Genomic DNA, 144,179 nt, shown 5'->3' with positions numbered 1-144,179 from the left:
ACCTATTTCATCTAGACATAGTGTTCACCATAAGGTTTAAAAAGTTCCCCTTCGCCAAATAAACCCACAATGAGTCTCATTTGTGTACTAATGTAGAACCCTCATGGTATCCAATGCAGGAGAAGTAGGGCATAATCAGTTGAGACTCCCTTCTGAAAGGGAATTAAATCACAGGAAACAACTGAACTTGAAATTAGATGACCTTATGATTTGCCCAGCTCTATCAACTACTGTCTAAAGCATCTGCATTTGCAACCATGCTCAAAGAGTTTTAGCAGATTGGATCCCTAATGGGGATAACAATGATACACACTTTAAGACATAATGAAAATAGTGAAATAATCCTTCTGTACATTGTGAAAATGTGTTGCTCTCATTGTTTGTAAAAAGCTGATTGGTCAATAGCGAGGCAGGATTTTGGGGTCATAGAGAATGCTGGGAAGAAGAAGGGAGGTGTCTCAAGAGTCTCAAGCCAGATGCAGAAGAAACTTGGGGGTATTCATAGATGAGGAAATGAGCCTCAGGACAGCACATGGGTGAAATGAAATGGGTTAAAATTTAAGTAGTAAGAGCTGGTTGGAGGCAGCCTGAGCTACCAGCTAAACATTTATAATTAATAAGTCTCTAAGTAGTCATTTGGGAGCAACTGCCAGGGCACAGAAAACTCCACCTGCAGTGACATATCTGTCAACCTTAATGCTTCCTATATTAATGTTCAAAGATACTATAGTTGTGAGCATTGGTACTAATGTCTTACCTACTAAGCTACCCTGGCTTAGTACAAAAATTCCTATAAACACAGGCTGTATTCACTTTAATGAAAAATAAATTTCAAAAGTGTGTGTTTCCATTCCAATTTGTTGTTTAAATGGCATTGCCAAACACTAGTACTTGGTGGGAAAAAATGGGTTGTCACTTATAGGAATCTAATGTTCTATATTATGTATGTTGTTGTGCCCAAACTCAGGACCCCCAAATCTCTAAGAGGCCGGATCCAATGCAAAAGCAAAGAGTCTTTGATTTTATGAGTTAACTGGAATTAATTTGGGTTCTCTGTCCATCCAATACAGTGGGTGGAAACGAGAGGAACTAGGAGGGACCTCCACCAGCAGTAGGAAAGGGAATATATTGGAGTAGAGCAAAGGGAGTGTCTGGGAGATCTGCTAGTTGCATAGCAACAGTCTCACAATTGGTGCACCTCCAGACTTGGGAACCTGTCCTCTGTTGATTGGTCAACTGCAGCTGAAGGTAGGTTGCTATGCCTAGAGGTCCTACCAGGGCGGTTGCTACACTCTGCTTTCCACTGTTACCTATAAAGCTCATCCAGAGCCTGCCTGTAGTGAGATAGTTACATTGTCTCCTTCCACAGGTCACTTCCGCCCATGGCTCCTATTGTATGCTGTGCTAGCTTGCTAGCTTTCCACCCTAATGTTGTGGAGGAATCTCAGAAATCAAAACAGCCTACAAGAAGTTCCTAATGGTATTCTGCCTAAAAACTGACAGCTGAAACACCTCTCCCTTTGAGCACATATGTTTTTGTCTGTCTAAGACTAGATAAGCCCAATCTTACATTTTCTTCTCACTGTTTTTATATTCTAAAAATAATAATAATAATAACTATAAGTATACAATCTGATAACTACTGGTGGGAGCATAAGTTCATAGGTCATCCTCAGAGTTCAGTTGTACTTTCATTACAACTTTACCTGTGCATATGTCCAATCCTGTCCTTTCACCTCTAGGGATTTCTTTCAAGGATTGTGTGTGCAAATACACAAAACCATGTATGCTGGGCTTATCACTACAGCACTGCTCAACACAGAATAGTGCTATCTTCAACTCTAAACCCTATGGATAGGAGACTGGTTAAATAAACTCCAAGGCATCCAGACAGCAAAATATGATACAGTTATCAAAAAGACAAAATGCATGAAGAAAGCCATGATGAGATAGATACTTAATAACTAAGTTAATTCTCTTGTGTGGTGTGATGTAGGTCAGGACTTGTTCTTCCCATTACGTTTTACTAATGGTTGAATTTGAAAAAATAAGAATAAGCTGTCTTAGCCATGTGGTGGTGGCACACACTCAGGAGTCAGAGATGGGCAGATCTCTGTGAGTTCCAGGCCAGTCTGGTCTACAGATCGAGTTCCAGGCAAAGCTACAGAGAAACCCTCTCTCGATAAACAAACAAACAAAAGAATAAATTGTCTTTTTGAGTTCTAACCCATTTTATTAGAGGGGGACAAGGGGATGTGACAAGTCAGCTGATACTCTCAGTGTGATCATTTGTTCAAGGATGTATAGGACTGGGTCTTTAATGTTTGGGAATTGTCACTGACTTTCTGGGTTTGAATATATCATCATTTTACTTATTGTGCCACAGTTGACTGTGACTTTGGAAATCATGGCTCTAAAATAGTGTTATGTGTTTTCTCTAGCTACTAACTGAGATCTCTCTCAGACAGATAAAACTTTGGTCCCTCTGCAGAGGCTTAAGTTAATTTTCATGTATTCCAGCAAATGTTTTGTTGTGGGTTTGGTTCTTTTTTATTATTAAAATATAATAATTATCCTTTCTTTCTGTTCCCCTTTCTTTCTCCCATACCACCCTCTCACTTCCTCTCAAACTCCTGGTGTTCTCTATCCTGTTATTTGTTACACACACACACACACACATAAATGTGTAAATACAACTTGCCAAGAAAAGTCAGTGTTGCATGTAATGATGTAAAGGCTGAGCATTTGGTAATTGTGCAGCCCAAGACATCTTGGTACACATCTGCTGCTACCGTGTTTAAGCTCAGTGAAGAGCAACCTCGAAGTCAGCCTGATGTTTCGGTTTACCCTGCGGCAACACCTGACTCTAGGAGAGACCACAAGCTAGGACCACCTGGGCATCACTCAGGAATGGATCATCCAAGGGGAAAGTACCTAACATTCCAAAGGAAATTCCAAACGTTCCAACCGTTGTAGATAGGATCATCTGATGTCCCTTAGCCTAACACAGCCATTCCCCTTCACCAAGATACCCCTAGACAATGTCACTCATTCAGGGGTCCTGAATCTTAAAAAAAAAAAAAAAAAAAAAAAAAAAATCCCTCACCCTAACCTCTGCTATGATTGGCCAGGAGGCAGGAAGATAGGCGGGGCCAGGAGACGAGGAAGGCTGGGGAGAGGAAGGCAGAGAAAGGCCTCCAAGAGACTCCATGTAGAGACCAGGAAGATAGGACTCTGGTAAGATAAGGCCATGTAGAAATACATAGATTAGTAGTCATGGTTTAATAATTAAGTCAGAGCTAGCCAGTAAAAAGCCCTAGCTATTGGCCAACAGTTTATAAATTAATGTCTTTGTATGTTCATTTGGGGCTAATTGGCTGTGGGACCAGGCTGGAAAGAAACTCCAGCAACATGACCCCAATCTCCCCCCCCCCCCACTCTCTGCTTTCAACAACTGCATTGGACATAGAGTCCAAGTTTGAGCTTGAATAAAGGCTCTTTTGCTTTTGCATATGGGTATGGACTCCATGTTGGTTTTTGGGTGACCCCACTATCTGGGCATAACAGTAATGAATAAACTAATAAACTTCTCCTTTGTGGGGGTAGGCTATTTCTCCCGAGCAGCGTCCTTTAGTTGCATGTAGATTTTTGTCTAAAGTTGGGGCCCTGTGAGTTTTCCCTTTTTCACGGTAGCATGTCTATTGGTATTGTACTCTATATCCCTGTACCTTTCATATTTGAACAGAATGAAGGGACCAGACCCTCACCCAGCCCTCTGCTTTAGCAGCCATTACAGGCTTCAGAAAAGACCTAGCGAGATAAAGGCCATGACTCAACACATGTGCTTAGTTGTTTGGCCTTCTGACCTTGCAGGACCTGCCCCAGTCACTAGGAGGTCATACAGCAAGGAAACAATCAGAAGTTAGCTGGTGGGCTTTGGGCGTGCTTTACAGTAAAAGTGGCAATAATAGTGCCATACAGACCATAGCAACCGCCCTGGGAGGGCCTATAGGTCATAGCAACTAATTAACCAATCAACACAGGTCAGGACACCCAAGCCCAGGAGCGTGCCAATCTTGAGACTGTTGGGTACTCTTAGACACTCCCCTTATTCTGCCCAATAAGTCTCTGGCCTCATGATTTCTCGGGCCCTTCTCATTCCACCAGCAGAGATGAACTGTCAAGGGGCTGGAGTTAAAAACAGTTAACTGATTAAACAGTAAAAGACTCTGCTTTTGCGTTAGAATGGGTCTGTTGGTGATTTGGGGGTTCAGAATTTGGGCACAACAAGACTATGTTGAATCTGCTTCTTCTTTTGCAGTGGAAATGAGTGGCTGCCTGTCACACCATGATGGAAAGGATTCTGAAGATAAATCTGGGCTACAGTATCACCATGGCTACATTTAGACCACGAGCATCCTTGAAGCAGGCAACAGTGTTACAACTTACCCTGCGTGAGCCAAAGCCCCACACCTTCACCATGTGTTCTGGGAATAGTAACTTGTGTTACTACTTGGTTTAGTATTTTTGAGTGATTTGAAACATTATTGGAGGGAAGGGACCAGAGATGGGGTGTGTGTGTGTGTGTGTGTGTGTGTGTGTGTGTGTGTGTGTGTGTGTGTCTACTCATGTAAACATGTGCATGTGTCTGCCCGTATCTTAGAATGCCAGGTGAAGGTGTGAGATCCCCTGGGGCTGGAGTTACAGGCTGTTGTTACCCACCCATTGTGGGTGGTGAGAACCAAACCCTGGCCTTCTGCAGCCCTCTGGGTTCTTTTTGTATTGTGATTTTACTTAGCCTGTAGCTATTGAACTTCACAGAGGACCATGGATTTATAAAGAGGAGAATATGTGCAGTAAAAACTCAAGCATTGACTTTTCTTCTTGCCTTTTGTTTTTAATAAATTTAAAGGAAGACTGCAACCTCTTCCTTTGGGTTCAGAGCTACAAAGAATCATTCCCAGTGCTCATTTCTAAACCACACACATCCCTTGCTGGAGCTTCATGCAGTTTCCATTGACTCCCTTCTCTTGCTGCTCCTCTGCAGTTTCCCCTCTTCTCCTTATTTCCCTCTCTCTCCCTCTCTGCTCTCCACTTTTGATGGGCTGCGCTTTATTGCCTGACTCACCTGACAGACTGATCTCCGGCTTCCGGCTGAGAGGATCCTTCGTGAATAGCTAGGATTACAGGTGTGCTCCACCACACCTGCCACCTTCAGAGGACATAGGCACAAGGACAAGAGCTGCCAGAGATTTCTAAAATATCACCTGAATTGATCCAAAACATAAGGAGACAAATAATGAAGGAATTCTAGAGCATGGAGGCAAGGGTGTCTGTGGGCCATCCAGGATGCTTTGGGTTTGAAGGACTGCTTGATTGCTGTATCTGTGAGTGAGTTCCTAATCTCTCTCCTGGAGACTAAAAAGCTTTTATGAGTTAAAAATGTTTTGAAACCTGCTAACAAAGAGCTATGGAAATTCCACCCTTGAAACTCATTTCACAAGACCTAGATCCTTTCGAACTCCATCTCTACTAAGCATAGTGTGAAGACACTCATCCTAAGTATTGAAAAGTCACTGAAATGCCCACAGAACCTAGGACATTCTTATCCTCTCTGTTACACATGTGTGTAACACACATACATACACACACACACACAGTTTTCAACTAAAACAGGAATTACAAGATATTTCTTTCTTGGCTTGTATAAAATTATCTCTGCTATCATTTTTACCCATTTCCAGAAGGGTTGTCTTCTAAAAAGCTAATTTCATGTAAATGTTTTAGGAATTAGTGTGTAATTAGTGTGTAACAAATACCTTTAGCCACTGTTTCAGGAAACTATAAGGCCGCTGCTATACAATCACACCCTGCATTTCACACCTTCATTGAAAACTCTTGAGCTTTGCTGGAAATATGTATTACACCAAGCTAACTCAGTAGCCTGCAGGTGCTGTTCCCCCCCTTATCACACCTAGACCAAGGATGGTTAGAATGTTTAGGATCAAGACAAACAAAACCGGTGGATCCAGATGGGAAGGGAGGTGGGGAGGAACTGAGGGTGGCAGAGGGAGGGAAAACTGTAATTAGAGCATAGTATATAAGAAAATGCTAGTGTTTGGGTTCTAGAGAGTCACCAGTCTGACCATGAAGAAATTTTAACAAATAAGAGGCATTATTAAATACTGACTAAGACAATGGATACTGACCATGTCCATGCCTGAGACTCATGTTCAGAATATGGCACCAACTTATAATAGTTTGGGGTTTATAAAGGCAAAAACCACAAAACTATGTACTTCATGCTTTTGTCCAATAAGAGGCAGGCACACATCCTGGTCACCTCCTTCCTATGTGTAATCAAGCACATATCCTGTGTAGTTGGGGCAACCTTGTTTACAGAAGGTAAAACACTCAACTTACTATCTTACGTGAACAACGGCCCCAAGCATTCCAGGAAGTTATCTGTCCTTGGGTAAGTGGAGCTTGCATTGATATTTTGTTTGTAATCTAACAAATAAAGCTTGCCTGAAAATCAGAAAGCAGAGCTAAGCTACTAGTCATAGAGGACAGGTGGCCACACCTTTAATCCCAGCATTCAGGAAACAGAGACAGACGGATCTCTGTGAGTTCCAGGCCACCCTGGGCTACAAGAATGTGAACCAATCTAAAAGAGAAACAGCTCAGACATTTGATCCCAGCACTTGGGAGGTAGAGACAGGAATGCTATGGTTGGGAGAGAGGAATATAAGGCAGAGGAGACAGGAACTCATTAGAGTCTAAGTTTCGGTATAGAGCATTGCAGTCTAGGCAGTCTGAGGAGCAGTGCAGTTTGGAGATGCAATCAGAAGACACAATCACCTCTTCAGTCTGAGCACTGGTAGAGGTGAGAACTCTGCAGTAGCTGGCTGCTTTGTTTCTCTGGTCTTTAGCTTTAGCTCCAATATCTGTCTCTGGGTTTTTATTATTTGTGCTATAGGGACTTACAGGTTAGAGGTGATTTTGTTTTATAGATATCTTAAGTACAGTAATTGAAACTTAGAATATAACATTAGTCATCACAAAAAGAGTATTTCTAATAAAAGTGGGAGAAAAGAAACCAATTCTGTTTCTCTTTAAGATTCTTCCCAAATGATTATATTGTTTTATTTCTTCTGGAATGTGGTGTATAACTCACAGCCACTGCAATAGAACATTTCCCTGGGCTGATGCTGTATCTCCATGACAGAATGCTTGCCCAACACTGAAATGGTTTTCACCACCTCCAGAAGAAATCATGGTTCCATTAACATCCATTCCCCCTCGTTGCCACTCAAACCCATTGATCAGCTTCCTATTTCTGTAGGATTGTCTACTCTGAACATATTTCATAAATAGAACTGTATAATATGTGTCCTTTGGTGGCTGGCTTCTTTTATTAGGCGTGCCATTGTCAAGACTCATCTAGGTTGTCACAGAATGGGGACTTGTTTTCTTTTTATGATTGAATGAAAAATGAAATAAAAGGAGGAGGGCAGGACTACTCCTAAAGTACAGAGAAGAGTTTTTTTTTTTTTTTTTTAAATTGTAGATATAAGGGAGAAAGCAGGCAGAGGGAAAAGTCCAGGCTGAACATGGCTGGCAGACTAAACTGGACCATGAGTGGATAGTGGAAAAGAATAGCAAGAGAAGATCAACAACTAAGAGAGGTGGCCTAGGCCAAAGTGCCAAGAGACTGGTGTAGCCAAAATGGCTGAGTCATATAGAATCAGAATCTGGGAAGGGAAGCCCTCCCCTGGGAGGAAAAGGTTTAGAGCAGGGGGTGGGGTGAGAAGTGCTGGGAGGAGCCACCAGTACTGGATGAGACTTGTCCTGAGTTTGAGACCTAACATTCCAACCTTTTGTTGATGATAAAAGGACAACATACTCTTCTATAACTATTTCCTCCTGAAATTTGGGCATTGCCATTGGGTCCCAGGAAGGTTAGGATGATGCTCAAAGAACAGGAAGGTAGAGAGGAGGGACATCTGTTCTGCTTGGTGTCCGGGTTTTAAGATACCACCAGGGACTAGTGAAGTGCCAGCAGCTTTAGAGGCACCTGTGATGTTGGCTCACCTGGGCCTGATTGCTTTGGAGCTATCTAGGATATAGTGGCTCAGGCTGGTTGGAAATCCCACCAGTAGCATGTAGGGCTGGCACCTTTGGAGCAGTTTTAAGTCTTTAGTTAATCTGTTGGGACAGCTACAGACTAGAGATAGAAGGTAAAGTTAAGGAGTTGAGGGGAAAATTCTTATCTTGGGGGAACATTTGAAACTTCCAGGCCCATGGTCATGGCAGTTGGGGGGAGGGGAGTCCCAAACCAGGGGAGAGGTCTGTCCCACCCTCAGGAATAGGTAGGTGGGGAATCTTAGGAGTTCATATCTGGAGTCTGACATGCAAGAGGTGGTTCTAAGTCGACTCCTTGAAGCTTTCATGAATTTTTTAACTTTATAAAAAAGAGATAAATGATGGGAGATGTCATTCTGTAAATATGTTTCTCTTATTGGATAATGAATAAAGCACTTTGGCCAATAGGAAAGCAAGATAGGCAGGACGAGGAGACAAGGAGGAGAGAGGGATAAGTAGGGAGGAGATTCAAGATGTAAGAGAGAAGAATGCCAGGCCCTCTCTCCGGTAAGACAAGACCACATGGAAATACTTAGATTAATAGAAATGGGTTAATATTTAAGACAGCTAACCAATAAGAAATGCTAGTAATAGGCCAACAGCTTTATATCTAACAGCGTCTCTGTGTGTTATTTGGGGCTGATGCAGCAGTGGGACTAGGCGGGTGGGAAAACTGCTCATAACAGATAAAAAAATTTTAGGTTTTAGAATCACCACTGTTTGCAATCTGTACTGAAATCCACATTGTAGAGAAGGCAGTAGGCTCACACTTTTGAGTAATAGTAAAAGTTTGGGAAATAAAAAAATTGACTCTGGGTTAAAAGCATGAACACACTTTTCTCTATCCAGAGGGCTAGATATATAGATTGAAGAGAGATATTTTTGGCATAATAAAAAGCATTTTTAAGTCTATACTTAGAAGTCAACCAAAGGGAATTAAACATTTTGAGATTGTGTTATCCAATTCCTTTAATTAATGTTGAAATCTAGAACTTTTGAAACCTTTGCATAACAACAGCAAAGCAGGAAGGAAAGAAATCTGATGCCTTTTTTATTTCTCACATACCTTAAGTTGCTTCCTAAGACCTTTATATTTTTGATTGTGAGCCTAGCCTTTAATGGCTGAGCCATCTCTCCGGCTCCCTAAGACTTTTATAACTTGCATTTAAAACACTTTTTTAGAACTTAACAACCTATTTAAGCGTTAAACCTTTTTTACCCTATCCAACTATTTACCATATGACACAGGTGGTTGATTACCCAGAGCAGTCACTGCAAATCAAGTTCCTTTAAATAAAGGAAATAGTAAAAAGTTACTTTGGAACCTGTTGTGAGTTTATCTTTTTAAGAGTCCATCAGCAAGGTAAACCATTGAGATGTCTGCCCCTTTTTTTGGCAGGAGACCTGGTAGCTCTAGAAAAGTGAGGCCTATAGCTTGGTAAATAAGAAACTGGGAAACAATAGGCTGATTGATGTTTATTGGGGGGGGGGAATAACTTATACCAGAAACAGATGAAAGCCAGAGGTTCCCATCCCAAGGATGCCTCTGGATGCTCTCTGTCTCTGACTAGGAAGCAAGAGAGAGAGCCGGGGTCTGGGACCCCAGACCTAGGCCCCCCCCACCCCCGTGACACCCAACCTGTTCCCAAGCCCCAATGGGGCGTGGTCAGTGCAACAGGTGCGCCTGGGGTGGATATCTCACTACAGAGACCCCATGCCTAATTTAACTTATGAGATGAACTAGCAAGGCAGCTGAAGTCTTGGGGAAGGAGCTGGCTCACTTGCTGCTATTAACATGAAGCTACAGTCAGCTGTCAATATCAGAGATCTGAGAAGGATAAATTATAGCAGGAAGTATAATCCAAATGGCCTATGTATCAATTAGAAATGACAGAGATGGTTATGCTAGGTCTCGATAGCTTTGTTGGGAGGCAGAGATCATACATATATCTGCAGCTGCCACACAGGACAGCACTGGCCTTCTGCTGCCCTGTGGAGAAGGAAATTGAGGAAGCTGACCTTACTTTGACAAGGGTAATCAACCCCAAATACCCACAGTTTCAGCAGAGCCCTGGCAGCAGGCAAGGCATGGGGCAGTGTTTCCCAGTGGTTAGCAATACCACAATCCAGGTGGCATAACCCATCTGTCTTCTTTGGAGACCTCACTGTTGCCTCTAGGATCTAGGATCTGGCATTTTTGTCTATTTGGGGAAACTTTCTTTAAGCACTTTAAATGCCACATTTAGCAGATCTCTGGAGAGTCTGAAGACCATATATTAAGTAAACCTGAGTTAAACAAACTTTGCTTTATGCTTAACCTTGAAAACACATATAGGAGGCTAAATAAAGCTTGTCATTAAAATGAATCACATTTGAAGTTAGCATGGCTGCAAATATAGTTCTGAGACCATTAAAGAATTGTATCCCTTCTGAGGTGACTAACCGTTGTGTAACTTGTATGTCTTAATTAGCTTTAGCTGCAGGTACTGAGTGACACTTGCCTTGGGTTTGAGACCTAACAGTGAAGTCACAGTAGCCAGATCATTTTTCTGCTTGTCAGTTCCATCCTTTGTGAGATGTCTGTTTCTGCCACCTCTTGGCCTTTGTGCACTTTGTTCTGTGGGCATTCCTGTGAGGGACTGCTTTCGGGTCATTAGTGCACACACCTACAAGGGGACTTGCTGGGTTTTGGAACTTCTAAGCTGCCTTCCTCAGGGCCAACGGTGCATGAAAGTTCCATGTTCTCAGCTTCCTCACCAACACTTGCTCTTATGTGTCTTTTATTTAGGAATCCTAGTATGCATCAAGTAGGCTGTCACAGTAGTGGCATTTTTACCTCTCTGGTGACTAGCTGTGTCAAGCATCATTTCAGCTATGTATTGGCCATTTGTACATCTTCTCTGAGGATGTTTTTGTTCAAACCCCTTGCCAGCCTCTACTTCTTTTTTCGTTCTTTTTTGCTTGTATCATTGACTTTCCCACTGAGTTTGCCAAGATCCAGAGCTATATAATAACAGGATATTATATAAGAATCTATATAATAAAGGATAACTGTTCAAGTTTTCTCCTAGCTCAGAAAAGGTTATACTCACTAGAATTCTTCTTATTTGTCATCGTCTTCTTCTTCTTCTCCTTCTCCTTCTTCTTCTTATTCATCATCGTCTTCTTCTTCTTTTCTCCTCCTCCTCCTCCTTCTTCTTTCCTTTCTCTTTCTCTTTGTTTTGTTGAGACAGGGTTTCTCTGTGTAAAAACAGTCTTGGCTGTTCTGAAACTCAATTTGTAGACCAGGCTGATCTCAAACTCAGAGATATTCCTACTTCTGCCTCCCTAGTGTTGGGATTAAAGGTGTATGCTCCCACTTCCCAGCATCTTCTGCTTTTAAAACATATTATACATTTTAAATATTTTATCTGGACTTTAAAAGGTTTAACTAACATAGCAGTATTTTATTTTATCTTGTTTTATTACCCTTAAGATAGGGTCTCACAGAGACTAGACTAACCTGGTACTCACTGTACAGCCAAAAATGACCTTGGAGTCCTGATTTTCTGACTTCATTACCTAAGAGCTGGGACTAAAGGCATGTGCTACACATTTATTTTTATGTGATGCTGTGGATTGTGTCCAGGGCTTCAAGCATGCCAGGCAAGCACTCTATTAACAAAGTTATACCCCCCCCCCATCCTGAAGCATTTTATCTGTAATAGTGTATGTATGTAGACTGGTAATACCTGCATGATAGTGTTGTTGTAAAAAATAAATAAATGAGTATTTCACTACTATTTCCCAAGAGTCAGGGGTTCTCAACTTTCCTAATGCTGTGACTCTTTAATGCAATTCCTCATTTTATGCTGACCCCCAACCATAAGATTATCTTTTTGCTATTGTTATGAACCATTATGTAAATATCTGTGTTTTTCAATTGTCTTAGGTGACCCCTGTGAATGACACTCAAAGGGACCACCACCCACAGGTTGAACTGCTGCCTAGAGTTTAACATGGTACCTGGTATACAATAGGTATTCATAAAACATGGTAGCTAAATTAATAAAGCATCCTAAGTCCCAAATTAGTAAGCCCAAGTTTTCCTGCCATCCTCTTCAGGGAAATGTGGAGGACATTAGTGGGTCCCTGTTGAAATGGCTGGGTTATGCTCCATTATGAGTTGAGTACCTTGCTCCCTAAGTGCTACATGGAGCAAGTTGCTTCAAAGGATGTGAATGCTACAATTCCACCTGACTTCATTAAAAGGAGAATCTTGATAAACAGGATGTTCAGGTTTGGAAAGATGCAAAGGTCCCCAGGCTGATATCTACGTAAAAGTCAGTCCTTTGCCAATCAACACCTTTTCTGGATTGATACAGTATCAGTGATTCAGAACTCTCCAGGGGGATGTGCACATTATCAAAGTCACCTAAAGGGAAATAAAAAAATGCTAATTTCCAGGCAACTCAGGATATCTGAGTGTTTAAACATAGGAGGCTTGGTTTTGTTTTCAGAAGTGATTGCATGCCAAGTGTCATCAAAACTAGTACTTCAATTGATGTTTTATAATCAATATTTTAATCAATAGTGGAAATTTCAGATAGAATCGTCCCCTTACTACCTAATAAAATTAGTCAATCTTCAAGAAATATTAAGATTATATTACATAAATCAGGAAAATTTACTGGTCACTGTCTAGTATTACATCAGTATGAATTCCACCATGATCAACAGAGCCTGACACACACTTCATTATGTGTGAGGGAAGAAATGGCACAATGCAAATTGGAAATTTCATTTTCTCTGATGTCAAAACAGTTTATAAGGAGCATAGCAGTGCATAATACCTATAAAGTAGAAGTACATCTTGGTGCAATTTACATAAATTCATCAGGAATAGCTAAACGCACCCAATGGAAAACCGTTACCTTTTTTGTACTTAAAGGAGAGATATTATTTTTGGTTTCTTGAGACAGGGTTTCTCTGTGTAGCCTGTCCTGGTACTTGCTCTGTAGACCAGGCTGGCCTTGAACTTACTGAGATACACCTGCCTCTGCCTCCCAATTGCATGTACCACCATTGCCCAGCAGAAACCTAATTTCACTTATTCATGTTCTTAAGACCTTTTTAAAATCTGTTTCATGAAAAATTTTGTGACTGCAATTTTGATAATGTTGTCATAATTCAAGAGAAACTATCAAGTATAATTTAATGCATCACCATTAACTCCTATTAGATCAGATTATGCCACATCTATTATATCATAGGCAAATGAATAAGGAGTAATGTAATAATTTGTGATAAAATATCCATATGCCTCTAGCTGAAGCAAAGGAACTAAATGGTTACAGTTGATTAGAAGAGCCAGTATTTAAAAATTCAGCTAACCTGTTAAATAACTCCCACTGCTTTGGGTTACCTGAGAGAAATTGGTTCTTTCTTCTTTTAATTGTATTTTAATATCATTATGTTTCCCCTCTCCTCAAGATTCTGTCATTTCTTCATGCTGCTGTTGCATAATAAATATCTTGAATGTGAATATATATGTATGTATTTTCACCCCATATTAAACCCTATCTTTTTAATGTATGAAGATAGAGAGCATGCTACCAAATTATAAACTATGTGTGCTTCTGCTTCCAGCTGAGACGTGAGACAGAAGTGAAAATTATCACTCAGAAGATGATCAGAAATGTGAACTATTTCTCAGCTGTAACAGCCTTAAAATCACTATGCTTTTATTCCAACAAGCCCCCACAAGAGTCATCAAGGCAGGGCCCTAGCAATGAGCACCCAGTGACAGCTAAAGCATGAGTTTGATAGATCAACTGGACTAACTGTCATGAGAATTTCCACTTCTACCTCCTGTAAATATAACAAGTACCAACATCCTTACCCAGTGTTATTAGGGAAGTTGGTTTGGAGGAAGCTTCAAGATGCTTAGGAATCTGAAAGAAATGAAACATTCAAGGAAGCAGTGTCTGCCAGGAGGTAACCTTTTTGTCACATCTGCTCGAACCTATGTCCTCAGTTATTCCTATGTGCATAGTAGGGATAGTCATATGCAACTTCTGAGTAGCAATCAAGTCAAACCCAGAACAGACTGTCAAATGTGACAGAAGAGAGAGGAATAAAGCAGGTAACTGAGGGAAGCCTGAAAGCCAAGGGATCCTCATTCACTCCATGCAGCTTCTAAAATAGATCAGTGCCCTAGTCCTATTGTAGGTCTTTTTCTGTTTGTTTCCCCAGTGCACTGCATTTCAGCACTTCTATAACAGGTGAGAGATGGGCATGGAAGAATTCTCTGTAGTATGTGGTGCTGCAGCAGAAACAATGAAAGACCTCAGCAAGAATCAGCTCCCCAAAGTTGTTTTCTGAACTCTACATGCACACCACGATGCACACACACCCCTCCCCCTAGAATTGTAAAGTTAGTTAATGCCTTTGGCTCTGCACACATGTTGCAGCCCTGAACATGTTTTGCTGTAAGACATTGAACTGAGTCTATTTTATTTTTTAACATTTTTATTAATTTCCCAGTTCCCCTTCCTCCTCTCTTCCCACCCCATCTCCCCCCCCCATCTCCTATCTGCCCCTCAGAGAGGGTAAGGTCTCCCCTAGGAAGTCTACTAAGTCATCTAGTTGAGGCAAGATCAAGGCTCCTCCCCACCCCCACACCCTTGTGTCTAGTCTGAGCAAGGTATCTCTCCATATAGAATGGGCTCCACTAAGTCAGTTTGTGTATTAATATTAGATCTTGGACCCACTGCCAGTGGCCTCAGATATTGTTCCATATATTGTCATATTAAGGGAGTCTAATTCAGTTTTTTTTGCAAGTTCTCCCATTTGTCAGACGTGAGTCAGTGATCACTCACTAGCTCAGGTCAGCTGATTCTGTGGGTTTTCCCATCATGGTCTTGACTAGAACTAAGGCTATTTTAATCCCCCACTTCCTCCCTCCCTTTTTTCTTCTTTCCTTTCCTTTTAGATGCTGGAGGGTTGGACCCAGGGACTAGTGAGCCAGGCAACTATTCTATCATTGAGCTACACTTGCAGCCCTAATTTGTATTTTTCATTTAAAACATAATAGATGTATTGAGCGAGAGCATTTAAAGCTAATTGTGCTGGCTTTGTAATAGAGGACATCCCTACTTCTTCTAGAGGCCATACCTACTTCTTCTGACACATAAGCCCTGAGATTGCCATTCTTGATGTTTTGCTGTGCCTCCTCTTTGACTGAAGAACTGTCAGTGCATACCTGTTTGGACTTATAAATAACCCTTTGCAGCCAGTGAGGGATTAGGCTAAAAATGTTCTCTTCTATGTTGCCATTAACATGAAGCATCTCTATCATCTTTACCCTCTGTGTTCTACATGGAAGCATGAAACGACTTAGCAAGATCATAGTTTGCATTTTCTAGTTCTTTGGTTATTGTTTTTTTGTTTCTTCCTCTGATCTCAGTTGCTTCAAAATGATCGGTTTCATAAATTTGTAAACTGCTTGTCCTTTGTACATAAGGGACAAGGGCATGTGGGGTCACCAACAGTACAGCTCTTCTTCAGGATCGGGCTCTCTCAGCTATGCTCAGCATCCTCCTTATCTTCACTGTGTTCTTGAGTCCTTTCCATAGGTCTTACCCAGCTCTGAATTTCCACAGGAATTATTTGTGACAAGGGATCTTCTGGAAATGTTAGTTTCCTGCCCCATCACTGAGAGCCCTTGTGCTTCATGCTGGCTGTGAAGGTCCACACTGGGCGCTTATGGTTGATTGTGAACTAAACAGAGAGTGCCCCTTTTCCCAGCTTTAAAAATAAAAATGCACTCCGAAAATGAGTTGCCAGGACAGATGTGGATGACCACATCCTGCTGTCTTCTTATGTTGTGGAAACAGGCTGTAAGGATGGATTTTAAGGGACAGCAATAGTTCCATGAGCAGTTGCTGCGGTGTCACAGATGCTTTTGATGTCTTTATGTAGTGCAGTCACAGGTGATATTTGAATTTTATCCAGTGCCATTTCCATCTTGCACAACTGAGAAAATGGTTCTTATGGGAATTCTTTGTACTGTTTCCACCTGCCACAGGGTATTAGCAGATTACAGAAAACACTGGGAGGTGCCCTGTGACATCTAAGTGAACAATGGCACATTTGTTTGCCTTTCTGCTTTCAAGGATATTTGAAGGTCGACTTCTGAGAAAGAGTGTTTTTTTTGTGTGTGTGTGAACATAAAATAGCTGTGTATGTGTGTGAACATAGACAGATGCAAGACATAACTGGGATCTTCCAACCAGGTAACCACAAATAAAAAGTCTAACACAAGAGGCCAGTTTTCCTCTGTAAGTCATTGTTTTGTTTTGTTTTTCCCAGTATGCTCTGGGCTTCAGCCACTGCTAGGCATCTCCTGTTCAGGAAAGCACTGTCTTAGAAACATCCAGGATCACACTGAGGCTGTAGCCACCAGCCAGTAATCCTACCCTGCAGGAGACAGAGCGAAAAAGTCCCAGAGAAGAAATGTGCCCTCCTTTCCACCACTTTGCCTCTCATAGAAGACAAATATGTAGATTTCCCGATGCCACTCCCGGCCTGATGAGTGACAGCACAACTGACCAGAGTGGTTAAATCACTTTATTCTACAACAGTTTTAAAACCTCATAAGCCCAGATTGCACGATAGAACTCTATATAAAACATATGGCCAGTCCGAATTTTATTTTTCATAAAATGGAAAGGGTATCACTTGTGTGATTCTTGTATGTTAGGATTTTCTTGATTTTTTTTTTTTTTTTCCTGAGTATCATAGCTCTTGGAACTCACTGTATTGACCAGGCTGATCTTGAACTCACAGATCCACCTGCCTCTGCCTCCCAAGTGCTGGGCTTAAAGTTGTGGGCCACTACATCTGGCCAAGTGTTAAGATATTTTATGCATGTTAAGAAATGTTCATTTGATGAACACAGGGGACTCACTAGTTCTCCGTGCCCATTAAGATGTTGTTATCCTGAGTCATGACAACTAGAAATAAAAGACAAACAGGGGAGCAGTCCTTGTGATTTTACACTATCACAACAAGAGAGTAAAAAGTTAAAAAGGATGACTGGTTTGGGCTGTCCAAAGGTAGTGTGGGTAACAAGACAGGCTTGTGGCTAGTTTCATAAACTTCCAGAAAACTGGAACTGCAGGAGGGCTGGGTCACTGAGGGGGAGATACTGTTTACAGCTGCTTTGCTTCAGTGTATGTTCAATGTTAAAAGATCCAAGACTAAATCAGTAACAAATGAAGAATAAAAATCTCCCCACCAATAAGCATCAGAAATGGGCCTTTACTGGGCAGAGTTCAATTTTCCTGCCCGGGAGAGTTTTCTAGATGTCTAGAGACATCGGTGAGACCAAGCCTCCACTGGCCGCAGGTGCAGCAGCTTTTCTACGGGGTAAGAACAAAGTCTGTAGTGAACCAGCATCGTTTGCATCCGCCATGGTGATTGCCAGTCCTGTGCAGGTTTTGTCTATCTTTGCGTACTATTTGACTCAGCTAGAGCCAATAAACAAACAAACAAACAAACAAACAAACAAATAAATAAATAAATAAATTAGCACTAAAGCCAGAGCCTACCTTTCTGTAGAGAGCCTAATGTTTGATGTTTCTTGACATTTTCACTGCAAGCAACCTTGCCCTGAGCTCCTGCCACCTCACAAGCACTTCTCACATGAAAGTAGAAGACTCTAAAGTGGTCTGATTCACACACTGTCCTCCCATCCAGGGGGCAAGCAGGCAATTCTTCCTGACTGTCTTCCTGGCTGTCCAGCCGGTATTTGATGTGTGGCAGAAAGGCACCATGGGATGATAAGAGAGATGGATGTTCCTCTAAGGTGGAAACTGTAGTCCGGTGCACCCTCCCCTGAGCTTCCCGCCCCTCTGCCCCACAAGCAGCAAGGTTGCCCAGGGGCCCAATACTACTTCACCTCACTAATAGTACCCCTAAGCTCGATTTGCTTACCAGGCTTTTCATATGCCCACATGATCACAACAAATATTTCAACCTGTCGGCTAGACTTTATCATTGTGAATGCATTGCTAAAGGTTTTTGTCTTTGAACAATGTCTACTCCTTTTCAGCTTTTATTCTTGCCTGAAATCCGTTATCTTTATTGAGTCAGGAATGTTTTCTAGCCTGTCTGTTGGAAAAAGCTGGGGGAAAAGTTTATGCTAGTCCCAAACCTTGCAAACTGTATTTGGCTAAAGGTAATCTAAGAACCAAACAGCCAATCAACCCTTTGAAAATCTTCACTTTGCTGTGTGTGGAATTTATAAATAGTTCAGATATCTACACAGACATTCTTATACCATAGATGCCCAGTTTAAGAAGTGTTGGGAGATGATGCACCAATGATGGCTGTATTTAAAAGATTGTACTTGGGTGGGGTACAACCCAATTCCAGCACTGGGAAGCAAAGGCAAGCAGATCCCTGTGAGTTCAAGGCCAGTTTGGTCCACACAGTGGATTCTAGGCAGGCATAGGCAACACCGTGAAACACTGTCTCATTAAAAAAAAAAAAAAAATTAAACTGGGGTATGGTGAGATGACTCAGTAAGGGTGCTTGAGGAAAAACCTGATGACCTGAGTTTAATTCTCAGAACCCAAGTGGTAAGGAGAACTAACTCCTACAAGTTGTCCCTCACCACCACATAATCATAACACATATCTGCATACATACACATAAATGCACATAAATACACACATGCACAATAAACAAAAACATGTAATAAAAATTTTTAAATTTCACTTAGTTTTGTATTTTTGTGGACAATGTCTTACAAGTAATGAAATATGAACTATGAATTACTTAAGTGACAGAATTTTCTAAATTGTCATACTATTGATAAAATGCCCTTTCCCTCCCAAGTAACACAGATAGTAGAGGTACAACACACAATCACGATCATATAATAAAACATTAAAATAATTTGATTTTATTTTCCATCTAGGTTGTGATATTAAAGCACACAGAACTCATTACAGGGGGAAGCCTATTCTAGCTTGCTTTCTGCTGCTGCAATAAACACCATGACCAGAAATAACTCTGGGAGGAGAGCATTTATTTCATCTTTCTGGTTACAGAGAGCCTGATCAAGGGAAGGCAGGGCAGGAACTCGAGGCAGGAACCCGGAGACAGAAACTGATGCAGAGGTCACGGAGGGGCACTGCTTACTGGCTCCCTTTCTTTACAGCCCAGGCCCGCCTGCCTAAGGATAGTACCAGACACAGTGAGCTAGGTCCCCTGCATCAATTAGCAATGAAGGAAATGCCTCACAGACATGCCCACAGGCCAATCTGATGACCCCAATATGTCAATTGGGGGTGCCTCTTCCCAGGTGTGTCAAGTTGAGAACCAAGGTTAAACGTCACAGCACCCTTGATAACTGTGATTATCAGGACATTTTGCAGGGAGCAGACAGCTTCCTAATGGAGCAGTCTGGGCCCCTACCATCCTGGGGGCCCCCCTCTATGATCCATGAGTATTTTCAGGACCTCAGAGCCTTCCCTGCTAACAAGTGTTGTCTCTCATTGCATTTGTCTTCAGATTTTGCCTATTTGAAGCAAGAGTGAACCTCCTAGAAAGCTTCGAGTCATGGCCTAGACTCTAGTCTCAGGAAACTCTTAGATTGACAGAAGGGAGGAGAGAGTGAAGGGATTGCCAGATCTACCAGGTCCACGTCTTGGATCTAACTGCTTATGGTCTTCTGGTAAGAAAAAATCAGGAAGTAGAAGGTTTGTTTGGCCCAGTGGATGTGGGGTATAATGAGAGTGGCAATTTTTGCTACATAGTTCCTATCAACAGAAAAAAATGATTGCTATTATAAATGATTTCAAATAAGTTAACTGTCAGTACTTCTTTGGTACTATGTGTCTTTTTAAAAACAGATCAGAAAATCTTATTCCAAGAAATATGATTTAAGGGGCCCAAAGAGGTGTCCAGAGTTTGCAGTGAAATAAATTAAAAGGTAAATTAGAAAAGTAAAGTGGAGAATCCTCACCATCACTATGCTGTCCCAGAACTTAACACGTATCGAGGATGGCCTTGAGAGTCTCACCCTCCTGCCTTCACTTCCCAAGTACTGTGGTCATAGGCATGAGCCACCATGCCCTGTTTATGCTGTGCTGGGATCAACCCAGGGTGTCAAATGTGCTAGGCACGTTTCACCAGGGATTTCCATGTTTTCTGGTTACCTGGGAATTTTTTTCACCACAAAGAAAGAAAGGAAGGAAGGACAGAAGGAAAGGAAGGAAGGAAGAAAATAGTAGAGAAGGGAGGGAGGGACAGAGAAAGGGAGGAGAGAGACAGACAGACAGACAGACAGACAGATAGACAGACAGATTTTAAGTACCAAGCTTGATGATCATGTCCTATACCTAAAGTTTGGTGTCTTTATATGACTTCTCATTTTTGCATTTGCTAGGTGGCTGAGGGCAGTAGGCCTGCAGGGCCAAAGAACATCAGGCAGCTGGTCAAGGTCAGTAGTAGCCACAGGACAGAAAACAGCCATGCCTTAGCCTGCCCACGGTTTAAGTAAAATCCTGAATCTACCCATGGCTCAGCAGTAGAGCAAGCACTTGCTTGCCTAACATTCTGGAGCTGGAGGATCCCTTCCCCAGCCCGGGACCACCTCTTTGCCACCTGTTGAGCCAACAACAGTTAGGCATAATAGCAGCTCTGCCTCCATGATCTCCTCTGGCCGTTTCCATCTTTTGGTTTCACCATTTCATTCTGTCTGGTTGAGATGTTTTTGGATTTCTACTGTTTAACATTCATGGACTTATTAACTATGTGTACATCATTCTCACAATGTGGACATTTCTCACACATTTTAAATAAAATTTAAGCAACAATTTCTTTCTCTCCTTTCCCACAGGACTCTTGTTAACTTGTCCCAGACTGCCTGTCAAGCTCCTAAGGCTCCCAAAATTCTGTTCTTTCAACTGGATTTTTTTTGGGGGGGTCGGGGAGTGGTGTTTTGAGACAGGGTTTCCCTGTGTAGCACCTTGGCTGTCCTGGGACTGACTCTGTAGACCAGGCTGGCTTCGAATTCATAGAGGTCCATCTACCTCTGCCTCCTGAGTTCTGGAATTAAAGTTGTACGTCACAATTTGATCTTTTATATCACTGTGTATACAAGCTTGTCAACTCTTCTCTACTGTTTCATCCTTGCTATTGAGATACTCCTTTTTTTTTCTCTCTCTCCCCGGTTTGAGATTGGGGTTTACTATGTAATCTGAGCTACCCTTGAATTTAACCCTTCTGCCTTAGTCCCCTTAGTGCTAGAATTACAGATCCATTGACTTTGTTTTGTTTTGAGGCAGGGTTTCATGTAGCACAGACTGGCCTCGAACTTGCCATGTACCCTGATCCTGCTACCTATACATCCAGAGTGCTAGGATTATAGAGGTAACCACTATGCCTGGCTACTGTTTTTAATAGCCCTATTTCTCAGCTGAGAACATTAATCCCTCCATTCATTTCAAGAATCTTTACATTTACCTCACACACATTGGCTATAAAATGTGCTTCAAACCATTTTGTTGTAATTCCAGCATCTGGTTAACTATGGGGTGGCAGTGGTTGATTTTTTTTTTTTTTTTTTTTTTTTTTTGTTTAGAACTGCTTAGATTTTTCAAGGTCTTTCATTATTTTTTTTTCATTTTATCTTGAAACTCTTAAATATTATATATTTGGCTCTCTGAATCCTCTGGCACATGCTGGTTTTCTCATTTCAGCAGAATCCTGTTAGGTACAGAGCACAGCTTTGACCCTCTTTGGCCACATTTACAATATCCTTTCCATTCTCAAAGTCCATTTTTTTTTCTCTCCTCTTTCCCCTCCTCCCTTTTCTCTTTTCCTTCTTATAGTTCTTTATATGTTACATTGAGGTAATCCCATGCTTCATATCCATTCACTCACACAGTTAGATTTATTTCCCCCCAAAATCTATGTCTAAGATTCCCAGAATACTCTACTGCTTCCAAAGACCTGATTCTGCCAGCTTTTAAAAGAGTTCCAGACTTGTATGTTATAGAAGCCCTGACTAGGAGTAAAAGAAACAGCAAGAAAGATCTGGGGATGCAGTTTACTGTGATTAGCATCCTAGGAGCTCTGGATTCCATTCCCAAAGCTCAAAGAAGAACTGAGAAGAAGGAAATCACCATAAAGAGCCACTCCACTCTCTTCCTTCTGGAGACCCTCTGCCAGATGTGACAATGCTGGTCTGTGACTGGTTCCCAGTATCAATGGGAAAGGGGGGGGGCAGGGGCAGAGAAAAAGCCATCCCTGGTGACTCGCACCAGTATTCCCAGCATTTAGAAGGCTCAAAACAGGAGGATTGCTCTGAGTTTGAGGTCAGTCTGGGCTATATGGTCAGTTCTAGAAGGTTCTTCCACACTCTTCTACTTTAGGGGTTTTTCATTCTTGGCCCATGGTCTAATGGTTCTGCTGTCTGTGTCCACTGAACAGTCCAATAACTTGGCTCACCCTTCAACAAAATCTGGAAGACCAAGAATCAAAATGCCAAAATAAATAAATGAATAAGATAAATAAATAAATAAAAATAAAAATTTAACCACAAAAGACCAGAAAAATGACCACACCATTGTGGTGCCCATCCCACAAGAAGGGATGAGTTCAGAGATCCCAGAACCACAGTCTGCCAGTCTGGGAAGTCACCACTACTGGGCTTTTACTTCACAATTTGAATTTCTTCTTCAAACTGCCTTATTTAATGTTCCTGCCTTGAATTCCCAGGTAGCTTGGGCCTTGCATTGTGTTCAGAGATTGTTTTTGCACAAAGTAGGAGCCAAAGTTAGACATACAGTGTGATTACCTGTATGCAAAAATATAGGTAGTTAGGTGGAGTACTTTAAAAAAAAAAAAGACCATAAAATCCAAATTACCATCATGATTACTGAAGACTGGTGGGATTATTGTTTCCCCCTCTGTTTTCTATTTGTGAAATGTTTTACAGCACACCTTCCTCGGCTTCTTCCAAATCTCTAACTAGCTGAGCCCTTTCTGAAGGAGCATGTTGTTTGCAACCACTGGAAACCATTAAACCCCGTCAGAGCTGCTTTCAGCTGCAAGGGACGGAAATCGCCAAGGCAGTGCCTCGAAGAATAATGAAGGATATTTTCTCACATAATAAAAAACCCCGGGAAAGTCACCGCAGGGCTGTACGACTTTATATCATCACCTGCTACCCTTCCGCTTGCCTTTGGGCTCAGACTCTTTCTGTTCACGTTTGCACAATGGCTGCAATAGTTCCAGATGTAACTTCCAGACACCACAACATCCAGTGGCTGCAAATAGCCCGACTCTCTTTGTATTATTTATTTAGTGTTAGAACTGATTACTAGTGTCAGAAAAACTAAAACAACAGCGGCTGGAGTACGGTTTCCTTTCTACTGTGTCCATTCCCAAAGTCATCCATGGACTAAGGTGATTGCTCCACACAACCCCCCCCCGCCCCCCCCCGCCCCATCACATCTGCCTTGTATGTAGCAAAAGGAGAAAAGAGGAATGAGGCAGAGAACATGAGGCAGCCGTCCAGGAGGAGCTTTACTAGCTGTGTCTGCTTTTACTGCAGGGGCTCGAACATATCAGGCTAAGTGGGCTGAGAAAGGCACTCTGTGTTCTGGGTGTCCCTGTGCCCCTGTGACTTCATCCTGCTAATACATAAGTGGAGTTGTGTCTAGTGGGAAGCTCCAAGTCATCATGTGTTATTCATGTGCTTCTCAATAACTTGGAAGCCACTAGCAGATTCCTTTTATATATGATTGCACACCCATGCCTAAGCCAACCGTAATGAAGGAACAGAATCAGCTCATATTTGACTTATGTTATGGAGTTGGGGTAGCCTCTCCTGAAGGACATGGCTTCTAGAAATAGGGTAGATGCTGAGTAAGATCAGAATTCTTAGGAAGGAAGAAGACACAGCAAAGGCAGGGGCCCGCAGTCAGTTAGATGGGAAGGCCGCCTGTACTTCCTTTGTAAAGAAAAGAGTTCTCCAGGTCCCTGAGGACATCAGTGTGAATGTTTATCTGTGACATTCTCCATGTGATCTCTCTTCTCCATTGTTGTTCAAATCAATGTGGATCCCCTGTGTCTATGAGAGGCCCAGGAGAAGGAATTGGAATACTTGCCCAGAACCTATTTACTACCCCTGCTTATTCAGTCTCTCCTCTTTCAATTAAACCAAAATTATTTATATCTGGAAGTATTGGATTTTTAAGTTTTCCAACAAAAACATAGCTGTCCCTCAGTAGAATTGACTAAGAAGAGTGTGGCAGAAAAAACAAGCAGGGCTTTTGAATTTAGAATGTTTTGTTTAGTGGTATGAATACTCTTTGTGGCTACATCTTGGGAGTTGGTGGAAATCGAGCATTCAAGAAAGGAAGAAAAATGTAACGGAATAGGTGCGGATGGAGAATGAAGGAAACTGTAAAGGGCATGCATGAGGCTCAGGGGAGGGATTGTGTGCTTTTCTCGCTATTGTGTTGCTATGGAAATGAAGCAAAACTAGGCTGGTTGAACTCTATGAATTTGTTATAAATGAAGGGGCCAAATATGAGCAAGCCAGATGACAAGAGGAATCTATAGTGATCCAAGGGGACAGTTTGTTTACCAGTGGTTCTCAACCTTCCTAATGCTGCAAACCTTTAATATAGTCCCTCACATTGTGGTGACCCCCAACCATAAAATTATTCAGTTGTTACTTTATAACTATAATTTTGTTACTAGTATGAATCACAATGTAAAATCCAATCCCCAAAGAGGTTGTGACCCACAGGTTGAGAACCACTGGGTTAGACTGTCAACTGAAATTTCATTACCATCTTTGTAAGATGTTCCATTACTGGAGCATCAGCTAAATAAGACTCCAGAGAATTATATATGGTAATTGTGAAATTTCTTCCCATGAATTGATAGTGAATGAAAACGTCACAGTTCCAAAGTGCATATTTCCTGTAAAAGGAAAAAAAAAAAAACCCAAACCAACCAACCAACACACACACACACACACACACACACACACACACACACAGAGGGGGGGGGAGAGAGAGGGAGAGAGAGAGAGAGAGAGAATGAGCGCAGATGTTGGAAAGGCTGCCTGATCCTGTCAGTCTTGCCATTTATGTGCTTTGGCTGAGGCAGCCTGTTATTGGATGCCAGGTGTAGGACTTGGATTCAGTTTGCTAATGTTCTCAGTAAGATTTCCAGGGATGGAAAAACTGAGGTATTTTGTTACATTCCCTCAACGACCCAGAGCCTTTCTCAATACAAGGTAGTTATCCAACACATAGGAACTACCTTGGGCTGTTACAGTCCCCAGAACTCTGATGAGCGAGGTTAATAATCATTTGCTGACTTATCCGTTGTGTTTGTTGTTCAGCTATTATAGAATGTGAATACGGAGATGGGATTCAGGTGGATGGCCGAAGGGCTTGGTAGCCTCTATCAGGGGCTCACAGAAAGCATACACTGCTTTTATCCACCTATTTAGTCAGGGTCTGGCAGTGTCAGCTCACATACTCAAACCCAGCAGAATGGATGGATTACAGGAAATCCATTCATTTTGAAGAGGAAAGCATGAAAACCAAGCTCACCTTGAAAAAGTCGAAAGGGGAACTTAGCACTCAGTCTTGCCTTTTCATTATGAGCATCTCCCATGCCATCAAACACTGAGGTGTTGTGTTGTTCATGTGAATGGTTTTTGTTAAAGCCCACAGGAACATGACCCAGGCAAGTGAATCCCTTCTTACAGGCTCTCCTGGAAAGGGGGTGAAGAGAGAAGATGGTCTTTGTTTTTTTGAGATTCTCTGAAGCACCAGAAAGAGAGAGGGAGTGAGAGGCCAGGGAAAGCCTAAATCTGTAGTTCTACTGCCTGAAATGCAGTAAAACCATTTCATTAGGGATAAACGTTCAATTGGAGGTGGTGTCTTCAGGCACACCAGGCATTTCCCATGGAAACAAAAGCATTATGCAGGTATGGGCTGACCAATCAGGATGTAAGAACCCCAAATCACAACCTGGTAAACAGGGTTTTTTTTTTTTGTTTTTGTTTTTTTGTTTTTTTGTGTTTTGTTTTTTTTTTTTTGCTTTTTAAATGAGGACATTGTGTTTGTACAAGATAGAATCTAACAGTACTTTGTAGACTGGTCTCTATGCAAGATGGGAGTAGGCCCACAGCATCTGAGGTCAGTCAGTGAGGTATGCCCTCTGAATTTTTTCATCCTGTTATTTGTCCTACAAGCCAGGCTTCCATTCCATCTTTCCATGTCAGTTCATGTTTTATCCACCTGTAAAAATTACAACCCCCCAAGTTTTCTTTTAATGTTTTCCTCTCATTTCTGGGTTTGTAGATATTTTCAGACACATTGGCAAGTTAACCCAGTCGAGTTTTCTTTTAGTAATGGACATCAGTCAATTTATTAGGTGTTTGATTTATTTGAGTTATTGCACTTAAAATACAATTTGGCATCTTATATGGACTTTTAAGAGTATTTTATAGGTGGTTAGTCTATTTATCAAATGTTTGCTTTTTAGCATCTCACAAGTTTTAGTATCTTTTCTTGTGATGGTTAAGGGTGTTTGCCTACCTAAAGAATAAGGACAACAACAGAAGTCATGAACATGCACTTGGTGAGGAGGAAGTTAACCTGGGGATGGGGAGTTTTCATCTTATTTAAGCTTCTAGGCTACAAGCTTCCATTCTGAACTGTAGCTTGCATGGCACTCTCATGTGTGTAAGATGTGTGAATATGTATATTTAAAGATATGAATATTATCACATTTGATTGTTGCAGTATTAGATCAAAACATCCTGTGAAACACATTGTTAACAGAAGTCTAATGGAGATAATTGCATGACCAGGAATCTCTTTTTCATGTCAGGAATTTATCATGTATTTACACTGACTAAAGAGACACTCCGAATATATCTGAATGGAGACTAGGAGGTGTAGCTCAGTTGGTAGAGGGCTTAGCTAATATGAACAAAGAAGTGGGTTTGATTCCCAGCACCCTGTACAGCACTTCTGTAGTAGTGTAGTAGTGCACTTCTGTAATCCTAGCACTTGGTATGTGATGCAAGAGGATCGGGTACCTAGCTACTTTGTCATCAGTCTGGATTATGAGAAATTCAGTTTCAAAAAGTAAATAAAATAAAATACCAAAGCTGAATCAATGCCTTGCACACTTAAGAGTTGAAGAATATTAAACATGCCAGGTGACAAACCTGGTCTTTATAATGACTCAGAGGAAAGAAATATTTCCAGCACTGGTAGCCTTGAACTCCCTGGTGCCTAATAGTGAAATCCTTCTATGCTCTGGAGCCCTCCTTTTCTGTAGGCTTCTAAGATTCCTGTCTAGGCAGTCTCAAAATTCCAGTAGGGGGCGCTGTTGTCTAATGCAAGGTCTGTTCTTTCTTTGTGATCATTCTAAACTCTGCCCTTTCCCAAGATTTAATCTGTTTAAATGGATAGTGGTTATTTGCTCTTAAGTTCACTATGAATTTAATCTCACGTTTAATATACTGAAGTGCTATATGGCTGCTTTTCTACACCGATTAGCATAACTTTCCCCAAAATGTATTCTGAATAGGAAGCGATCTTGTTCAGGAGCATGAATTATAATTCCATTGTTTTTAAAACAAGGAAATATTTGATGACTTTGAAAAAATATGAAGTGAATTTTGATGAGGTTGGTTCTGGAATTAAGCTGGGACTTTTGGAGAAATTGAATATATAAACTTTGCCTTGAAATTTTATTATTTTTTTAGCTGGGAGAGATGCATTCTATTTGCATTTTTGAGCCTGAATAATTTTAATTCCATTTTTATTGTGCAAGGCCAAGAGGAACATTTACTTTGTTTTCCCTGATTACTTATACAATTATTCTTTTCAGATACCTCATGAACCATGAACCATAATATTATAGTCCTTGCTAATACATTTTGGCAAAAGTATTAGTATTTAAAGTATTTACATGAAAACACAATACATAAATGTAATGACTTTCTCAACTGCGTACATTGTTTCCACTAAGCAATCACCTTCATTTTAATACAAGTAAAATTCATTAACTGTTTCTCAATTAGCTGAGCAACTTTTCCAAATGAACTAGCAAAGGAAAACATTGCCTGTTCTCCTGAAGCCAGCTGATTTGCCAGGTGGAAAGGAGAGAAACAAAGAGGATGGTTTACTTTTAATAAATACAATGCTGACTCCAAGGGGATTAAGTGTGGTCTTGATGCACCCAGTTTCTCTTTGGTTCATTTCTAAGTAAAGTTGGATTTGAATGCAAAAGCCTTTGTAGCCAAGGTTTATGCTCAAGACTTTCTCATGTCAAAAGTAGAAGTTGGAGCCCAACTGAGTGAATCCTTTGACTTGCAAACTTAATTTAAAGAAAAGAATATATTATCTTTCTTCCTCACTAAAATTTTACATCCCATTGTGAATTTGAGGCCACAGGACTTGAGCTGAGTTCTGTATTTTTAAGTGCAAATCAAATGTAGCATTTTGGGGAAAAGACACAATGAACTTCAAATTCACATTTATGTAGCACAGATTTCATATGAGTATAACTTCTTTACAGGTTCTACTATTGGGTAATAATAAAGATACTTAAGACTAAAAAATGACAATGCCTGTACTAAAAGACTTAGTATTGTATTTGTGGAACAAGTTACATATTCTTAATAATAGACTAAAACTATTAATTATCTTATGTATTAGTGAGGCTTCTGCTTCTAAGGTGTTTAATATCCCTGGCTCTATCTCTTTCTTGGAATATGTGTTTAGCATTTTTATGTGACTTGTAAATCATTAGTTACTATTTCTAAGGATATTAGTTATGTGCACATCTATATGGAACTCTAAATTTCTTTTTACAACATTCTTTTATTCTACAATTATTCTAAATATAGTTTACTCTGCAGAAAGGATATTTAAAAACAGTTCTGTGTCCAGCTCTGATAGACTCCAGGAACTGGAGGATGTGTGTGCATGCATCACGGTGACAAGCACTCCTCTGCCACTCAAGGCTTTCATCTTTATGGATATTGGTGATCAGGATGTTGATTGGGTTGAAAGATGTCCATATTTTTTGAAGCTGTTATTTATATGAAGGATGTGTGTAAGGTGGTGAGAATATGCTGGGTACTTGTTATTTTTCTATTGCTCTGATAAAATACCATGTCCAAGGCATCTTAGAAAAGAGAGAATTTATTTTTTATTTCTCTCTTTTTTATGATTTTTTAATTTAAATTTAAATTTAAATCCCAGTTCCTTCAACCTCCCCTTCTCCCCTGTCCCCTCTCAACCTCCATCCCATCCCCTTTCTGCTCCCCCTGGGCCCTCCTTCATGTGTCTAGGCTGAGGGAGTATCCCTCTATGTGGAATGGGCTCCCAAAGTCTATTCGTGTACTAGGGATAAATACTGATCCACTACCAGAGGCCCCATAGACTGCCCAGTCCTCCAACTAACACCCATGTTCTGGGAGTCTGGATTGGTCCTATGCTGATTTCCCAGCTATCAGTTTGGGGTCCATGAGCTCTTGTTGCAGTCAGCTGTCTCTGTGGGTTTCTCCAGCCTGGTCTTGACCCCTTTACTCATCATTCCTCCCAAAAGAGAGAACTTATTTGGGCCTATGGCACTAGGGTGCTAAGAGTCCATGATGGGAGAGAAAAGGCATGGTGGCTGGATCTGGAAGCTGACAAACCACACGCAGGAAGTAGAATGAACACATTGGCACCTCAAAGTCCATCCCCAGTGACATTATTTTTCCAGCAAGATCACACTTCCTAATCCTTCCCAAACAGCATCACCAACTGATACCCAAAACTATGGAGAACATTCTCACCCACAGGCTGGAACTATGGTTATAAATACATATATAATGTTTTCCTTGACCGTGTGTGTGTGTTTGTGTGTGTGTGTGTGTGTGTGTGTGTGTGTGTGTGTGTGTGTGTGTCCATGGCCCCGTATATACAGAGGACAACTAGGAGTTAATCTTCTCCATTTACCATGTTTCTCTGGAGATGGAACTCTGGTCATCAGACTTGGCAGTGAGACTATTGAGCCATCTCACCAGCCCCTATTCTTTGACAATTTCATACATGTATACAATATAACTTGATCATATCCACCTTTCACCACACCCCAGATCCCCCCCAACACACCCTCCTCCCACATTCATGGCCTCTTTTTTTTTTTTTTTTCTGTATAACTCACTGAATCCAGTCAGTGCACACATGCACAGGTGTGGCACTATCCCCAACCTACCAGCAGCCACACCCCCAAAGAAGAATGATACCCTCTTCTTCCATTGACCACCAATTGCCAATAGCTCCTCAGCTGAGGATGAGGCTTGATTTTGACATGACCCAGGGTGGCACCATCTTTAAATATTGTTGTTCTTGGATTTCTGTTGCCTCTTAAGCCTGTGCAATATTGTGTAGTAGATTCTAGGTCTTCCTAATTAGTTAGTTTCCCTTCCCCCTTTTTGTGAATGGAGGACTTTCTGTGCTAGTTTCATAAAAATTGACATCTGAGCAAATTTTGGGGAACTTGAATCTCTACATATACAACTCAAATGGTGTTTCTGCTGAGGTTCAAATTCTAAAAATCCCAATTCTCTTCTCTCACTGTTTAGTGACTGCCTGACTTCCCCTAAGGAAGATCACTTTGAGACTTGGTTGTTTATAGCTAACCTATTATTTCTGAAAATTTTATAGATCTTTTCATTATTTTATGAGTTCTGAAATGTCAATTTTTTTCTTTTTTGTGCTGGACACAGAGCCTTCGGAATGTGAAAACTCCTCATGGATTTCTAAAAGAGGATTTTATGTATTCCAGGCTTGCCTGGAACCAACTATTTAGGCAAAGGTGCTGGATTATAGGTGTGGGCTGCCAACCCTGGCTCTTACAAATGTTTCTGCTGTCAATCATTGCCCTCCATTTCCTCTATCAATTCTGAAGTTGGATCATCCTTGTTTCCTCGATAATATTTTGTGGTTACCACCTGATCACCCCTTCCTGTCTGACATTATCTGGCTGTGTAGTCCACAGTGACTTTGAGCTCTCAGTCCCTTGGCTTCTCCTTTCCCAAGTGTTGGGATTATAGAGGCATGTGCCAACTGGGACTCCCTGGTGCTCTTATTTCTGAAGGGCTTGTTGTACTTTCTTCTGATGTGCTTCTTGGATTTTTCTATTAGATTCAATGTTTTATTTATTTGTTTATCTGTTTGTTTATTTCTACATTTTCCCAAATGCTCATATTAGTAAAATGTCCCAGGAACTTTATGTCTAATGCAGATTTGGATAATAGCATTCCTCCTTTTGTTATGTTTTGATCTCTGTCTGTATTCTTTATTTCCTTGGAACTTGTTGGGGTTGCTTGACTTTTAAAGCATTTGGGGGCCTAACTTTTTATGTTGGAGGATTTCTTGGTTTCTTGCCTGGCTTAGGGTCATCACCTAATGCTTCGCTTGGAAGAGTCTTTGCTTTTCGTGAGGGGCTTGGTGTCTGCATGTGTCACTGCAGGGTAACTGGGTCATAGTAGGGGAAGTCCCAATGTATCAATATTTCTAGCTCTTTCCTCTAGGCTGGTTTATATTATCAGAAAAGCAACTTCATAACTTCTGAGTGGTGTAGGCTTCCCTGTCTGCTTCCAGGAGCCAAGTACAAAGACAATGACAAGGGCTGATAGTTATATGTGAACATGTTTCTCTTAGTTTTTTCAAGAGTGCCCACTCCACTAACAGCTCTCAAAGCCACCCCTACCCCCATCTACTCATCCATTCAAGACACCCTCTTTCCCTATTTGCATGAGAATTGGGCCCAGTTTCCCACCAGGTAAGAGGATGATTCTGATTACTCCTTTAGCAAGTTTCTAATGGCCCTCTCATTTCCACCTTCCTCTTCGTGCACACTGGGACTATCAATCCCAGAGGCTTTGGGGGCATGATTCTGAGGATTGTGCTACTATTCATCATGCTAGACTCCTCTCTCCTGATCTAGTAGGTGAGAGATGGCAGCTGTCCTGACTCCAGCTGCCAACATTTCCTTGCTTTTATTTACACTTTGCTGTCCTTGACCTAAAGAATAGTTTTAGAAGAACATCTACTTATTTACTTATTCATTCATTGTGGCTCTAGGTGTTAAACTGAGGGCTCTGAGCATGCCAGGAAAGCACTCCCTCTGAGCTACATTCTTAGTCCTCTGCTTGCTCCCCACCCCCCAAAACAAAACAAAATACCTTATCTGTATCTGGATAAGGTTCTTAGAAGAAATTTGCATATTTAACTACTTATCTGTCTCTTTTGTAAAAGGCAATAAGATAATAGAAATGAGATGTTCTCTTGGGTCAGGTCCATCTTGAAATCTAGAATTGGCCTTGGGAAGGCCCAAGTAGTTCAAGGTGCCAATTTCCCATGAATTAAAGTCAAGTAATTGATATAGTAATTTTGCCAATTAGAACACAAAAAAATCTTCTTGTGAGTACTTTATGCACTAAGATTTCTTTTAATGTTTTTAATGGATGATGATGTGTACGTGTGTGTTCTTGTGTATTTGCACATGGACCTTCTGTGAAGGTCAGAAGGGCCACATTCAGAAGTCAGTTTTCTCTTTCCGCCATGGGTTCTGGGCACTGAACTCAGGCTGTCAGGTTTGTGCTGGTACTGCTGGATCTACCATGATCTGGCCATCAACCTGTGAGTGCCTTATAAGATGAGCAATCCAAGCAGCCAAGGAAAGCTAAAAACATACCAACATAAAATTATGCAGTGAGATATTAAAACATTAAGGTGAAGAATCCTAGTTTAACATTTTTTTTGATATTGAGAAAGTATCTGAAAATTTACATACTATTTTCATCAAGGCAAACATATTGTGCACTCAAATTGAGTTGTAGTATATTTGCCTTGGACTTATATTTCAAGATCATATTGAGTCATTCATAACTGTTATGGCCAATGCAGGCCAGAGGTAACATTTACCTCTGGGGAGTAGTAATTTATTAAGGCACACCCACAAAAAAAAAAAAAAAAAAAAAGAAAGGAAGATAGAAGCTGGAGATGGGTACACATGCTTGTACTCCCAGCACTTGGAAGTTGGATGGAGGGGGACCAGGCCCTCAAGACCATCTTCCAATATATAGGTACTAATGGCCAGCCTTGGCCACAGGAAAGCTTATCTCAAGAAACCATCAACAGATTCAAAAACTAAGTAGATTTCGATCTACTAATCTTTTTCTTGGAACAACACTATTTTCTTACACAGAACTGACTCAGTTTCTCAAAGCCAAAACTTTTTTTTCTCCCCCCCCCCCCAAAGTTCTGGTCTGAATGAATCCTATAGTGTTCTGTAGCTGTACAGGAGTAAATTCCTCGGTTCTGGTCATCATAGATCCTGTAGTACCTGTGACTATACAAGGGTGTGAATAAATTCTGTCTATTAGCAGGAGATATTAGAGGGTATGAATAAGTTCTGTCTATTAAGAGAAGATGTACAAGGGTGTAAATATATATTTGTCTATTAGCAGGAGAGGATGCTCTGTACAGTGTTTGCTTTAACATTATCAAGCCAAGGGGCTATCTGTTTAATATGCTACCTTTTATGAAAAAGTTGGGAAAGGAATAGAGATATAACTAACTTTCTATGTGCTTACATGTGCATGAAGAATATTTATAAGGTCGCATTTTAAAAGTTTAAAAATGACCTGTGAGAGGGAGGCAGGGAGAAAGAGGGAACTGGGATTGATAGGTAAAATAAGAAAAAAAAAAAATGACCCGTGGTGGTGCACGCTTTTAATCCCAGCACTGGAGAGGCAGAGGCAGGCGGATCTCTATGAGTTCAAGGCCAGCCTGGTCTACAAAGTGAGTTCCAGGACAGCCAGAGATACATAGAGAAACTGTCTTGATTCACTCCTTCAAAAAAAAAAAATAAATAAATAAAAAAAAAATGACCTGTGTGGTGGGAACTTGGCAAGTGAAGAAAATCTGGAGAAGACATTTTTTTTTTTTTTTTTTGCTATATACATTCTTCTTATTCTTCTTATGATATCAAGCTTTTTTTTTTAAAAAAAAAAGTTAAATTAAAAATCATTCAATTTTAGTAACAAATCACAAATCCAAGTCAAGCTAAATTGGATTTGAAAGAGTGTTTGTTGGTCTTGTGTTCAGAGCCCAGGCTCAGGACCAGGTGAGTGAGGCATGGCTAAAGAAATCCAGGCTTCCATTCCCTCTGTCCACTTGTGTCACTCATTCTCAGCTCCTGACTGCATCCTTTCATGGAGCATATGGCTGTCCTGTGAGGCTCGGTGAAATGGATCCAACGGATCATAGATTTATATTATTCTTATGCCTCGCCAAAGAGCAAGAGAAAACCTCGCAAGAAAGAGCCTTCCTTATACTATCTAGGGTCATATACTCAAAATCCTTGATACATGGATCAAACTGTGGTCAGGAGGCAGCACACTCCAACTGGGGAGAGGCACAGGTCACATGCAGATGTTACAGCTGTTTACATTCACACCATGTAGGAAGGGGAAAGGTACTTTCCCAAGCTAAGATTGGTGGGCAAACATATACATCTACAATAGAATCACGTGTATAAAATGGTTCATTTGAATGAACCATCCACATCCCTGTAACTTTTTTTTTTTTTTAAATAAATCTAGACCTGCTGTGGAGGCTGAGAACCCAGTGAACTGCAAGATGCTAGGGACATGGGAAACGATCACCCATTATTTAAGAGTGTGCTGTCTATTAATGTGGGCTTGGAAATGGAAAGTTTTTTGTATTCTAAAAGTTGTATTATATAGAGCTAGAAACTCATTAAACCTTCTCTGAAAACATTGTTTATTCCCTCTTGCTATAAATAGCTTGAGAGACTAGACTGTAATGACAAGACAAAGGAAAACTGATGCCAAAACAAAGTATAAGACAGGAAGCTTTGATTTCAGAAAAGGTGAACTATTCTTTACAATCTGGTAGTTTTTGCTTTGGTTTGTTTTTCAGCCCAGGGCCTCTCACATGTTGGACAAATGCCATTCCACTACACTATATGCCTAGCTCTAATTTGACAACCATTGAGAAAATGAAAACCTTAGCTAAGTTTATCAATGATCACCTTCCCTGATGACTAAAGACAGAAGGATGGATGTTCAGAGGGACAGCTAACTCTGCATCCTGTAGCCTTTTCAGAGCCTCCAGAGAATAACATACACTTCAAAAGACAATTCAGATACAGTCAAAAACAGCCATCCCTTTGCAAAGCAAGAGGCAGAAGTGTGGACCAAGCCATGTAGTCTCCTTTAAATGTCGGTTTCCCCATCTATACCAAGATGGTGGCTTTGCTTTGTAAAATGGAGGGAAGCACATGCCACAGAGAGGAGGTTCATGTTCCTCCTCAGACTCACATGTTGAAATCTTGAGAGGTGGTGACTTTTGGAGGTACTAAGGCAATAAAGGCATAGCCCTCCCCTCCCCCCCGTTATTGTTTTCATACAAGAGACTACAGAGAGCTTCTCCCCTCTAGACATGTAGGTAGGTTGGTTTGTTTTCACTGTTATGACAAAATGACCGAAAATCAACTATAGGAGAAAAAAAAAAAATCTTGGTGGTTCACGGTCACTTGACACCATTATTTTTGGCCACAGTAAGAGAAGAACATTGTGACAGGAAGCATATGGAGAAAGGTTTCTCTCCTCAAGTCACTCTGGAAGCAAGGACAGAGTAGAGACAATATACAGCCCTAGGGATACACACCTCAGTGACCCATTTCTTCCAACTAGGACTCATTTCCTATAGTTTCCACCCCCTTCCAGAAGTTCCAAGGATGAATCCATTGATGAGATCAGAGCCCTCAGAATCCAATTACTTCCCCTAAAGTCCCACCTGTAAAGTCCCACTGCTGTGCCTAGGTCAACCTGAATTCAGCACCTGAGCCTTTGTGAGACATTTCAGATCCTCATCGTCCATGAGCTCACAATGAAAAGCCAGTTAAGGTCAACAAACTAGGAAATGATCCTCACCAGACACTAGTGTTGATTTTCCATATTAGGATCCCTGACTGAATGATGTCTATAAGGTCCTTGCCATCTAAGGTAACGTACTCACAGGTGGTGGCTATCAGAACATGGACATTTTGGGGAGGTCATTGTTCTGCTCATCACAGGAGTATAAAATGAAATGTTCATGAAGATTCTTAGAATTGTGCTTTCTGCATTCTTAGATATCTGGCAAGTGTTAACTTAGAGTTTATTGATTTTAAAAAATTCAAATGTTTGACTATGTGTCCTGTTAGGGTTTGGATATATCCCCATGGTGCATGTTTGAGATGCTAGGTCCCCATCTTGGACGACTTTGACAACCTGTAGGAGGTGGAGCCTGGCCGGCAAAATAGATCACATGCCTTTGAAGGTATATGCACCTCAAATTCCAGCTTGCTTCTTTGTTTCCAGGTTGGCGTGTCAACAGCTATGCCGCATGCTCCTCCCACCACAGACTAAGTCTCTCTGCCATGTCTTCCCCACTATGATAGACTGAAATCATGAGGCAAACACACTTTTCTTCTTTTAAGTCATTCCTGGTAGGTATTTGGCCACAGCGACACAAAAGTAACTGATATAGCATAAGGTAGAAAAGACCAATTATTAGATATTGATATTGATTTATCTAGTGGTTACTGAAAGCACTGTTTGTACTGCCTATTTGCCAAGTGCGACTTCACTTGCTACCTGGGACAGAACGATCTACAGAAATGGCTGAAACAACATGCTGGCTGCCATGTACAATTTCTGTAAATGCTTGCTTGCCCTCCCCAACTTGTGGTTTTAGAGTGGAAAATGCGAATACAAACTGGACCTGGCACTGTACCCCTTCAGGAGCTGTCCAGGCTTTGGTCCACTGATGACACCTCCTCTCTTCCACTCTCATCTGTGTTGGGATGCTTATTCCAGGAAGAGCCCCCAACCTAACTCATAAACATACTATCCATCATCAACACCCAGGATGAGGCAGAAACATAAAGGTACAGTCTCACAGGTGCCAAAGAAAGTTTTATACCTGTGAGCTTTGTGTATGAAGCTTAGAAGAAATGTTCTTGTCTCAAACTAAAAATCAGTGCACCAATGGGAAGTACTTAATCAGAAGTCATTAACGTATGAGTTGTCTTCAACTAATGTGGACCGAATATAACAGATATGAATTGTGGAAAGTTTTTAGAAAATATTCAATGTCCTGAAAACTGCTGCAGCTTGAAGATGGTGGTACAACAGTTCTTTCATCAAAAAACATTGAGGTACTAGTGTTTCCGATTCATGCATCACCCTGCACTGTGTTTGGTTCTGAGGGTGTCCTTTTAGGGAAAGGCTTGCTGGCTCCAAACTGTACACAGCAGAGTGCAGCAACCCAGGCCAGGGGAGGAGGCTGATGGATGTTTCTCTTCTGGTTTACAATACTCCAGCATATTTAGTGGCTAAATATAATTCCCATCACTTTGAGGAAGGTATGTGATGGCCTTGGAGAGCTTCTGAAAATGGCTCATGAAGTTTAGTCTTTGCCTCTAGATAAAGATATAGTGAAAGGAAAAAAAAAAAAACCTCACATCCATGATACCCAGAGGGGTCAATCTCTACAGGAAGGGAGTTTATATTTGGTATGGTGGGCCATCCCTGGTAGGTGTTCTTTTTGGCTAATAATAGTCTTTGTTGAGTAGTTGCTCTCCTGGGAGGGAATGCTAATGCAGAACTCACTGAGTTTTCTGCTGCTGGCTGAGAATTATCAATAGGTCATAAATAAACTACAACCACACAGAAAAGACAATAAGATTATATGTACTCCCACTACCTCCAATTACAGTAAGAGCAACAATTATAAGGTTGTACTCCTACAGCCACCCTGGGGAGAAAATGAGAGGCAAATGTTCCATTAGCTTAATGAAGAGAGTAGCAGAGTTGCAGTCAGATTTTTCTCACTATTAGCACCTATGGTGTGCCCCAGCACACAAGGAAGCTGGAGTTGCAGAGTAACAATTAAACTTTCTGACAATTAGCCTCTACAATGCACAGCCCCTGGCCCCAAAGAAACATTTCAAAGGATCACATTTACACTGATCTCAACTCTTGACTATGAAATTTGAATGACTAATTTTTTTGTGGAAATGGAGGGACTCAGGTGTCTAAGAATCATCGCTATCAGGGTTGCTGGGGAGCACACATGGACAGGACGCCACCACTGGGAAAGGCAGGGTCAAGGGGGAAAGAAGAGAAGACATGGCCACATTTCCTCACTCGGGAAAAGATGGGCATAGATCAATGAAAGCTACGCAGCTTCAGTGTTGTGTGCTTTAGGACCACCACCCAGGGAAAGAATAGATGTGAGACTTTGCAAATGTGGGTTGTCTCCTGGAAGGTATTGTGTCAGGTGCAGGAGAAAGAAGGCTCCCAAAACAGGTTATCCTGGGTTCGGAGGCTAGCTGTAGCATTCAGCCTTCCCAAGCACCAACATTTCTCCTTTGCACAATGGAAGTACTGAAGGATTAAGGAGACTATGCACAGGGATTAGTTTTAGGAACTGCTGGATTAGTTTTAGGAACTGCTGAGTTGTCTATGGTACCCAGCTATCTCAGTTACCCAGGTTCAGAATCCGCCTAAAGTGCTGCATTTGTGTAGCACAAATAAACACTTGTGTAATAGTAATTATTACCAAAATGCTCTTCTGGAGACCAGGATTTAAAACTTTGAGTGGCATTAAGCAATTTACTTGGTTTCCTTTTAATTTAAGAGCAGTAAATGGGGGCTGAAGAGATGGCTTAGTGGTTAAGAGTTCTCGCTGCTCTTGCCCAGCCCCTGGATTCAGTTCTCAGCACTGATAGGTCTGCTCACAACCATATAACTTCAACATCCTCTTCTGGTCCCCAAGGGTACCAGGCACACGCATAGTGTGCATACATGTATGCAGGCAAACTTTTGCATAGGTGAAATAATAACAAATCTGTGGGGATGGAGAGACTGCTCAGTCAGTTAAGATCACTGGCTGCTCTTCCAGAGGACTCAGGTTCAATTCCCAGCACCCACATGGCAACTCACAACTGTAACTCCAGTCTCAGGGGATCTGATGCCTTTATGCCAATGAACATGAAATGAAGTTAAATAAATTATTGAGAAAAAAGTAATTTTTTAAAAAAAATAAATCTTTGAAGAGCAGTAAAGGATATTTGTGCAATTTGGACATGTGTCTGAACTGCTGTGCAGAGTATTGAGAAGTATTTGGATAAATATGGGCAAATAGTGGGCACACACACTCTGGACATTGTTATCTGAGACACAGGAGGCCTCTGCCTGACTCTGCTTCACTGCACACATAAAGTGAGTCCTGGCAGTTTCCTCTGTCACTGCTGCTGCTTCTCATGGCTGAGCTCAGTGGCCAGTTTACTGGATTTGTTGAAAAGTGTCCACTGTCTGGGTGGACAATGTGATACTTAGAGGAAGCCTACTGGGGCTGGTGAGATGGCTCAATGGATGAAGATGGCTGCTGCTCAGCCTGAGGACCTGGGTTTGATTATCAGGACCCACATGGTAAATGGAAAGAACCAGCTCCTGGTAGTTTCTGTGACTTCCTTAGGAGCACTGTTGTACATGTACACACATATTAACACATACACACACACCTACAAACACACATACATACAAATATACATATAGAAACACACGTACAAACACATACATACAAATATGTACACACTTACAAACACACATACACACAAACATGCGCACACACACAACACATGCACACACATACACACATAGAAATATACACACAAACATGTATATATACACAAATATGTACACATGTACTGACACACATACAAACAGACACATGCAAATAAACACAAATGTAGTTTTTTGTTTTGGTTTTTTGAGACAGGGTTTCTTTGTGTGTATGTAGCCCTGGTTGCCCTGGAATTCATTTTGTAGGTCAAGCTGGCCTCAACTCGCAGAGATTCTCCTGTCTCTGTCTCCTGAATGCTGGGCTTAAAGGCGTGTGCCACCACAGCCAGGCTGTAGTTGGTTTTTTAAGAAGTAGCTTAGTGCTGTCACCTAATGTGCTCTTCTTTCCATTTTGTATCCTCCAGGGTGACAAGTGGCCTCTAACTCAAGATCAGATCTGGTCCAAGTGTTAGTACCTCATGATCAAAAATATTCACTGTTTCCTGAAGATCTTCTTTCTAGCATTCTGTGAACTCCAAACTTCCTTCTGATTTCCAGTCATATTTACTGACAGCTGAAGGAAACAGAAAGGTGAGCCAAACAGCAGACTCCAGCTTATTGAGAAGCATTCTTACCCAGGGTATACTGCTGCAAGCACCATTATTCACCAGGCCTGCAGAATTTCCTGTTTCAGAAGGTAGGTTCACTAGCACAATTTAGAATTTTTTGCTGGTTTGTAAAATTACAGTGTACCAGGCTTTTTTTTTTTTGGTGGGGGGGGGAGCTACCAACCAACTACCAAATCATAACACAGACTTATTATTAACTTTGAAGGCTCAGCCTAACTTAGGTGTACATGTTTATATATATTTACCTTTTGCCATGGGGCTTTTTACCTTTCTTCCTTCTGTATGTCTTACTTTTACTGCTTCTTTATGTCTGGCTGGCTGCCTGGCTTCTTGCTCCAGGAATCTCCCTCATTCTCTCCTCCGTCATCTCTCATTCTTCCTCTTCTTTTTGAGCCTAGATTTCTCCTATTTATTCTCTCCACCTTGCAGCCGTGCCTGTCCCTCTCTCTGCCTAGCTATTGGCCATTGAGCTCTTTATTAGACCACTCAGGTGCCTTAGGCAGGCAAGGTGAAACAAATGCAACACATCTTTACATAGTTAAACACACATCCTTCCCTCATTAAACAAGTGCAGCATAAACAAAAGTAACACACCTTACCACAGTTAAAAATAGTATTTTGTAGCATAAACAAATACAACACATCCTTGCCTAGTTAAATATTCTACAACATTACAGTAGTTATTTTAAAGTATGTTCACTTTTATAAGACATTTGAGAAGTAGCAATGATTGTATTGTCACTTGTGCTGGGAGACTGCTGTCTTGGTGTCACTCAGGCACTGACCAGCTTCTTTCCGAGCAGAACGGGTAGGTGCTATTTCATGGCACGGTCAGCTCCTTCCTTGGTAAGTGGTTCATGTTTGCCTTCTGTTATTTCCTTCCATTTCTGTGACCATGACTCACTATGTTGTAAGCATTGTACCCAGTCCCATCCCGAGCTCTTTAGTACTCTTTGTTAGTTTCAAAGAATTTGTAAACACAACATCCAATTTGTCTTTCATCCATTCATGTCTTCATTTTCTATCTTCTCCTACTGTAGTCCAAGACCATGATAACAGGAGGTTTTATTCTATCCCTCTTCCCAATGCCTAAAAGAATGCCTGACACTAGTAGATGCTAAGTAAACAGTTACCTATAAGTCCAGTATGTTAAACATTTGTTGTGATTGACACTATATGGAAAAGATTTTTGTAACTCTTTTTCTTTCTGCTGTGATCTTCCCATAATCACCACTACTCTTCCTATATTAGTAATAATTTGATTCTTCTCTCAAATATATGTGATTTATAAGTGATAAAATTTGATACCTACATTGTCATGATTTTAAGAAGAGAGTAGGAAGAGGGGAGGGGGAAGGACTCTGCTAACAAGCCTGACATGAGTTTAATCCCCAGGACCTACACGGTAAAAGGCAAGAACAGGTTATCTTTTGATCTCCATATATGTGCTGCTGCATACACACACACACACACACACACACACACACACACACACACACACACACCTAAATGGGGGTAGGAGGAGAGCCTAGTCATTCTTCATCTCCATTGGCTTCCGATATGGGAAGTGACATAGATGATGTATTTGTACAGTTTCTCTTGTTTGAGTCTGGGCTTTGTGTTATAGTTCTAGTTAGAGAACCTGTCATTCATTAAAAATATTAGCTAGCCTATGCTCATCAACACAGAAGCTCCCTTAAACTCATGAAGCCTTACTCCCCATCTGCAATCATAAAAAGATTCCATGGTTACCTTATCAGGGTGGGCCATATGAGCAGGATGGATAGGGGATCACAGATATAGTGTGGTGAAGTAGTGCTGAGATTCTAGACTCCAATATGAAATACTCCCATCCTCAAAAGTCTTATCACTGGGTTTTGTGGCAAGCTTTACCCACTCTACAATCCTATTTGCAAAGCAAATCCTCTGAATGCTGGAACACAAAAGGTTCCTGATATTTTATTGGGGACACAGAAACTTTGATGTCATGCTGGAGTACCCTGGGGAATGAGCAGAATGGATATTAAGACTGTACCAATGCTGACCGCCAACTAAGCACTTCAGGCCAGCTTAGTTTTCTCTGCATTAGATGAGTAAACAAGTCTTTGCAGTATTCACAGTGAGATATGGTACATGGATAAACATGCAGCACAAAGTCACTGGAAAATATCTGGATGATGCACAATGACTGGACAATTGTCATTTTAGCAATTAAAGCCCCCTTGGATCTACTTCTCACCCAGTGGATGCTGATGAACAAACAAGGATGGGGACAAGTCCAGCATACAACTACAACATACAAGGCATGTTTGGGGGGCAGAGATGAAAGTCAGGAATATGTGGACACAGAGTAATCCCCTCTTGATGTAGTGGACACATCATCTGTCAGGAAGTTAAACACAATAATAAAATTGGCCAAAAGTCGGTTGTTTTTTCTTCCTTTCTTTTCTTCCCCTCTCCCTTCTTCCCTCTTCCCCTTTTTCCTCCCTTCCTCCTTTCTTTTCTATTTCAAAACAGAGTCTCACTATACAGCCCTGCCTGGCCTTTAACATCACTCTCAGGCTGATGTCAAACTCACAGACATCTTCCTGCTTCTGCCTCCCAAGTGCTGGGTCTAAAGGCAAGCGCTGCCATGCCCAGCTAGTTGGCTGCTTTTTGCTACTGCCATATGCCAGCAGTTATAAATAATGCTAGTGGAAAAATAATCTTCTCCCAAACTATCTCAAGCTTAAAAGATCAAGTTGAAAGCACACTCTGATACTTTTTCCTTTGGTAAACACTATATCCTGGACCCATATTAGCTTAGAGAACTCCCAGTCGAATCTCCACACAGACTCTGCTGTGACACTCCTTTTAGGAGAAACTAATTTCTGAGCAGCATTGAAGCTTGTTTCCCATGTGCTGTTGATCTCCAAAATTGCTACATAATTTTGCTTTTGAAAGCATATTTGACACAACAGTTTAGATGGTAGTTTTAAAAATGAAGAAACAAAACCTGAAGTGCTGCTAGGTTCTGTGTACAGTTGCTATGGCAACTGTGAGACAGCCCAACACTTGAGGTACAATGTCTTCCAGAGGTGAGAGTTCATCCCAAACATCAGGTCTTCCACTATAGTTGGAGAGTGTGTCAGACAAATGTAACCATTTGTGTTAAACTAAAACAGCTGAAAAGTCACACAGTGCTGTTGTGCACTTATTTAAATGTCCTGATGTCTTGCAAGATGTTTTGATTTTATTAAAAATCTAACTGGTTATTATGATCATTCACATTATTGTAATGGGTCAATATTAAGTATACATCTTCCTGTTTCTAAGACATGTTTATATGAATTAAAGGCCGGTATATGTCCTTGTTCTGTGGTACACATTCCCTATTGGGACTAGCATGGCTTGGGTTTGGTTGCTGGCAGGAGCTTGTTCTATAGCCCAGACTATTCAGAAACTTACTGTGAGACTGGCCTGGAGTTTGTGGCAATCCTCCTGCTTCAGCTTCCTGAGTGCTGGGATGACAGGCATCCTAGCACACCTGACTGGTAGCAGCATACTCATCATGAACACTCCCATAGATACGGATTAACAAAAGACAGTCTCTGTTTCCCACACTCTTTTTCTGCCTTTGACTTTTGTCCCTTTGGTCATAACTACTAAGAAACCTTTTGTCCTGTGGAAGTGATGGCCTTTATCTACCTAAGGCAAGGCACTAGTATGTATGCTGCTAGCTAGTACACTGAGTTCTTCCAGAATCTATAAATGAGAGATCAATTTTTATTAACTAGTTGCCACTTTGTAAATATATGTTCTATACCTTGACTTTATTTTTACATGATTGCTAAGCCAATGAGTTGTATAAGGCCAAATCACTTCCATTTTAACTCCATTAAAGGATAATAATTCGTATTATACATTGATATTAAGTTATTGGGTTTTCTATGAAACTGTATTAGTCAGGGTTCTCTTTTTTGAGCATAGCTGATAAACTAACTGATGGTGTGCATAAATAGGATGTGTTAGAGTAGTTTACAGGCTGTATCTCAGCTAATCCAGTAGTAGATGTCTCCTGATGAAATGTTCAGGCATCCAACAGCTTTCAGTCCATTGAGACTGGGTGTTTCATCTGGTCTTCAGTAAACACTAGAATCCTGAAAAAAAAAAGCTTCTAATGCTAATGCTAGTAAAGGAATGCCTTAGCAGTAGGATAGATGAACTTGCAGCGAGGATGAGGGCAAACAGGCAGAAACAAAAGCTTCTTTCTTCCATGCCTTTTATACAGGCTGCCATCAGAAGGGGTGGCCCAGATTAAGGTGGGTCTTCCCACTTCAAATGATCCAGTCAAGGGGAAAACAACAACAATGAAACCAACCAAACAAAATCCCTTGCAGGTGTGCTCAGCTGCTTGTGTTTTAGTTAATTCCAAATGTAGTTGAGAATAGCCACCATAGCAACATACAATATTTATTTACCTTCTGTATGTTCAAAATAGTCTTGTCACTAAAGGAGCATGCTAGCATGAAAAGCAATATAACAAACAGGTAAATACATGCCTTTTGTGAGTTAAAAGGAAGTAATTATGTTAGCCTTACAGTGTTTGTGGCTGAACAGCTAAAAATAACTGAAGTAAAAATGTCAGGAGATATTTAACATGAAATGCAAGTAACCACAAGATTGTCATAAGAATGATCCATAAAATATAACTCCTAGTCTCTGCTGATAGGCCATTCAAACCAGAATACAAAAATGTGTACAAACATGCTTTTATTTCGTCTTAAGCAATCTCACCCCTCAACTATACACTCTGGGGTGCAATTGCTGTCATTTTCCTGTCAAAATAGATATTTTCTTTAAAAGATCCCCAAATTACTATTTTCATTTTTAGAATTTATCTTTATGCCCAGCATAAACAGAACCCAAACAACTCTGATATTGAAATATTTTGGCTTCTAGAAACATGGGCTTATTGTGTACTGAATGTCTGTATTGTTGCGATTCATTTAAAAACAACTAACCAAGGCTGGCAGGATGGCTCAGTGGGCAAAGATGCCTGCCACCAAGGTTGACAACCTGAGTTCAGGGCCCATAAAGTGGAAGAAATGACTCTGCAAATTGCACTCTGATCTCACATGTGTGCATGCTATCACAAAATGCCTACATTCATTTTTTATTAAAGAAAAGGAAATTACAAGGTTCATTCTCCCCTATGGCTTCCAAAGTAGCTTTAAAGGTTTTTTGCAGTCGAGTCCCCTAAGTACTTTTGTGGAGGATCCTAATGAACTGATGGGATTTTCTTTTATTTTGAGGTTGGGTCTCACTATATAGCTATGACTGTCCTGGAACTCACAGTCCAGGCTGGCCTCTAACTCAGAGATCCTCCTGCCTCTGCCTCCCAAGTGCTGGGGTTAAATATGTGCACTACCATAACCAGCTTGATGTGATTTTTCTTGGTTTCTTTCTTGTGTGTGCACATGGGTATGGGTTTGTTGTATGTATGTGGCAGCCTCAGGTGTCCTTCCTCAGGAGCCATTTACCTTGTCCTTTAGACAGCATTTCTCACTGGGACCCGAGGCTGGCAGACCAGCAAACTGCATGGCTCACAAGTGTGAAGTGTGTGGGTTCAGGAGCTGGAGCTCAGGCATCCCCACCCATTCCCTCTTTTTTTTTTTTTTTTTTAAAGATTTATTATTTATTATGTATACAGTTTTCTGTTTGCATATATGCCTGTGTGCCAGAAGGATACCAGATCTCATTAGGAATGGTTGTGAGCCACCATGTGGTTGCTGGGAATTGAACTCAGGACGTGTGGAAGAGCAGTCAGTGCTCTTAACCTCTGAGCCATCTCCTCAGCCCTCCCCATTCCCTCTTTTAATAGTCAATCTGATTCTAATGATATTTGATGTGAAGGCCTTATTGGTAAATAAAGTATCTGTGTTTGGGTGAGAATGAAACATAATCAAATATTTGACAGGAAAATGTCCGACAAAATCAGATTTGCGTTTCTCCATGTTTTCCATCTTAAACTGTGCCCAGATCCTTAGTGAGCAGTGGATTCATGCCATCATTTGCAAACGGCCTTATTCCAAATTTTTCAAAAATTACAATGAACACAGAATAGTATAACATCAATATAATGGGACAAAATATATTGAGGTAGACAGAAGGAAAGATGGAATAGAATAATTAAAACAATTTCTAAAAGGTGCTAACCACATATGGAGAAAAAAAAAATCTCTTCACTCCCTTAATACAGGTGAGAATTTCAGCTCTCAGTTTCCTAGTTAAGTGAAATTCATCAGTTATAAGGCTACATGTCTGTGCATTCACTCACATCCTCTCTCTCTCCTTCCCCCCATCCCCTTCTTTTTGTAAGGTAGGATCCTGCTGTATAGTCCAGACTGCTACCTTTGAACCTGGTGTGTAGCCCAAGCTAGTCCTGAACTCACCTTTCTCCATTCTTAGCCTTCCAAGACCTGGTGCTGTACGTAGAAGTGTCCCTGCAACCAGCATGTATTCATTTTCTGTGTGTCTGTCCATATACTCATTAGCTTATTTGCCACTGATATAAAGTTTATGTGCTGCATTATAGATTCAACCCTTGGCCTTTCCCTAGTTTACTAAAACATCAAGGTGATGGTGTTAGAAGTTGATAGTACTACTTAGAAAGTGAGGACCCTGGGCCCAAGGTCTGCTTGAAGAGAGATGGCATTTGAATCGTGCTCAGCCTAACCTGTCAGAGTTCACCAACTCTTCAAGGTTCACTGTAAATCTTAGGCAGCAGGATGGGTTCCTCTACTGTAGATTCTCTAAGCACCTACCTTTGATTTCTGTGAAGGTACTAGGTCACCTTTGTACATCCTGAGTTTCAGCTTCTATATTAGCTATACACTCTGAATTGTTGTTACTGCTTAATTGTTATTCAATAATTTTCTTTATATGAACTTATTCAAATATTAGCAGAAACTTGTTAGGTATGGAAATATAAGATCAGGGTATCTGTCAGAGATAAACAGAAAGCACAAAGAGAAATAACAAGATGTATACTCAGTGCTTGGGCACTGACAACTGTATGTGTGAGGGATGATGGGCACCGGACTCTTCTGTACTGGACCTGAGTGTTAGGAAGCAGCCTGAGTGGACAGGAGTGGTCTGCAGCAGAAGTTCCTGGGAGCCACACCTGAGCCTCGGCATCCAGTCGCTCACTCCCCAACTTGGGAAGTCAGCGAACCTGGTGCTATAGCGGAGCTGCTGGTCTACACACAGGATCCCATCTCCTGCCACCAGAAATCTGTGGCTGCACAGTACTGCAGAGTTCATTCGGGCAAAAGGATTGATAGGATTAGAGGGAAGGAAACTTCCTTTATCAGGCATTTGTGTCATTGTTAGAATGCATTCATTTACAAAATTATGGGCTATATTACGACATTTTCAGGCACATATATCATGCACTTCACATTCAAACCCTCATTTTTTCCTCCCCTCCTCTCACTGGTCCCTTCCTCTTCTCAGAAAGACCCCCTTCTCCTTCAAGTCTTGTATTTTTTAAATACAGATTCCACACAGAAGATAAAACCATCTTTCTGAATCTGACTTGTTTTCCTAAGGATGATGATCTCCAGTTCCATCCACTTTCTGACAAATTAGTCTCGCTTTTAAAAGTATCATTTATTTGTTTTCATTTGTCTGGGTGTTTTTGACTGCATGCATGTTGTTTGTATCATGAACATGCCTGATGCCTTTGAAAGCCAGAAGGGTGTCAGATCCCCTGGAACTGGAGCTATAGATGTTGTGAGCTGCCCCATGAGTGCTAGGAATTGGACCTGGGTCCTCCAGAAGAGCAGTCAGTTCTTTTAAGCATGGAACCACCTCTCTAGCCCCAGAGTCTCTCTTTTCTATGGCCATTATTTTCCTTTAGCATAAATGCCCTTGTTCTGAAACAAACAAAGCAGCTTTTTCAAAGCTAAATTTTGTAATTCAGTAATATCTCATTAAATAAGTTAGGCCATCTGACAAATATGTCAATTAAATGCATTTTAAACATTTAAATAATAAAAAAAGACCCAAGAAGCAATAACTGGTATATTTAAGTTTTTTATATCTTTCTTATTTAAATCCTGGGAAAGGAAGCCCTTAGCCAAATCTTATATTTTTTTTTCTGGGCAAATATGGCATAATAAATATGACAGAATTCACAACAAACTCATCTCTACCAGATAGCCAATTCTTATTTTATCAGTGATCCATTTTATCACAGTGACTTAAACTTACAGGAATTTATTATAAATGACACATACCTCATTTAAACAATGTTACTGTACTCCATTGACAGTTTGTGGCTTACCACTCAATTTGTTCACTGCTTCTGAAGGCAAAATTTATTTTCACTCAACTTTGCTTTTAATAGAATATGACGATGTTTTTACATGTGAATTTTGAGTGAGTGTCATTTTGTGAATTCATGATGGAATTCATGTTTTGCAGTTGTTCTATTGACTCTAAGGCCCCACTGAGGCAACGGACTGGGTGTTCCTGCATCATAACATACAACTGCACATTCAAAACCATGGGCATTTAAAAACAGGGACAAGTACATGGAAAGGATGTCACAAATCTTTCACATAGAGAGGAATGGGTATTAATAATTATGAACTTCTAACATGGTATCAACCAATGCTCACAGTAACCCAAGAAACAAGAAAGTAAAGACCACAAAGGTTAAATAACTTTTCCAGGACCACCCAGCTTGTAAATAGCTCATTAGGATTTGAAATCAGGCCTTTGTGACTCTGAGCACTATTCTTTTGTCATATGGTTAAAAGAAATGTTTAAAATATCATGGGGGCTGAAAATAGTAACAAAATTTGGCTTAGCATGTGTGCATTTCTGGCACTCTGAGAAGCTAGTGACATGTGTGACACCACTTACTGCAGAGCATTCAGTCTGTAAGACAATGTTATTTAAGGTTGCAGTCCTCAGACCCCTGGTTCTGCCCCCATTGGACCTCAGAAATTCCCTTCTGGAACTTTGTCTACAATAAACAGCTTTGTAGGCTCCCACTGATTCCCAGAGGCAAACCCAATTTGATATTGTGTGATCAGGGAAGCATCCCTTCCATAAAAACCACAGCTTTCATTATCCCTGTATAGTGATGAAACTGACTTGCTGATATCTGAAAGATGCGTGTGATTATTCTCTCTCTCTCTGTGTGTGTGTGTATTAATAAAGATGTAACACAGAATCTTACACACATGCTAAGCCAAAAAAATTCGGGAAAGGATTTGCATAGTAAAATAAATCAATTCGAGGACACATGAATACAGGATAGCAATGTTACAAGGCAGAAATTTTACTAGACATGAAGCTTGACATGAACCATGAAATTGACAATGCAGCAATAAAACAGGTCAATGGGAAAACACATATTTAGTATGAAGGTATGTTCATATCTGTATTTAACCTGGCATATTAAACTGACTGAATTTAATATAATTACTTTATTCTACACATCCAAACCAAACCCACTTTGAGGCAAAAGGTATTTTCTTGCATAAATGGGCTCTTTATAATCTACTTTTTGTCTTTCTGTCATACAAAGTTCCAGGTTAGTCAGACAGACCTACAGAGATAAATGCTGCCCTTGGGATGCTCTTCTTGCCTACCTGGTGATTCAGCCACCACTCTTTTGTGCAGTTTCTATATGAACAATGGTGAAAAGTACTTTGCCATTTTAAAATGTCAATACATTGTAGAAGTTATAATACATGATCTGAATCTGTACTACTTTCTTCTCTGCCTAGTTTTGAATTGCCATATAACAGGAAAACCACATTAAAAGTTTAAAATTAGGAATTAAGTATATTTAAGGACTCCAGTTTAGACTCCAGATTGCTCCGCAACTTTTCATTCTGATGTATGTAGCTCATGTTTAGGTCTCAATATTGAATACAATGAATAGTATGGGAAGATGCATTTTGGGCTTAAGGCTAGAGACAGCCACATTAGTTGAATGCCTTGGGGTTGAGACTATAGCTCAGTGGTGGGGCACATGCTTAGCCCTGGGGTTCAATTCTCAGGACACAACAAATACAACAACACATGCACACACACACACACACACACACACACACACACACACACGGACAGGAAGCCCTTTTGGTACAAGTATCACTAACCTCCTCTGGTTACTGTTTTGCAAAAGTCACATCAGAGGACTGGAACCTACTTTATTTTAGATTGATAAACATTTTCTCATTGCAGAAAAAGGATTTTTATTGATTCTGAACTATGGAATAATAAAGGTAGGATGTTCCATGTGTTAAAAAAAACAGGGAATGAAATAAACAATTTATCTTCATAGTGAATCTAAGTAAACAGTCCTTTGGAATTTAGCCAATTCACAAGGGATAACATACTTACTTTCAATCAACACCACCTAAGGGATGCAGGAGACCATGGTTCTTTAATGTGTGTACATGTGTGTGTGTGTGTGTGTGTGTGTGTGTGTGTGTGTACATGTGTATGCAAGTGACTGTGGCTATACACGTGGAGCATTACTTTGGGCATTGCTCCTCAGGAGTCATCTACCTTGTTTTGTTTTTTGAGACTTGGTCTTTCATTGGGGTGTCAGACTTGCTGCTCAGGCTTAATATGTCCAGGGATCAGCCTTTCTCTGACTCTCTAGAGCTGAGATTACCAACACATGCCATTACACGGTGGCTTGTCATGTGGATACTGGAGACCCAACTCAGGTCCTCAAGCTTGTGCAGCAAGCACTGTTTACTGCCTCAGCTAACTCAGACTCCAGCCCTTTAATCCTTAGTAAATGCTGTACTAGTTTTATAACCGAAAGGTAATTCTTACTGTTCATATTAGAAAAATCAGTAATGATGACTAGTGGTGGCACACACCTTTAATCCCAGCACTCAGGAGACAAAGGCAGGTGGATCTCTGAGAGTCTGAGGCCAGCTTGGTCTACAGAGAGAGTTACAGGACAGCCGAGGTTACCCAGAGGAAACCTGTCTAAAAAAAAAAAAAAAAGAACAAAAGCTGAACTTCCTATATTTTTGCCAACTTCCCCATTTACTGCTACAAAAACTATTTATTAAACTTTCAAACTTTCAAATGTCAGGTTGGCATATTTGTTATATAATGACTCCTCCATTCTCAATTTAATTTGTATGAGGGAGCTCAAGATAAATGTAGCTCCTAAGAGTCCCCAAACTAATCTGGAAGTAGCAGTCCATTACACACCACTACTCAACTGGACAGCCATGCTAGTGATTTCATAATTGTTTTCATGTTGTTATTTTTAGTGTATTAAGAAATTAAATAATCACTTAAGCATAATAGCTTCTGAGAGGAAAGTCATACAAAGGACTTGGAAATAAGCAGAATGTATATGAGTAAGTGAGGGTCCCTCACCCTGAATGGGATACATTTTTCCAGAGAAAAAGAAAAACACAAGCAAAAGCACTATTCTGTTTAAAAGCCATCTGTCTGTATAATGTCTAAGTAACTGGTTTTTACAATCAGCTATGCAGTTTTAATCCTCTGAAGAGCAGCAGGCTGTTTGAAGAGGCAACACATATACTTTGAACACTTCAATAAACACAATGTAAACATTCACTTTAATGATGTTTCCTTTGTCAACCCCAAACAGTGTGTGTTTCCTTTGCCTCTGGCTGAGCCTTGCCTAGCAGAGTAGCAACAGCGGAGCACTGGAAGAATTTTCAATAGTCATCTGCCTGTTCTAATTTGCTTTTCAAGGTTGATGATCAGAATCATTATACTGCTTGCAAAAAAATCTGTTTCTATGAATTTGATCAAGTCATGTCTCTTGTTCTCATATTTAGCTTCCCCAGAAGCCTCGCTAAGTTAATTGAACCAGAAGTGCCAGTAACACAGCATCTCTACAGTATCACAGATGAGTTATATCTTATAGATGAATCTGCTACGCCCAAAAGAAAGTGAGCTGACACTAAACTGAGGAACCTGTGTATTCTGCACCGTGTATATCCTACACCTCAGAGGGGAAAATGTTGTCTTCAACTAAAAATACTTTCATTAGTTGGAAAACCTATAGACTTACAATACCAAAGCAAGATCTACTGGGCCCTTTTAAAAATTAAACCTTAACACGAATGACATCACTAGATTATCTCTGCAACTTTTATTTTTTTCATTCACGAAATTATTTAACTTTATTAAAAGTTGTAATTTTTAGAATTAATTTAATTTTACATGGTAAAAATTGAAAAAAAAACAGGACTTACTATTTCAAATGTATGGTTTTTAAAAACGATAAATGGGAAAATGAAGCTATTCTCAAAGTTTTGAATAAATTTAAATCTATTTGAATATTCCCCATGGTTTCTTTCAGAGAGGGAATGTGTGCTACTGTAGGTCCAACATCAAAAGAGCCCTAGATAAAATTACGGAAATTTCACTAGTATGACATTCCTTGTACTAACTTCCACAATAAAACTAGCAGAGAAAGGAAATTCTCAATTTGATCACTGCCAGTTAACACTGAACCATACAAATGGGATCACTTTTTTTTTTTTTTTTTTGAAGGAAGCAGGTGATGTTTTTTGAATAGGGAAAAACCACAGTTTTAAATTATAGTCATTAATTATCTGCTTATAACCTGCAGAGGGCACTCAAGTCCCTTTAAGAAAAGGTAAAAATTTTAAGGAGGATTAACTATTTTTAACTTTTAAAATAATCATTATTACTAGCATTTATCAAAAAAGAATTTTTAAACAGAAACTATCATCTAAAAAAGGACATTTAAAGGAAACATGCAGTTTGCAAATTTTTTACCTTCCACAGCAAAACCCATCTTTCCATTCCTGAGCATTCGGCCATCATATGTTAGGACTAGAGCATCAAACACTAACACACACTGATGTAAATCACACAAGTACTCAGGGCTTAAGAAAAACCTAGACCTCTGAATATCAGGCTTACAGGGCGGCTGGTGAATGAGAGTTTCTACCACAGTCCTTCTGCAGGCTACCTATGTTACACTGTTTTACATGTATGAAACAGGTGGTAAAGAAAAAGGAAAGCCACCAGATCTGCAAGGCTCTTAACCATTTTCTAAGACAAATCTCTTGGGATCCTTAGCCATTCTTATTTTAACCAATCTCTTAAATATTATGAACTAATGCTGTTTGTACAGATGTCTGAATAGACAACTTTAAATATTCTTCCCGAAACTATGTTGAAATGGCTCATAAGTTAACTCAGCTACAGGGGCATGGAACACATTTCAAAAACACACAAATACCTATGTTGTATATATGTATATTCCATAATGGCATATTTTAAATTACAGTGAATACTTTATTACCTCACTATTTATTACATGGACCAGTTAACTACTAAAAACATGAGGTTCTTAGCAACATAACCATGGAATCTTGCCCTTTAACATTATCTTTTTACACTTTTTTTTCTGATCTTCCAAAGTATTTGAAAACTGATGATTAAGTTAGAACTACAGCAGGCCAGTATGTCAAAAACTCATGTATGCATTTCTTTGAGTGGTTTTGATTTATAAATTAATTATAAAAGGTTTGAGTAAAAAAAGTGTACAAAATGGTTTAAACCCTGACTTTTTTGGTAGATTGCTACTAGGATAATAAGCAACTATACAACATTTTTATGAATATTTTGTCTTATTCATAAAGTTAATCATTAATAAAAACTTAATAATTAAGAAAGTTTTATTACAAATAATTGTTGTATATCATGAAGTATACTTAAGGCATATATCTTGACAACTTGAAAAATAAATACTAATATTGATAATAGTTTTTAAAAGTGAATTCTCTGAAAAACAGCATGAAACACATTAGAATTTTTTTCTTAGAACTGCACAGATTATTTCTAAGTTACTTATATGGGAGAAAAGATAAAGCCAAAGGCAGGAAGCACTCAACACAATGACTTTCACATATTTTGGCATTGATACCATTTATGGGAAAATGAATGCAGCTATTATTTTAATGAGAATATAAGCTAACAAGATTGTGCTACACGTTTCCGTAACTGGGTTTCTGTACTACGCAATAAATTTTCCAGTGGTGCTGGGGGTGGCAGGGTGACGAGAAGACACTGCAGTCTCATGAAACACAAGTGTTTTCTCAGCATAACTGTGGCCACCCCTTTGATTCCTGGGTTATCTGGGGGGCGGTGAGCATGCACTGTAGCACAGGAAACAAAACAAGAAGCTGTACTTGGGATGTAGCCTTTGTTTCACTCTCTTCAAAGCCTATGATTCCTAATGTCATTGTTGGGCAAAGCAAAAAAGAAAGGTTTGTTCTCTTACGTAAGAAATAAACTTCATTTGATATTCAATTGACTTTCTAACTCAGCGGACAGGACTTTGCATCTTCAAAAACTGAGGATAAATTGCATTCTTGGCCCTTGCTTTAAAAGGTTATAGAGAATAAATGCACGGGCTGGTAGTGTTCTAGTGATCTCCCTAATCTCAGTTGCACTTTGTCAGAACGAGGTAACTGGTAGTTAAGTGAAATACCCTAGATCAAAGGGGGATTAATCACCGGCTGAATCCTTGCTGAATCAACCTGTCATTCAAGAAAATTATTTCCACGGAACTTAGCAGAGGATTGAAGGTATTTGCATAACAGCAAGCAACATACTTCAGCCAGGTTAAAAGGTTCAGAATTCATCCCATGTTTAGCTTTTTGCCTCCTTTCCCTTTCAGCGGGGGCACAATGGTTTCTAATCTGATAATACAGCTAACTATCTAAATGATGTCGGAACAGGAAAGTATTGCAAAGTTTGGATGAGGGATGGATCAATTTCACTTTCAGCAACTCCTAAATCTGATTTGTTGGAATTTAAGATGTAATCCTAAAAAAGTCCCTTAAACCTGAGGACTGTTTATTAACATCCCTTTTTTTTTTGACCTTTGTCTTAGAAACAACTCCTCTGCTATGGCAGCAACCCTTGCAGAGGAACTCCACCTTTCTACCTCCCAGGGCCAGTGGAGGAATCTATGAATGCCTGTTAAGGGTTTTAAAATATTGTAACAACAAAACAGAAAAAAGAAAAATCGGCAATGATTACTATGTACAAAATATCTGCTGTTAAACATAGCACATGAAATCTAAGACCATAATATTGTAACAGTAGAAATACTGAGATGGCATGAAAAAAAAAAGATTTTGAGATAGGCTAATGTTTAAATAAAATTTGAAGACTCCTGAGATTCCCGAGGAGCCTGTTTGTTTACTTCTAAGTTAACAGGCTCAATTATTTTAACAGTATAAAATATCTCCACTGTCTAATACTACACTGAGGGCTTTACAATATTGTTTCGTAAAAGAATGGAGAACAGGTACTCAAATTATGACCCATCTTTTCTAGAGTTCATTCTCAGATATTTAAAACTTTCTTTAACCCTTTGGGTTGAGTAAGAATCATTACAGATTTCATAACTATATTTTGGCACTAAAAGAGAATTTAGAAATACTGCACCTAGAGCAGGTCTGACACCATCCAAATCTGTCACTGGAAGTCGATGCTCATATTCACTGCAAATGCAAAGCACCTTTCAAGTTAAAAAAAAAAATGCAAAGAATAGCTATCAAAGAAAATGAATAAAATCCATAGTGAGATAATTTTTTAGAAAATGATTGAAGTTTTAAGCAAAGAAAGGACTCTTAGAGTGTCTTATAGCTTAGAATAAGAACATGTCAATCACGATTAAGCTTCTGGAATCGGAATCCCTTTGAAATGCAGCTGTTTCTTCTTTAATTGTGGCAGTGGACTCTGAAGAAAAGAAAGGTCCAGCCTTAAAGATGAGTAAGGAATACAAAATAGCTCAGGATTAGTTGTGGAGTTCAAAGGTCGCTAATTACACTAAGGAGTTCCCAGACACAGGGAAAACATTAAACAGGTCACCTACCAAACCGGGAACAAGCTTTGTCTTCAGAAATTATCCTGAAGTGACAGGTTTCTAGACAAAATCAAAAGCATCAGTGTGCCCAGCTGATCTCAATGGGATGAAATGCGGGCTGGCTTTTAGTTCCTAGTGTTGTGTTAGAACGGAACGGCAACAGATGGCATTGGGTCGCCATCAATCCATGCTTTCCTAGGAACCCCTAGATCTTCCCCAGGTTTCTAGAAATGTCAAATTAGAGGTCACTGGTTTTTCTGATTTGTTTATGAAGAGAGTTTGCCCCAAGGATTACATACTGACTCTTTCCCTACTCAGCAGATGAATGTGTTCCGTCTACCTTAGTATAATTTGCTAAGCATTTGTACAGTCAAAATTTCCAAATGGCTCCACAAATAAAGTAAAATGTTAAACTTTGAGTTGAGGAATGATAAAGACCCATTATGGAGCAGTGTTTTCTTCTCACAAAAGAATTTCTACCGCTGACTCCCATTGGGTGAGAAGGGACAGCAAATTAATGTCTTGGTCAGGCAATTCCTCTCCCCTCTTTACTTAGGGATGACTGTGAAAACAGAACCACGTCTGTAACATTGCTTTGCAGGTTTATAATGAGTAATTAGAACTTTATTTCAAGTCCTAAGTTTATACACTTTCCTTCCCATGACTGTGACTCTCCTTCAAAGAGTCAGCAGCTTTTTCTGAGCCTGTTTTTAGAAGACTCATAAAAAAGAAGGAGGAGGAGGAAGGGGAGGAGAGACAAAAAAGAAATAGAACCCAGGATAAATCTAATTAGATAGCAATCTGTAACACTTTTTTTTTTGGGGGGGGGTCAGGCTTCTAAATTTGGCATCAGTTAAGTTTTCAGGACTTTGAGATTTATTTAAATGGTCGCTTAAAGTCCAACTTGACAGCAACACACCATTCTGAAGCAGAATATGATGTGTGAGTAGAAATGGGTAGAGGATAAAGACACAGTTTTGAAACTCAAGAAAATGGTAAAATGTAAATGACAGGGACAGACTTAAAGAGTAAGTGTAAATGATACTTTTTACCCATGAAACGGCTTTTGAGTGTTTACCTGAGTTCATTCATTAACAGATTTTAATTAAAAAACAAAGAGTATATATTTCTTAATTTTTTAAAATTATTTTAAACCCTTGTCCAAGGACATTAAATAATCATAGATCACTATGCTCATCTTCTAAATTACTGCAGCCTTCTTAGGGCGACTGGCACTCTACACACACATCAGTCAGGCAGACTATTAAGTTTCTTAAAGGACCCTGAGGGGGTTAGTGTCATAACTCTGGTGGTAGGGTGCTTGCCTGGCATGACTAAAGCTGAGTTCTATTCCTACAAGGGCATAAGTTGCACATGATGATATAACATTGTAATCTCAGCACTTGAGAGGGAGTTCAAGGTCATCCTCAGCTACACAGTGAGTCCTAGGCAGTCTGGGCTGCATGAGACCAGTCTCAGAAAGCAAGTAGCTCTAGGAACATCAAATAGAATCATACAGGCTCTTTATTAGCCAGTAGAAGAGATACAAAGAAGAGCGGGTTACTATTTGAACATTACCTCCTTTCGCTGCTTTGAAAGAAAGGACTTTTAACCAGATCCTGAGTATAGGATCCGCAATAGCATGCTGTTTGTACTAAGGTTTGGATAAGCACATAGTTTTCTTATAAGTTGACTACAACCCACAGAATGGCTGCCTGAAACTGCACTAGAAGGCTGAGCTCTTACTCAAGGAAGGGCTCTGGTTAATTAGCATGGTTTGCCCGACAGGATGCCACAGTTCGACCTGTCCTGGCTGGGACTGAGCCTGGAGGCCTTCCACAGACACAGAAAGAACATATGGCATGGAGAACCAAGACTGGTCTGAAGTCAAAACAAATCACTACTTTTATGTGTTCTGAGTCATACTGGAATGAAGCCCCAGGGTAACAAAAAAGTGGAGACATTAGCCTTGAAAATATTCTTTAATACTTTATCAGACTCAGAACATTAGATATGTTCTGATAAATCACTCTGATTTTTCAGTCACAGGTTATATGAATACACATGAAAGAAATAAAAATACTATGATTCTATTAAAGAAGGTTACCATCATATAAATCTCATTTGAATATAACAAAATCATGGTAAGAATGAGGCATATGTTACTGGAGCAGGGGCTTTAGAGTTCCAGATGTAATAGTCAGAAGAAATTAGTTTCCGATCTACAAAGGAAAAAGAAAATAAATTAATTACAGAAATGTTTAATCTTAGGAAAAACCTAATAAGAGAACAAAGCTATCAGTTTTTTAATTTGTGGAGTATAGTCATGTCATGATAATAACTTTGAATGTTAATATTTATTTTACTCTATTGAGGCTTTATTACTACTTATATCCTATTAAAATGGGTTCATAAATATTTGGGCAAACCACACTGGAACTTACATGAAATCTCTTATTTATACCAAATGTTTATTTTCCCTACATCTCTAATTGATTTTCTAATGAGCCATTACTTTCTTCTTGGGTTTTTTTTTTTTTTTTTTTTTTAATGACCTGTACCAAGTCCCAAATCTAGTCATCGCCATCAGTCAAATCAAAGAGTTGGAAACACAAATCATCACCTGCCTTCCTCACAACACTCTCAGGAGGCATATTTCCTGGTTTCTTATGGTTTGGCTCCAATTTAAGCATTGTGTTTTTATCAGCTTTGCAACTTTGGGCAAATGGCAGCCTCCTAGAAACAGTTCCATACTCTATAAAACTGATAAAATTATGCTTACTTGGAAACATACACATTTTTATTGTGCCATCAGCTTTTTCTACCTTCCTTTATGCCCTTCAAAATGAACACAATATAGGCTACATTACCTTTCCTTTTTCTGTTATTTTGGGAGGGAGCACAGCACACTGTTAAAAGGACAGGCCAACTGCCTGTGTTTGAATTGCAGGCATGTCACTTACTAGCTATAGACCCCTCACCTTATCTCTGTTCCATCAGCGTCCCCAGACATAAGACAGGGATACTAACATAAAAGGTGTGGTGAGACTTAGTGAGTTAATGTACACAAAACACATAGAAATTATATCTGGCACATGGTGAAAATGTTACTACTAAAATGAACATTTTTACTAAACTATTTGCAGAACCAACTTGTATACTCAGTATGAGGCAAAATCAAAGTTTTAAGGAATAAAAGGATTCATTTGGAATGAACTCTCACATTCAGTATTTTTATATAAAGGGCAAGTAGAAGCTATGCATGGTAGCATGCATCTATAATCCTAGTACTTGGGAGTCTGAGGCAAGAAGATGATCAACTGGATGGAGGCCAGCCTGGGCTATATAGTTGAGATCCTATCTCAACAAATGAATAAATAAATAATTAGTTATATTACTGGTTATTAAAGAACAGGTATATTATAGAAACTCTCTATTGATTATTATGCTATCTAAAAATGTACTTAGTAAATATTAATAAAATACTTAAACATATTTTATTTTCTGAAGAGATAACATTTCTTACAGAAGATTAAAGATATTCATCTGTATTTAGACACAATGATAACTGTTCAATATTACACTTTCAAAAAAGAATATACATACTAGGAACATGCCTTCACCAATTCATCTAAAAAAGCAAAAGACCGCCAGAGGAGAAAACACAGGGACAACACAGAGGTTAAAATGCTGGCTTATCTGATTCCACTACACAGAACTTTCTGCCATTCACAGAGATTGCCTAGATCAGAGTTTCCTAGTCCTTCTGAAGCATTCAGGCACAAACTCTTGTCCCACCCTTCCAATTTTTAGGGACCTCAATCCTGAGTCTTAGAAATCTATGTCTGAGGCTAGGGGTGTAGCTCAGTGATAGGACACTTGCCAGGCATGCATGAGGCCTTGAGTTGCATCCCAAGCAGTGTCCAAACCAACCAACAAACAAATGTACTTAGGTCTGAGAATTTTTATAAATTAGATTATTCCTAGCTAGATATATAATCTGACATTCTTCTCATCTACTACCTTTCTATGCCACCTGTATGAATTAAATAATTTTAAGCTTTCCTTTTTTCTCCTGATATATTCATCCAAAAATATATACATATTTTCACACAAGGAATACATACGTATACATATATGCATTTTACAACCAAGAAAGTCAGTGAAGGCAGGAAATCATTTTTCTATTGCTTGCCCATTGGTTGGAGAGAGAAAGTGCTAAATGTTTATGGGATTTACTAAATATAATTAAAATTTTAAAATAATAATCACATTAATTATTAAATCTTATGTTAAGCTATATGCTCAATAAATATAATCTATTCATAAAAATAACATATATATATATATATATATATATATATATATATATGTAATACTGTCATTTCTACTTCAGTAACTTTTTTAAAATCACATTTTAAAAAAACTAGTATGCAGGGTGTGTTTGTGTGTGTGCACATGAGTGTCACTGGTCAGCTTTTAGGAGTTAGTTCTTTTCTTCCACAGTGTGGGTCCCATGGACAGATCTCGGGCCATCAGACTTGACAACAAATATCTTTAGACATTGAGCCATCTGATTGGTCCTGTAGGAACAGAGTCCAAGAATGGAGTTTTGTGAGGGGAATTTTGAGTGCTTGTGAGAAAACTCTAAGAAAACAAGACAAAACTCTTGTGACCTCAGTTTCTTCAAAAAGATGGAATTGTTCTTGGAATGTGATTTTATGTCACTCCCAGGTGTAGTGGATAGGGAAGAGTTTACTTTCAATTATTCATTACATCTGGTTATTATTGTTTATATACCACCATGGAAAAATGTTTTTGCCAACTTGTGGTTTGTCTACCATGTGTGGCTTGTCCTTGTACACTTTCCTCATGTGACTTCTCTTACCCTCAGAGTATAAGCTGTCTGATGCTCTGAATAAAATTGGCTAATGCATGAGACTTTAGTGCACCTCATTTTTAGGCTCTTCTCCCAGGTCCCACTGTCTTTAGAGCACTACACAGTCCCCTATTACTTCTCTGTAATAAACGAGGACACTAAACCTTTATGACATTCACTAGCTTTTTCAAAGTTACAAACACTGAAGTCAGGACAAGAGTTTAATATGACTAGAGCAAAGCAAATCCATATTTACTAATATTAAAGCCCACACCAATTGGGTCCTGCTTATCCAGACTGTATTTAAACAGAAGTCAGAAGACAACACAGAGTACACAAAGGGTTATGTGGGCGTGGACTGAACCACAGACATTTTAATAAAATGGCATTCTTTTCCAATCTCCAAGTCATTACATTTTAATTGTGCCTTAGGTAGTGACAACACAGAACCATTTTCACTCAGTTTAGTTTGGATCAGTACAACTTACATGCACTTATCTTTGGTTTTCCTGATGCAAAAACTTGAACTGAATGTTGATCTGCATAACAGCCAGTGAGTGTATAATCTGAGATCCTAAAATGAAGCTAGGAAATGAGAGTCCATTGAGTGATTATTTGCAAAAATCTTGACCACATTTTCCCTTTACATTGTTAGAGCTACACCTGATAGATAGTTCACCCACGTACTAAAGGACAGTTGTGAGAACACATAGTAAATGTGTTGTTTAAATAAATTTCAGAGTTTCTGGTGTAAGACAGAAGAAAACAAAATCTAGGGACTACTATTGTCAAAACTCTGTTCGCTCTCAAATATCCTAATTTTCCCTATATTTATTTTCATTATTATTACCTTTCCCAGAATTCTCATCTCCTGTGTTGATATTAATGTTTAAGTCTTCTACAACAAGCAATAACAATTCCAAACAGCAATCACTGAAATCTCTGGAAGTGGGGCCCCACTTCACTGATTCCACTTGATGTCTCTGAACTAGTAAACACCACCCTAGGACCAGTCTGGGACTATGCTGCTCTACACAATTCCAGGCTAGCTAGTTGAAACAGTGCATCTTCTTATTACACCCTGGCCAGAGCTTCAGATAAGAACTTCAGTCAAGCATCTCCTGCCACTCAGAGACTAGCTACAAATGTTACATCTAGTCCTCTGGGGACTTTCTGTGGCTTTATTTTTTTTTCCTTACAGGATCCCATTGAGTCACTGTCATGGCCCCATTTCAGTAGGAAGTAATTCTAAGAAAACAATGCTCCTTTTCTCTACAGTTGGCATTAAGGGTATTTTTTTTTTCCTAGTCACTGAAAAAAAAGGGATAATTATCCCTTAGGGTTGGTTTTAAGTTGTGTAGGGCTGGGTATGGAAGGTGATGGTCTGACTCGGGTATCTCTTTTAGATAAGTTTAAGGAAATGGATGGGAAGGGTATGGTTAGGATGGAATATAGGTAGATTAACATATCTTCTTGTGAACAAATTTTAGCAACCATTAGCTATAGATAACTTAAATTGTTAGATTCTTGTATGTTGACTAAGTAGAATCTTCTTTTCTGTTTACAATGTTTTGCACATAGATATAAAAGTATCTATATTTTGTATATTGATACACCTTAAGATGTTTTATCATACTGCACTTTACAGTTCTACCTCTAGTCAAGATATTTCAGTTCTGTCTGTTATTGAGAATTGTATCTATATATAATATATGTATAAATAGTTAAATTTTTTGAAGTCATTGTCTTTGCTAAATTATTTTGGGAAGCTTCAGCCATTGAGCAACTGTGTTTCTCAGAATTACAGATTATAGTTACCAATGCTTCTTGTACTTATGAGGTTCGTCAGACGTAGATATTTGATCTTCAAACACTTCAAAGACTTGAAGAATATGGCATTTAAATGTTTTAATATTAATATTCCATTGACATGAGACACAATTGCTCCTGACAGCACTGAGCTATTCCTAAGAGTATGATGGGCACCGATGACGCTTCTTTTGAACTTAAGATACTGCTGAACCCTGCCAAGTCAGGGTAAGACAGTCTTTCAACTTCCCTGCTTCTGTGTTGGTCAGACAGTTACTCTAGGCCTTAGCCAAAGCTGGCTGCCGCTACGCTGCTGTGAGACTTTGGGTGACTGTCCAGGTAGTCTGCTGTTTCTGTCTTCATTTGCACATTTTGGAAGTCACTCACTTGCACTTCCTGCCTACCCTAGTAATGTTATCTTCCTTCTCAAGTCTTTGATGAGGTTGAAGATTAGACTGTCACAGTTATTGTCCTCTGTTTTTAGACAGAAATATTAGGTGCAACACTTAAACTTTCCAGTTTAGGACAACTTTGTAGTAATCTCTGTTATGCCTTTACCCTAGGACTGCACATGTAGTTCTTGCCAATTGCTCTATGTTGCTTCACTGGCAGTAGGTCTTAAATTGTGTTTCCTTTCCTTTCCTTCTCTTAGATACTTGATATTTTTATCATTGTATAGTTTTGTATCAAGCCTAAACCTTCTTCTTTAGACTAAAAGAGGAATTGTAGTGATATATTTGCCTGTGCAGCTGTAACAGTGGCCATGCCTTTTGGGCGTTGTTACAGATGTGGACATGACCGGATAAAGGGAGAGGATTGGAAATTTCAGGTCATGGAGAGCATTAGGGAAGCAGGGTCTACATCCCTGGAGCAGGAATGCTGTGACAGTCACTTACTGTTTCTTGTGTAAGTTCTTTTCCCAAAATAAACTCCACTTCATTTATACTGGATCTGGTGAATCCTGATTTCCACACCTTCAGTGAGGTACTTAGTACTCAGTATACAGCACACAGTGAGGTAGTTAATACTCAGTATTCAGAAGCAGAGCATACATGTGAACTCAGAACTGTTCTTTTTTGCCGTACCATCTGATAGATTATAGTGTTTTCTCCTTAGCAGACTATCTGTGATAAATTCTGGTCACGCTCTTTTTTTAATTAATTAATTTTTATGTGTATAGGTGGTTTGCCTGCATGTATGTCTGTGTCTAATGCCCTCAGAGGCCAGAAGAGGGCACTGGATGCCCTGAAACTGGAGCTGCAGCAGCCTGTGACCCACCATGTGGGTGCCGGAAATGGAGTCTGAGACCTCTGGAAGAGTGGCAGCAACAAGTTCTTTTATATGTAGGGATGTATATGCTTTAAAACAAAGCACATAAATGCAATAATGACAAGAAGGAATATCAATTTATTTCATGCTTGGGAAATGGCATGCTCTACTTAATTTTTTTGATAGCCAAAATCTAATTTTTACAGAACTGTAGTCAAGTTATTCCTTCCCTTATCTACAAAACATTTCTAAAATAAAACCCACAGCTCTTGGGTTCCATTGGTGATGCTGGGTTATCGGTGAAGGCCAGCACTACACTCTGCCGTGATGATGAGGCACTAGCACTTTTCCAGTCTCCTTTTGCTGTGATTCTCATCTGTTCATCTGTGTTGGTAAACACCTCATTTTGAACATCTCCCCCTACACTAAACCAAGGGCTTGCACATTCTTGGCAAGTCCTCCATCTCCAAGTTACATCCCAAGCCATATACTTTTTATCCTCTGTTTTCTCCAAATTTTTCCCATTTTGTGTGTGTGCATGAGTGTTTAATAATTTTTAGATTGTAATATTCTCTTCCTTACAGTGATTCACACATAATTGGAAAGCAAAGAGCTTGTGCTTGCTTAGGTGTTATAATTTTCAGTGCTGGTTAGGTATATAAGGTCCATTTCCATATATATGCTTTTATTACATTATACATTTTAATATATGCCTTTGATCAGACTGGAGCTGGTTAAGTGAAAGAAATGAACAGAAAATTCTAAAAAACTATCCTTAGTTTTAAAATGGAGTAACATTCCATATTTTCTTTTGGACCTTAAAACAAAGTAGTAGACAAAGTCAAAGCTAACACAGAAAAAATGAATTCTTAGTAGTGTATTCACAACTTCACTAATGGTTGCTTTTATGAATATTGATCTTGCATCTTTGACTTCTCTGATAGAATTCTCTTTTCCTATAAACTTTCTGGCTATTCCTTCAATTTTCCTTACTGATTCTTCCAAATCTTTCCTTATTTTCCTTTATTTCTATCATCTTACTCATTTCATTGTATCAACCTTGTCTTTTCAATGGGTACTCCTAAACCCTGTCCTTCCTATGTAGAACTTCAGTCCAAGCACTGGTTTCTGAATCTTGTTTACTCCTTTCACTCTCTAAGTTACTTAAAAAAAAAAATACTTCATGTTTGTGCAGGCATGTGTATTGTGTGTGCCGTGCTGTGTGTAGGCACAGGCACACACATGCCACATGTGGATGTAGAGGTCAGTCGACAATCTTTGAGAGCTGCTTCTTTCCATCCTGAGTTTCAGGGACAGAACTGAGGTTAATGCTGTGACTGCTGGGCCATCTTGCTGGCCCTTTACCCATTATCTTGTCCTAGCGTTTGCCGTGACCAGGACTCATGTTTTCTCTGAGGCACCAAAAGTAGTGAGTCCTGATTAGTGAGTCACCAATCCACACTATTGAAAATGCCCTAGAGATCAAGGGCTGCATCTTTGAATATAAATCGAATCTGATAACTAAGAGTTTGGTAGTTTAAATGGGAGTGTTTAGGTTATTCTCAACTACTTCCCTTAAAATTTGAGTATTTAGTGAAACAGAAAAATGGCCAAATGTGGTGATGATTCATGCTTATAATCTGAACATTTAGGAGAGGCTTAAAGTCAGCTAGTGTTACATAGGGATTTGGAGACCAGTTTGTGCTAAGGCAGAGATCCTGCCATAAATAAATAAACAGACAAATAAATAAATAAATAAATAAATGAAACACAGAACTGCTCCCCCATATCAACAAATGTTTAAAAAAAGGAATTTAGCTACACAAAAGGCACAGAATTATTTAAAAATTGTTAGAAAACACTAAAACTCAAATATATATATACAATTTAGAAATGAATTAAGGGTTTTTGATGTAATGTTTCATACATTTACCTTTACATATGCTGTATTTCCAATGCAAATGTGATCAAACGGCTGCTTGTTATGGCCCTTAACTCCAAACGTTAGAGTCCCAGAAAGACTAATTTCCATTGATTTGGGGAACTTCTGGCCTAAGACACAAATGTACCAACCAATTATTCTAAAACAGAAGATTATATAGCAAATGAGAAAAAAAATCAATAAACAAAGCCTTGCTCACCAATAATCCAGACCAATAAACTTTTTTCTCGAAATACCTCAAGTTGACCAAAACTAACTTTGTATTCCACATGGGTAACTGGACCTCTTAAAAAAAAAAAAAAAGAAGAAAATCTTAGATATAAATTTTAAAGTGGTGAGTCAAATCTTGTTTCTGTTATTTTTACAGCAGAAAAGCAAATCTGTATTCCAACTTCAGAAGACAATGAACAATGAATACAGATCTTAGAAAACAGCAGATATCATATAAACATTCATAGTAACTATGTATTACAATACTATCTCTAGAGACAATCATAAAATAGAGATTATATTCGTATTGGTAGAACACTAAAATTGTAATTTTATTAATTAATTGCACTTTGTAAAGAGCTATCCTGAAGAATACATTGTAAAAGTAGAACTTATCTATGCTCTAATTGGCTAATTCACCTGGTCGTTGGTGGTTAAGACTAATTTATATGTAGACTTCGGGGAAACTGATAGAATAGATTCTTTTCATGACTACATTTTAAGTCAGAGTCAGTATTCATTTGGATTTTTAAAATATGCTAAATGAAGAGACATTTTATTATGGGGCAGTACGACTATATTAGGGAGGACTGCAATCATGTGTCTTATTATTTATCCCTACCTGTTGAAAAACGGTATATGAGCTTCACAGATTTCAAAATTATTTTTTACACTTTCATGAAGTTTTAAATTAACTGTTATTTTTAGTTGTACTTCTTCTTCTTCTTTCATGTGATAAGAACCCAATATTGGTGGGACAGGGACCTGAAAACAGACACAACTCTTAACATAATTCTCATGCAAATGAGTCTAAGATACGAATGGTGACAGGGGGAAAAAGCCCTGTAGTAATATATTATTTACTAGATACATACACATATTATAGACATATAAAATATATACTTTATAATGGTTTTAAAACTAGGGGTCTGCCAGTCTAATAGCTGGGAAACCAGCATAGGACCGCCCCAGACCCCCTGAACATAGGTGTTAGGAGGACTGGGCAATCTATGGGGCCTCTGGTAGTGGATCAGTATTTACCCCTAGTATACAAATGGACTTTGGGAGCCCATTCCACATAGAAGGATATTCTCTCAGCCTAGACACCTGGGTGAAGGCCTAGGCCCTGCTGCAAATGATATGACAGACTTTGAAGACTCCTCATGGAAAACCTCACTCTCCCTGGGGAGCAGAAAGGGGATGGGAGGAAGGTTAGTGGGGGGGGAGGGGCACGGGAAAAGGTGAGGGTGAGGGAACTGGCATTGACATGTAAAACAACCTTGTTTCAAATTTGAATATAAAACAATTATCAAAAACAAAACAACAACAAAAATACTAGAGGTCTGTTCTACACTGCTTTCACAACAATGATGGATCTACATTCATTCTGAGGGCAGATTATTGTACCTCTCTGAAAAGAGATGAGAAAGCTGTCTTACAGCACACGCTTGTTTCTGTTCTTGCTCTGCCACGTAGCACAGGTTGTCCTCTACATATACTTATGATATCTGTTCCAGATGCTCCTTTCCTTTCCGATGACTACTGTTTCTCTTTCCAGGCCCTAGCTCACTAATAGTTAACAGGTCATTAATGACTGACTCAAGAGCATTGTATGCTGGTGTGAGCTAATCATCTTATTGGTGCATCTGAAACAGGACACAGGGAGATGCTCTCTTATATGAAGGTCCTAGAGCTGTAAGAGCATGTGTAAGCAGAGAAGCCCAAAAAACAGGGGTTACTGGGAAGGAGAGGTGAGACAAGCAGGAGACTTCCAGTGCAGAATAATTTTAACTTTGGTTCTAATTTTCAGGTAGCCTAGATCTATTTCTTCTCTTGAATAATGAGAATTCCTGTTGACCTTCCAAAATTAATTCTTCTAGTCAACCTGGCTTGAACAGGATTTTCTAATCTAACTGGTTGATAAGTAATATAAGAGACAAATGACATGATATAGTAGAAAGCATGTCAGGCTTTGGAAATTCGGAAGACCTGGGTTCAAATCTGGGCTCCACCACTTATCAGTTAGAGGATTTTGTGCAAATCATTTAATTTCTCTAAGACTTTCACCATCTATAAAATGGAGATTATAACATCTATCTTAAGATTTGTTGAAATTACTAGGAAAGACACACAAAGAGTCTAGGACAGTGGCCCCTGCCCCATCCTCTCCCCACAGTGAGCACAAATAGCTACTGCTAATACTACCTGTTTAGTTAGCAAAGATTTCCTGGGGTTAGAGTTATTTTGTGCTTGTATTCAAAACCATGACTAAATCATACCAGGGTCTATCCTGTAACCTTGGATTCTTAGCTAAAGATTAAAAAGAAAAAAAACTTCAGTGACTCTGAAAACTAATGCTACTACAGACATCAGAGATAAGAGGTAACCTATTCAAAGAAGTGAACTTTTATCTTCACCCACCCCTTCCTGTCTTGTAAATAACTGATGAAAAATTCTCATCCAGGAGCATTTATCAGTGTATCAGCAAAGTCTCAACTTTTCTGAGATGGTTTACCTGAGAAGTATAATGGCATAGGTTGAATGACTCTAAGGGTGGAGTGAATGGGAATTTATAAGGCCCACTGAATGCAGAATCATCCATTGTATCAATGCTACTGGAAGTCAGAATGGCTGAGTCAAGAGAAGTCACACAAGGATGAACGATAATATCTTGAAGTGGAGACCCATTGGTAGGGAGATTCAAGCTGATGGTAACATTTGGCATGATTCCTTCCAAATCACACTGTAATGCAGGCAGAAACAATTATTAGCAAAATCTTACAACAGAGCAGCTTATGTGAGGCTTTTCTGAATTCAAGTCACTTCCCCCATTTTCTTTTTAGGCATTATTTTCTGTGCTGTTTTCTGATTAACAATTGGATACACCATAGACCCCTTGGCTTACCTTTAAGCTCCTATAAAAGCCAGTTCAAATCCACTGGTTTCTCTCAGGCCCCTTTGCCACCAGGCCCTTACAATGTTACAGCTAACTAGCTGTATCTGACTTTCTTTCCTCTAGTACAGTGGCTCTCAACCTGTGGGTCACGACCCCCTTGGGTGATGAACAATGGTTTTTACAGGGGTTGCATATCAGATATTTACATTACAATTCATAACAGTGGCAAAACTACAGTGATGAAGTGTCAATGAGAACAACTTTATGGTTTCAGGGTCACCACAACAAGAACTGTATGAAAGGATCGCAGCATTAGGAAGGTTGAGAACCACTGCTTGAGTCTCTCCAATCTTCATCAATGCCAGTCACACTGATGAATGGTCATTCCACTTTTGTTATATTGAATCCAGATTCAGACTTGAGTCTCTCCAATCTTCATCAATGCCAGTCACACTGATGAATGGTCATTCCACTTTTGTTATATTGAATCCAGATTCAGACACTTCAATGGTTCCTCTTTCATTTGGTATACTTTTAAGTTTTTCATTGTTTGGTTCCCATCTAAGTGGAATCTTCTACCCCTTGGTTTATGTTACAGACATACAGAAATCTTGCATTTTTCTGAATAAATAATACTGTCTTGTACTTCCACATGCATCTTAACAGTAGTCCTTGCCGGTGGGTTTTCTCCCTGTATAGTATTTCACTCAGTCTGGTGTGATCATTTCCTGGAGAAGGGTACTTTCTTGACAGTCTGAGTTTGATCACCAGGACCCATCTGGTAGAGGGAGAGACCAACTCCCTCAAGTTGTCGTCTGACCTCCACGTATGCACTGTGGCATGTGCACCCACACTCATTACCACACACACACACACACACACACACACACACACACACACAATGAAGGTTTAAAAGAAAGCCATGCACTCTTCACACCTAGTTCATGTGATTGTGCAAGCCTTACACTGTGCCATCTTACTGATGTTTACTTTTGCCTGGAGACACAGGGTCTTCTTCCCTGTGTGATTGGGTTAGTTTGCCAATGACAGGGTAACCATGAAGGATTTCATTATTCTTGGGAGGTGGGGGAAGGCAGGCAAGACAGCTCCATAGGTCTTTCCATGAGCTCCTACGGTATGACTACAAGGACCAGATGGAGTACTTCTACAGCCCTCTCCTTAAATTCCTGCTTTGAGGTTCAACAGACTGAAATGGCAGCTCGCACTTCTCTGTAAACTCCTCTACCTATTTCAGTCTCTAGAATGAAGTCTTGAGTGACTTGTTTCTGTGATCAAAAGAAAAGATTTATTCTCCAGCTCCTCTGGTACCTGAGAAGTCTTAATGACTTTACTTCATAGATATATACTAACAAACCTTACTTGTGTGTGTACAAATGAGTGTAGGGAGAGAAGTCTTCCTTTGCACCTTAATTCTAACTTGACATTTACTTCTTGTTTTATTTTTAATTATGTTTATGTGTGTGAGTCTCTGTGTGTGTGTGTGCAGTGAGAACAGTGTCTGTAGAAGCCAGACACAGAAGACAGTGGATCCCTGGGAGCTGGTGTTACAAGCCTTTAGTTGTGAGCTGTCTGGTATGGGTGCTGAGAAGCAAACTTGGGTTTTCAGCAAGAGCAGCAAGCACTCTTATTTGCTGAGTCATCTCTCCAGCCCTTATTCATTTTGTAAAGTACTGGATCCAAGTTCAGTGGCATTGTCTGGTTAGACACACAAGGCGTTTAATAGTAGGATGCAGCAGGCAAAATGCTTAAGTCTAGATGCTATACAGTCTGCACCATGCAGTGATTACTTGTCACCATGTAATCAGTGCTTCTTTCTCTTGGTTTCCCTCCTGTAGCCTTAAGTTCTTTCAAAGCAAGAGCTGTTCTGGGCTTTTTCCTATATCCATTGCTATTTATTTGCAGGAGGTCCTAAAAATGTTTCCATTTTATACCGTTTTCCAATTTTGAACCTCATTTCTTCCCCAATGTTAACATAGAACCTTTTACTTTGGAGTGTTTTAAATGTGTGTTTAATTTTATGGTATGTGTTTGCCTATGTGTTTGTATGTACATCACATACAAGCAGGAGCCCACAGAGGTCAGAAGAGGTGTCAGATTCCCAGGAACTGGAATTAGAGAGTTGTGAGGAACTATGTGGGTGATGGGAACCAAAGGCAGGTCTTCTGCAAGAGCAGTGAGCCATCTCACCTTGTAATGGGTGATCTTCCATTTAACACATATGAATTCATTAGTGTATCTGCTTCAAACTTATGTACTTCAACAGTAGGCAGGCACTCTGAATTGTGCTGAGGTATAATTAGTAGCTTAGAAAGGTCTTTTCTTCCTTCTTTGTGACAATTACAAGAATATCAATCAAATTTGAAAGTTTAAAATGACAACTCTTTTTAATAGAGAATTTAAAAATATTGCCATATTATTACATTTGCATATTAGAATAAAATGTTTTTTGTTATTTGAGATAATAAATGCAGATAGTAAATAGTATTAAAATTTAAAACATCATTTTTTGTTCACTAAATTTTTCCCTAGCAGTGTATTATTCACAATGGGATCAAAGAAACTGCACTATTATGGAAAGCTTCAATAAATTACCCTCTATTTAGTCACTTAAAATACTATAAGTACAGTTTGGGGATTGCCATTCTAGAAGGAATCTCTATACTGCTTTTTAAAACAGTTTGGCAGATGTGAATCTGGACTTCAGAACTAGGAACTATAAAAGAAAAAGGCACATAAAAAGTTATCTTACATTAAAAAAGATAGGAGATTTACAAAGTTATGTGACTTTCTAAGGACATGGGACATTTATAAATAAATGACAACCTCAGAGAAACATTAGTGTTAGGTTGAGGTATACTCATACTTCCTATAAACAAGGAACCAGGGTCAACTAACCAATAAACAGAGAAATGTATACATCATGTTAGTCACCATACACACACACACACACACACACACACACACACACACACACACACAAAATCCAGGATTGAATAGTGGCCTTTTCTAATTTTTAGTACATTTAACTCATGAGAAAAAAAAGACTCAGCTACTTTCAGAGTGATGAATGACACAATCTATGATTTTCAAGCTTCTTAAAATAGCACTTCCAATAGGATGAATAATTTGAATGCAATTTTGAGCATGACAGAAATTTTTAGCATAGACAAAACTTTTAGGTTACTTTAATTAGAAAAAAAGAGTCAATTTTCCTGTCAAATTTTGTTCTTAAAATTTACATTATTTATAGATCTTATATATAGTAACTGAACATTAAAGTTACAAATTATGTAAAATAAAGGAGTAAAAAAGATATTTGAGAAGACTATTAATACGTATTTGTAGTGTTTAATTGGAGGACTTTGAGTTTTGATCATTATTAAACCTGATATTAATCACTGTTATCTGTATTGACATTTCTACTGTTTTCCCCATTTTCTAACTTAGGACCGAAAACTCTAGTTTTTTAAATAAAACAAGAACCCTCTAGTTATCTGATGTAAAGTCAGAGGACTCGTCAACTTGAGAAATGGAAGCGATGATGTTAAAGTGTATTCACAAGCTCTCCCAAACTCCTCTATTCCCACAGTGGACCTGATCCCTTATCTCTCCTGTGTGACTAGACTTAATGATTGGCTTTGCATCTAACAAACAGAATGTAGTAGAAATGACACCATGTGGCTTTTTACAGAATACTAGTAAAAACAATAGCTTTATCTTTCTCTCTTCCACATAAGAACACACACTATTTAATCTGAAAGAAGCCAGTCACCAAGTTGTGAGGACACTTAAGCAGCCAGTGGAAAAGTCACAAGGAGTGGAACCAAGGCCTCCTTCCATCTGCCAGCACTGACTTCCCAGTCATGTGAGTGAGTCATGTTGCAAGCAGATACTGAATCATACTGAATCTTAGCCAGTTCTTCAGATGATAATGGCACCGACCAACATCTTGACTATAGGCTCATGAAGTTCTACACTGGAGGATCCCAGCTAAGCTGTCCTAAAGTTCTGACCCACAGAAACTATGAAGAAAGTGTCTATTTTAAAGCAATGAACAATTCATTACATAATAGTGATTAAGTAAACAACTTGTAAAAACTACAGAGAACATATGATTTCATGGCTACAGATAAACATAACAAGCATATCGTTTAAAAAATGTAAAATACAAGCTGCAAAATGTACTGTTCTTCGGGTGTTAAATGGTATGACAAAGCGAGTCCTAGAGAAAAGCTCACCTTGCAAGAGACTGTTCCAACGACTTGCCATGTGTCCGCTATATCCTGTTTACCATACTGCATGCATTTTACTTTTTCAATGATAGAAATACAAATTTGTGGTTTTCCTTTGTATGTTCCAACTTTCCAGGCTGGCTGTTTTTGTGGCTGAGTCACAGACAAGAAATTAATACTATTCAATGAATTCTGCAAGTTAGCATCCAATAAAGTACCCAATGGACAAGCCTGAAGAATCAAGTCAGGCAACTGACTCAGTTTTGTGTTTAGGTCAGTGTCATTTTTCTGACTTGAGTAAAGAAAATCCTGTATCCCAAAAAGCAGTTCCAAGCCTTGTGAAACTCCACTAATATTAATTAAAGATGGGCGAGGGGATAGAACTTGTTCAACTAGTGGAACACTTGCAAATATCATATCATTCCTCAGAAAAGCAATGACTGGCCAGAGCTCTTCACCTCCTACTAAAAGCCCATAAATAGATGATTTATTGACGTGTGAACAGCTATCACGCCTCTCCACAAAGTCTTTATCATCATCCAGTAGTCTAAGTTGAAAGAGTAATGCCTTAAGAAAGGGACCATCTTCGGGTACAGGAACATAATTCTTTCCATTGAAGATTTTGGCTCGCTTTTCAACAGTAGGATATCGTCTGCATTAGAGGAACAGAAACATTACAAGTGATTCTTCCAAGTAAAATCAATGAGAGGATTAAAAGGCTTTAAAACAGAAGGCAAACAGTCATAACTATAACACATAAAGCAACAAATAAGTAACATACACTACCAAAGGAAAAACCCTATACCATTAAACATGCTAACTTCTGACTGGAACAAGTGCTTCATATTTAGTATGTTATTTCAAATGATAAGCTATACCATATTCTATGAAATATGACCCAATTTAATTAGTTTTTTTAAACAGGTAGAGTACATTTTTCTAATTCAAAACCTTTGTTTTTCAGCCACTCAGATTCCCTCTTGGTAGATGTCATGGTTAATCCAACTGTCAACTTGATGGGATTTAGTGTTGTGGGATATTGATTGCACTATGAAACTCTAAGACTGTGTTAATAAAATTAACATTGGGTCAGGCAGCAGAGGCAGAGACTAGTTGACTAGAATTAGCCATGGCAAGTATGAAGGACCCAGGATACAGATATACAGAATACAGAATACAGAGAGAAGCACAGAAAGGAGTAGGGAGGGAATTAGAGATTCAGGGTCTTTGGTTTGAGTGAGTGAGAGATGCTTCCCTTGACAGGTCTCCAACCAAAAAGGAAGGTCAGCTGGTTACTTCTTGGCTTCTTTGATCTAGCAGGTTTTCACCCCAACATCTGACTCCCAAGGCTTTACTAGTAAATGGAATAGAGACTTAGTTAAAACCTTCATTTGGTGGTTGCAGCCTAGCTGGTGACCACAGGACTGGAAATCCCACCAGGCTGCAGTCTGAGTGGCAGGATGCTAACTGCCGGGTGGTGGGGTGCAGAGGGAAGTTAAAATATTAGTAGATCGAGGTGCAGCCACTAAGCCAACAGAAAAACAATTCAGTCTGCATAGAAACCTGTTCTAGATTAGGCTGGGGTTGGAAGTCTCACCCTGAACATGGGTGACCTCACTCCATGGGCTGGGGTCTTGAACTGAATGAAATGGAGAGATAGAGAAGTAGCACCCACCTCTCTCTGCTTCCTGACTGTGGATGCAAGGTGACCAGCTGCCTCAAGCTCCTGGACCATGCCTTCTCCATGCCTTGAAAGGATCCTGTCAGGGTCTCAGCTGGATCATTATAGCTATTCTGCCTCAACCCAGAGGAAATAGCCACACTACTGCGTATTCTCTACATAAATGTCAAAGAGTAGTGGCTATCAGAATAGATTCTGTTAGTTTGTTACTGTCCTTTAAATTTAGGTTTATTACACATTTCTTTACATCTTCCCAGGAAAGGTTAAGGAACATATGTTAATTTATATCTGTTAGCCTTAACATCAGCTCCAAGTGGTCAGAAATCTGAAAATGTAGACCTTTACAAAGCTATCAATTTACTTAATAAAACAGAATTAAAGAGACACATAGATGAATCATGTGACCTTCTAACTTGCTACCTCCATAGAGATGTAGTGAAATTCACCTGAATGTATCTGAATATCTTCTAAAATATATAATATGAACAAAAAGCATTCTTCTTGTTCTTTTGCTGCAGCTACTGCCTATGAAACACAAACATGAGACTCAGAGCCCAAGTGGAGTTAATTGTGAGAGGGGAGAGAAAGAGGAGGAGTTGGTGGCCAAGCGAAAGCAGGGGAGAGAGAAGAAGAGTGAGAGAGACCGAGCAAGAGAGAAAGAAAGAGCAAGAGAGAAAAGGCAAGAGAGAGGCGCACTTGGTGCGCTTGCTTTAAAAGGGAAACTTGCACATGCCTGGCAGCCAGGTAAAGCCTGATGTAGGGATGACATAGCCATGAGCAGCATCCTGCCTATCATTGGGGGCGGGGTCAGCAGACTGCTTGTTCCCAACAATTCTAAAAAATGAATATGACTTTTCTTTTAAAAATATTTGCTTTTGCCATCTTTCAATTATGTATATATATGTGGGAGTGGGTATGTGCATTTGAGTGCAGTGGGCTTTGGAGTCCAGAAGATGTTGGATCCAAGTGGTCCTTTGGAAGAGCAGTACATGTTCTTAATTACTGAGCATCTCTTCAACTCTGCATGACTTCTTCAAAAGACTTACTTTTTCAATTAACAAAAGTCTCCAATTACAATGTTGAAATACAAGATCTACACATAAAATCAGAACATTGATGCAAAAAAGACAAAGTTATAGAACAGAGATAGACCAATGCTTATATGAAGGAATATAGCAAACATCAATATTGAGCCAATGAAGAAAAGATGTGGGGCTTACAGGATGATGTCAGGAAAACTGTCAAATAGTATAAAGAAAAAGTGAAATTGCCACTTAACACCATATCCAAAGCTGTACTTAACTGGATTAAAGGCTTAAATCTAACAGACAAAATTATTCAGAATGAATAAAATGGTATCTTGGCAAAGTAAAGGTAATTCATAGAAAAGGAAACCCAATAGACTAACAAATATTGTTCCTGGAAGACATACAAATAGAAGTTAGATCTTCTTTGATGGTAAAAATTAGAGTGAGAGTCAGGAAAATATGGAAATTCACTAATTCCTAGTGAATGTGTTAGCATTCAGGGAAGCTACTTGTCAATATTTTGTCAAAATCAGTATAGGCATGTCCTAAGGCCATTTGAAGATGTCTGCAGTAGCATGGTTCTGAATGGGACAGATAGCTTGAATCTATTAAGCAACATGACCAAAGAAAACCATATCTTCCTACAGACCAAGTATCTAGATTGACAGTGTACAATATGGTAGACACTAGGTACATGTGCTTTTTAAACTAAGCAAAACTAACAACTGAGGTGGATTGCACATTTTTAATCTCAGTACTCAGGAAGCAGAGGCAGGAGGGTATCTACGAGTTTGTGGGCTAACCTGATCTACACAGTGAGTTCTAGGTTAGCCAATGGTACACAGTGAGACTGTCTCAAAACAACAAAAATCTAACAACTGAGCTCCTCATTTACAACCCCCTTATGTGCTCACTGGTTCATAACATTAGCATAGACTTAGAACCCATCCCCTTTCTATCATGTGGGAAGTTCTAGGGTATTGTGCTGCTTTCTGAGAACACAAGACTACTCAATAAGACATGTGTCTCAGAAATACTGCCGAGAACAGGAAACAGCCCCAAGAATGACAAATTTCATCACATGAAATTAAAACATTTTTGCAAGACAAATAAAACTACAAGCAATGTGGAGAGACAGCCTACAGATTAGAGAGAAAAGAAAAACTTAGCCAGCTATAATTTATAAAGCAATTAATACCTAGTATAAAGAACTGCAGAAACTAAACACATAGACACACACAACCCCCCAACTTCCAATCAATAAATGGTGAAATGAATATGAATAATCAGTTCTGAAAAGAATAAACAAAAATAGCTAAAACATATTTTTAGAAGGCTACATGACTGCCTTTCATATTTTAAGTTACTGTATAGTTCTCTCCATGGAATTATTTTGGTGAAATATGGCAAAGTCTTATAATGGGACTAGATCACTTAAGTCACATAGGAAAAAGTGATTGTAATTTAATATTTCATAGTTCCTTCTACTTTGTTCAACCACTACAAGCTGCACAAAAAGATTTCTGGAAATCGTATATACTAATAAGATGAAAACAAGTCTATTGCTCTGAAAGCTGAACAATCTAAAACATGTCTAGTGGTCAGTAAGTTCTTTGTCTTTCATCATTTCTGTACCGGTCTCAAACAGATCAATTTTTAAGACAGAATACAGTCGGTTATGGTAGCCCACACCTTTAACTCCAGCACTCCGGAGGCAGAGACAGACAGATACCTGTAAATTCGAGGCCAGACTGGTCTACACAGCGAGTTCCGGCATAGCTAGGGTTATTTTTGCCTCACAACAACACAAACAACAATAATTGTAATATTAGTGAACATGTAGCAACTTGTGTCAAGCAACTCATTTCTTACAACAATGTGAGATAAGGTTACAATATACAAAACTAACTTGCCCAACCGCACTCAGCTAGCAGTTCCTGGAAGATCTGGTATTCAACGATCCATCCTAGGCCCCATCATGCCTGAGGATCCAGACCTGCATTTACCTGGAGAACTTGACAGTGCCCCCGAGAGGAGTTCCCGGTTCGTGACGTATGAGCCACACTGCCCGCTGGGCCATGGTAAGCCACCCTAGTATCAGATCATCACAGAAACTAAGGTCGCCATCCAGCCAGAGCAGATCGCCTTCTGAATGGACTCCCCCAGGGAACGTCGGAGTTCACCCTGCGCCGCTACAGCTAACGGGAGATGCTCGCTCCTCCCGATGAGGTGACTCCAGTCTCCCTGTCCGTCCAGCGGTTCAAAACACACCTCCGAAGGTCCTAAGAACCGGCACCCGGAATCTCAAAGGACTGCAATGCTCGACCTTCCACTTCCGGGATGGCGGCCCGAGAGGCTCAAGGCGCGATGCTCGCTCGCTCACAGACGAGCGTCTCCGCGGCCCGCCCGCCGCTCGCTCCTCTCGCCCGCCCCGCGAAGTCCGCCGGGCGCGCGCAGCTCCACTTCCGGCGTGCGAGGCGGTGACAATGGGAGCGGCGCGGGCGGCGCCGGGAGGCAGCTGACAGGCGTCTGCGGCTCCGCTTCATGGCCGCTCTCCCGCGCAGCCTGCGCTGTGTGAGGACCCGGGCAGTCCTCGGTGGTCTGCAGCCGGGGCCGGAGGCGGTAGGCCGAGCTGGGACGTGTGAGCCGCGCCGCTGAGGCGCAGCATGTGAAGCGGAGACGGCCTCGAGCGCGGGGCGAGCCTCTCAGCCGGCCGGCATGGCCACGACGGCCGAGCTCTTCGAGGTGGGTCCCGGGGCTCCGCGGGCGGCGGCGGGGGAAGGGCGGGGACGGAGCGGCTGCGGGCCGGACGCTGGCTGGGCCCGCTCGGGTCGCGGGGTTTCTGCCGTTCCGGCTACTGGACGGGGAGTGGGCTGGGCTGACCCCGCAGCCCCAGGTGGGCGAGCCGCGCCGGTGCTGCGGGGGCCACCTGAGCTGGGGACTCTAGGCGGCTTCTCCCTGGGGACGTTCCTGCAGGGTAGAAGTGGCACTGGGGCGCCTGCCAGCTCACCTTACAGTCGAAAAGGCTGGGAGGATTGTTTTTAGGAGCATAAAGGCCTACTTAGCCTCGCCAGCTCAGGGGAGGAACACATCTTAAGGCATGTAATTGCTGTGCTACCACCCAACTGCTAGTTAAGAGAATGCTTCAGGTGCGAGAGGCTGTGGGCGTTCAGATGCGTTTCTCGAGTGTTTCGATGTTTAAACTTGGAAATTGCCATTTGTGGTATTCATTGTAAGAAGCTGTGATGTTTGAGATGATGGAATGGTATTGCAAAATAATGAAACAGTGTTTCCTTATGTGGAAAAAAAAATAGAAGTAGAGGTATGAAGTGAAGGATACTCGGTCTCCTCTATTGAGGCGGGATTACTTCCTATCAACAGGAGTGTAAGTTGTAGAGAAACTGCGGTTCACAGTTAAGTATGTCACCACGGGTGAAAATTGTATCGTTTTGGTTTGAGCTTCAGAATGGATTGTGGCTTGAAGTTTAAATGCCCTAGTTTCCATTACAAATTGAACATTTTTCAATGTTATTATTTTTTTTTTTGTTACTACACATTGACTTGCAGTCATCCCTAGCATAGATAATTGCATTTGTTCAGAGAAATAGTGTGCTTGAATTGTTAAGTTACAGTGAAATTGATTTGAGTGAAGGGCAGGGTAATGATTACACTTACGAAAAATTTATTTCTTTTTCTCAGACATAGTGTCTGAAGATGCATAATATTAGCGTCTCTAATCACAAAATTCTGCCATCTGTTTATTTACACTAGGTCAGGGAAGCATCTTAGTCCTCTGAATGTTTACTGTGTATCCTACATCAAAATACTATGTAATTTTGTAATCCCTTGTGTATATTTTTACATCTTTACAGGATTTGGGATATTTAAATAATGGGTTTCACAAGTCACTTTTTAACAGAAGTCTCTTTGACATTCATAGTTTTGTCTTGGATCAAGCTCTAATTTCTTCTTTAAATGACCAGATGAGTCCAGTAACTTGTTTGAAAATTTGTTTTTCTTTCCCAGGGATGAAGAAAAGGGGGTGAAGAAATGTTTGTTTGTTTTCTAGGTCTTGCCATTTAGTAGAGTTGTTAAAGTTGTTTAGCTTAGTGAGATCAGTTCTGTTGAGGAAGCCAAAGATGACATAGCAATCCGAAGTTTCTTAAGACTAATAAACATATTGATAGGTCTTATAACTGGTGTGACCCCCCCTCCTGTTGTCATATGTATTTTGTCTCATCAAAATTGAAAACATAGTAATAGTTAAACTGAAATTGTGTATAATTAAGTCTATTTGTCTTTTCCTGGATGGCTGTGAGTCTAACCCTGCAAGAACTCTGCTTGTGAATTTTTCATTCCCCGAGTGAAAAATTGACTTCTTTAGAGAGGGGAGAAGGAAACAGGCCCTTTCCTGCAGCTACTGCCATAAATAAATATAGGTTGTAGATCTCCCACTTCCCTTTCTAAGTCACAGCTGGAGAACTGGGGGAAACCAGGCAGGATGTAGTCAAGGATATTTTGTTTGTATGCATCCTGGTTTTCATGTACTATATTACATAGAATTGTACTTTCATTTTCCATATTAGAGAAATTAAATGGAAACAAAGTAGAGCACTGACCCCATGAAATTCCATTGTTAACTCAGCTTCTTGTAAAATCTTATTATTGGTTTGGTGACTCATCTTTTTTAACAACTTCTGACAATAAAATCAGATTTTAGTCAGTTGACAGAATGGTTTATTAAAAGATGACTCAGTGACTAAAATAATGTATATCCTGGAATTTGCTCAGAATCCCTTCTTAGTTTCATTTCTTGTTGACAGGTCTTTCTGAAAGAATCCATCTGGTGTTTTTAAGTAATAAACTATCTGAACTGAGATTCCTCGGTGGCTTGGATTAATGATATATTCAACATATTAAAAAATGGCTTTCTCTGTTGCTGTAGACATTGCTCTTTATTTGTACTACTGAAGATGATACTTTCTTATTCCTTTAATGACTGTCTCCCCTGTCAGTCTTATAGATTCTTACAGATTCTTCCCATTTCTCTAGGCAGGTTACATTTTATAGTAGGATAACTAGGATCAGTTAGTTATTCAGGAAATATTTTTTGAGTACCCATCAAGTTGAAGATAAAGTACTAAAATTAACAACACCGAATGTCTCATCAGGCATGCCACAGAAAATTCATTTATGCATTGATGTAGCTGATACTCTAGGCATTGGGCTTAAAAGATAAAGAAGTAAAATTGTAGATGGGGTAGACAGATGCAGTGCAGAGGGAGGACAGACTCCTGGGATAATTGGGAATGGTAAGTTAGGTATTGATAGATGAATAGAAGCTTTAAGCAGGAAAAAGGAATTCTAAGACAGTGACAGAAGGTAACTCCAATTTGTAAGGTGAAGGGTGTTTAGGAAATACTGAGACAAGGTGTGTGTGTGTGTGTGTGTGTGTGTGTGTGTAGGGAGTAGTGGCTCAAGGCAAGTCTTGCAGATGAAAGGAGTTTGAGGATGTTTTGAAAAAGTTTTTGTAGATCATGCATAAAGGAATTGATGACTTTTCCCTAGTAGGCTCAAGTGAGTCATATGACTAATGTTAGTGTGAAGAATGGCCTTCAGTTGGGGTTAGAGATGTCATTGATATCTGTTCTTGTCATTTGGGAATCCTTCCAAAATTGTCTGTTGTTGATTGATTAACCTAGCAGGTAAAAATCTTAAACTAATTTAATGGGGACAGAAAAGTCAGAGAACTGGGGAAGACATTTTGGAAAAAGAATTTGGTTACTAAGAAGTTAATTCATGTCTGTGAAGTTGGCAAAGTTGGTGATTAATGATATATTAATTGCAGCAAAGAAAACTGGTAGGACCCTTTCAGTGAAAAGAAGTAATATATTAACTTTAAGTATATATTAAGGAGAAAAGTAATGAATTCTTTAAGTACGTTAGACTGGATCTAGTGGTACTGGTCTATAACTCCAGCTACTTGAGACCACTGAAGGAGGATTGCTAGTTCAAGACCAGCTGGGGCAACTTAGATTCTTGTCTCAAAATAAAAACAAACAGTGTTGAGGATATACTGAGTGCCTGATTAACATACAGAAGGCTCTGGGTTCAATACCCAGTATTTCAAAAAGAAAAAAAAAAAAAGTATAAAGATAGGTATTGTAGCACATACCTATAATCCCAGTGGTTGGGGGTGGGAGGGGTTGGGCAGGAGAATCAGTAGTTCAGGATAAACTTGACTACAGAGTGAGACCCTGTCTGAAAAAGCCAGAAATAAACACAGCTAAAACAACAAAAAGGTATCCTGTGAAGATATCAGAAGATAACTACTATTAACTGTAAATAAGAATAAGTAACTTGGCAGGAAGTCACAACTAGTTCTAGCACTTTAGAAATGATTGGTTTATGAAGTGGTTAATAATGTAGACCTGGGATGGATGACATTTCTCAACTGTACATCTCAGTAGTTGGGTGGTCTGAGCAGGTCACCTATTGTCTTTGTACCTGCTTTCTCTTCTGTAGAAGAAGGTTGTTTTGAAGATTAAGTTTCTGTCTGGGGAGTGGGGGGGGGGGAAACTGAAGATTTGTCTTAAATTTGATAAACTACTTAGAAGAATGGCAGTCATTTTGAATTTAAGTGGATTAGTAGGACAGGAATGGACCTGGCATGGTAGGTGGTACATACTTGTGATTCGGTGTTGGGGTTGCAGAGCAGGAAGGGTGTGAATTTGAAGTCATCTTGGGCTATATGGCAAGTTGCCCAAGCCTTTCAAAGTAGACTGAGAAGTAGCCATATTAGAGAGAGTGATAGCAGACTACAATGAGAGATTACAAAAAGTAACTGTGGAAGGTTATATTCATGCTGCTTACAACAAGGTCTGTCACCCTACAATGTGACTTACACTCATCCTCTTGGGTCTGTGCTTTTTGTGAATCTGGAAATTTGAAAAAAGGCATTTACTGGGGAGGAAACACACATAGCAACAGACACCCAGACAAAAAGACTCTTCTCAAGGCAGAAGCAGGACTCAGAAAGCCAAAAAGAATTCCTCTAAGATGTATTCAAACTCAATAATTTCAGCTTGATCCGACTGAAAAATTAAGACAAAACTTTGAGCTATCTTCTGTTGTCCTCATTTCTTGGAATTGAAATACGAAAGAAATGAGATGGAAGAGTTGGGCTAAGGTGATAGTTAAAGACCATTCCTGCTTTTAAAGTTTTAATATATAATTCTTTGATTCTGCTAAATCATATAAAAGATATCATTTAATTCTATTACTTTTCCTTTGGAACCTAAAACCAGGTATTTTCAGAAATAATAGTTTATTACTTTATAGGAAGTATGTAAAGAATATTAGCAAATCAAATGAGGCTAGAGAGGAGGGCAAAATAATTTACTTCCAGTGTTATTGCTATATTAGACTCATGTTTCTAATACATCTCTAATTGATAGCACCATGTAATACCATTTTTTTTTTTTTTTTTTTTTTTTTTTCTGGTTCATGAGCTAGTAGCTTGGGGTTTGTATATATGGATCAGGGTGTGATTTTTTTTTTTTTTTTTTTTTTTTTTTTTTAAAGAGCCTTTCAAGGGGATTTGCACATACCCCTAGCTAGCTAGTATTTTGGTTTGTTCAGCATTGTTCCCTTGACTACAGATGGAAAAAAAGAACAGTGTGTGACAGAGCTTGCCTTTGCTTTTAGTTAAAATATGGAGAAAAGAATAAAACAGGAGAAGTTGTTATGAAACAGTGAAACTAGGCCTGGTGTCACAAGATTGTATGTGTGATCCCAACTACTTAGGAGTCTGAGGCAGGAAGATTCTAAGTTCAGTGTCTGGTTGGTCTATAGGGTGAGTGGAGGACTAGCCTGGACAACATAATAAAGTGTGGTCTCAAAGTCAGAGGAGGGCTAGTAGTATGGTTCTGTGGAGAATGCTTATCTAATGTGTTTGGATCCCTGCATTTACATGTCTGTAAATGAACAAAACCCAAAAAGGAATAAATGACAGTAAGTTGCTTTGCATTGACATTTGAACTCTTAAGGTTTATAGGGATTTAAAAAGAAAAAATGGTGGAGATCATATAGGGAAGAAATTTGAGCTAGGCTTTAGTCATTGTATCTTGCTCCTTTTTGTTTGTTGGTTTTGTTTGTTTTTTGGTTTGTTGTTATTGTTGCTATTGCTTTAACAACAAAGTAATTTTAAAAGAAATTCATTTTTCTCAGTGCTTGGAATTGAAATATCAAAGTGTTGGCATCTGGCGAAGACTTTTAACTTTATCCTTGGTGGAGGGCAAAGAAGAGTAGGATGCAGGAGACTGGAGTAAGAACATAATATTTGGTTAATGAACTCATAACCTCAAGCTTCTTTATAACTGGAGTGAATCTATTCAGAATGTACAGTCTTCATGATCAAAACACCTTCCATTATTCCATAACCCACAACACTGCTTCACAGGGGGTTAAGTTTCCAACACAAGCTTTCTTGGGAAACATATTCAAACCGTAAGAAGTTGTATTGATAGGGAAAAAAAAGGGGTGTTCTGTAGAGTAAGTCAAATGTCCCCAGATTAGGAGTAGAATGAGTGTGGACTAGATGGGCAGGTTGGTGGGAGTGTATTTATTTTGGGATACAGAATTCAGGGTAAGGTGGCTCAAGATGAGCTGTATAGCAGAGACACATGAATGTGACTCAATTGGAATTGTTATGGAAGTTTCTGAGTGAAAGGTAGCAGTGTTTTAATGATGTCTGTGACAGAAAAAAGCATCATAAATCGAAGGAAAATACACTATATGCAACAGTTGAGCTTTTGGTTTTGTTGCCTAAGGGAATACAGAAATGTTTGACTCTGAAATTCTCTTTCCTTTCACCTAGATTGTGGAGGAATTACTCTAGTTTCTTTGAGTTTGTGGGTAGTTCTGACATAGTATATTGATTTATTTTAGGAAATTTAAAGTTGGTTGGTTTTGTTTCAATAGAGATTTTTCTTGATTAAAAGGAATAACTTCCAAGGGATTTCCAGTAGCAATGAGCATAAATGCCATGCTTTTTCATTCCATTGCTAGTATTTAGAGAATGTGACACAAGTTTACATAGTAGCCAGTGATGTAGAATTAAATGTAGTGTGAGTATCTCAGTACATCTTCAGCTTTGGTGGCAGCTTTCTGATTGAAAAAAATTACTGTAAGCTGGGTGTAGTGGCACATGGATCCCTGTGGTTGGAAGGGAGAAGCAAGTAGATTTCTCTGAGTTTGAGGACAGTGTCTGGGGGGTAGGGTGGGCAACGACATAAAATAATAAATAAATTACTCTAGTAAAACAAAAGGTGGAATGATAAATCTTTATTAGGTTTATGAAATTCTAAAAGTGAGAAGCCTTTTGGGAGGATAGGGTTATTTATAAGCCAGGGTATTTGTTAATTTATCTTTTTCTTAAGGTAAATGCCATTGCAGCATGGTTATTTATTAGAAAATAGGATTGAGATTTGTTTGATTTGTAAGCAGAAATTTCCCTTAAAAAAGAAAAAAAGGAAAAAAAAACACAACTGAGATCAGTAACTACTCTATTTTAAACATTAGCAATAAACTTCTGTTTTGCTTCTAGAATATTGTTCTTTTAATTTTCCTTCTTCATTGATGTCTCCTGTTTTGTGTATTCTATAAAATCTTTTTTCCTGCTCTTGTCCCCCAAAATTGGCATGTCTTCCTCCTTCCTAATGATCTCATGCATTCCTGAGGTTTTAACTAACTGTCTATGTGTTAACTCTGAAATGACATATTCTGTTATTCCTCTATAACACCATCATGGTTTTTTAACTACATGCTTTATGTTCACTTTGATACATAATCTATATAGTATGATATGTATAGAACTAAAGTCTTTTGTTTCCTTATTCCCTTTCCAGTTTCTTTCCTGGTCTCACCCATCTCAGGAAAAGGTACCATCATATATTTGTTCAGGCCATAAACCTCTTAAGAAATTTGTTTCTGACTGGCAAAGTAAACAAATAGTCTATTAAATGACTCCTAATGATACTCTTTATTATGTATCAGACAAAACCTAGTACAGTTGTCATTCAGCAACTGATAAGAACAGAGCTTGGGAATCCCAAGGAAGAGGGGGAGGAAGGATTGTAGAAACCAAAATGGTCAAGGACATCACAAGATGGCCCACAGAATCAACTAACCAGGGCTCATAGGAGCCCCCGGAGCCTGTATGGGTCTGACCTAGGTCCTCTGCATATATGTTATGGCTGTGTAGCATGGTGTTCTTGTAGAACTCCTAACAGTGGGAGTGGTGGCTGTCTCTTGAGTCTTTTGTCTGCCTTTTCTCCTACTAGGTTGCCTTGTTTAGTATTGATATGAGAGTATGTGCCTAGTCATATTATAACTTGTTATGCCATGTTTGGTTGATGTCACTGGGAGGCCTGCTCTTTTCTGAAGGGAAACAGAGGAATGGATCTGGAGGTGAGCAGAGGTGGAGAGGAAAGGAGGGAGGGGAAACTGTTAACTTTCCTTTCTTGTCACAGCCATCTCTTCAGCAGTATTTAATACATCCCTTAAAATTATATGAACCCATTTCTTAGCAGCCTGGCCTCTGCTGCTTCCATCTAAACTGTTATCTCTTGAAAGTGTTGTTGTTCGAGTCCTCTTAGAAGCAGATACTGAGAGTTTATTATTTAGCACAGTTATTAGGAGGTACCCCGGGTGAAGAGGTGGGGTGAGGTAAGATAGGACATATGTAGAAGTAGAACATATATGGCACTGTGCTGTGTTGGTGGCACCTGTGTGGGGAATTAGGAAACTAAAATGACATGTCACTTTGGTTTTGACCATACGCATCATGCTGTTATGCATCTGTCTCAGCTATTGGAGTCATGTTACATAGAGAAAGGTATGATATTTGGTGAAATGGCACTTGGTAGCTGGGGGAATCCCTGAAAATAATCACTAGGTAAAAACACTACTGCCAGCTCAAGTGAGTCCCTTTCTGCAGGCAGAGATGGAGATACATCACTGTCCACAATAGGCCACCCCATTTCACTAGATTCTACACTGTGTTCATTTGATTAGCAGATCCTCCAGCATTTCTGTTTGGCCTCATTATGGAGGAAAACTTTAAGATAATAGTAGAGTAAATATTTGGTCTCCCTGTGCTAGTTAGATGGTTTTAAGTTGCAGCTGACCCTGTATCTCTTCTGTGATCATGTTAATTTCATCTTAACTTTTGGATATGACTTTTACTATTCTCACTGGCTTAACTGGTTGGCATAGTTTTCTGAGGCCATTGCTTTGGGAGATACTTATCTGTGCTTTTAAAATTGATGGAGGAAATTGATCTTCCTGAGAGAATTATTTCTGTGACACACAAGTAATAGACTCTGCCTTGGTGTAATAGCACCTCTGCCTTCTCTTGAGGATCACAGTTGATTGCTCTCCCAAAGGTGATCATTTTTATTTCCTTTTATTCTCTGAATACAAGCAGCCAGGGTTATCAAGCAGCACTTGAAGCCAGAGCTTAATGTGGTTCTATTTCTTTTCTTCAGAATGTTAGAGTATATGTGTTTGTGAAAGGATATGCTACATGTGTGCAGGTGTCTGTTGAGGGCATAAGATTCCTTGGAACTGGAGTTAGAGGTAGTGAGATCCAGGTCCTATGGAAGAACAGTGAACACTGTTAACTGCTGAGCCATCACCCCAGCCCCTTTACTGTACTACTTGCTTCCTTTGTGTTTATGCAAAAGTATTCCCCCTTTGATAGCAAGATCTCTTTAACTGCATACATGAGACATGAACAGATAAGGAGATAGGGTAGGCAGGGCAGTTTGTTCTTCTTGTTCTTAATCTGTAGTCTGGTTGCTGACCTACCTTTCTGTAATCTGTCTGTCCCTGTTGCCTTGTGTTTGTTATGCCCCTGAATCTGTGCCTGTCCCTACAAAGGGCATTGTTCTATATTTATTGAACAGCACAGAAACCATGGCATGTGATTGGAATCAGCGATACCTTACAGAAGTCTTTAACAGCGTTTTACAAGAGAAGTTACTATACTGGCTCCAGCTGACTCTTGAACAACAAACAGTAATGCAAACAGACATCATCTAGCTATATCCAGATTGCTTCCAACATTTATGGTACATATTGGATGCTTCCAGCCTCTTGGCTGCTTTTAGCAAATGATTACTACAACACACATACACAAATAACATTACATTGATTCAGGTTAAAAGACATCATAATTTGATTAAAATTATGTTTAGCTTAGATTGTAAAAGTTGATTGCCTAAAAATCCAAGGCATGGTAACATTGGTACATTGTTCTCTTAAAGGCAGATTAAATTTAGATTTTTGTTTGTTTGTTGCTGTGGGTTTTTTATTATTGTTGTGGTTTTGGGTTTTTGGGTTTTTTTGGGGGTTGGGTGTTGAGACAGGGTTTCTCTGTGTAGTCCTGGCTGTCCTAGAACTCACTTTGTAGACCAGGCCTGCCTCAAACTCACAGAGATCCACCTCTGCCTCCTGAGTGCTGGGATTAAAGGTGTGCACCACCACCATCCAGCAAGGCACGTTAAGTTTAAATAGGCTGAATACAATCTTAAATGATTTCAAGGCTCATTATTAACTTTGCTGTTGCATTTGCCAAAAGTTAAGATTTTTTTAATTAGAGATATTTTCAAAAAAAATGTATCTTGACTACTGTCAGTGTTGTCCATATGTTTATGTGTGGTTTCTCATTAGGTGTGTATATGTTTTTAATTGTTGTATCTTCTTGCTAATTGAAACATTTATAGTATTTTGTTACCTGTTTTCAAATTTCAAGTCCTCCTTTTTTGGTTAGTACTATATTTATGTGGAGTATTATTTCTTGTCCTTTCACTTTGAGCCTCTTGCTGCTAATGAAATGGACTAATGTAGTTTGCTGTTTGCTCTCTTTATACCTTACATTTCTGGCCTGTTTTCTCAGTTCAGTTACTAACTACACAACAAACTAGTTAGTGTGTTAATTTATTTTTGTGTGTATTCTGTAGAATTGTGTTTGTTGTTACCATTAGGCTTGTGTTTGAGTTATTAAACTCTAGCTTGAATTTATATTAGTTTAAATTCAATAAATTAATAACTGCTTTATTTGCATATGACTTATTGTTGATATTACAAAATTACCTTTATTGTTGTATGCCCTAAATACAAGCTTATGACTTTTAAATAAATATTAATACTTAAATCATATATAAAACAAGATGTCAAGTTTTGCCAGGGTTATTATTGTTTAAGACTACCTGTTTACTTATCTTTTGCGACTCTGTTTCTTGGGATTGGTGACTGCATTGGCCCAGGAAGGTGGAGGGAGTAGAAGTGGGGAAGGGCTTGGATGGCTTGGATGGCTTGATAAGATGGAGACAGTTCTCCAGGAGACAGACTTAAGTGAATCAGTTCAACATTATTCCAGAATATAGGGAATATATAGTATTGAGGAACCTGGGGAGAAACCCTAATTTGCATTAAGTGACACTCTTATCACAAGGCTTTGTGTGTGGCAATAGGGTCCTATAGCAGAGCTCCTAGCACAAGTCTTCTAGCAGGAATCTGTGCCAAGGGTCAAGCTAAAGATAAATCAGGCATTTGACTAAGACAGCTTTCAGATAAGGTCAGTCCTCTCCACCCAGAGACAGTCTCCAGATGAGGGCAGGTAGAAAGTAGGGGAAGGAGGGAGTCTCCATTTCACTGAGCTTTTGGAAAAAGCTCCAGACTCCGATAGCCTGGCCATGATAGACTGCATGCAGCCTCTGATCAGACAACAAGGCCTTCCAACAATTTTTATTGGAATTTTTATTTCATATTTTGTAGGTTATTGTATAGTACCTATTTATTTCACCTTATATCCTGGGTAACAGACTCAGCTTTAATTCATTCATTCATTGATTTTAATCTAGGAACATTTTAATTTCTTCCTTGCTTTTGGATGCTTGTATTACTGGGTATAGAATTCTTTGACAATTCTTTTGTTTAGCACTTTGAACTTATTAGGTATCTGGCTTCCAGTGTGGTAACAAACCCTGCTAATAATCTTAGGCGATCCTCTGTATGTGACCTCATTCTTTCATGTTGTTTTCACAAGTCTTTACCCTTTAAAAGTTTGAAAGTGCATCATTTTGCCCAACATATTTATTTGCTATTTTTGATTGGACCTTCTTTAATAACTTAATATAATGTTTTATCTGAGAAAGTTTAATATAATTGTTATCAGATAGTGTATACATGTTTCCTTATTTCATTGAATGTTATTTTATGTGATTTTAGTAGGACATATCTTTGCAGTTAAGTTTACCCACTTTTTAAGTGCAGTTTTATTGAATATTTATGTAGGTTTCAGCATTACACACAATGCACGGTTACTCCAGAATTTTTTTGTTCATATATGCATTTCCTTGCAATTTTATTTTATCTTTACTTTGCATTTTGAGGCAGGCTTGCTATGCAACCAAGAATTTGTTAGGATTTTGCCTTAGTCTCTAGGTAGTGGGAAATAAAATTACAGGTTAGAGCTGAGCATTTTTAACACTGTTGATGTTGCTGAAAGGTTGCCAGCATTCTTCCTAAAAGGTTCTGCCTGTTGACAGCCATGCAGATTGCAGCTCACTGCACTCTATTTAAAATATAGTTCTCTCATCTGAGGTTAAAGAATAGTAATGTGCCAGGTGTCATGTGGCACAGGCCTTTAATCTCAGCAGCACTGGCAAGGCAGAGACAGGAGGATCTTGTGAGTTTAAGGTCATCCTGATCTTCACAGGAAGTTTCAGACCAGCCAGGGCTACATAGTGAGACCCTATTTGACCTCATTCCTGTTCCTTCCCGCTCCCCTCCCACCAAGAAGAAAAACTTGACTTTGTTTGATTGCTAGTAAAGCTATACATTTCATGTGTTTTGTTTTGGGCTTTTTATTTTGTTTGTTTGAATAACTTGCTTTTTTACATCCTCTCTGCATTTTCTATTTGATTGTTCCAATTGGTCAGAAATAATGTCCTAATGATTTAGTATACTACTTTTCTTTTTAAAAAAAAAAAAAAAAAAGCTTTATTTATTGAAGAATGTTAAATAACAACGCAACCCTTTTTTAATAATAGAAGACATTAATTTTCAAGTTATCATATAGTAAAACCTGTTTTAGACTTTGTTCTGTAGAATCTTGTTAAAACATGTTTATCCTGTGACCAGGAGCCTTTTGTGGCTGATGAATACATCGAGCGTCTTGTGTGGAGAACCCCAGGAGGTGGTTCTAGAGGTGGATCTGAAGCGTTTGACCCTAAAAGGTAAACTATAAAACAAAATTCCCATACTCCCAATGTAGTACTACAGATTGTATTTAGAGATGACAGTATTGGGATTCCTTTTAGTGTTCATATACAACTGTTTTAATTAGCAGTTTGTCCCTATCTCAAACAATTTCTCACAGCATTAGAAGTCTGAAATTGTGTTTTTCTTAATCACTTTAGCTGATTGGATTGACATTAAGAATTTAATTTTGCTGCTTGGCATTAAATTAGGAAGGTCTGGTTATACTTCTGAAATTAAAAATGGCTGGGCATGGTAGTGCACACCTGTAATCTCAGTAGAGGCTAAGGCAGAGTTTCGAGTCGGAGGTTATCCTAGAATACATAGCAAAACTCTGACTCTGGGCAAATACATAAATAATAATAAAAAGTTGACTAAGTTCTTTTAAATTTAATAGCTGTAAATCAGGAAACCAAGTCACTGAAGTTTGTAATGCATATTTTTATTGTACATTTATTTTCTTGATTTTTAAATACTAAAGCTTGTTTGGATATTTAATGAGGGTTCTTTAAGGTTTTCATTTACCATTGCAAAATCTATAACAACTGGCTATATTTCCAAATGCTGTGTATTTTTAAAGCCACATGACTTATTCAAAGTGAAAAGAAAATTATGACATTGCCAATTATTTTTTTCATTGAAAAAAATTACAAGATACTGTAAAGAAAATGAACATGTTTATCCCTATCTCAATGAACCCTGTTAAGACCTTCCTAAAGTAATCTGGTCAGTTTCTTTTGGTTTATAATAGGCAAGTTGATTGTTTTATTACTTTCCTCTATTAGGTTATTAGAAGAATTTGTGAATCATATTCAAGAACTCCAGATAATGGATGAAAGGATTCAAAGGAAAGTGGAGAAATTAGAACAACAGTGTCAGAAAGAAGCTAAGGAATTTGCTAAGAAGGTACAGGAGCTTCAGAAAAGCAATCAGGTATACATTCAGCTAAGGAATGAATAGTTTATATAGACTATAACATATTTTCACTTTTCTCAGTTTATAATATCTTCATTCCTTTTCAGCTTAGGTATTTGAAGAGTCAAGTTAAATAACAGCAAGTTCTAACTCTCTGGTCCAGAGGAATAAAATAATGTGTTTTTGTTTTGTTTTTGCCTACTATTGTCATAGGTGTTATACTTGGTTTGGAATCACAGCATTCTCCTTTTCAGGATAGGGTTGTAAATGCTGGAGTATGACCTTTGCTTCACCTCTTAATTGAGCAAGCTTTCACAAGACTCACTAACTAATCCATAGACCTGTACTTTGAGAAACTCTTTATTAGAATGGATATTTAAGAAATCATTTTAATTCTATCTAATCATAAATAAGACCAGATCTGGATCAAGTTATCCCCTAGAGCAGAGGTTCTCAACCTTCCTAATGTTGTGACCCTTTAATACAGTTCCTCATGTTGTAGTGACCCCTAACCATAAAATTATATTGTTGCTACTTCAAACTGTAATTTTGCTACTGTTATGAATCATAATGTAAATATCTGCTATGCAGGGTATCTAATAGGAGATGGGTCATGACCCACTGGTTGAGAACTGCTGCTGTAAAGAAACTTGATTTGAATAGTTTCATAAAAAATGTGCCTCATGAGAATTCTACTATAACTGTAGACCTCTCTTCTTCAGTTCACTTTTCAGTGAAACCAAGCTACTAGTTTAGCCCCCAGTATTACCATACTTCTTAGCTCCTATTAGGTCTTGGGATTGATTTGAATGTCTGAGTCTCTTTCCCTGGCTTGGTTTAATTTAGAATTTGTCTTTTTTAAAGTGTAATTTGAAGAGCATTATTGAACTTTGCTCACTTTCTGGAAACAAGCTCATTTCTACTAAAAGTTCATTTGTGTCCTTTTATTTAATCATATATAGCTATGGTAAAGTATTTGATTAAAGAAGTCAATAGTTTAAGTATGTTTTTGAATAATCATAGTGACAGTTTTCATATATTCCTAATATAATTTTGCTTTTATTAATAAAAACAATATTATTTTTATTGATGGAACAGACTGGAGCAGGTCTGCCACAGTTTGAATTGTAGCCCAACCATTAAGATAGTTGTATATTCTCAAGCATTTAACATCTCTGAACTTTGTCGTTTTATGTGTAAAATGAGTTATGATAACAGTAAGTAAACCATATTGATAGTAATATATAATTGATAACTGATAGAATAGTATCGGATACAAAACAAGTCTTCGATAAATGCTTCTTTTCCCCCTTTAATTTAAGATGAAAACGAGAGTATCCTACTGAGTTATCAGCAGTTATCAATTGTCCTGTTATTGGCAAATCTATTGATTACATTCAGTTTTCATGTTGGACAAGGGAAACAAAATGCAGAAAATATTATAACTTTGCTTTAGTAAAATAATTGCTATAGTCTATTCTGTTTTCAAAACTTGGAAAGAACAAATTTATCACAAATATTAGTGTCACTTGCATTTTAGTAGGAAGTATTAAGGCGGAGTCTTGATATGTAATGCAGATTGACCACTCATTCGCAGTTTCCTTCCTGTCTCAGTGTCCCATGTGCTGAAATTATAGGCATGTACCACCACTCCCTGCTTAGCATTGCTTTTTAAGTATTTTTAATGGTAATTCTTTTTAATCAATACCCTTCAACTTATAATACATTTTTCTAATCTTTTCAGTCTAGTAGCAAGAGTGTTCTGTTGTGGAGGTTCTTTTTCCAGGCTGGTCCCGCTACCCTTCAGCCCCAAATGAACACATGGATGTTATATTAATTATAAAACTGTTGGCCAGTGGCTAGGGCTTCTTATTGGCTAATTCAGTTTTAATTATTGACCCGTTTCTACTAATCTAAGTATTTCCACATGCTCTTATCTTACTGGAGAAGGATCCTGACCTGTTACTCCTTTGGCAACCTACCTGTGACTGTCCTGGTGAACTCCCTGTGCCTCCTTCTCCCAGAATTCTCCTCATCTCCTAGTCCTGCCTGTCTTCCTGTCTTATTGGCAAACACTGTTTATTATTCATCAACCAATAAGAGAAACATATGCAGAAGGACTTTCCTCATCAGTGTTCTTCAAAAGTCCAGTCCCATGGAGCTGGGGAGGTAGCTATGGGTAAAGAGCTTGCAGAATCTGAGTTCTGCAACGAGTAGGTTTTTCCGCCTGCCGCTGGTCTTGCCCCGCCGCCGCACCAGCCCCAATTAACACAAAGAGACTCTGTATTTGATATAATGCTGTTGGCCATGTACTAGTTTCTTATTGGCTAGCTCTGTCTTAAGAATTAACCCATTTCTGTTAATCTAAGTATTTCCATATGGTTTCATCTTACCGGGGAATGGGGCTGGCATCTGGTCTCCCCAGTCTCTACATGCTGATTCCTCCTTACTACTTCCTCTCTCCTCCTTGTCTCCTAGTCACGCCTGTCTTGCTTTCCTATTGGCCAACAGTGCTTTATTCATTAACCAGTATGAGAAACATATTTACATAATGACATCTCCCATCATCTCCTCTTTTCTATCTAAATGAAAAGAAGGGTTTAAACCTTGACATAGCAAAATATATAACACAACAATTATCAAGTAAGAATCACAGTTAACAATATTTAGTCCATTAACATTTAGCAACATTTAAGAAAATAGTCCATCATCTATTCTATCTTTGTGTATCTAAAGTCCTATATGTAACTTATCTTTAACCCTAACTAAGGAAAACTGTAATTATAACTATGTGTCTTCAACTCCATCAGAGACCACAGAAGGATAATATATAAACTCTAGAAATGACAGAGACAACTCACTGCCTGGTCAGTCACCCGAAGTTTTTCTGTAATCTTCCATCTTCAGCCCATAGGCCATAGTATGTCTGGCAGACTCTTCCATGAAGCAGAAACTCTGTAGCAATGTCCATCTTGAATCAGCAGTCACTTTTCTGTGGGTCCTGCATGTCCAGTTTATATAGCATAAAATTAAACAGTCCAGACAAGAGCAGTATCTTGTCCAAATGGCTAGTCTTGCCTTATTGGAAGTAAACTCCATAATGAGTTTCTTCAATGTCCATCTTCCTTTTTGACGCAGGTGGTATTGCCAGGAGCAATTGTGCCTCGTTGTCAAGAAAAACCCTAAACCATTTTAAATGCCATATTCTGTAGGTCTTTGAAAGGTTTGAAGAATCCCTATCTATCTCAAATACATCTCTGTGTATCTTGAAAAACCTAGCTAACTTAACTCTAAGCTTTGACTATCATAGATAATTATCTATAATCTGTACTACATTATGCATTACATTTCTGAATGATCTATATAAACACAATACCTAAACAAAAGGAGAAATATACACATCACAAAATTGACCTTAAATTGTATCAATAAATGAAAATCCATTCCAAAACAAAGTATTCATATCTATACCATAACCCCCTTTTTACCTTTAAAAAGAGATTTGTTGTTGTCATTAACCATTTATAACCTACCCCATTTAAATGAAAACAAACATTTATAACCAATATTTAGGAATTTGGGCGTTGTTCTTTCCAAACTACTTCCTGCTGGTAGGGAGCGCTGTCATGGGGATCCTAAGAAGACACAGATCCTGGCTGTAGTCTGCAATGCTGCCTTTTCAAGCTGTTTTGAATGTTGGATCACTTGGTACTCTTTTTCAGGGGGTCTGGCTTGATCAAATCACATTAGTCTGGAAGGAATCCACATCTTTTCATTTTCTGTGGAAACAAAAATAGAAATCCTTTTCCCCAGTAGCTTGTCCTTAGACTTAACTTTTGAAGTCAAAGCATTTTTAAAATATATAAATTGGATTGATCCAGCAGCACTTGTTTTAATAGTTGTTGTAATTTCCTCAGCAGTCAAAAGATACAAAGACAATATAGCACGTACAGTATGCAGATTTTCTCGGTACTTTTCATGTTTACGTGGCTTTTTTATTACTCTGTTTCTTTTACTTTTTAGTTTTTCATTTTTTGAGACAAGGTTTTTCTGTGTAACTTTTATCTGTCCTGGAATTTACTCTGCATACCAGGTTTACTTTGACATCACAGAGATCTGCTTGCTTCTGTGTCTCAAGTGCTAAGATTAAAGGCGTGTGCCACCACACCCAGCTCCTCGCTGTATTTTTAAAACCATTTTATTTCTTTTTTCTTCCAAGCCTATGTATATTTTAAAACACACTGTAAACCTTTAGAGGTTTTTCGTAATATGAATCTGTCTTTACTGTAAATATTTATCTTTTTCAGGCCTTGAGTCTTTTATCTGGTAAACAACAACGTTGCTAAAATGAAAGTCATAGCTGTGTTAGCTGCAGTCTTATCCAAGATGGCGGCGGCTATTTTACAGCCAGCATTGAGAGCTGTGCTTACCACCTTGGTCTATGCTGCCATCCGGCAGCATGTTGTGGGCTTGGAGATGTGGTCACTGCCATTGCCAACTCTCGTACACACCAATGAATTGTTAGCAGTGCTTTTTTAAAGCTGTGCGGTTTTTTTTGCCACTTTTGCTGTTGCTGAGTCAGGAAACCTCCCTTAAAGGAGCCTCGCAAATCTCTGTTTGTCTTTAGCAAAACAGAACCCAACCAAGAAAAATGCTGCTACCAAGAAGCCTTGCTTTTGTCTGTTTTTTGGTTTGTAAAACCCAAAAGCTTCTGTTAAGTTTTCAGTGGAAGTTCTTTATTAGCCACGTTGAGGTGCCATATGTAAGGAGTAAGGTTTTTCCTCCCTGAATAAACATCTTTTCGGCCTATTTGTTATCCTGATCCTTATTAAACCGCAACAGAGTTCCTAAAAAATTTGGTTTGGTAGCATTCATATGTAACCTCATCACAGGGATGGGGTTAAGGGATGGTGAAAACAGAGAGGAGGATTCCTTGAGTTTGCTGATTGAAATGACAGAGACAGCAAGCTCCAAATTTAGTGAGACCCTGTCTCACAAAGTAAGGTGGAGTACAGTTGAGGAAGGCACTTGGTGTTGACCTCTGACCTCTAAACTGCATTGCATAGGCAAGTGTATCTCCACACATGAATATTCTTCCTTCCCCCAAGTCTAGTCCCTTTGATACTTGTTTACACAATGATTGTTCAGGGCTCTTGGGTGCCTATGGGGTAAAGATTGGAAACTTGGTTAAGAGTTTTCAGATCATGTCATGCTAATGAGTATGAATTGTTTTGTGGACCTCATATATAAGTTATGTTACAAAGTACTAGTGCGGTTGGTATGTAAATATGTTTTTGCTTGTTGGGGGTCAACCTAGGGACTTGTTCATGATAGGCAAGTGATCCACCATTAATGCCCTGGGATGGTAGTTTTGAAAGGTATTAACTTATAAACTTAATTCTCTGATTGTATTTCCTGTGTACACATATTCCTAGGTTGCCTTCCAACATTTCCAAGAATTAGATGAGCATATTAGCTATGTAGCCACCAAAGTGTGTCACCTTGGAGACCAGTTGGAAGGGGTAAACACACCTAGACAACGTGCAGTGGAGGCTCAGAAATTGATGAAGTATTTCAATGAGTTTCTAGATGGAGAACTGAAATCTGATGTTTTTACAAATTCTGAAAAGGTAAGCATTGTCAGAATAAAAGCAATAATCAAATTTTAATTGGTTTGCCTTGTATTTTTAAAAAGATTTATTTGTATGTGTGGGGACTTCACAAACCTGTCCATGTTGCCTTGCATTATTTGTGAAATTACAATTCATTATAAATGCTGAGATAACTATTCTAAATTATTTTCTTGTCCTTTGACTTAATATTATTGAATTTATATAGTCTTTAATAGTTATATGGCATAGGGTAGTAGATCTGACCTAAACTGTTGAGGAGCTGAAATGTCTTTCTGTAAAGGAATCCACAAGTCCTAGTTTTTACTTACTCGAGTAAAGATCCCTTATAAATAATTAAAACAAATTAGACCATGGTCATTGGAAACTCAGTTGGTTATGTTATTTTTTTTGTAACAGTCACTTCATATCTAAAAATATATGGTATTGGTTGTTCTATAATTGAGAGGGCAACTTAGCTTGCTTTCCTCTTTAAAGGGGAAAAAAAATCACACTATATGAGAAAAAAAGATAGTCTCATGAATCATATGCTTGTTGCATTGTTACCCACTCATATGTTGAATACAGTTTTACTGATTTACTCCAAATTTACTGTATAGAACATCAGATTTCACGATGTCAAAAACTAAGTATTAATGAGGTTTGCTTTGTATTAAGTAACATACTTTAATGAGTAGGACTCTGTAAAGCTAAAGGATTTATAATATATAAAAGTGGTTACATGTCTGTACATAATCCCTTTTTAAAAAATAACTTTTAAAGATTGAGTTTCAAGAATAGTATAAGATACTTCTGATAAATATCAAGAAAATTGATATTAAAAATTTGTTAAATACTGGTAGTATCATTTTATATTTATGTGGTTAATATACAAGAATGTATATGAGACTTGAACTGCAAATTACATTTCAGGATAGTTATGGAATTTTAAGCTTTTTTCCCTAACTATTAATAAACATAGTATGAAAGTACCTATTTAAAACATCAAAATTCTGTTTTATAATGAATTGGATATAGTAAGACTGAATTTTTAGATTACTTGTGATTTTACCTATTAGATTGTATGCTCTAAGCAAAATGCAACTATCTTAACCAATATGTTAACCTGTTTTTGTTTTTATTTTGAAAATATTTATTCTAATCTAACATATTATGATTATGGTTTCTCCTCTCCTGGTTTCTCCCAGATCCTCCTCATTTTCCCAACTACAGTAGTTCATTCCATTTCTTTCTTACTCATGATACAAGCGGGTATCTACAATAATAATTATTATGATTATACAATAATTACTAATAAAAATTATCTGATTATATTTCCTGTGTGCACATATTCCTAGGTTGCCTTCCAACATTTCCAAGAACTAGGTGAGCATATTAGCTATGTAGCCACCAAAGTGTGTCACCTTGGAAACCAGTTGGAAGGGGTAAACATACCTAGATAACATGCAGTGGAGGCTCAGAAATGTTATTAACACCAATATTATTATGTTAGATAAAATAAAAACAAACTAGTATAAGACAAAACAAACAGAAAAAAGAAGGCACAGGAAAAACTCAAGAAATATACAGATTTAGAGATATACACATTCACACATACAGAAATGCTATAAAAACACAAAACTGGGAACCATTATATATATGTATGTACACATACACACACCCTATAAAACTAAAAAGCCCTTACAAAACTTTATAAGACAAGGTTAAAAACACAAATCAAACAAACAGAAAACCTTACAAAGTGTTATAAGGCAACCTTCAAAATGCCACAGTGTTCATCTTGTGTTGCCATCTACTGATGGACTTACAGTGTGGCCTGGACTTAAGAGTGGTTTGTATACCCAATGAGATTCAGTTAGAGAAACCTAATTTTTCATTTGTGAGTGATTATCAATGGAGATAGCTTCTGGGTTAGTGGGCTCGTGTCCACTTCCCTCTCAGCCCTGGGAACCCATCAGGCCCAGACCTGTGGACCTGTATATAGACCCTATGCATGCTGTCACAGTCTCTGTGAGTTCATGTGTATGTCAAAACTGCTCTGTCTAGAAGGTCTTGTTTTTATTTATTTTTTTTTTCTTTCCACCCCTTCTTTAGGGTTCTCTGAGCCTTGAGGGGAGAGAAAAATTAAGAGACATCCCATTTCAGACTGAGTGCTCCAAGGTCCCTCACTTTCTGCAGTGTCCAGTTGTGGGTCAGTCTATTAGTTCCCATCTAGTGTAGGAGGAAACATATCTTACGATGGCAGAGTGAGACAATGATCTATGGATATAGTAGAATGCCATTAGGAGTTGGTTTTATTGCTACATTCCTTTTGAAGCTCAGGATAAGTAGGAAGTATCTATATTTAGATTGAGTTTTTAAAACTTGATTTATACTTATTTAAATGTTTACTCTTTAAGCTTTGAATTTTTTAAATTTAAATTAATTGAAAGAAACCTTTACATTGTTAGTACCTTTCTTGGTTACTAAGTCATCGTAATTGGAGACTCAGTATTTAAGTTAGTTTCTCTCCTTTGCTTCACTTTCATTTGTATCCCCGTTTTCCTTTATCTCCTGTGCTCTGTATACTTTATTCTGCTTTTTCACTTGTTTTGTTCTATTCACTTGGTTACTGTTTACTAATTAAGAGTCTTTTTTTTTTTTTTTTTTTTTTTTGGCCTGGTACTATGACTTAGCCATATGCTAAAAATGCAAATGTGGGGACTTGAAAGTTGTCTAACAGCACATTGTTGATCTTGCAGAAGACACAGGTTCAGTTCCCAGCATTTACATGGGTGGCTGACAACCATTCATATTTCCAGTTATAGGAGCTCCAACACCCTCTTCTGACCTTTATGGACACCAAGCATGCATTTGGTACATATACATACATGTAGGCAAAAGTTATACACATAATTTTAAATAAAAAATTAAATTCATATGTGACATTAAATTGACAATTTCAAAGAAACTTTTGGCTTTCTCAGTTTCTGGACTTTTGTCATTTACTTTCCAAATGGAAAGAAATGGAAAATCACCCACATAGCTCTAAAGAGATGTGACTGTAGGAGGAATTAGAATTAGATAAAATGTCAAATACATCTTATTACTTTTTCTTCTCTCTCTTTCTCTCTCTGTCTCTCTCCCTCTCTGTCTCTCTTTCACGTGTGTGTGTGTTTGTGTGTTTGTGTGTGTAAGCCTTGGATATAATTCTGTATCACCACACTGCTTTTTATAGGATGCTAGGGATAGAACTCAGGGCTTGTATATGCTAAGCAAGCACTCTACAAACTAAGCTTAGTGCTTTTTGTGTATAAGACCTGATGACTGTTTAAAACTGTTTTAACAGTTAAAATGCAAGTAATTTATTGGGTGTTGTCTGGTACTTTTTTGTATTTATTGATGCATATTTTAAGTGATATTGTAAATAATTCTTACCAAACAATTAGAGCTGGGGATTCAGCAAAACAGCTTTTAAGAAACAAAACCATGGTACTTTGTATCAAGCAAAGTTTACAAACAGCATGCTTGCTAAAAGGAATAAGAGCAAAATCCTGGTAGAAGCAGAGCTAGCTGTTAGCTGTGGGTTTTGTTTTTGTTTTATTTATTTATTTGGTTTTCTGAAACAGAGTTTCTCTGTGTAGCCTTGGCTCTCCTGCAACTGGCTCTGTAGACCAGGCTGGTCTTGAACTCATAGAGGTCTGTCTGCCTCTGCCTCCTGAGTGCTAGAATTAAAGGCGTGCACCACCATTGCCCGGCTGTTAGCTGTGCTCTGAAGAGGATATTTATGAGTTAAAAATGATGGTCTTAGCGAGTAAGACTGAATGGCATGGCTAGTGGTGAGGTTGCATTGGCACTTACATGTATCAGGGTGAAGAGAACACATGGCAGCTGAAAATGAGTCACCTGCTGAATCAGACAAGGAGAGGTCTGAAGCAGGAATGCTACTGTTCACTGTCACATGGAATAAGCAAGAACAAGCCCTGCTACTATCCCTTGCCAAGAATCACATAAGCGTTTAGAAAAACCTGTATTAATGTTCTTAGTTCTTCCTTCATGCTTATATGTGAAATAGTATGAATCATCATGAAGCCAGTTATTAAAATTGTGTCAAAATAAAAGTACTAAATTGAGATTTAAAGAAGTAGCCCATGTATGATTTCTTTACACTGTTTCATAAATAAGCATACATGTCTATATTTAAAGAATTTTAAAAATCTTGCCTAATTTCCTTTCTTCAACTTGAAATTGAATACTTGAAAGTATATACATATTTCTTTACTATATTTCATTCAAGATACTATATTAAACTATTTTTATACATGTTATAAATTTATATGGTTAAGTTACAACCATTTTATTTTATTCATTCAGCTTAATATATGCAGCAGTATATTCTAAATCTCCTTAAGTATTGTCTATTCATAAACTTAGAGGAAATTCCACTTTACTTTTTACAGACAAGGACTTTTAATTTGCTCAGAGAGTGAAATTGAATTGCAGATTTTCTTGGGGGAACAATTGTAGTATCAAAAAACAAAACAAAAATCTCACAGTATTTTAAGCATAAAGATACATGGTTATTATGTATTGCCCTTAAGATTTTAAAGAAAATTGTTTGGGGCAGGCATTATGGCTGTGTATAGGGCAGTATTACTGTTTTTAGCTATACTATTAATTTTTGAAATCTAAGAATTCTTTTTAATTGTTGCTTTTACTTACTTCTAATAGATAAAGGAAGCAGCAGACGTCATTCAGAAGTTGCATCTGATTGCCCAGGAGTTACCTTTTGATAGGCAAGTTATATCTTAAGAGCTTACTTGTAAATATAGTTTATGGGATAAAATTGCATTTTTCCTGTATTTTCCTTGCTCATTAAGGCAGCAAGAATTTTTTGAGCACCTTATTTGTACAAGATGCAGTGTAATATAATAATATACCTTAAAAACAAAATTGATGAAGGAGATCTTTTAAATTGACAAAGTAAGATTGAGAATTTTCCTGTTTGGAACTTTTGAGAACCAGTGTTAACTTGGCTATTGAACTCTTTTTGTATTACTAGACTAGGCTTAAATTTGGGGGTTTTGGTCACTTTTGAAAAGCTGGTGAAAGCAATGTAGTTTCTTCAAAAAAATTAAGAAGTGTACAGATTGTTGTATATAATTGTATGGAATTTTAGACTACCTATAGAATCTATCTTAGAGAATTTGAGTTAAGAATGTATTTGTAATGCAAATTCCTCAGCCATCACTAACTAGAATCTACCCTACAATAAATTGTCTTCATGATCTCTCATGAGAAGTAGTTCCTTCTGGTGACTGTCTGAAAGAAATGCAGCTTTCTGCATGGTGCAGAACATGGTTTTCATTTGTTGATACTTGAACATCTTCAGGTACTGATAGAATGTGAATATATTTTGTGTACTTGAAGCTTGACTGTTATTTTCCTAACCACTTCCATATATTTATTTCACTCTCAACCCTGTACCATCATAAAGGATGAACAGTAATAGTTTTCTTAGTCACCCAAGAGTTGAACCATTACTTAAATGGATAAAATGTCTAGGTCAAGATTAGGTGGATATTAATGGTTGCCAACATTGTCTATTCTGCCTTTCATTCTGATTTTTCTACATCCACAGACTGTTACTGTTCATGTTATTTATCTTTTCTATTCCTTGTGGTAGCAGGGCGGGGCCATGTCCTGAATGCTGGGGAGTGAACCCAGGCCCTCACACATTTGACATACCTCTAGCCAAGCCTTAGTGTTGAATATATATCTTAGACAGATCTAATGCATTCACATAGATCAATATAGCCATTCTGTTGTCTGCCTTGACTTTGTTATAACATTTTTATATAGTGCTTTAAATGTGTATTTCCTTCTTTGCCTGCTTTTAAAAGTCATCTTCTTTCTTCAAATGAGCAGTTGTATAGGATCTCTCAAAATTAGTTTCCGTTGATGCTTAATACTTGAAAAGTTTTTAGTTTGTTTTGTGGTTTTCAGTTTGTAAAAATTGGTGGTTATTCTTCTAGACTTATCTCTGAGTTCTTTTATGGTCTCTTTCATTTTCCTAGTTTTGGTTTGTGGTTTTTATCATTTGTAATTGCTGTATCATCATATATGATCATTAAAAAACAAATTAAAACTTTACATTGTGGTTATTCTTCCCAGTTGCCAAGTGAACAAGTAAGGATAGTAACCTAACTTTGAGATTGGCTGGATTGTTATTGCCTCAGGTGGAACTCTTCCTTTAACAATTTAACAGTTTTGTGAATGAAAAATAACAATTTCATTTGAATTGCCTAAATTTATTTTATCACCTGACATGTTTTTTCTAGCACTTTCTTCCACAGTTTTGTTTTATTCATTTTTATAGTGACATTTTATTTTTATGATGTATTTAAGAAGAGATAGAAAAATAATACAGAAAGTTCCCATACATTACTGCACCCACTTTCCCCCATTGTATTATGTCATATGAATCCCATCATTGACTTTCTGTTTTTTCAGGTTTTCAGAAGTAAAATCCAAAATTGCAAGTAAGTACAATCTATTTATTTAGCATGTTTTTAAATAGGGAAAAAAAAACTCATTTAAAAAAAAATAGCAACAGGTGAGAAAGTGGGAATAATACCATTGATCCATCCCATCCTAGAGTTTGAGGCCTCTTCCCTCAAAATAACCATTACCAATTTCTGGGATATTCTGCTAGAGCCTTGTGTGTATTTTGATGTATATTTTAAATTAATTAGACTTTCTGTATTTAGTTAACTATGTATTTTTAGAGATTGTGTTCATTTACGTATCTCTGAATAAGGGTTTTCTATTATATTGGGAAGACATGAGCATTTCAATTCCTATTTAGCTATTTCACTCCTTATAATTTGTTTTTTGGGGGGTGTTTTGTTTTGTATTTTGAGACAGGGTCCCAGTGTATATCCCTAGCCATTCACTACGTAGACCAGGCTGGCCTTGAACTCACAGAGATCTTTATGTCTGCATCTGCCTCTTGAGTGCTGGTGAGATTAAAGGTATGCACCATCACTCCTGGCTTATGCTAGTCTTTGGGTTGTGTTTTAAGCTATACTCATGCTTCGGGGGGTGGGGAGGATCCCTTTATTTTTAGCAAGCTTTACCTGTGTACACTGTTTGGCAAACCATTTCTCGAAAGCCTAGTGTTTTGAGTCTTAGAATAAGGACATATATAGATATTTGGATTCTCTAGAAATATTTTTGATCACTATAAAAAGTTCAAGGTTCAAATAGTAATTAAGAACTGTAATAGTCTTGAGAATATGGTATTAAACCAAAGTCCACATGCTATCTTAGTATAAAATTTGATATTTAATAAACTGTTATTCTCAGAAGTCTGAGCATTGGTAAAGGCTTTCTAGTTTTCATATTTTCCCTAGCTTTAGATTAAAGATTAAGGATTTTTTTCTATATTTTACTAATAAAATTGACATCTGAAAAGTTTCCCCCCCCTCTCCTTTTTCATTTGAATATGTAGTCATCTTTTGGTTTAAGTAATAATTATAAACCGCTGTTATACTCTGAGGAGCTCAACTATTTTGCCAGTTTGTACATTTTTGTGTCTTGAAATACTCATTTGTGTACATTATATGACTTAGAGCCATTGTTTAAAATCTCATGTTTCTGTAATTCTTCCAAGAAGACAGATCCATAACCACTGTAAATTTTTTAGTATTTGTAGATTTAGATAGCTGTATGTAAGTTGTCTACTAGATTGCCATGATACAGTTGGATGATTTTCCTGGTTGTAGGTAAATACCATGATTTAGAATGCCAGCTGATTCAGGAGTTTACTAGTGCCCAAAGAAGAGGGGAGATCTCCAGGATGAGGGAAGTAGCAGCAGTTTTACTTCATTTTAAGGTAAAGATTACAATTTTAACTCATGATCAATCTTCAAGTTTTTGAAGATTTTAAATTTATGTCCTTTGTTTTCTCCTAATTGTTGTATAATTTTGATTGATGTTTGTTAAATGTTAGTTAATATTTAAGGATTTTTTCTGGTAATATTAGTGCTATTTCAAGCAATTCAAATAGTTGGGGAAAGAAAATCATGGCATCAGCCTTCTAGTATATCATTTTCAATCAAAACTATTTGTAAATAAGTAAAAAGTAAGAAAACGCGAATGTAAAGACTGGTGGAAGATGCAAACCAAAGAGTTGATGTACTGTGACTAGAAATAGGTACCTGGGGCATCTCAGGTGATGGACAAACATGTAGTTTATGGAGCTGTCTTTCTGGAATCCGAGTTGAAGAGAAAAACCTCATTGAAAATCCTATTAATTTAATCATAGAAAATAGGACAAGATTCCCATGTTAAGTTACTGGATGCTTTGCTACCACTAATAAGTCTGATAGCTGTTGATCATTCACTGGGATACAAGATATTGTTTTATTGCATATAACACTTTGGTTGAGATTGTTATAATTGGAACCAGACAGTAACAGTGTTTTTTCTTCATAGGGTTATTCCCATTGTATTGATGTTTATATAAAGCAGTGCCAAGAGGTAACTTTACAGTATACATTTGAATTTTATTTTATACTAATTTGCATTTTGAAGTTATTTATAAATAAAATACTAACAATGTAAAATATCTCTGGTATTTAGGGTGCTTACTTGAGAAATGATATATTTGAAGATGCAGCAATACTCTGTCAGCGAGTGAACAAGCAAGTTGGAGATATCTTTAGTAATCCAGAAGCAGTACTGGCTAAACTTATTCAGAATGTGTTTGAAATCAAACTACAGGTAACTTTAAACAGTAATGAATTAAATAGTTCTTAGGGTAATAGGGTAGTGTGTGTGTGTGTGTGTGTGTGTGTGTGTGTGTGTGTGTGTGTTCATGCAATGCATATGAGTGCAAATGTCCACAGAAGCCAGAGGTGTTAGATTCCCCCTGGACCTGGAGTTATAGGTTCTTGTGAGCCACCTGATGTGGGTGCTAGGAATTGAACTCAGCACCTTTGGAAGATTTTTTTTAAACTAGTTTTTTTAAGTTAGCAAATCAAGAAATGGGTTTCATTAAACCAACTCCCTATGTCCTCCTTTGTTCTTCAGCCACTTCCCTACCCTGTACCCTTTCTCCTCCAGGTGGTCCCTTTGTTTCCTCGTAGAAGCCCCTTCTGCTTTCAACCTTTTATTTCTCACCTCCCTTAAGATCTCTTCTTACCTTACCCCCTTTCTACTTTTATGTCTTACCTACAATATACTCATGTAATTTAAATTTAGGTTTGTTTAACAGGCAAGAAAGAATGTGATATTTGTGTTTTTAAGTTTGGTTTATTTATTTAACATAATGATCTTAAGAAGTTATACAATTTAATATTCCCTTAACAGAATGTTACTTTAATTTTTAGAGTTTTGTAAGAGATCAGTTAGAAGAATGTAGGAAATCGGATGCTGAGCAGTATCTCAAAAGTCTCTATGATCTGTATACCAGGTATGTGGAGACAGGGTCTTACTATACCTAGCTGGGTTGGAACTCTATAGACCAGACTGATCTCAAGTTCACAGAGGAGGTCTGCCTACCTCTTCTTCATGAATGCTAGGCTTTCAAGATATGTGTGACCATGCCTTGCTGAGGTATATTGTTAATTATTAGACAAGTACATTTCATACTTCCTCCCTCCCTCCCTCCCTCTCTCCCCCTCTCTCTCTCTCTCTCTCTCTCTCTCTCTCTCTTTCTCTCTCTCTCTCTCTCTCTGTAGAAAGTGGAAAGTATTCAGGTACTTTGTCAGCAGTGTCCCTTTTGGCATTAAATGCTTGCCTGTATAGACTGGAGTTGCACATGAACAGAATTCTTACTGTACTAACAAAAGACATTGTTTTAACTGACTTAAGAATTTTATTTGTTATTTATGAGAATATTCTATTCTGTTCTGTATATAACTTATAAGCTGCTCTCTATATCCTAACTATCCCCCCCCCCTCAGGATTTAAGAAATAAGGGCTTGATATAAATCATTAAAGTCCCATTATGAGTATCTAGGATCTGTAGTGTTGTTGCTGTGTCTAAAATATATATTAATCTTTTTCTCTCTCTTTTCCATGAAAAGAACCACCAGTCTTTCCAGCAAATTGATGGAGTTTAATTTAGGTACTGATAAACAGACTTTCTTGTCTAAGCTTATCAAATCCATTTTCATTTCCTATTTGGAGAACTACATTGAAGTGGAGATTGGATATTTGAAAAGCAGAAGTGCTATGATCCTACAGCGCTATTATGATTCAAAAAACCACCAAAAGAGATCCATTGGCACAGGAGGGTAGGTTTCTAAAAATCAAATATAATTAAAATTGAAAATGTTAAGAACATTAAGTTTGGGTAAAGTTGGTAAATACTAGCTGTCATTAAGACTTTCTGTGAACAGACCGTCATACTGTATGTGCTATTGACCAAATCCTGCTCTCAAATTACACACTGAAATGACCTAAACTAACATGATGAAAATGTAAATCAAATACTTCTCAATCAAAATAACATAAAGAGAACACTAATAATATACAGAAGTCTGTAGTTTAAGTTCTTTTCCAGAGTTAATTGTTCTGGGTTAATAACTATGAATCTCATGTCTGAGATAATTTGCTTATGAGAAGAAAATAATTTGCTGTAAAGTTGGTGTCATTTACTTGCCCAGATCATTTCTAGATGGGACCTATCAGATCCTACAAGGAGGACTAGTCTTTATGGTGCCTTGCATACTGTGGATCTACTCTTGTACAACTAGGCTGCTCTTGTTGTGGTTAGATTGTAATAATAAATAAAGATAAGATCTCAATGGCATTAGTAAAGGAGTGAAAATCTTGGACTGATGACATGGCTGAGCTGGTAAAAGTGCTTCTGGTACAAACCTTAGTAACCTAAATTCCATCCCCAGAATCCATGGTATTGAAAACTGACTTGTGATCCATGTGCGCATGCACACATACCTAATAAATTTTAAAAAGAAAAGGTCATGCTAAATCAGAATCTTTTTATTTTAAAAAGTGCACCTAAAGAATACTTCTAAGACTTCAAAAAATGGTATCATAGTAGCCTGAGCTGTTCTAGTAGCAAAGGTAGTTTAACCTAGAGATCTCTACATAATAAATGTTCCAGGTGATCCTTACTCAGTAAGAAACGCTCAGTTATACTTAATAGATCACAATTAATATAATGAAGACATGAGTATTATATTTAAATGGTTGTGCTTTAAAAAGAAGTTTTCTTTTTATGCAAGACTTCTTTTAGTTACTTGTTATTTAGAATAGCTTCTTGTGTTGCAAAATGTCTTTAGAGACTGGAGACATGGGTTAGTGGGTAAGAGCATTTGCTATTCAATCATAATAACCTGAGTTCAAATCCTTAGTGCCTATATAAAAAGCCAGATGTGGCCATTTGCACAACTGTGTTGTCAGCACTGGGTGGGTTGAGGGAGCGGACAAGAGGATCCTTAGGGTTTTGCTGATTGTTAGCCTAGCTCCAGGTACAAGAGACCCTGTTTTAAGGGTGTAGGGTGAAGAATGATCAAGGTAAGCAAATAGGTGCATGCACCCAGACACACTTGTGCACATACACACCAAAGTTCAAAACTCCAAATTTATCCTTTTTTGATGAAAGTCATTAAAACTAGTTTTGTAATTAGAATTTCAATCTTTTGGTTATTGGCTCATTTTGGGTTTTGTTTTTTCTTTTTTTTGTTGATATGCATTAAGGTTGAGAGTATTTGCAGTTAAAATCTATAGTAAACTTCTTTTCTCATTTGTCTTTATGATGTACTAGTATTCAAGATTTGAAAGAGAGGATTAGACAACGTACCAACTTACCACTGGGGCCAAGTATTGATACGCATGGGGAAACTTTCCTATCTCAAGAAGTGGTAGTTAATCTTTTACAAGAAACCAAACAAGCCTTTGAGAGATGTCATAGGGTAAGAATAATAAATTATTTTTTAAGCTATAGCTGTATATTTCAAATTTTACCTCATTTGTACAAAGATAGAAATGTACTTCCTGATTAATATCATTTTTAATTAACACAGTTTATACAAATTGCATGTACTTATAGGTATCATACGAAGTTTGGATAAAAGTGTATGTTGAGTAATACTCAAATCAAGATGAGCATATGTGTCCTCAAATATTCATCATTTCTTTGTAGTAAAAAGATTCAGAATCTATTCTAGCATTTAAAAATATAGAGTACATTGTTAATCTGCTGTCATCCTACTGGTGCAGTAGGACACCAAAATTATTTCTGTTCCCTGGCGACCAGCCTTTCCTCATCACTCTTTACCTCTTTCCATTCTCTCCTCTGCTGCTAGTGACTATATTCTAGTCTTACCCTCTATGAAATTCCCTTCTTTAGTTTTGGCCTATGAATGAAATTATGAAGTATTTGTTGTTCTGTGTTTGGTATCTCACTTAAAAGAATGTCTTCCAGTTCATTCCCCATTGTGCAGACAACAGAATTCCATGGTTTTGAGGGCTTTGTGTGTGTATATATGCCATATTTCCTCTATCCATCATTTGGTAGACACTTAAGTTGATTCTGTTTCTTGCCTTTGTGAATATTGTTGCAGTAAACATTGGGATGCAAATCCCTCTTCAACAAGCAAATTTCCTTTCCTTTCTATATATACTCAGTAGGGGACTATGAGGTCTTATACTTTTTAATTGTTTTGAGAAAACTCTACTGTTTCGCATAAAGACTTTTTATATCCCCACCAACAGTATAAAAAGGTTCTCTTTTCTCTATCTTTACCAGCTTTTGTTACTCTATCTTTTTGGCTTTGTAATTGAAGTAAAATGATAATTTGCTGAATTTTTCTTTGGTATTTCTCTGGTGATTAATAATAATGATCATGTTTTCATTGTGTTGAGTTCCTTGTTTGTTCTCCATATGGCTCTACATTTATTAGATTATATAATTGCAAGAATTTTCTCCTTATTCTGTAAGTTTTTTTCATTCTTGGCTGGGTGGAGGCTTTATAATTGAATTTAGTCTTGTCTGTTTTTACTTTTGTTTCCTTTGCTTTTGGAGTCTCATTCAAGAAGCATCTATCCATTCCAATGTCCCAAAGTATGTTTTTGTCTTGTAGTTTCATAATTTTGAAGGATTTCCTTTAAGGGTTTAATCTATTTTGAATTAATTTGTGTCTGTTGTTAATGATATGTAGGTATCCACATTTTGTCCTCACTCAACAGACTGTTTGCTTTAATCTGTGTTAAGATTTGTGACAGATCAAAAAGAAACTTTTTGTATCCAAGACTGAGATAACACTAATCTATGCATATAAATGTAACTGCTTAGGAGAGTTTGATAGCATGTCCATTTATCCAGACAGAAGCAGTAAATTCACCACTAGGGTCTGTGATTTTCTAGGCCATGGGCCTTTGACCAAGTTCACAGTACTAGGTATGAGCTCACTCATGTGGCACAAAGTGTCAAATCCTGTAGTTAGTTTTTTGTTTTTGTCTTGTTTGTTTGTTTTGTTTTAATCTTTGCTCTTTGGCACCTTTGGGGACCCGTCACCCAGCTCCCAAATAAATACACACACAGAGGCTTATTTTTACTTAGGAGTGCCTGGCCTTACCTTGGTTGATTCCTAACCAATTTTCTTAACAAATTATCCCATTTGTCTTTTGCCTCTGGGCTTTTATCTGTATTTCTGTATACATTTCTTTACTTTATTTTGTGGCTGGCCCCTGATGTCCTTCTCTCCTTTTTCTTGATTCTCAATTTCTATCCTCAGATTTATCCTCCTATTTATTGCTCTACCCTCCAGCCCCGCCTATCCTCTCTCCTGCCTTGTTATTGGCCATTTAGCTCTTTATTAGACCAATCAGGTGTTTTAGACAGGCAAAATAACAGAGTTAAACAAATGCAACATAAAAGAATGGAACACATCTTTGCATCATTGAACAAATGTTCCACAACATAAACAAATGTAACACATCTTTAACTAATATTCTATAATAAAATCCTATTAGTGCCTAGTTGATTGCTTCCAAAATAGGCATATCATTGTTGTACCAACTCAGTCATTCTTGATCTGTTTAGGTTTTCTGTTTCTTCATGATAAGGTATGTGTCCAGGAATTTATCCATTTCTTTTAGATTATCAAATTTGTTGGTATATATTTATCCATAGTGTCTATGATCCTTTGTATTTTGTATTTGTATTTTCATAGCATCCATTAAATATATACTTTTTCATCTCTGATTTACTTTGGAGAATTTTGTTTTTTTTCCTTTTTTGAGATAGTCTCACTCTGTAGCTCAGTTGACCTGAAGTTCACTTTGTCACTATGTTGGCCAAGTTGGCATTCACAGAGACCTTCTGTCCCAAGTGCTGAGATTAACAGCATGCAAGGTCACACCTAGCTCTTAGTCTATTTGTTTTATTTCTTTTTTTTTTTTTGAGATTATAATATAATTACATCACCCCCCCCCCCTCTTTCCTCATCCCTGTTTGCTCTCTTTTAAATTCATGGCCTCTTTTTTTTTTTTCATTAATTGTTGTTATATACCTTTATGTACATACATACATTCCTAAATATATGAATACAACCCTTCTCAGTCTGTATGATGTTGCTTGTACATATGCTGTCAGGGTTAACCATTTATATTGGTAATATTGGTTTGCCATTCCCTGGGGAAGACTGTTTTCCTACCATGAGCATTCCTTAGTTGCCAGTAGTCCTTTGTGTAGGACTGAACCTTCAGTAATTCCTTCCCCCTCCCCTGACCCCACACTAGCATATCTGTTGTTGTCCTTGTTCAGTTCATGTTTAGGTTATACTGTTGATAAAACTTTATGGGTGTAGCTTCTGACATTTCTAGGAGATATAATCTCATAGCAAACTTGAAATCTAAAAATCAAAAGTAATAATAACTACAGTAAATATGAAATGGCATATTTTTTAAAAATTCATATTCCTCTGGCTTTTATATTCTTTTTGCCCCCTCTTCTGTAACTATCCCTGAGCCTAAAGTGCAGGAATTGTCTTGTAGATGCATCCACTGAGACTTGTCTACTTTTGAAAACATAGTTATTAGCTGCTGTAAACTTGTTGCTAGTACTGCTTCATCCACAAGGTGTTTGTTTGCTTTATTTCCATTATCATGTATATCAAGAATTTTTTAAAATTCCCTTCTTTATCGATTCATTGGTGATTTAGGTATTTAATTTCCATATATTTGTATACTTTTCAAAGATTTTCTTGCTATTTGTTGTTTTATTTATTGAAAGATATTCAACTTTTAAGAATTTGTTCAGATTTGTTTTGTGTTTCTTGTCATCTGTAACTTCTCCATGTACAGTTGAGAAGAATACATATTCTGTGGCTTTAGTTTGGAATGTTTTGTAACTGCCTATTAGGCTCATTTGGTCTAGGGTTCAATTTTATTCTGATATTTCTATTGGGTAATCTGTATTTTGCTGATTATCCATCCATTGTTGAAAGTGAAATATAAAAGCCCCTCTAAGGCACTTATTGTATTAGAGCACATCTTTCCCTTTAAGATTTTTAATATTTCCATATGTATTTGAGTGTTCTAATATTGAGTGTGTATGCATTTTCAGTTGTTAGTTCCTTTTATTGAATTAGCTCCATTGCTATATAATGACTTTTCCTTGTCTCTTTAATTTATTTTTCAGATTTAAATGACTCCTGCTTTCTCTTTGGATTCTATCTTTGGAATATCCTTTCCTTCTCTTAGTATTTTGTTTTTCTTTTTCTTTTTTATAATTTCTTTCTCCCTGTTAGAGTTTTACTTTTTGGTTAAATGGCTTTATCTACTAATATATAGTATACTTTATTATTTTTGATGTGTCTGTTAAGGTCTATCCTTTTATCTTTATGATGATACTTTATAACAAGCTGTTTTAAACTGATAACTTTTGATTGTAAAGATGGGGCAAAAAAGAAAAAAATAATAAAAACCTTTGTAATGTACTACATTACTCTCCACATTTTGAATTTTTATACTGCCTCACTTTTAGTATAGTGTTTACTTTTTTAGATTTTATGAAAATGATATAAACAGTCTATGTACTATGTTTCTATATAGTATTAAAGCATTCTGAATTCACTTGTATTGTAAGCTCTTCTTAAAGAGTCTGTACCTTCAGTTTTCATCTTTTATTTGTTTTTCCCTTTGTAGGAGAAATGTGGTAGTGATGTATATTCTCGCTGTTTGTTTGGAAATGTCTCTTACCTCTTCATATCTAGAGACTAGCTTTGCTGGGTATAGTATTTCTTTTGGCTAGCTTTGCAGGGTGTAGTATTCCTGTTGGTAGGCTTTTGGTTGTTAGTGGGGTTTTTTTTGTTTGTTTGTTTGTTTTGCTTTGTTTTTCTTCTTTCTTCCTTCAATATGTGAATATTTCATCTTAGTCTATTCTAGCCATTAAAATTTTGCAATTCTTCAATTGAGTGGAATTTAAAAAAAAAGGACTCATACATACTACTAGAAGGCAATAAAAGAAATCACATTTTACCTGTAAAGATAGATGTACACCCTTGATCCTTTTACATACTTGTTTTTTTTTTTTTTTTTTTGTTTTTGTTTTTTTTGGTTTTTTTTTTTTTTTTCTTGTTGCTTTCAGAATCTTCTTGTCTTTTACCTTTGAATTTTGGTTATAATGAATCTTGAAGTATAAACCCTCTATTCTTGCTTTTTCATCTTTCTTGAATTCTAGTAGCCCAATATTTGCTCTTTTAATGCTTTCCTGTAGTTTTTTATAATCTTTAAATATTCTTACTCCCTTTTCCTTTCCCCTATGTATACTTTTCCCTACATGTTTAGTCTGGTTTGGGAGGTAGCTTGTTTCTGCTATTGATGCTTCTAGTACATTTTTCATTCATTTTACCATGCTTTTAGCTCCAGGATATTTTTGGTTTTATAAGTAGTCCAGCTTTCTTTGACAAATTGCAGAATTACTTGCATACATTATCTTGAGGTTCTTTAAAACCTCTACTTTGAGTTTTCTGTCTTCAGAGATCACACACTTTGGGTGGTTCTGATGCCTTATTTTGTTCATTATTGGGTCCCTGAAAACTGTGGAAGCTTGTTGACTTACAGTACTGTCTGCATATTGGAAGTTTAGATGTTTATTACCATCATAGTAATCTGCCCTTTTTAAAAAAAATACTTATTCTTCCACAGTAATCTGTTTATTATTTTCATCAAGACCTTGGTCACTGTCCTTGTTTTAGCACTAGATAGTATCCTGTCTAGATTTTTACTAACTCTGTAGTTCTTTTGCTGTCATTATTTCAACACTAGAGAGTGACTTGAGTGACAGTCATCCTATAAAGCTCACATTTATTGACATCAGGAAAGATGTAGACATTAGGAGCTCTGTAGAAAGGTAGATAATGCTGTTAGTACATCCGTCTACTGAGAGCCAGGGTAGGCCCAAAAGCTGTTTGTACATTTACTGACCTATGTTCAACATTCAGGATTCTTGCCTAGTACTCTAAAGCCTTACTATGGGAGGTCTGGTCTGTATCTCCAAAGTGATAATTTGCATCTGTCTCTGTCTTCTGTTTCCAGATGAAGTTATTCTGTCTTTGCTGTCACAGATGCCATAATACTTGGACTTACTCAGAGCTCATAGTCCATCAAAATGAGTGTTAGCACAGAGATAGGACAAAGGCCCAGACTGTTGTTGTCTGCCCAGTTCCATGGTCTGTTTGTGGCCTGAGACTCTGCAGGTCTGGAGGTACATATGGTGGGCCCACTCAGACTGTAGTTTCCACCTGGTGCTAGGATGGGTTTCAAGGTTCCACCTGGGGGCACCAGGCTATCTCATGTTAACTTTTACAATGGTAGGCCTGGCATTCGATTCTGAAAAAAACTTGTGTGGTTAGTTTCTTGTCCTTCCTTTAGCAGATGAAGTAAAATTGTGTTATTTGGGTCTAGAGTTGCATGGTAAAAACAATCCATTGGTTGCCACAATTGATCTAAGCTGACCTGTACCTGAGACTTGTGACTGAAGGATCTGGTATTGTCGTAGAGGTTTACTCAAGGCACAAACTGCGCTGGTAGTGGTGTGGTCTGAGCACAAGTCTGTATTGTCTCAGGTTTCTTTTCCTGGTACTGTATTTTATAACATGTTCTGGTATCTAACCTAAATACTTCCACGTGTTACATATTAGCTCATTTAATCATGAAGACCCAGTGAGGTGATTCTTGTACTTTTATTTTTAGAGAACCATAGCTCTTAAATACTTTAATTAAGGACTGAGGAAAACTTAGTATTGTATTTACATGCATATTATTTATGCATTTTGGATTCTAACAAATTAATAGAAATAGTCGAAGAATATAATATATAAAGTAAAATATAAATTACATATTAATAGGGATATAAAATAGGAATAAGATTTAATTTTTATGAGATGGCATAAATTAAGAGCTATGATATTATCATGTGTTGGCAACAAAATGAGGTAAAAGACACTTTCATATACTACCAATGACTTGGAAAATTATTACAGTGAGGGCTGGGACTGTAGCTCAGTGTTACTAGCATGTGAATCTTTAGGTTCAATACCCAGTAATGCATCCTAGGGGTTACTATAGTCACTTTGAAGAACAATTTGTCAAATCTTTAAAAATTCTTATTTGCATGTGGTAGTATAATGTTATTGCAGCAATAAACTAGAAGTAAACACAATGAAAAAGAGAAATTAAAAATAATGGCAATGTTCACACACTAGAAAGCTATACCAATTTAAATGAATCAGCTAGAATTACACGAACCAGCATGAATTAATCTCAGAAGTACTTGGCAGTGATGTGAGTCATAGGGTATTTCTTCTTAAGAAACAACTAAGCTAGTAGAGTGTGAAGTGCTAGCTTAGGCTTTTAATATTTCATTTTCCTAATGACTTGACGCTTTCACACTGAGCGTCCTTTCATGGGTTTGTTTTCTGGATGTCTTCTTTGATAAAGTGTTTCAATCATATCTTTAGTGAAAATTTTAAAGTCAACTTGTCTTTTGAACACTTTTTAAGTTCTATAATCTGTCTATAGTTTGTTCATCAGATACTTGATTTTGCAATTTAATATTTCTAAGTATAGAAGTTCATAATTTTCATAAAAGCATTTGAACATATCTGTTGTGGATGGCATTTTTTAAATTGCAGATGCATCTTTGTTGAGCTAAGAGTTACAGGAATTGCCTTTTAGATTTTCTAGTGTTTGAGCCATCTGCAGTTTTGCTAATTAAGCCTATCATCAGCTCTGAATTAATTTAAGAATCTCATATATTCATGTATTTTTTGAAGTTTATATTCTTTTTACAATTAGGTTTCTATTTATTTTGCCATCATTTATTGAAGACTTCTTTCTCTAACAAGTTACTTCCAACCTTGGTTAAAAATCAGTCAATTGCTTATTTATGGTTTGTTTCTAATCTCTGTTCTGTACCATTTGTCTTTCATGCCAGTATCATGCTGTTTTAGCTGCAGTGATGTAATAGGCCTTGAGTCAGGTAGTATGTTCTCTGACATTTCTATATGGACCATTTTATATTTCATTTATGTCTAATAGCTTATCTGTTTCTATCAGGGAAAGATCTGGTTTTAATTGGAATGACAGTGAATCTATGATTCTATTTGGGAAGAATTACTGTATTTTTAATTATTATGATATAAAAATATTTTCAATTTGGCATGCCTATAATCGCAGCACAAGGGAGACTGAGGCAGAAGTCTATGAGTTCAAGACCAATCAGGCTACATTGTTGAGTTCTAGGCTAGCTTGGGCTACAAAGTGAAACCCTGTTTCAAAAAACCAAAAAATGAAAAAGTAACTTTTAAGCTTTTATTTAATTTCAAGTTTAAGTTGGTATGTAAAAGTGTATAATTGGGTCTTTACCTGTTAAGTTTACTCTTCTAATAATCTTTTTTAATAGAATTTCTTAGACACCCTACATAAACTGTCATGTTATTTTACCACTAAGACAGCTTTACTGTCTCCTTTCCATATAGATGCCTTTTATTTTGCTCTTGTGCCTTGTTGCTCTGGCTGGACTTACAGGACAGTGTGGAATGGAAAGACGTGCAGATAACAAGTCCTTGTTATTACACCTGACTACTGGAGTACAGCATTTAGTCTTTGACTACTAAATATGGATGTTGACTGTAGGATTTTCATAAATACTGACTTAAGGAAAATCTTTTTTTTTTTCCATTTTATTTATTTTTATTTTGTGAGCATTGATTGGTGTTTTGCCTTCATGTTGTGAGGATATCAGATCCTCTGGAACTAGAGTTACAGACAATTGTAAGTTGCCATCTGGATAGTGGGAATTGAACCTGGGTTGTTTGGTCTTCCAGCCAACATTCTTAACCACTGATCCATTTCTCCAGCGAGGAGAAATATGCTATGCTATTAATGTGTTCTATTAAATTTAGGTGTTATTAGATCCTAGTACTTGGGAAGTGGAGGAGGAAGATCTTGAGTTCAGGGTCATCCTTGGCCACATGATGAGTTTGATTGAAGGCAGCCATGGCTACAGGAGACTGTATCCCACAGATAAACAAACAAATGAAATAAAAGATTTAGTGTTAAATTTTGTTACATTTTTTTCTTTTTATTCTTTTGGGAGAGTCATGTTGACTGATATTTCAGATGTTAGCCTTGCATCCCCAGCTGGTCATCACTTGTCATTTTCTTAGTTATAGTTTGTTGGGTAATAGGGTTGCAAAATATAAAAAACAAAACAAAAACTTTTTAAACTGCCTTTATTTTATTGTGTCAGGGCACACATTTTGGAGGTCAGAGGAAAACTTAAGGAAATTGGTTCTCTGTCTACAAAGTAGGTCCCTGGAATTGAATTCACGTTATCAGACATGGCAGCAAACTACTTTCTAAACCATCTTTCTGGCCCATGTCTGTTAAATTGTGTTAAGATTTTTTTCTTTAGTGTTTGTGAAGGATATTGGCCTTTGATGTCTTTGTCTTGATTTAATAATGAAGGTGATGCTGTACCCACAGGATGATATGCAAAGTACCTCTGCCTCCCATTTCAGTCATCTGTGGGGTTAGATGATGGTGTTTTTGTCTTAACATTTGCTATAACTCACAAGGGAGCTACTCAGGGCTGCGGTTTTCTTTGTAAGGATTTTTCACTAAAAATTCAGCCTACTTAATTGTATACAGAAATATGTAGGGAATCTAATTTTAAGTGAGTTTTGGCAGTTTCGTTTGTTTGTTTTGAGACAGGCTTTCACTATGTAGACCAGGCTGACCTCAACTCACTGAGATTCATCCACCTTCTTTTCCCTCCCAATTGCTGGGATTAAGGGTACATTGGCCTGGTTTGTCTCTTTTAAAGACTTACATATTTCACCAAAATTGTGTTTATTGGAATAAATATTTCAATAAGTAGTCATGTTATTCAAGTTAGTCAAATTTTTTATGTTATTTATGTCACCTTTCTTACTGCCTTAACATTTTTTGTAGAAACTGTTACAACAAATACCTATTTTATTCCCAACATCAGTAATTTGTTTTCTAAACAAATCTTGAAAGGTATAATATTTTTACTTATTTTCCCCAATAACCACTTTTTGGTTTTATTAATTTTTCTCCCCTTTTTTTCTTAGATTTCGCTGATTTTTGTTCTTTTTTGTTTGTTTGGCTTAGTGTTTTCAAGGCAGGCTTTTTAAATGTAACCATGCGTGTCCTGGAATTCTCTCTGTATACCAGGCTGGAATCAAACTCAGAGATTTGCCTGACTCTGCCTCTCAAATGCTGTGATTAAAGGTGTACGCCACCACTGCCCTGGTTTCTGTTTTTTATTGTTTCCTTTCTTCAGCTTACTTAGGTGTTACTTGCTCCTTTTCTAGTTGTTTGTTGTCTTAGTTTAATTTTTTTTCCAGGTAAAATCTGAGTTTGTTAACTTTTTCCAGTGTGTGTGTGCATTTAGTTATATGATTGCTTTTTTAAAATATATTTTAATTCATTGTGAAATGCTCTTTAATTTCTCTTTGTTTGTTTTTTTCCTGGCCCTAGAGTGACTGAGTTTTGTTATTTGGTTGCTAAATATTTGGAGACATAGCTGGATACCTTTCTGTTAATGGTTTTAGATTTTTACACAGTTGTTAGTTGGCAAACTTTTCATCATGATGTTCGTCCTTTTTAAATTTATTGAGATGTAAGATACAGTCCATATTGATGGTTATCTATATATGTGAGAGAATGTGTATTTTTTACATTGTTGGCTGAGCCAATAAATGTCAGGTCTTAGTCTTTGATGTTGCTGTATTTTTTTAAATCAGTTTTCTGTGTATCTCTGTATTATGCATGGATTTGGGGTTATAAGTAGGAGAAAGGTGAGAACTTACGTTTGGTTTTTATGATTTGTGATGTAAGTAAGGACATCTGTTGAGCCTCAGGAACAAAAAAAAAAAGAAAGAAAGAAAAAGAAAAAGAAACAGGGTAGAAAGATTGGGAAGAGTTACAGGTTGGAATAGTGGTTAAGAAGTCTAGTACCAAATAGGGATGTATAATCACTGGAGTTTTAAAGTGGTATATGGAATTCTTTATAAACTCAGTTATACATCAGGCTTACATTATTACATTAGGATTACATGTCCTTGATTTGAAAATACAGAATCTTTCATGCTCCAGAATATAAAATTCTTGCTCACTAATATGGTAGCTCATTGGAAAGTTCTACCCGTGGCCTTAAGGTTAGGTTTTAGTAAAAATTACTGTATTAAGTTGTCATTACGCTGATTGTGTAAGGATTTATAAAACATAAATGAATTTTATGATTACATTTGAGTCTCCCAAGATATGTTATTATATGTTTGCAAATATTTAAAATCCAGAGAATCCAGAATCCCTAACAGTTCTAGGCTCAAATCTTTTGCAAAAAGAATTCTCACCTTGTAGTATTACCCTGAAAATCATATGGATACTGTAAATAACTTTGACAGAGGCAGAAAGCAATTTATAGTTAATATAATATAGAAAGCAGTTAAAAGAAGTTGAGAATTCCTTTATCTCAACATAACTACCAATAAGTCTTTAAATTGTCTAGCAGCAGCAACATCAAATGAAAGTTGTGACCTTAGTATATGTCAAGTTCTGTGCAACAAACTCTTTGTGATTTGCCTATTTTATTCCAACCTTAAGACTAAAGTGAAATATCGTCAATGTTAGGTCATCTTATAAATGGAAAAAAAAAAAAAGAGACTTAGTGAATCTTACTAACATTCTAAAGACTTGCTCTACCAGGACATGATGAATTAAAATTTGATCTTGTTATATTTTACAGTATGTATTAATTGTTTTCATATCCTGACTACATAAGAATTCTTTGTTTTGTTTTGAGTTATACTAGAACAGCCCTCTTTATTAGTGGCTCTAAGATCTCTCTGACTGATTGCCATAGTTAAAAATGCATCTCACATGGAAGCATAGTATACACACACATACCTGTGTGTATTTCTTGAAAGTATGATTTGATTTCACTCATGAATTATAATCTAGATTTGAAAAAACACTATTTTAGGTCAAGAGAGTTACAGACCAGTACAGAGTCTTATAATTGTGTGGACAGTGGGAGGGAAACACTGATTTTTTTTTTTTTAACCTGAAATAGTGCTCTATACAAAAAAGATTTATTAAGATGGCTTTTATAAAATGTAGACTTGAAGAGTAATGTTTTTTTGTTTGTTTGTTTGTTTGTTTTTAAGCTTTCTGATCCTTCTGATTTACCAAGGAATGCCTTTAGAATTTTTACCATTCTTGTGGAATTTTTATGTATTGAGCATATTGATTATGCTTTAGAAACGGGGCTTGCTGGTAAGTGTACTTATATTGCCTTTCTGTTAATAAACTCCTTTGGTCCTGTTTGATTGACCAATACTCACAATGCTGTTTTGTGTATGACTTCTGTGTGATGACTTCAGTTTAATACAATGTATTTTGAGCTTATGTAAAACTAGGATTTGTGAGGTGATGAAACTAAACATAGGCATAATTCTCTCATATTGTTTATATCCAGTAGAATAAGGTCATAGACTATAAAACTTGGCACAATATATTGGCAGAATGTATAACAATGCACTATGCTATAAAATGTCAAGGAGCATTGAGATAAGAATAATTCTGCTTAGGAATTAAGTTACGAAATTTAGAGAGAAAATATTGAAAAATAAATCTGGAAAGGAATAAATTTATATTAAATTTTTTGGCCTCATTCTTTGTATCCATAGTATAATGACATCTTCCCTGACTTCCAGTCTCCTTAACCTAGTTGGTAACCTGACCCTGTGACCTGATAAGTGGATATCTTAGATTTAATGTTTTAAAAATGAAACTTTTTAGCTAGGCATGGTGGTTCACACCTGCAATCCCAGCTTGCAGGAGGACAAGACAGAGGTCACTGTGAATTTGAGGCCAGCCTAGACTATATAATGATTTCTAAATAACCAAAAGTAACAACAAACAAAGAAACTTTCTTCTTCCAACACTATTCTCAGGAATTTTAGGGAAGTAGTTATTTATCCAAACCTAGAAACTGCCTTAACCTTCCTGTTTTCCTTGCTGATAGCCAGTTCATTAGCAAACCCTATCAGTATGCATTTAAACAGAACTTGTGTATCTGCTTTGCTTCGTTTACTGATACAACTCCATCTTAAACACTGTCATCTCCTAACTGGCCCCTGTGTCCATTTTTGCCTTCCCAAGTTATGTAATAGCCAGCTTAATTATTATTTTCTTGTTGAAGACTCCTTAGTGATTTTTCCTCTTGGGGGAATAAAAACGAACTGCTTAGAACACCATGATCTGTGGCGTAGCTCCAGGTGTTCCTCTTTATGTTCTTTACATTTGTCTTTAAAACTTGACCTCAACTAAGATGTCTCCTTTTCAGAGACACTTGTGCTCATTACCTGAGATGAAGGAATGCTCCTGTTGCAGCATACTTAGCCATTATTCTTATTGAATTTACTTTTTATAATAAAAAAATCACAGTGACATTTTTATTTGTTAATGTCTGTCTCCTGTCAGCATTCGTTTAGCACATACTTTTTACATGCCTAATCATGGGTATCATACTCTTGTAAAAATGATAGACAAATGATTAATACAGGAAGGAAGATCAAAACTGAGTGAGGGGTAGAGAATAGTAATGGGGAGACAGGAATTCTTTTTCTTTTACATTATTCATTATTTATTTTATGTGTGTTCACACATGTAGAAGTTAGAGAACAACTTCCAAAAGTTGGTTCTCTCTTTCCACCATATTTGTTTCAGGGATTGAACTCATGTGGTCAGGCTTGATAGCAAGTACCTTTCCCCACAGCCATCTCGCCAGTCCCCCAAAAGCTTTTTATAAAAGTGTAGTCAGAGAAGGCCTCTGAGAAGACACATGAATCAGAGAGCTCATTAAAGTGGTGAGTAAACTCAGTATTTGGAGTAAAACTATTCTTAGAAACAACAGCTTATAAATTCTTAAGGATTGTAATCTGAATTTGTTTAGTATCTCTACCCCTAGCATTATACTCTGGCATGGAGAAAGTATATACAGCTCAGAAGGTTTCTTGTTGGTTGTGTAAAACACCATCCTAGGAACCTTTAATAATGAACCAAATTTAGCCATAAATCAATCATTTTGGCATAACTCCAGTTTATTACCTTCAAAAGCAACAATGTCTATAGTGTATTTTAAGTTAATTGACATCAAGTATTTAACCCATGCCAGTATTAAATGACTTAGTGTGGTGATTTGTATTGGAGTGATTTAAATCTTCAAAATGGCTCAGCAATAAAATTGCTTGCTATCAAGCCTGACAAGCTGAGTTCGGTACCTGGATTCCAGGAAGGAGATAACAGATTCCTGAATGTTGTCCTCTGATTAATACAACACACACACACACACACACACACACACACACACACACACACACACACACACACACACACTTGTTCATTTAAAAGATAACAACATATTATGAATTTAAATCTGGTATGAAGGATTTATTGTTTATCTAGTATGGAAACCTTCCTATTCATTTTAATAGCACTATCCTGAACTTGGAAATGTTTAGGAAAATTTCATTTGGACTGGGAATATTTCTCATATAGTTAGTATTCACCATCATTTTTCTTAATGATTACATAAAATTCTGACAGGTGACAAGAGAGAATGATGGAGTGGCATTATAGAGTTTACCCTTTACTAGAATTGTTTTCTTTAGGTAAAATCCCAAAAGTATATTATATATTATATATTAAATTATATATTTATATATTATATATTATATATTATATTATATATCATATATTAAATTAAAATTTATTTAAAATTTTTGATATTTATTTTAAGTTAATTTACCTTTTTTTCTACGAGGCTTGTTCCCTACAATTTTTGTTGCTTCTAGCCTCTATGTGTATACCAGTTTTTATGTATGTTATTAAATATTCTTAATTTTTTATATTATTGGTTAAATACATTCACTAGTACTATCTTTATTTTCATATTTTATTGTGATTAGTATTTTCTACGGTGTTTTGGTTTTTTATTATGTTTGTGTTGGCACCTTTAATTTTTCTACCAACCGATTGTTTCTTTTGTACAAAACAATACCTTTGTTTTCCAGTTGTAAAGTTGAAGAATCATCATATAAAGAATTCTAGTTAGTAAGCTTGTATGTTATCATTAGCTGTGGGTGTTTCTCTTAGTCTAGTCTTAATTTTGGATAGAAACACAGGCCTGTAGAGCTGAAAAGAGCAAGGAACCTTGAGTGGGTGACTCTTTAGGAAAGGTGGAAACAGATCCAGAGGGTTCCAGTTCCATCTGTTGGTGTCAGGATGTGGTTGATTACCACACAGAATAGTGGATGTTGAGGAAATACAGAGAGCGTAATGAGTGCAGTGTGTAATTGACAGGAGTTTGTGTAGAGTAGAGGGTAACCCTGAACTAGAAGACCACAGGGAAAACAACTTTAACTGTCAGAGGAAGGGAAGGAGGAGTCCTGGTTATAAGAAAGTGTGTTGGAAGTGTTCATGTGACATGATCTGAGGTTTGGGGAGAGAAGGATAAGATAGGGCCCAGGCTATTGTGATTTTTAAAAAGGGGCTGGAGAGAGAAAGAGCATGCAACAGAGTTCAAGCAGGGGGACACTGGCCTCTGGGGTCAGGAGCAGCAGGAGAGAGGAAAGAGAGGCTGGAGTGGGGTTGGGGTGGAGAGGGTTGGCACAGAGATAAAGAAAAACAGGACCCTTTTAAAAGGGAACAGGTCCTCTTAGTGGCAGCAGCTGAGGTTGTATCCTGTCAGGACTCCAAAGGCAGGCCAGTACAAATGCCTAAATACACAGGTGCTTTGTTGATTCATTTTTCCATTTTATCTAAATAAACCATGAGAGTGATTAACTTTGGGGTATAAAAATAGATTTGAATAAACTTTGTAAAGCTGATTTTGTATTGCTGATTTATTAAATGAGAGTTACTTTTATTTGTGTAGTATATATAAAATCATTCTTTTCTTTTGTGTAGTTTTTTTCAAGGTTGGTTCTCACTTAAATGTGCCTTCCAATTTTAGGAATTCCATCATCAGATTCTAGGAATGCAAATCTCTATTTTTTGGATGTTGTACAACAGGCCAATACTATTTTTCATCTTTTTGACAAACAGTTTAATGATCACCTTATGCCACTAATAAGGTTAGTTACATTGTCATATTTTCATTGGTATTTCAATGAGTATTATATTTTTATTATTTTTTTAAATAATACATGTTCATGAAACATCGAACAGGACAGGAAATTTGAAATCAAAGTCTTGTTTTTTCTTCCCACTGTGCTGTTAATGTTGATATATTTGAAAAGTTTTACGTATTATAAGCCAAAATTGGAAATCTAAAATGAAAAAGGCCTTCCAGCCTAGTGCAGCTCAGCAAATTCACATCCTTCAGAAGACAGAACAGGTACCAGGCATGATGGTATACACCAGTAATCTTATCTACTCAGGAGGATCTCAAGTTTGAGGCAGTCTGGTCAACATGATTTCAAAGTCAGCTTGGACAACTAAGACCCAGTCTCAAAGGTGCTTTTTTGTTTGTTTTTGTTTTTTTGTTTTTCTTTTTTCTAAGAGCTGAGGATAGGAGGGGTATAAAGGCAGGCTTTCAAGGAATAAAGGGAATAGAGAAATTGTATAATTACATTGTAATCTCAAAAATAAAATTTAAAAGTCCTTCTTTAAAAAATAAAAAGTTAAGAATGTAGCTTAATGGTAGAGTTTGCTTTAGTATCTGCACAGCCTTGGGCTCACTCCCAAGTAACACACACACACACATAGACTCACACATATATGCACACCAATAGACACGATACACTTGTTATTAAAGACATACACGAAACATGAATAAACAAATTTTGGTAAAGCATCTCCATATTTATTTATATGGCCTTCTAAAGCATTTGAAATGAAATGGAGTAATATATATGTGTATATATGTTACATAAAGTTGTGTCATTAGCATTATGTACAGGAAATGTTCAGATAAATGAGAGAGTTTGATAGTTTTAAACAGTTCAATTACATGTCTAGACCAGAAACAAGCTCACAGATCACTTGTTATTCCTGAATCATACTTTGAAAGGAAATTTACTGTTTGGCTGTGTAGCTCAGGCAGGTATTACAGGCATGAGCCACCAAGCCCAGCTTAGGAAGTTTTCTTAGTGATTTACTTTGTAAAAAGCTGCATATCATAACAGAGAATTCATAGGGGTTTTAGTGTTGTGTACTCCTTAATATTTTAATAGATTCAGAAGCCTGCCATGATTATTGGGTTTTGTATCTTTTTATTTTTTTTTAAATGCTAAATGTAACAGGATTTACTTACTACTGTCCACATTTTTATTAGTAGGACTACCTGTTACTTTTCTTACTATTATACCAAATAGTTAGATACGGAAGAAACCTGTTTCAAAATTTCAAAGTGCTATTTCCTCAGTGATCAGAATAACAAGTCTATCTTTTCTTTGCTTTTAATGGGTTAATTTTCTAGTAGGAATGAATTGGGTATGCTAATGTACATGTATGTAATGATTTATTTTGTAATTATTGTGTATGTGAGTAAATAAAAATAATGGGTATTAGAATCTGCTTACAAATATATATTCATGTTGTACAGATTAGAAACCTAGAAAGTAGACTATTAATGGGAGTTTGTTTTCCTCTTTAATAAACAATAGCTCTTCTCCTAAGTTATCTGAATGCCTTCAGAAGAAAAAAGAGATAATTGAGCAGATGGAGATGAAATTGGATACTGGCATCGATAGGCAAGTTAACTGTTTTTCTCTCTTTTTTATCTTGCATTTTTAATAATTGTAGAAGTGCATTTGCATTGCAACATGAACTTAGTTTTTAGAAAAGAAAGCTTAATTTTACTCTTCTGGCTGTAAAGTTGACACTTTAAATATTGTTCTTAGTTTTTAGGAGAATGCTATTTTTATTAATCCCCAAGGTGTTTTTTTGTATGTTTTTCTTTTGAAAGTTAGTATGTTTAGATATATTTTCAAATCAAAACAGATACAAAACCCCTCTAAACCCCACTCCTTTGCACCATACATGTACAAGCTACAAATTTGTTTAAAATGTGATGCTGGGCTAGAATGTAGATCAGGGGTAGAGCATTTTAGAGTGTGGGGAACCCTTGGTTCAATCCTTAGTGCTGCTGAAGCAACAAAGGTATGCAGTTATATTTATTGTTATATTTCTATTTAATGTGCTCTGGCATCTCTATAAAATATTTTAATAATTTTATTGGTTTTGTACATGTAACTTCCATTGAGTGAATTTTAAAACTTTTTATAATCTTTACTGAAGGCTGTAAATACTGTTACTTTTCAGGTTTCTGTTTTCAGAAGATGTTCTTCTTATATTGATTGGAAATTAGTATAGCCCCTGGTTATCAAGTATTTGCTATATGTATCAGGCACAGCACAAAGACTATGATCTGTACTCTTTAATCTCACCATCTTGTTGTGCTACTGTCATTTTGTAACTTGACCTCATTATTGTTGTGCTTAATTATGTGGTTTGTCTCTTGAATTTAACATAAAGCTTATTTTGACCACTCTGTCTTGCAACTAGTAATTTCTGAATTAGTGTAGTCTTTTTTTTTTTTTAATTGCCATAAGCTTGCTGTTGGAGAATATCACATAAGTTAGATATTATGGGTGCCTTCTAATCGGTGCCTTTATTTTTCAGCTGGGGTTTAGTACCACTTGTCCATCTTTCTGATTGTTCTTTGACTATGGGACGCAGTGTGCCTGCTACCACAGCCATTCATTTTAAGCCTTTTATCTTCCACTTCCTAAATATTCTCTGTCTGTGGCTTTGACTTAGATCCTTAGTTATGAAGTAAGTAAAGATCCTTTCAAGGGAGAAAGATGATCAAACCAGGAGCTCTTTGATTTGGTCAAGTCATAGAATGACTCTTCCTAAAATCTAGTTTGCTAATACCAAGTAGTTTTGTAATGATAGGAAATTAAAGAATTTAACTTAATTTAGTATAATACAAAAGTAAAATTGAGTAAGTTGAATATATATTGTGTTCTCAATCCTTAGGACATTAAATTGTATGATTGGACAGATGAAGCATATCTTGGCAGCAGAACAAAAGAAAACAGATTTTAAGCCAGAAGATGAAAACAATGTTTTGGTTCAGTATACTAATGTGAGTGGAACTATATTCGGTTTATTAATATATTATGTGCTTTGTCAATGCTTGAGCACTCATTAGTGTGCCTAATAGTACTTTAAATTTTTTCTCTTACACTTAGAAATTGAAAAACTGTATTTTTCTTTACTAAGCTGATATTCATATCTGTTTAATAAGTGTAGAAAAACTTTTACAGGCATGTGTAAAAGTCTGCGCTTATGTAAGAAAACAAGTTGAGAAGATTAAAAATTCCATGGATGGGAAGAATGTAGACACAGTTTTGATGGAACTTGGAGTACGTTTTCATCGGCTTATTTATGAGCATCTTCAGCAATATTCCTATAGTTGTATGGGTGGCATGTTAGCAATTTGCGATGTAGCTGAATATAGAAAATGTGCCAAAGACTTCAAGGTATGTATAAACAAATATAGAACTTACAAGTAAGACCAGGAAAACAGGCCATACCATTAAAAACCTATACTGACTTGTTAAGAAGTATGTGGTTTCATTGGCATCATAAGGAGGGCATGTTGTTCCAGTTACATTTCAATATTAGCATTTTTTCCCTAGGGATTTTATTTTTGATCAGATCATATTTCAGCACATTCTATCCAGGTGCCTTTTAACATCCATGAAAAGATGATGTTTATGTCACACATTAGGCAAATATTCTTTCTTCATGTGTGTTTCTCTGAAATCATTTTCCCTCATGTTTGTTATTTTTAAAGGTGTCATACTAATGGTAATTAGTTCTAGTGTACCAAATTATAAGTTATTGAGAAAATTGAAAAATAGGAATCTTTCCAAAGATTATTAAGAGTTTAACTATGGAAATCCCTGAGTTTTAGCTCTTCAGAAGATTTAAAAATTCTAACATATGCAATGTCTCCCATACTACCAAGTTCTGATTAGCAATATGTGAGGAGAATTTGCAGAAGTAATTTGTTGTTTGTTTTTGTTTTTGTTTTCTTTTTTCCCTTTCTCAATCCAGATTCCAATGGTATTACATCTTTTTGACACTCTGCATGCACTTTGCAATCTCCTGGTTGTTGCTCCAGATAATTTAAAGCAAGTCTGTTCAGGGGAACAGCTTGCCAGTCTGGACAAGAACATACTTCATTCCTTCGTACAACTTCGTGCTGACTATAGATCTGCTCGCCTAGCTCGACACTTCAGCTGAGTTGAAGTTACAAAGGAAATGTATTTCAGAAGGCCTCGGATGATAGAAAGCACAGGAGATTCCTATGACACAGCCAATATTTTATGTTGGGAAAAAAAAAAAAAAATGACTGGAAGCAAACAGCAGCCATACTTACCCAGGAATTTTATTTGAAATCTGGACACCACTGTCTATATTTTGCTTTGTAACTTTTCCCTGTTTACATTAAATTCCATACTTTAATTTATAAATTTCAAATTCTATAAACCTACACATGACTGTTATAACCCTGAAAAACATTGGTGTCAGAAGATGAATGAAATTTCACCAGTGTTCTAGTTCTTGATCTTTAATGTTATCTGGAAATCTTACCAACCTGTTTTGCATTAAAATAGGTGAAGTACAGTAGAGCTATATTTCTTATTTATCAGTTTTAAAGTTAACTTTCAGCACTGGTGATTGTAAACCAAGTTACTAGATTTTCCTAAAGAACTTGTTACAACTCAAAAGGACCACAGTTGAGCATCATTTCTCTAGGTGGATGGGGGACTTTTCCTGAGGTACAGCAGTGCTAGTCCAGGGAAAATGTTATGAATTAAACTAAAATGATGACCTGTTTTAAGTAGACATTAGGAACAGATCAGAATATATCTGCTTTCTGGGTAAAACTTAAAATTTCCTATTTCTTATTTGATAAATAGATTTTAAGCCAATTAATTAGCAAGAAATTAATGAAACTACCTTGTTTTATATTTAACTTAAGGTGGAATACTTTAAAGGACCATGTTTGTTATTTTAATACTCTGAGTAAAAAGGTGACATATAGTGTAAATGGTATTTATGAGAATAGCAACATGGTTAGCAACAGTGCAATCAGTCCCTTAAGGCCAATCTGGAATGAAATGGGATGGCTAAATGTGCAGTATGTTAAGAGGAATTGAGAATTTCAGGTAATAAATAGTATATATCCCAAATTTGGAGGCAAGCTTACAGCAAAAACCTGCTTTTCAGACCTGAAGAGTCTTTCATTGTCCATTTTCAAGGCATTTCTGACGTTATTCCTACTTGGATATTATTAATTGAATTGACTTAAAATGGTAAAATAATAAATCACTCACAAAAATTTAAACATCAAATAAAAATTTAGAAAGGCCATTGCTCTATAATCCCTATTAACTTACTCTGTGAGAATACATTCTAAGTTATATATAGTCCATTATATTGTTCATGGTCTTCTAGAACCCAGGTAAGCTGAAACAACCAGTTCGTTCATGGCATTGTTTTCTCTTAATGTAGGGTTTGCCCTAATTTGGGGGGAACTGTTTTTTAATTCTGAGAACTTCACTCTCAATAGCTGTCAGCATTGCCAAGCTGTCTAGTTCAGAACTACCTACTGTACAAGTTACTGTTGACTGGATTTTCATTTTCTGTTTATCCCAGTGTTACTAAGGTAAGCAAGGGCAGTGAGCATGCCAACTTTTGTCACTTTTATAGGACAATGTTGCAGTTTTAGAGGCTTTCTCTATAGCTAGCCTCAGACAAGGGAGAGCCAGAACAGGTTCTAGATACTAGAAAAGCTCTGTGCTTCTACTGTGCTGTTGCCACTGTAGGAAGTACTGGTGTAAATTCAGATTATACCTCTGTTACTTAAAGCCAACAGTTTTAAGGCAGTAGTCTTACTGGCCATTTGAACTCTTTGTACAGTGTCAATTTGTTAAAAAAAAAAAAAAAAAGGAAAGGAAAAAAAAAATCAAAACATGAGATAACATTTTAAGACTTCCAAATCAGAGAAGCACTTCAAATTATTTTGTTTGAATTAATTTTTTTTTAAATGTAAAGCAGTCACTTGTCTCTTAGATATCTCTTAGATATTTTGTTATTATTTCCATGCTTGAGTTCTGTGCAATATTTTCTTTTATGTCCACTTACAGGACAAAGAAAATTCAAAGTGAATACCTTATTTAGAAGTGTTAACTTTCATGCTCAATAAACAAATTCCCTGCAGTTCTGTTTTTCTTTTTTTTTTTTAATTTTCACCCTATTTTTACATTTTAAGGACATCTATAATGAATTATATATTTGATTTTTTTTTAACTAAACGTAGTCCTTATTTTTCATAGCTTATGTCTCCCACTTTTTGCAGAAAAGAACATGATTGTATAATCAAGATTTAGGAATCTAGCTAGAATAGAGTGTTTCTCTAAAGAAATAAAAATGTGTGTTGTTTAAACCATTATACATTCTTTGCATTTCACTTTTATTTACATGTATGAGCATCATAAAATTTGGTTCAAAATATATAATTCAAAAGAGATTGTCAGTAAATAAAATGCTTTTATATGCACGTGGGAAATTTTTAGTTAGGCATAGTGGAGTTTAATAACTTTTACCAAAATTTAAATAAGAATTTTTATTATGGTCCAAAGTTCTGTGTAAACTACATATAACATTTAGATATAAATATATAATTTAATATTTGCTCCAAAACACTGAAAATTGTTTACTCAAGTGTCTTAGTGTGAAAATGCAGAACATAGACTAAGAAGGAAAACTAGCCTCTGAATTACTGAAAATGACAGAACACACAAGTCCTTATACATAGGTTTAGAATGGCTCTTGATTTAATTGATAGAATAGATAAGTGGATGGACTTTTAGAATATGATCTTGTAATCAATTCCAAGACAATTACTGGCCTCATTTAGGAGTACCATTGTTGTGAATTCCCTAGGGTCTTACTTGTTTTAAAAAGTGCGGCTAATATAGGTTAAAGGAGGTTAAATTAAAATTTAAAACAGGTAATTTATGGGTTTTTGGGGGGATTTTTTATTTGTTGTTTTTTTTATTATTCTTTTTTTTTTGCTCTTTCCATTTTTCTTTCTAAATATTTCATTTTCTGAGTACTAGCTTTCTTATATACAGTGAAATAATTATCAGCTAATAGATTGATTCAAAGTAGAGAATTTACTGATTCCTTGAGATGTTTCTGTCTACATTAGCACACATCCAGACGAAGAGATATTGGCTCCTAAAATACCACTGATTCTCATAGTGGTCATGTTTATAAAGCTAAGAATTGTTGGTGCAAGAGTAAGGGGCACTCACATTTATGCCTTGTTGTGACCAGCAAAGTTTATATCTCCTGATTAACATGGTGTTCTTGCAAAAATGTTCTCTCATTGCTCACACACTGTCCATTGATTTTTTTCAGGAGTGTAAGAAATTTTCTAGAAATCCACCTGGACTTTCTTGATTGCTAATGGAGACTTTTATATGCAAAGCACTTTGATTTATCCAGTTCATTGAATTACATTCAGTTTCTTTACTACTATACTGGAGAAGGCTTATCCTACAATTTACTACATATTTTGGGAAAGAAGACCAGTGCATATCATTATGCCAAATAGTTTTGCATGAAGTAAAAACAGCAATTTAAAATTTTAATGCATAGTAAAGATAATTATATACTGTGCTGTCCTTTGCATATATTATTGATTCCAGAGTAACTATCATTTGGGTACTATTATTTCTGTTTGTCAGGTGAAAAACGTAAGGCACAGAACAGGCCTAGATTCTGACACGGGCTCAGACTTAAATCTCATCTAATGGGAGTAAATAATATATGTTGATTTTTCTTATTTGTGTAACATGTATATTCCTTTTTTTGACAGCCTCATTAGTTTTACTTAATTTTCTTTTTATCCAGTATTTGATTGTCACTGTGAAGTTTAGGTAGAGGTTGGAATACAGGATCTGTATCAAGATACTGCTGGGTTTTAAAAAATATGGTCAGTGTGTGATCATACTTTCTCAATTGGTATTTAAAGTTATATAAGTAGTCATGAAATTTTAATTGAATATTAAGTTTGTACTTAATGGAAACCTGCCCATCACAGAGGTTTTCCTTTAGCAAATATATTATGCAATCATATTGTTTCTGCTTAATGATTTTAACAATCTAGGTATTTCATAAGTTTTTGGGTTTTTTTATAATTCTGAAATTATAATAAATTACATAATTTCCCCCTTCTTGTTCTCTCCAAATTTTCCCGTTTACCCCTCCTTGCTCTCCTTTAAATTCTGGTCAGTGCAGAAAGTATGCATACAAATACCATTATGTAGATTGAGTAGTTATAATTATGAATTTAGGAATATATTATATACACATGCATATGCTCATGTAGTTTATCACGTGGGAGAAAATAACTCCCCCTTTTACATTCAAAAATAGAATAAATGTCATAGGCTTGCTGATTCTGCTAGCTGTTTAATGCTTGAAATGGGTAGTCTAGAATGAAAATGTATGTAGAACAAAAAGTAGCTTATTGATAATTTATAGTTACTAGAATTTTCATTGGTGGGCAGAGCTGGTATCCCTGGGCTTAACTAAGTACATAGTTTTAACTAGGCACTGCATATTTTATCACTGCTATTTGGTGATATTATTTGGTATAGGTATCAATAAACATTTACTTTTATAACTAAATATCCATTTAGAGTGAAAAGGGTAAGCAGTTAAACACAGTTGCTCATTTCCGTGGTGGCTAGAAGGTTGCCATCTGCCTTAATGTACAAAGCCAAATTAAATCAGAATATATCATGTCATACTCCAAATAGCAAACAACCTCAAAAGAAAGGCATTATTAGGAAAGCATAGGTTTGTGCTGGACAGCAGTGGGTCATCACAAATGTATAATTATTTGCACTAATGTTTGAGCAGATGGAATGGATTAGAATATGGTCAACATTTTTTTTTTTTTTTTTGCTGACATGTATTTTTCTGTTAATATGTACTATGCAACATGTGTTAAAGCTGTCAATAATTAATTTGAACCAGGATACTGATATTTATATTACTGTGTTTAAGAGGCAGTAACCAACTGAGCCACTTTTAATTAAAAAAAAAGTTGAGGCCAGAATTATGTTTACATTGCAGAAAGCATTTAACTTATCTTATAATCAAAAGATCAGTAAAGCAGACGTACCAGTGCCTGCTACTAAATAGGAGAAAATACAGAGGGCTCAGATCAGGAGTAGGAATCTAGAGCGAGAAAGTTCATTTACACTCATAACTTTTATCACTATTGGCAATCTTAAATGAAGAAAAGACCTCTTCTATAATGTTTTTATATTAGGAAGTTAGGTAAAGATTGGGTAGAACCTGTTCAATAGAACTGATCTCCTAGGAGGACTTCCAAATTCTGGGTTAAACTTGATGAAGTGGGAAACCTTGATGCCCATGTAATCTTAAATAGACAAATGCCCTTCATTGAGGCCTCTCTTTGTGCCCAACAGTCATTTCTATCTTTGTGCTGTGGTGATCTCAAGTTTCCTTTTGTTGTAGCACACTTCTGTCAAATGTGCAGCCTTTACTATAAAGGTATCCAATTATAGATCCAGACACAGTACCAACCTAAAGAAGACTGGGACCTCCTCTGCATATATTTTTTACTTTTTGTAAATATGGTAGGAAACACTCATGATTTTGTGTGAAAATATTTTATAAGTATTTTCCTAAGTGCCTGTTAGGATTCTCCAGTAGAATGTAGTTTCATTTTTTACCACAAGGGGGTGATGTTATTTTTATAGTGATAACATTCTTATTTAAAAAATAGAATTCATATAATTTTACTGAACAGCATCTGTGAACACTATTGTCATACAGTGCAGGTGTGTGTCTGTCTGTCTGTCTGTCTGTCTGTATAATTCAGAAAGTTATCCATGAGAAAAAGTCTAAGAAAATTAACAACACAACCCGAAGCATATTTGTACATAGAGATGGAAGACTTGAACTAAACTCAACCACAACTAAAATTGTGTTTTTAGAGTTTTATATGCTATATTGAATTTTTGTCAGCTTTTTAAAAATACAGATATTCATTGTCTGCATTCACTTTTTAATGGGGAAACTTTTGAAATAAACAAGTATAAAGAAAGGATTTTAAGGACTATACAAAACAGAATCTTCCTCTTTGGGAGTAAGTTGCACCCATGATGTTTTCTTGCATTTCTTTTGCATTTTCCAGAAGAATTCTGTCTGACCATAACTGTCACACTCAGGAATCTGCTTTGATATGTAACTGACATCTAGTCCTCAGACCCCACTTCAGTTGTACAGGTGTGTCTCAGTGTCTTACTCTGGGGCCCAAATGGCAATCATGTACCACTGCAGGTCCTCTGCAGCTTGTTTGATGGGACACTATTGCCTCTGACCTTTCAGGCGAGTTACTGTGTCTCTGAGTTTGGATTCCTGTGTGCTCATGGTCGGACTGCAGTTATACTTCTTTGGGACCATCATAATTGCTGTTCTGCGCTCAGTTGGCACCTTCTTGGTATTCACAGCTCTACCTCAGCCACTCTTGAAATGCTCATTTAACCACTTGTTTGGGGATCAAGCCTCTGCACTGTGTAGAGCTGCTGTTTTCCCTTTAAAACAATGTAGGGAGTTGCTTCATAGTCTAATCACAATTCAATTTATTACCAGTTTTCTATTCATGAAGATTGTCTCTAGTTAGTGGGAGCCTGTTCAGGATGGTTCTTGTGTTCTTTTGGCTTGTGTGACATTTTAAAAGCACTGTCTTGCACTCAATACAACAGAATTTTCCAAGTTCATTTTGTACCTGTCTACTCTAGCTCTCCCATCCAAATACTAACAGGCCCATCTGTGCTTCGCTTGCAAGATGAGTACCAAGATTGGGTACGTTTGAGGTGGTGTAGCTATAGATCTGCTGCAGTTTTCAAATTAATCATCTTACTTTTTAGTGAAAATTAGTACTTGGAGGTCAAGGTTTGTGTACTGGTTAGACTCAATAAAATGGACATGCTGCTGCTTCTAGTGTATAGTGCTGGGAAGCTTTGTGTGAATTCCAGGGTAGCCAGGACTACACAAAGAAACCCTGTGTAGAAATAACAAAGGAAATCATGTAAAGATTTTTAAATCCTAATAAATTACTCATAACTATCACTCAAGCAACTATATGGGAGATGCAGTGTAGTGAGAAAAACAGTAAAGCTGAATTGTGTATAAAATGTAACACTAAAAAGTTACATTTTGGAGGCAAATTTAAAATGGATAGCATGTCTTTCTCTTCCTAATGTAATTGCTTATTTAATGATAGAGTACATCATAGGAACTGTGAATGAAATTTTAGCTGTTAAATACTGGATAATTTTGTTAATAAATCTCAAAGGAAAAAGTGGTTATAAAATTGTTTTTGTAGGCCTTTAAAAAAAAATAGCACGTTCAGGTGGACCCCACGTGAGAAAGGAGTCTCTGTCAGTGCTGGGTCTCATACATACTGAGGTCAACTTCATGTGAAATGATGGTTGTCAGCCAAATTCTATTTTTACAGGATAACACAGAGTTCATACTTTTGAGCACTTGTTTGTGTTATCCGTAGGAAGAGTTCACAAAGGTGACTATATTTCACCTGGGCTTTACAGATGCAAGCAGCATTTTACAAAATGAGGGAGGAAATGGGGCAGTGTAATAGAGTCTGAACCAGTTTTGGGTTCACCAAATGGACAGACAGCTTGCAGAGTAGAGTTCAGTGTGAGAAGTGTATGTTTTAAGGCAAAGCTGGAATGGTTTGGGTTAGCTTAGTAAGTCTTCAGTGTTAGGTCAGTTGGTTTATTATAGAAACAACAAATCATTAAAGATGAAGTAGTTTGTTTTAGATAATACTGTATAAACATGAACTGAAAGGTAGCAGTAGCCAGGCTCCTGTATTAATGTGCACAGAAGGCCTGAACTTGGGCAGTGGTATAGGAGAGAAGTGGGTCTTGGGTTCAGAAGCCGGTGAAAAACTGAACAAGTTACTCTCTTGGACCTGGGCAGTGTGAAAGAAAGGAAATCAAAGGTGATGCCAGACTACATATCTTGATTAAATACCAAAGTATCGGCTTGTTCATGTGTATTAGGAAAGTAGGCTTAGCAGTAATATCACTGTGTGCTGAAAGCTCATCAGACATTTCACCAGAACTTGCCTCAACTTTGCAGAAAAGTGAGGATGGAAAAGGAAGCATTCCTTTTGTGGCTTTGGTAAGGGAATGAATTTTTTGAAATTTCATTTGGTAGCTCTTTGTGTGCTTGAAATTTCCTTTGCTTAAAAAAGAAAGCAAGCAAGCTCGTATTTCTGTATTCCAGTGCTAGCTGTTGTAGGGAGACTGGGGATAAAAAGTACAAACTGGGAATTCTGACTGTCTTTGTGTTGAAGTAACTGCTCATATCTTTAGTGGATTTACATCCTGATTCTTATTTCAAAGCCCAGATCTTTCACTTTTCCAAGAATATCTGATAGTCAATTCTGGAAGAACACTCCAGCTTTGTAACACAAGTCTACCCCCACTGTACTTTAACTGTAATCCCAATGGTTGCATGTTTATCTGAGTAAAGTCACCAAAATGACCCCTTGGCAATAGTGTATAGAAAGTGTAATTAAACAGCTATTTGTCTTTGCTGCTTTTCAGACAGTATTTTTGAAAGGACATTTTGTGGTCATTTGCAAATTTGATGTCAGTTGTTTTATTTGAACTGGTCCACCAAAGGGTGAGGCATCCTTAGAGTACAGGTACTTTCCAGTCTACTGTGAGAACTGACACAGTGAAATGAAATAGGTTTCATTTGGATTTCTAATAGCTTGGACCAAAAGCACATTGCAGAATGTTGAATATTTTACTAATTCAGAAAATTATAAATACCTTTTCATTAACATTATTAAATTACAGTTAGTAAATAACTTAGTGCATATAATTTTCACTAGTAACTTTAAGACATTTTGATTTTTGTGTTTTTGTTCCATGAAAGAGATTGTAAGCCACTAAATGTCAAATGAAACAACCAAAAAGTCATGTTTCTTTCAAGTACACATGGAAACTCACAAAACTGACATGTGTTAGACCATGTCCCAGAGTTTTCAAACATTTGTAAGGATTCAAAATGTGGTTTGTTGCTGCAGTAGAATTAAATGGGATGTTCACCAAAAATAATTTATGCTTTAAAAAAAAATAGTGTAGTTCTAAATGACCCAAGGGTTCAAAAGGTTACAATAATAGAAAATATTCAAACTAAATGTTAAAACTTCATCTTATCTAAATGTGGAATATGTGCTGGTAAGATGGCTTAGCAGATAGAAGGGCCTTCCACCAACCCTGACAAGCTCCGTGCAGTCCTCAGATTCCACGTACTATAAAGAGACAGCTGACTCATGTAGCTTGTTCTCTGACCTGCGTGTGTGTACAATGACATGTGTACTCCCATACATATATATGCATGCCTACAAATGAATTTTTAGTTTAATAAACTTTATTATAAAATGTTTGTTAATGAGACCCAGATTAACCAGAATCAAAGTCTGTACATCTCAAAGTCAATAGCCAGCCTGTGTTAAAGTGTGAGACACTGTCTAAATAAGACAATTCAAAAAAAAGAAGAAAAAAAGAAAAACCTTACCTTACACTTTGATGAAATCCTTGAAAAGTACCTGCAGCTATTAAAAGGAGAAAAGATACCAGTTTAGTACAAACTTCCCAAGGAGTAGAACACCATATAGCCAGTATAACCTCCATGCTGAAAACTAACAGGAGAAGGGAAATAACAGAATCTCTCTCTTGCATATACAGCAAAAATCCCAAAGTACTAGTAACCTAACCCTAGTGATAACTAAAAAACAAAACTGCATCATACCCACATAAGGTTTATTTCAACAGTAGATTATTTAAATATCAAAATCTACCATGCTTATTGTGAGTTCAAAAGAAATCAACAAAAAAAAATGGTTAATGAAATTCAGAATTCTTTTTTAAACAAATTAGAATTAAAAAATCCTTAGAGTATGCACAAAAAGTACATACAAACAGTGTTAAAATGTTGAAAACTTATTTCTTAAATTAGCAGTGGGACAAGGAAATATGCTATCATTTCTGTTTAATATACTGGAGATCCTTGCCAATATAACAAGGCAATAAATAAAATTGCATTATTTGGGAATGTGAGTGTGTATACAGAAAGTATAAGAATCTAGCAAGATTGCTAGGCACAAAGTCAATAATATATGAGAAATATTCCTAGCAATAGCAATTTGAAGATAAAGATTATAAGACAATATCAATTACAAAAGCACCAGATATCTTAAGAGTAAAGGTAGTGAGAGAGCCTGTGCCTAAGACTTTAAAACATTATTGAGGGAAGGTAGAATGCAAGGCCATCATGAGATCAGAGGGCTCTGGAGTGATGTTTATGATCTAACAAAGCTTGCCATAAGATCAGAGTGCAAAGCTAGCCACACTAGTTAGCCATTGGAGCCAGGCAGCGGTGGTATAGCCTTTAATCCCAGCACTCTGGAGACAAAGGCAGATGAATCTCTTGGTTAGTTCAAGGCTACCCTAGGCTACCGGAAATTGATCCAGTCTAAAAGAGAAACAGAGCTCACACAAAGGTAATCCCAGCACTTGGAGTGACATGCCTTTAACCCCACTAAGGAGGTGGGGACAGGAGTGATGTGGCTGGGCAGAGAGGGGAATATAAGGCCAGAGGAGACGAGAGATATACAGCCTGAGCAAGCAGTCACTCTGAGGACCACATCACCCTTTTGGTCTGAACATTGGTAGAGGTAAGAACTCTAATGACTGGCCACTTTGCTTCTCTGATCTTCAGCATTAACCCCAATATCTGATTCTGAGTTTTATTACTAAAACCTGTTAGAACTCATGCTACAGGACTTGGTGTTATAAAGTGGTCTCTATGTTTAACAGAACCTTAACCAAAATACTTGAGCTTTAAGAAATGATTCTGCTGTGATAGAATCCTGGAATCCATACCCCTGGAATGTGGGGATCAGATCATTATACAGGTTGGACAGAGCCTTTCATCTGGAAGGTACTATTTCCAAATTCCTTTTATTTTTTCATTATCTCAAGTCCTAAAAGAGCTTGCCAAGACTCTTCATATCTCCAAATCCAGCCCTTCAACTACCTGGACTCTATAAGTGAGTGTCTCCCATCACCACTCCTATGTCAAATCCATCTGTTTTCTGTGCAGACAAAGAATAGGGAGAAATACCTGTAATTGTTAAATAAAAGTATCTGCAACATATATGTATCCTGAAGAAAGATTCAAATAGAAAAACAGGCAAAAATATTTGAAACAGCTATAAATGAAGACTTAACAACCAGTAGAAATAAAAGGTACTCAGACTTCCTGTTCACCAGAGACTTACACCCTATGAGATTTCTGTCCCACTGAACAGCTAGCATTAAGAAGGCCAGACAATTCCAGCTCATAGCCATGTGAAGCAAGTGGAAGGCAGGCCTTTCTGAAGGGGATGGGCATACTGCAATTTGGGTTACTTTGTTTTTTTCAGTTTCATATGCCTGTACTAAAGTTCCATTTTTGCCTTTGAACAGGCACATTAATGTCCAAGAAGAATGAAAGGGAATATCTGATCACAGTTGACACAGTGTGTCTCTTTTTAAATTTTTAATTTTTTTAAATTGAAGGTGAAGGGTTTTCCCCCATACAATATACCCTGCTTACAGTTTACCCTCCCTGTACTCCTCCCCATTTTTTCCCAACTGTCCTCCCATCTCAATCTACCTTCTTTCTGTCTCATTAGAAAACAAACAGACATGCTGGCAAGGGAGATAGCACGATCATGAAGATGATTTTCCCAAGGTGACGCTTATCCATTGCACTTGGTAGTGTTGATTACTGGGACACTCTCCCCACAAAAGAAACAAACAAAACCCCCAGGCATCTAAGGGATAATAAAAAATGCAATAAGATAAAATAAAAATACATTAGAATAGGACAAAATAAAGGAAAGAGAGCCCAAGAAAGAGAACAAGAAACAAATATTGACTCAGAGACTCACTAGTTTGCACACTCAAGAATCCTCATAAAAGCACAAAACTGGAAGCCATAATATATATGCAAAGGACCTATAGGGTAAAAATAAGAAAATTTAAAACTAAAAAAAAAAAAAGAGGCCCTGACATGATATTATGAAACAAGCAATCTCCAAAGATGTTGAGTTTGTTTTCTATTGGCCATCTACTTCTAAACATGCACCCTACACTTAAGAGTAGTTTGTTTCCCCAGTGAGACTCCATTGAAGAAATTAAATTTTCTTTTGCAAGGGGTTATCAATTGGAGGTAGCTTCTGAATTAAGGATGTGGGCTCACCGCTTTCAGCTCCAGGGCCCCCCAATTTGCTCAGGTCCTTGTAGGCCCTGTGCATGCTGCCTCAATCTCGAGTTCATACCTGTGCCAATCCTTGATGTACTCTGATCCTTGAGGCGAGGGATTTGATGGAAACATCTCTATTGCGGTAAATAAGGATCAGGATAAACAAATAGGCCGAATAGATGTTTATTCAGGGAGAAATAACTTACAACCTAGACAGATGAACACCAGGAAATTCAACACGATCCTCTCCTGTCCGAGTCACGCCAGAAAGAGAGCGCCTTTCCTGGCCCCCTCCGACCCCCTTCCACAGGTCACTTCCGCCCATGGCTCCACCCCCAATGGGCGTGGTCAGTGCCACAGAAGGACTATCTCACTACACATCTCATTTAGGACAAGTGTACCAGTGTCTCTCACTCTATGTAATGTGTAACTGTGGGTGTCTATATTAGTTCCTATCTGCTGCAGGAGGAAGCTTCTCCGATGATGGCTTAGCAAACTCTGATCTATGAGTATAGCAGAATATCATTAGGAGTCATTTTACTGCTAGTTACTTCAGTAGAACAGTATTATTTGGCTTTACTTTTGGTCCTAGGGCTATCTAGTCTTAGGTGTCATCTCTTGGAATGGAGCTTTATTCAAATCAGTTAGTGGTTGGTTACTCCCACAGGCTTTGTGCCACTATTGCACTAGTGTATCTTGCAGCAGGACACCACTGTAGATCAGAAGATTTGTAGCTGTGTTGGTGTTTACATTTCTACTTTGGTACTATGCAGAGTACCTTCCAGTACCAAGAACACTAATCCATAGGGGTGAAGGCTGTAGGTAGACAACAGCTTGATGTCTCCATGTTTGATGAGTTTGTGTAGAAGTTGTCTTCAAAGAATAGAATCTCACCATAAGTTTGTGGGGAGCAATCTATAGTCTTGGCAGCCACCTCAGTTGTTTGGGAATTTCTGTGGGGCCCCTTGGGCCAACAACTCAATTAGATGTAATCCAAACCAGTACCAGAAGGTTCATTTGGAGACAAGATATGGCCAGTTGGGACTCTTGTCTCCTTTATTATTTGGTGATTTCATTTAGATCACCTTTGAATATGTAATATATTTTAGGAAGCTTCTACTGCATTAAGTTTCCATATTACCCCTCAAATGCCCTTAATTTTAACTGTCCCTATCTATTATTCCTTCTCCTCTCTGCTTGATTCCTACCAACCTTGTCAATCCATAGCTATCTTTTCTGTTTCCCTTTCCTAGGAAGATCTATATGCCTTCACCCCCCACTAGAACTTCTATGGATCTACAGATTGCAACTTTGTTTTCAAAGACTAAGCAGCTAATATCACATATAAGTGAACACATACCATATTTGTATTCCTGGATCACTCAAGATGATTTTTCTAGCTTCATATTTACCTGCAAATTTCATGATTTTTAATGGCTGAGTAATATTCCATTGTGTAAATGTTTTACATTTTTTTTTATCCATTCATCTGTTGAAGAAGTCTAGGTTGTTTCTAAATTCTGGCTATTATGAATAAAGCAGCAATGACCTTGGGTGAGCAAGTGTTTCTGTGGTACGATGAAGTGTCCTTTGGATATGAGCCCAAGAGTGGTATACCTGGGTCTTGAAGTCAGTCAGTTTCCATCTTCCGAGGAACTGCCACACTGATTTTTCTTAGTGATTATACAAATTGACAGTCCCAACATCAATGATTATTCCTCTTACTCTACATCCTCAACAGCATGAGAACAGCATGAGCTGTCACTTGTTTTGTTGGTCTTAACTGTCCTGACAGGTATAAGATGCAATCTCAAAGTATTTGATTTGCATTTCCCTGATGACTAAGAATGTTGAACATTTCTT

At 37.7% G+C, this 144,179-nt stretch overlaps 2 protein-coding genes across 2 annotated transcripts; one reads left to right on the top strand and one right to left on the bottom strand.

Annotated features, from left to right (window-relative positions):
- Window positions 1–58,400: 58,400 nt before the first annotated feature.
- On the bottom strand, window positions 58,401–78,569 carry Ap5m1 (adaptor related protein complex 5 subunit mu 1). Its single transcript, XM_051177107.1, has 8 exons — window positions 78,411–78,569; window positions 73,702–74,347; window positions 69,062–69,289; window positions 67,169–67,311; window positions 66,536–66,621; window positions 66,328–66,446; window positions 61,805–61,901; window positions 58,401–58,659 (listed from the first exon to the last, which is right to left on the bottom strand). The coding sequence occupies exons 1-8, from the start codon at window positions 78,482–78,484 to the stop codon at window positions 58,577–58,579; spliced, it is 1,476 nt and encodes a 491-aa protein (XP_051033064.1). The 5' UTR covers window positions 78,485–78,569; the 3' UTR covers window positions 58,401–58,576.
- Window positions 78,570–78,980: 411 nt separating this feature from the next.
- Exoc5 (exocyst complex component 5) lies at window positions 78,981–130,541 on the top strand. Its single transcript, XM_051177106.1, has 18 exons — window positions 78,981–79,149; window positions 91,615–91,709; window positions 92,517–92,664; window positions 98,082–98,276; window positions 102,987–103,051; window positions 104,769–104,797; window positions 106,043–106,152; window positions 106,755–106,799; window positions 106,902–107,042; window positions 107,651–107,733; window positions 108,350–108,559; window positions 110,056–110,203; window positions 121,997–122,105; window positions 125,848–125,968; window positions 127,502–127,588; window positions 128,880–128,988; window positions 129,170–129,385; window positions 129,966–130,541. The coding sequence occupies exons 1-18, from the start codon at window positions 79,123–79,125 to the stop codon at window positions 130,152–130,154; spliced, it is 2,127 nt and encodes a 708-aa protein (XP_051033063.1). The 5' UTR covers window positions 78,981–79,122; the 3' UTR covers window positions 130,155–130,541.
- The last annotated feature ends 13,638 nt before the right edge of the window (window positions 130,542–144,179 follow it).

The sequence above is a fragment of the Phodopus roborovskii genome, unplaced genomic scaffold, assembly GCF_943737965.1.
Source record: "Phodopus roborovskii unplaced genomic scaffold, PHOROB, whole genome shotgun sequence".
NCBI lineage: Eukaryota > Metazoa > Chordata > Mammalia > Rodentia > Cricetidae > Phodopus > Phodopus roborovskii.
This window is presented reverse-complemented; position numbering and strand designations above follow the sequence as displayed.

What these genes read in the sequence shown, in the direction of transcription:
- Ap5m1 (XM_051177107.1), bottom strand. Translation starts at nt 78,484, where the DNA reads ATGGCCCAGCGGGCAGTGTGGCTCATACGTCACGAACCGGGAACTCCT. An exon ending in TATGCCATTATACTTCTCAG is followed by an intron (nt 67,312 to 69,061) that starts GTAAACCATCTC and finishes GTCTGTTTTCAG; the next exon opens with GTCCCTGTCCCACCAATATT. An exon ending in GAAATACAGCATATGTAAAG is followed by an intron (nt 61,902 to 66,327) that starts GTAAATGTATGA and finishes CTCATTTCCTAG; the next exon opens with CTTCATTTTAGGATCTCAGA.
- Exoc5 (XM_051177106.1), top strand. Translation starts at nt 79,123, where the DNA reads ATGGCCACGACGGCCGAGCTCTTCGAG. An exon ending in GAAGCGTTTGACCCTAAAAG is followed by an intron (nt 91,710 to 92,516) that starts GTAAACTATAAA and finishes TTCCTCTATTAG; the next exon opens with GTTATTAGAAGAATTTGTGA. An exon ending in TTTTGGTTCAGTATACTAAT is followed by an intron (nt 128,989 to 129,169) that starts GTGAGTGGAACT and finishes AAACTTTTACAG; the next exon opens with GCATGTGTAAAAGTCTGCGC.